The sequence below is a fragment of the Parasteatoda tepidariorum genome, chromosome 3 (assembly GCF_982258835.1).
Source record: "Parasteatoda tepidariorum strain Cologne lab strain chromosome 3, Ptep-v5.0, whole genome shotgun sequence".
NCBI lineage: Eukaryota > Metazoa > Arthropoda > Arachnida > Araneae > Theridiidae > Parasteatoda > Parasteatoda tepidariorum.
This window is the reverse complement of record NC_141757.1, coordinates 104,365,076-104,488,403: the sequence shown is the minus strand read 5'-3', so window position 1 is coordinate 104,488,403 and position 123,328 is coordinate 104,365,076. Positions and strand designations below refer to the sequence as shown.

Sequence of the window (123,328 nt, the reverse complement as noted above, 5' to 3'; positions counted from 1 at the left end):
TTTTTAAGTCTGAAAATGATTATTGTTCGAAAAAGCTGCCAAAATGTTTGGAGATAAAACTAATGCTAAAAGGATTTGAACATGCTTTACTGTACACTTTTACAGGCAAAAAAGCCTTGTGACTATTTTATAGCTTATTGTCAAGTAAATATCAAAAGAAAAAGGTATGGCAAAAAATGATCCTGAAGGAAAAAGTTAAATGAGTAAAAATTTTCCTTGTTTAATTTAAGCATGTTAAGTATAAAAACAACTCGCTTATATTTACAATATACTCATACAGTTAAATATTTTAGTGAATGAGTTTTGGCATACACAACTTAAAAACTATTTCTCTGATGTGTGGGATTATCGATATTGGGTATTTGATTTTTCAAGTGTTTTGACTATATCCTTATTTTAAGGATTTTCAAGAGGTAATGTTTCGTGCAAATATTTTTTACCTTGATCACAATACTGTTTGCTAAAACATCGATGTGTTACTTTGGTTTTTCGAAAACTTCTGAACTAAAATTCATTAAATATCTTTTACTAAAAAAAAATTGTGTCTTTTCTGTAGATTATTTTGTGATTATCTTTCTTTTTTTTTTGTGTGTGTGTCTATAAGCTACAGCTTTAATGTTTTATGTTTTTACTGTTGGAGCCTGTGATACTGACATAACATGCAGAAATGTTCTAGTAAAGGATATAGTTATGGAATATCATTCATAAATTTTAAAATAATAACAAATTGAGGCTATTATATTCATCCAGTATACAGTTAGCAGATTGTAAGTATGTTCATCTTGTATATTAAAAATAAAAAATCCAGCTCTTAGCAACTATTACTATAACTTAGCATTTTACTAAGTTCCGAATATAGCTAATTGCATAAGGCTCAAGTATTTTCTGCCTGATATTTTGACTTTTTACAATTGGCCTGTACCGTTTTAGGTTAATTAAGAATTGTGTCACGAATTACCTGTACTGAATTTGCTAGCCTTACTGCAATGAATATTATATTTCCTAATGAGGGGTAGGATGTGCGGGCTTTTTACAATCTATTTGAAAAGTTTTATGTTAATAATTATGTTATTTAAAGACAAGAAATTAGCCTAAAGCATATACCTATTTTTTTTTTTTAAAGAAGGAATAAAATTGTAAAGATTAAACTTATTGATAGAACTAATTTTTTAATCAAATAGAAACTGACAGTTCAACTGATTGAACCTAATTTTTAAAGTTAGTAACACAGTACACAAAAATACTGTTGGATAAAATAACACATTTTAAAGCCGAATCTTGCATCTCACTAGAGATTCTCTTCATGACATATTAATCCGTTATAATTAAACGAATGATATTTTGAGATTCAACGTTGAAAAGTCATCTTGCATTATTCATTATAGTACATAACGGCTGTAATTTATGGTCTAGAATGCGATTACGAGATTTTGACTTTATATTTTACTTGCATTTTAGCCACAATTTGTCAAATCAAATGAAATTTGAAACATTTTTAACAACAGATAAAGCACTGTTAATTTTACTGTTCACTGATTTCAATTAATTTCTTCTCTGGAAAAGTTTTGATTCAACTTTGAAGAATTTCTTAAAAATTACATTAAGCTGAAAAGATTTATAATCTCTTAATATTCGGTAAAGACACTACATATCAGATTATTTGAGCAAGAATTCCCTTCGAAAGTTTTTCCAATTTAAGAAGAAAAAAAAAGTAGAAGTCTGCCAGATAACATTGAATAGTCCAACTCCGTTGACTATTCAATGACTATTTTCGTTGACTATTCTAAGAATAAGGTGAAAAAAATCGTATTATAACTTGAAAAGATCGAGTACAAATACATTTTCCAGTTTACTCAGAATATATATTTTTAAAAAATGGTGATATAATCGTCGATTCCTTACATCTTGACTGTTTTGGACTGAATTTTCTTTAGAAATCTATACAACTGGATGTTGCTAGACATCTTCGAAAATTTTAGAAAAATATAAAATATTGTTTCACATATATGTTCCGTACTGTTCAATTATGAATGCGGTGAAATTGTCCTAAAAGGGACTGCCATTGTACTTACTAAAAACATATTTTATAAACTTTGAATGCTACCTAATATATCTTCGATTCTTTATATTTTAGACTAAATCGTTGAGATATGATAAAAAGATCTATGAACTGAGTTGAGCAAACGTTGTGAGAATATGTGAAAAACTATAGTATAGGAGGGATATGACATCTTGTATTGTTTCTAAAAAAATTACTGCATTATAACCTTTTTCACAACGCTCAAAATATAATTTTCAAGTTTCGTGTATCTTAATCTTGCGTGTTTTGGATAACAAAAAATTATTTATATTTAAGTGTTTCTAGATATACAGGGTGTCCCAAAAGATCGTTTACAAACTTAACATGCTGGTCTGTCATGTCATGATGAACAAAATTTACATAGGAACTTGTGTCCAAAAATTAAAACTGCGACCGCTAGAGGGCGATAATTGCAGGAAAACGGGAGAGTGGGAAAAACAATCATTTCAGGCGTGGACGTTGAAGGAGAAGGATGAATGAGTTTAGTAACGCAGAAATGGCCGACATGCATTACGTATACGGCGCCGCTGATGGAAATTGACGAGCCGCGGCACGGACGTACCTTGATCACTTCCCAAACAGACGTCAGCCAAGTCATGTTTTGTTTGGACGATTGTACCGCAGATTATGTGAATCAGGTGCTTTCGTAGCACGTAGCCACCTCGGCGGAGAACGTGCTACACGCACACCTGTCGTAGAGGAAACCGTGCTACAGGAGTATGCCATCAACCCGCAAAGAAGTCTCAGAGAAGGCGAACGTGTCTTGGGTGTAGCTCGTTCCACCATAATGCGCATACTGCACGATGACATGCAACACCCTTACCACTTCCAAAAAGTACAGGCATTGTGCGCTGACGATTATCCCAAACGCATTGCATTCTCACGCTGGAATTTGCAACAGCGGGTCGCACAGCCAGATTTTCCATCATGGGTTTTGTTTTCTGGAGAATCCTGCTTTACACGGGATGGTGTCGTGAACCTGCACAACATGCACGTATGGGCGCATGAAAACCAAAGATGTATGCCCATGCACATCAACAACATTTCAGCGTAAACGTTTGGGCTGGTATTATCGGTGACATGTTGATTGGCCCTTACCTGAACGCCTCGACGGAAATACCTATCGCATTTTTTTAGAAAGAGTTTTGCCGAATCTGATGGGTGACGTTCCAGCCGCTACACGCCGAAACATCTGGCTTCAGCATGATGGATTGCCTGCCCACTTTAGCTACGCTGTTCGAGAATACCTCAATAGGATTTATCCTAATCGCTGGATCGGTAGAGGTGGACCAGTCCCATGGCCACCGCGATCCCCCGACCTGACTCCCCTGGATTTCTACCTGTGGGAACACATGAAGTCCATAGTGTACGAGGCACCTGTAACATTGGACATGGATCTTATCGCCAGGATCGCGGAAGCGGCAGCACGTGTCCGTGACACTCCTGGCCAATTTGAATGGGTTCGTGAATCCATGCGCCGACGATGTGAAACGTGCATTGTGGCGAATGGAAGGAATTTTGAGCATTTGCTGTGATGTAATGGTGTTTTATAATAAAAATCATATTAACACCGCTATCGATATCATTTTTTTTTCTCCTCATCCAAGCCTGCACTTATCGCCCTCTAGCGGTCTCAGTTTTAATTTTCGGACACAAGTTCCTATGTAAATCTTGTTCATCATGATATGACAGACCAGCATGTTAAGTTTGTAAACGACCTTTTGGGACACCCTGTATAGGTATTTTTGGGAAATATGCTAGTATGTAACAGATTTCTTATGAATACTGTGATGCAAAGAAGTCTTAAAATTTCCTCTTTTTCAAAGTTACCATTTTTTAGCTTGGCACGCCAGATTACTAGACTTCTATTAAACCTATTGAGTTATATAACTTGGTAATTGATTAGAGTATTATATGTAGCTGAAATTCTTTTTTTTCTTTGAGATAATATGGTTTTAAAAACTTTTTTGACTGAAGTCTCTTATAAACTATTAGTGTCAACAAGAACTAGAAGCTTAACAAATATGTAAAGCTGTAGATGGAGGGCTACAATCTAAAATAATTCAGCTAATCAGTAACTTTTAGCAAAAATCACCGATTTCACTTGATTAAGGTCACCAAACTATTTTTATTTTCACACAACATTTTATATTTTGCTTTAATATTTAGATTCGTAAACGTTATCTTAGAAGAAAAAAATCTTCAATTGTCTGCTTTCAAAATTTTTTAGAATGTTTCTCTTGAATCATGCAGTTTTATAGATTCTTTTTATTGTTAGGACTACTCTACAGAAATTTAGTTTCAAAATATTTTGTTAGGGGCCCGGAAAATTTTGTGGGCCTTGAGACTGAATTTGTCTTGATTGGTCCTTGTGCATAGATGCTTTCTTGATGAAATCAAAACCACTTTTAGGACACTTAATTTAGAAATCAAAATAATTTAATATGGAAAAAAAATGCTCATTTCATATTTTGCGTAAATAGTAACGTGAATACCATCGCCATTTACCTTTGTTTTAAGCGTTTTAGACAGATTTTCTTTTTTTTTTTTTAAATGCTCTATTAATATTTCGAGGTCTAAGTAGTATTTTTGGGAAATATACACTGAATTAGACTTGTGAAACCTGTTCCAAATTAATTCAGCTGTTCAAAAATTTCGCAAATATTCTACCACATTACCATATTCATTTGGCAGTTACTTAGCATAATCATAAACAACCAAAGTCATTTTATAAATAGTGTTCCGAAGTTTAAATACAGCTAATTACAGTATTTAGACAATCGGTTAAACTTGAATGTATAAAAACACAGAAAAAAAATTAATGGTTGGCAGAATGTAAATAATAACCAGCTTTCTAAAACCGGAAGAATTATACTACAACATCCACCGCGTACCTTAATCACATATCTACCACGATCGTCTATAAGACATCTGTACCTCAACCATGATGGATGATTCATGAATGAGCTATAAAGACAGTTTAAAATTCATCCAGTGGAGTCTGGTGTAGAAATCTAGACCTCTAGTAGACAAATTGTGCTGCATGGGCAATATGAGAAGCTATATTTTGTAAACAGGGGAGATTTCTATATTAGTGCCTGTTTGTGCCAGCTATAATACATAAATAGAATATATACTAACAAAACTTTCTTAAAAGTATGTAGTTGATTGCCTGGGAGTGTTATCCTTTAGAGATGTTTGTTTTCCTTGCTTACCACGGCCGGATAGTCATTACAATTTGGCGATCATTTTGTAGTAGGTACCAATGTGGAAATCTACCCAGTAAACGAACGAGCATATCCTTTTTTAAATGTTGAGAAATTTCAAGTTCTTAAGCAAAGAGTAATGGTCGTGTGAGTGAATTACAAATAGTCATAGTGAAATAATTTATTTACTTAAATTTAGGTCTCAAAATCCAGCGCTAGAGTTGTGGTTACATAAATAGTAATTTTTAAATAAACATTAATCACTTTAATACAAACTACGTAGAAATTTTTTTCATGCATTTGTTTAGTTTTTTTTTAAACCTTCTGAATTGTTTTTTTTTTTTCAGAGTTCAAAACATTATTATTTTTAAAATGATTACTTAGTTCAGATCCCTGCTCTACTTAAATTGGGTATAATATGAAAAAAACACAACTACTTCCACTTACTAGGAATAACATTTACCTTTTAGTTTAATTAATAAACTGAGTTTTAAATATGTTTACTAAATTCATAAACTTCGGTAAATCAACAATATAAATTATTTCCAAAGGAACTAGACTAATACAATTCCAACCTGGCGAGTAGCGACTTATAAACAAGACGCTTCGTTTGATGCTTTTACTTGTTGCTAGAAATCAGGTTCGCAGAAAATGCTGTTTGCTAGTTAAATTTAGTAGGAATAACACGATCTGTGAAGTAGGCTATAGTATACCCAATTGAGAAAAATAATGAAAACTAGTGGGCTGCTCGCTGACGCTCGCCAACCCCCGAAAATTGCTACGTAATCTTATATGGTATGCTTCGCAAACGAAGCTCGCTTCGCTCGCTACTAACTTAGGTACATTGCAAATGCACAAAATTCTAAGAATTCAAATCCATATAACAACTATTTTTTTTTTAAAAAAATTTACATCTTTTTAGTAAATACATTAAATAAATTTGAATTCAAATAAAGACTCATTGACTGAAACTTATTTTTCAATGAATAACTAATAACAACAATAAAACAAATAAATTCGTGATATAAATCAAAAATCGTCAAATAAATTCGTGAAAAAAAGCGCTTTCGACAAAAAACTAAAATAGAGATCTATCGACAAAGACTACTCACTTCTGCCTAGCTTAATAGTATGAGATTGCCGCAGCTGAATTGTTATTTCAGCATCCGTTTTTAAAAGCGCTATATGTTGAGCCACATCACCTAGATTTGGCATGTGACATTTTTAGCGGCAATCATTGGTCAATTTTCTAGCGTTGCCATTCGGGGAGTTGTAATGAGGCTTTTTTTTGTCGCCATGTAAGAGAAATATACTCGTATATGCAGGGTTATTCTAGAAAGATGGGCAAAATTTTAGGAAGTGATAGTACACACCCAAGCAAACAATTTTTATCAAAGAATGCATGGTCGAAAGCAAAACCGCTAGAGGGCGCCAAAGTGCATGCTCTTATATGAGGCAAAAACACACAAAAAACGATGAAGTTAAGTTATAAAAGCAAATTTAATGGCATGTGATTACAATAAGTGTTCAAAACAGTGGCCGGCAGCAGCTATACACGCAGTACAACGGCGAAGAAAAGATAGGCGAACATTCTGAAACACACCAGGTATATCACGAACTTTCCCTGCAACTGCCGAAAGCTTGGCGACAAGTAACGTAGAGCAGTAACTCGCAACAGGAAGGGAGCTTTCACGTTTGCATCAAACCACTTTCCAAATGCGCCAGCACCTTTGCGTTTTGTTTTTGACCATGCATTCTTTGATAAAAATTGTTTGCTTGGATGTGTACTATCACTTCCTAAAATTTTGCCCATCTTTTTAGATTCACCCTGTTTAGATATTTTGCAATAACCCGGAAATTCTTATTGTTGTTGTAGTTCATTTACGTCGCACTAGAGCTGCACAATGGGCTATTGGCGACGTTCAGGGAAACATCTCTGAGGATGGCATGCCATCGCAATTTTGATCCTCTGCAAGAGGGGGTGGCACCCCCGCTTCGGTAGCCTGACGACCTGCATGCGAAGTCGAGCACTTTATGGTAGAACAGTTTAACGAGGACCAATGCCGCACACCCTCGGTCTTTACGCAGACTAATCCAAGTGGTCACCCACCCGCACACTGACCGCAGCCATTGGTGCTTGACTTCGGTGATCTGCTGGGAACCACGTCTTAACGATCAGTCCAAACAAATTTCATTTTCTCCTTTTTTGCATTAATAACTGATTTGTTATGCTTGAAAAAATGTAGTAAAAATTAAACAATCCTAAATTAAACAACGGAGTTTAGTGAGAGTAGAGGGCTTAGGAAAATTAGTTACGCATTTAACTTTATCAGGGAGGGGTTCAATTCCTTCCTCAGAAAGGTTAAGACCTAAAAAATCAATTGATGATAGGCCAAAAATACATTTAGAAACGTTTATGCAAAGACCATATTCCTCCAGTCTAGAGAATAAAGCTTTTAAGTGTTTGTAGTGCTCATCTAGATCTTTTGATGCTATAAGAATATCGTCCTCAAAAGCATAAACGCCGCCACGAGTGACTTCATCGATAAACCTTTGAAAAGTAGCACTAGCATTACATAGCCCAAAATTGCATCCTCATACTCTCATACAAGCCGAATGGGGTGCATATTGCAGTCTTGTGAACGTCTCCACGATTTATCGGAATCTGATGATTGTCTTTGACAAGGTTGATTCGACTATCTTAGTGCCATGTAAATTTGCAATCAAATCAGCGATGCGAGGAATTGTATATTTGTCTTTAACTGCTTGTGCATTAAAAACACGGTAATCACCAACTGGTCTCCATTCTAACGATCCTTTTTTAGGCATCATTTGAAGAGGTGAAGCATAGTTGTTACTGGATGGTCTTATGTGCCCTAACTGCATCATGTTTTCAAATTCTGATTTGGCGATTTTTAGCCTAACAGGGGCTAACCTACGTGGCTTTGTCACTACCGGAGGTCCTTTAGTTATTATATAATGTACAGTGTTATGTTTGACAGGTTTATTGGGATCGGATAATTTTGTAATAGATGGGTATTCCTTTAGGAGATCAAAATATTGATTATCTTTAGAAATTGTTTTAATTGTGTGCAGTTACGTTTGCTTTAAATGACCAGGAGTTTTTAACTTAGTTTTTAAGTCGAATACATTTATTTCTAAGGTCAGGCATCAATTCAAAATTATGAAGAAAATCTCCAAGAATTGGTGTATTTACATTGGCAACTAAAAATGTCCAATTAAACTGCCTTCTTTATCTCCGAAATCTAAAGTTAAAGTCTGTTGAGCATAAACATTAATGGTTGAGGATTTCGCTGACATAAGTCACTGTTGGGTGGGTTACGTCATTGAAAATTATTTGCGCATAAAATAGAAACGTCACTGTCTGTGTCTACCAAAAAGGAAACGTTTGTTTTTTGGTGTCTATGAACAGGCGACGTGAAATTTGCGGCAAAGAATAAGTCGCTTCTACTCTTTGCTGGTTTCGTTTCAGTGCCAAGCACAAGATTGAATACATTTCTTGGGCTTACATTTTTTTCCGAAACGTTGATGGTACCAGCAATGTTTTGAATTTCGATACCGAGAATTGGATGGAGATCTATTATGAGGATCATTGCCGTTTCTTTGAAACTGTGATCTACCTCGAAATGTAATGCGATCGATCCTTCATTTATTTTCTCGATTTCGCGAAATGTTCTATCTTCACTTGACTGTCCATTAGAACCAGAAATAGCAAAAGTTTCGACTGGGGATGGGGTAACTTCTAAAATTCGATCCAAAATTTCAGCAGTTTTGTCGGGAGTTATATCAGAAACTGCTGCTAATATTGTTTGAACAGATGACGGCATTCGCTGTAAAAATATTTTATTTAAACATTTATTAAACAGCCATAATTAAAAAAAGAAAAACTTAATTTTTTATTGATATTAGACACATAACATAAAATCCTATAACAACCATGTTTTTGACCTAATGATATTAACTTAACATTCAATTTCTGTAAATAACTGGAAATTGCAAAAAATCAGTAATAGAAAAACAATTTTTTTGTTCAGCCTATTGATGTACTGCTTGTCTAAGATAAGTACTCCTCCAGACATTCATCTGGAGCTGTGGCGGTGACTATGGTAACTAGGTATGATTATTTCAAGTAGAGGTGCGGGGTCCCAGTTTAGGAGTGGTTTCGGTTCGGATCGGCGAGAGAAAAGGAGATCTCTTTCTTTGGTCTATTGTGTTAGCCGTAGAGTGAAGAGAAACAAGCATTTGCGCCTGAAACATCGTTTAGAGAGTTCGATTCCTTTTCATTTTTAATCTTTTCTCTTTTTCAAAAGCTTCCGATTTAGAAAAAATTTTCAAAAAATTTAATTTTTATCTTTTAACTTTTTTGAATTTTGAGAAATGCCTTTTGAATTTAAAAAAGGTGAAGCTTTAAAATCAGAAGCACGTAAAATTATGCGCGATGTATTTGAGTTATTTGCTGATGAAGCTAAGGAAAAAGCCCTTAAATTAATTAAATTAATCAATTAATTTAAAGTTATTTATTAAAAAAAACTCTTACGCTATTTTTATAAAATAAAAAGTTTCGATAAATGATGCAAGAACTATAAAATTTGACAAAATATTTTTTTAAAGAATAAAGCGCTTGTAAAATTTATAATGGCAAACATGGCTTTGACTGCTCTTATCCAAAACTAAGGAAAGATTATACAAACTTGCATAAGAAAAAAAAAACGGTTAATTTAAGATCAGCAGATATATATTTTCAATGAACATGGACAATAATTAAAAAAAAAATTATGTTTCCAATAATGTTAAAAATCTATACGCAAATTCTCATTAAAAAGTAAATTTTTATGGATGCTTTATCACAGTCGTCGATTGAATCTTCGCTTAGCTATTATACGAGGCGCATCCAGAAAGTAAGTTTCCCGATTTAAAAAAAAAAAAAAAGAAAAGAACTCACACTTTCAGGATCATATTTATTGGCAACAGGTACAGCACTGTTTAAGCTATTTTTCAACATAGCCACCACCAGAATTGAGAAACTTGTCGTATCGTGGGATCAACTTTTGAATCCCTCTGTCTCAGAACTCTGCCACCTGTGAATGGAACCAGCGTGTGATAGACGTCTACTGTTACTGTGACCGTAACTGTGAAACACTGCGGAAATTGTGACGTGCCTTTCAAAACAAGAGTCGTGGAATGTTTACTGCAGGTGTTGGGCTCCTCCATGACAATACTTGTCCACATACGGCATGATACGCACAGCAGCTGTTTTGACGGAATTTGGTTGGGAGTTGTTTGATCAACCACCCTACAGCCCTGATATTGCTCCCAATGATTTTCACGTTTTCTTGCGCCTTTAGAAATTCCGGTCCTCCGGTGAGCGTTTTGGCAACGACGAAGAGCTGAAGACGTCTGTCACACGTTGGTTCCATTCACAGGCGGCAGAGTTCTACGACAGAGGGATACAAAAGTTGATTCCGCGATACGACAAGTATCTCAATTCTGGTGGTGGCTATGTTGAAAAATAGCTGAAACATTGCTATACTTGTTGCCAATAAATATGTTCCTGAACGTGTGAGTTCTTTTTTTTTTATAAATTAGGGAAACTTACTTTCTGGATGCGCCTCATATATATATATTTATAAAAACCTGAAATGACATTTTTTTGAAGAAAAAAAAAAGAGAAAGAAATTAAAATCTCTTTTTTAATAAAGTAACTTTTAAAAACAGTGTTAAATGATATTTTGTGTAATATTCTTACTGTGAAGATAAAATATAAATTTAATAAACTAGTTTATCATAATTAATTTAGAATAAAAAATGCTCATTACATTTCCTAAAATTTTCAGAATTTTTTTAAGGTCATGTTTTAAAAAAAATTCCTAAGTTATTTTTATAAAATGAATAGTTTCGACAAATGGTTGCTCTAAGCGCGGCAATCGTATTAATATTTACGTGCGAAACCTAAATTTTATATAGTTAATCAACATCCTAACAAACAAAAACGGACACAAAAATATCATAAATTATTAGTCATAATTAAAAAACTCCTATACTAATTTGGTCAAAACAATGCTATACTTTAATAAGAAACAGAAAACAGAGCAAAACAGCGATTGTTTAAAAAAAAATTATAATTTTAAACTATTGAACCAAAAATTTAATTCTTTTTCTCTCTCTGAATATGAAAGTATTAGTTCCAAATTCCTTTATTTCTAATAAACAAAATTTGCTAGTGTTTTATTTTATGTATTGAAATAAAAGAGAAATTTGAAAGATTTTTTAAATTCAAATTAGTAAATAGAGAAAATCAAAATAAGTTAGCGAGCTTTGGTGGATAATATTATATTAACTATCCAATGACAGATAATAAATTTAAAATTTTCTGAATAACTTGGAAGTCGCTGATTTGCGATATTTTTTTCTCGGAAAAGTAAGAATGTGAGAACTTTTCTTTCACATTCATCAAAGCTTTTCTTGACTCCCCCAAACCCCTTCCCAACAAATGAAAGAGCTGTTGCAACAAGATGTTTAAGCAATCCATTTTTTTGTTGTTGTCCCCGCTTATTCCTGTCATTAATGTTAGTGTAAAAGCCGGCGAAAAGAATGGGTAAAAAGGGGCATAGGAATATAATAGGAATATAAATAAATATCCTTGCGAATCTTAAAAAAGTTCTTGAATCAGATTAAATAAGTTTCCTATTGGTGGCTGAGTCAGCTAATCTGGTATACTTCCCATACAAGCTATCATCGAAGCTATCCTCCCTAAAATGACCCATTCTTGTTTCCGTAGACGGCCGCAGACTTTGTGGCGGGAGGAGTACCTATTTTAGACAAACAGTAGATTGCATGGCGAACACAACTTCACAGTACTGTACAGGTAATTTTAATGCAGTTTTGAGTTCCATACAGTTTTCTAACTTAAATATTTTCATCTGCTTGAAAATAAGACAAAAACTTACTTCCTCCCTCTATGAATATCCACATGCTAATGGTGAAAGTATGCGAAGTATTGCCATTGATAGAGAGTTCTAGTCAAGTTTCTTACCACTAAACCATGGTTTCCAAGGGCGGCGCCAGTAGGAGGTCAGAGGGGGCAATTCCCCCCCCGTTTACCCCCCTATCGGGATGAACATAAATGCCGTCAGGAAAACGCTACCATTTTGAATAGAAATATAATTACATTCTTAAAAAATCCAGCTTTTTATTTATTTATTTGTAAATAAGAATAAATTAAACACTTAAAGACGAAAATGTGTTCTTTTTACTTGCATTTTACCACTTCCTGCTCACTTTTCCTCAGAAAATTCTGAGGGACAAGTCTTTTGTTTGTGTCCATATGCAAAGTGATTCAACACCCCTTAGTGATAGCGGAAGACATGAAGACTGTCCTATCTCCTACTCCATCGTACTCACGTTACCACACTTTTTAAGACTGACTATAATGCATGTATACTTTCTCCGCATTCAATAAAGAAAAGTATTTTGTTAAACATCACCCCGTTTAATGTAAAGAATTCGATTTTTAAATTATTTGGAAGTAGTGAAGAACTAAGTTTGTTCTGTCAATCTTTTTTTTTTTTAAATTTGCTCTGAAATAGTGTATATATTTATATATGCTAATAAATTCAATTACAATTGGTCATGTAAGAGTTAAAGTATTAAAATAGACTTGTTGTAGATTAATAACTACCAAGTTGTCTTATGAACTTCAATAAAGACTAAAGAAGGCCCTCAATCATTCTGTAGTTAAAATGCGCGTGCTATTCCATCAGAAATAGTTTTTCCAATCATGAAAAGACATAATTTTTTTTAATTATAATTAAAAAATTAGGATTAACAAAATGGACATACAAATCAGCTGTCAATACAGTCAGCAATACAAATCAGCTCTTGTCGGAAAAGTTCATCTTCCTGTCGAGAAATTAAAAAAAGAAAGAAAAAAAAACGACAAAAATGAGAATTTATTCTATTACGCCTCATTTTATTTTTGTATTTGTTTGTTTTTTGTATTAATATAGACAACGCTTTCTCCAAAATTGTGAGACGGAGGAATGGCAAAACTGCAAACTCCTTTAATCGCAAATAGTACGTTCACATTAGGGGCCGTTCAAAAAGTACGTACATCCCGAAGGGGGGGGAGGGGATTTGCTATTATGTACGGTTTTGTACGATGGGGAGGGGGGGAGGTATTATACAAAGTACGTACTTTATAAACATACACCAAATTTAAATTTGACTTTATCCTACACCCTCCTTAAGTAAATATTTAATTTTATTTAAAACATAATTATTTTAATTTTTATGAAAAAGGAGGGTAGACTAATAAAATGTACGTACTCTAAGGGGGGGGGGAGTAAGACCTTATGTACGGTAATGTACGAAGGGGGGGAGGGGTTTAAAATTTCTCCATTTTTGTGTACGTACTTTTTGAACGGCCCCTTATAACGAAATTTATAATACTGCACATTAAATTTTCCATTGTTTTTTACAACTTAAATAATAAATATTCTAGAGCCGATATGAATTATGTGAAAAGTGATTTCACTTCCTATTGGTGAGACTTAGGTTCGAATTCCCATGTTAATTCGTATACTGCTCTCGGTTTGCACGGACAACAGTTCCGACATACAATACCTCAATTGGTAGAGGGATCATGTGTGAAATAATCTTGCATTCGAGCTAACCACAGAGTATTTTCACACTTTTTCTTTTTACAAATGTAAACCAAATGTGAGCTTGTTTCAATTCTGATGTCCTCCATGAAAGTGAATTTGTCGTAAAAATTTACCAAGTAGTTCCCTTGCACTCTAAGTTCAGTTCAAAATAGCAAAACTACGGGTATTACTGTTAAAAGCAAAAATCATCTGCATGAATTAATACCAGTTCTAAAATAAAGTAAATACCTTAAGACTTGCAATAAATTAATGTTAATAAATTTTTTTTTGTTATTATTTATTTACTTATTTTTGGTAAAATGTAAATTCTATTTATTTATTTAGCAAGAATTTTGTATGAAATGAAGAAGAAAAATATTCTCATTTAATCATTTAGAATTAACTTATTTTGTTTTGTAAATGTACATACATTGCAAGATTAATTCCCCTTCCCTTTCTATTTCATTATCAGAATTACGATTAATACGGATTAAATTTAATATCTTTTAAAACTTTAATATCTTTTTCTTTTTTTCCTTGGAAATTTTTTGCAAAACTAGTTTAGTATAATTTTAGTACACTTTCCACAGGGGCAAATATTTATTCTTTAAACAAAAATTTCCTTTCGTATTTTTGCAAATTAAAGTACATTGAAAGCTTGATACATCGATATTCATATTGCGAGATATCCGATGTTACGATACCTTCAAAACATTAATATTTAAGATACAAAAATTCTTTGTTTATAATGAGTTTTAAAAAAATTAGCTTTCCGCAACAGCGGCAACAATTCATTTGAGGAAAATGCATTTTTCTGTAATTGAAATTAACGAAAGAAGAAAAAATGGAAGACGTTTTTATTTATTTATATCTGATATTAATATTAAAAGTGAATATCATTTCACTTTATTTTCCTCTTCCAATCATAATCCTTAAAGTTATCAAAGCATACATATGTTGATAACTATATTAGCTAAATTACCTTTCTAAATAAAAATGAAAAAACATTTTGCTATTATCAGCAATATTGACATATACTTCAAATGAATGTCCAGTGCGCATAAAAATAAATGTACCCACTGGAATAACTTTTGCTCTAAAGTTCGGATATTCATGCTCTAAGACTCATTCTTAATGGTTCGCGAGGGTGACGTCAAATATACTAATTAATTAGTGCAAACGATATTTTAATTCAGGAAATTGGACATAAAAACTTACTTTCTCTCATTAAACACACCATTTTTCGACGGATTCGGATTTCTGACCCCCAAAATATAGTAGCTTCAATTTGAAAATATTGCTTTAATAGTTTTTTCAGGAGAGCGTTTGAAAGTTTGGATCCTTTAGTGTTAACTTTAGTTTTTGCGTATTTCACTATATCGCAATTTTTTTTTAAGCGTATTGAAAAAGTTTTGCAAACAATTCCAATTCATTTTTCTGAAGATAATATCATGCAAAATATAACTTTTAGATTACAATTTTAGATGTTAAAATACAAAATTTAAGTAAAATTGGTCAAATAAATCCTGAGAAGTAAACAAAAATCGTATTTTTCGAAATTTGGTCTCCTAACTCCTAAATTTTTTGTGACTTAAAACTCGTAACTGTAAAAGCAAATTTAAATCGTAGAGGAAAGAATGTTTCACGTTGATATGTGGTAGACGTTGATATGTGGTTAATTAACTGTTTGAAAGATTATTCGCTGCAGGCGTAGGCCAATATGTAAAAAGCTTCTGAAGGGCGAAACGGAAATTTTGGTGGAAAGTCTGCTTTCAGCTCTGCAGAGGAACGAAAAACAGGCAGACAAACAGCAGCCATAAGTGGCATATTTTTTCAAAATGTAAGTAAGTTAATATTCGTTTCTCGGACGCAAATTTAAAATTTGTAAATTGAAAAATCAAGACAAATTTTAGCTTTATTGTTTGAATTTTATATCTTAAACCGATGGACTGTTTTTCTCAAAAGGAGAAATTAGCATTTTGCCGAACATAGATGTTCACTTTTAAAACATCTTCGGAAAGAAAAATGAATCAGAAGGAGAAATTCTAAAAGTCTCTTTGTAAACTGCTGTTTGTAGAAAATGCAACACCATGAAGGAATCATCAGAATCAAATGAAATTCGCAGCAAATGTCAATTATAGGATATTATGCAAATTAATAAAGTTTCAGAGCCATCGCGCGTGCGTGGCGCGCGCAGCGCCCTCTGAATTGATGCTGAAAGCGTATAAATAAAGTGCTGTAGCGGGACGTTGAAAATAGTCTATGATTATTTGTTAGTGGCAAACGTTTAGTGAGACCTGAGTATGCCTCCACGACGGAAGAATAAGAAATTCAAGCAACTTACGGAGTTTGAACGAGGGAGGATAATCGGCCTTCGAGAAGGAGGATTTTCCTATCGCGCAATAGCAGCTCGTATGCAGCGGAACAGTTCCACAGTGATGCGAGTTTGGAAGCAGTGGACCGACGAGCACCGAACAACTCGAAAAACAGGCACTGGACGACAGAAGGTGACGTCAGAGCACGATGATCGACACCTGCTCCGCATGGCGGTGAATGATCGCACAGCTTCCTCCAGGCAGCTGGCAGCACATTGGTCTACTGCTACAGGTGTACAATTGTCGGCTTCGTCAATTCGTCGTCGTCTGCTGCGCCGTGGATTGCGTGCAAGGGTGCCATTATACAGGATTCCCCTCACGGCGGATCATCGACGGCTGCGTCGGCAGTGGGCTCTTGAGCACAGAGACTGGCGAGCTGATTGGCACCAAGTTGTCTTTTCAGATGAATCACGCTTCAATTTGTGGACCCATGATGGCCGTGTTCGTGTTAGACGTTATGCCGGTCAACGCTGCCTTCCTGAGTGTATTATTGAACGACATAGTGGTCGAACACCCGGAGTTATGGTCTGGGGTGCGATTTCGTATCATGGACGATCCAATTTGATACGAATTGAGGGTAATCTCAATAGCAACAGATACGTCCGTGAAGTGCTACAGCCCGAAGTCGTTCTTTTCCTTCAAGGCATCCCTGGAGCTATCTTTCAGCAGGATAATGCACGCCCACATGTTGCGCGGACTGTTAGAGACTTCTGTTCAGCACAACGCATGCAACTTCTTCCTTGGCCTGCTTATTCGCCGGATATGTCGCCTATTGAGCACGTGTGGGATATGGTTGGTCGGCGTCTCACTCGTGATCCGCGTCCTGCAGTTTCCAAAGACGAACTTTGGTTGCGCATACAAGCGATATGGAATTCTCTTCCTCAAGCAGATATTCAACATCTGTTTGACTCCATGCCACGTCGTATAGCAGCACTTATTGCAGCGCGTGGTGGCTGCACCAAATACTGATTTCGGACGCTTAATTTGTTTCTTTTGTTTTGAAAATTTCATCATTTATTTGTATCAGTACAAGTCGTTTCTGCATTAAATTTCATTTGATTCTGATGATTCTTTCATGGTGTTGCATTTTCTACAAACAGCAGTTTATTTATTTACAATATTTATTAGCATCAAGTCCCCTGATTAAAATAGCCCTTTTTTGTCCGTAAAATTATACGTTGTAACAATTAAAAAAAAAATTCACATTTTACAATTTAATGGGCATAACCATTTCGAAGTTCGTTCAAACGGAGCATAATATCTTTAGATAGACGTGAATGCAAAACATTTAAATGATTCAAAAGCCAATCGATGCATATAAAAATAACATTTTCAATTCAAAATGTTTTGTTAAATGTGCATGAAATTTCAAATTTTTATTATCGAATAATTTTTGCGCTATGAGAGTAAGAAGCGTAGAAATTTTTTGACATAGTGACTGCTACAACTATTTTTCTTAATTAAAAGGGGCCTCCCTGGCCAAGCGGTATCGCCGGTCCAAACGCTCTGTTAAGCGTGGAGGTAGCGGGTTCGAATCGCGCCGTAACCCTGGATGTATTCTTTGTGATGTCTTTCTCTGAATTGTTCTATCTGTATTTTCTATTTGACAATGACTTATAAGCCTATATATTGAGCACACAAGTCAGCAAATGTATGTAATTTCAATAAATCAATTTCAATAAATCAAATCTTAATTAAAGAAGTAATTTTTAAGCTCATAATGTGTGGTAAATTGCACCATACAGTACAAAATGGATTGATAACAGAAAAAAATGTGATAATTTTACATTAAAATGAATCTGCATATTTTTTTTAAAAAAAATTTCCAATAGCAGAGATTTTCAAACTCTTAACAAGAGGAATGAACATAGATATAAGAGAAAAAAGTCAATGACACATTAGCAGATGCCTAGCACTCCAATATCTGTTCACTTCGGAGTCTCCGTGTACAGCCGAACATTCCATCAAGTACTTTCTACCCATTACTTCGAATTTCCTAGAGAGTGGGCCATTCGGGCTCGTTAAAATGCCAATGCGGTGGAGGTGGTGCGCAAGACAGTCATGACCCACCGCAAATCTAAATTCTGTCACAGCCTTTTCACGGGGTCTGTCTGAAATGCCCCGGTTTGAAATGTTCCCCCAACTTTTTACATCAATATTAGTGATTTTAGATTCTCAGAAACACACTTGAAAAATATGATGTGAAAAAAAGTGCAAAGTATAAAATTCGTTTTAATTTAAATATTTTGAATTAATTTGTTTGAGCTCGCCTGTCGTGGGAGAATTGACCCCTTGTCGGGCAAAGTCTAGCTCTGGTTTCGTTATTGAAGCGAAGATTTAACTAGTTTATGAAGTATTTTTAAATTTTCAAATGTGTTTTTCTCGAAATTGGCTGCTTAGCTCGCATTATTATTTTTAAGGTCAAACACCTAGTTGTAGCAAATTTTATCCCAAAGTAAATTCCCCAAGTCGTGCTACTTAGATGAAGAACGCATTCTGAATTTTTTACGCTAGTACTGCCATCTTTGTTAATTTTTATATGGTTATAATCGTATCGTTTTATCTGACATCGAGATTTGCGCCATCTATCTAAGCATGAATTTAACCTAGTGTTATTTGATGAAACTTGTGGCAACGTTTAATGGCTGCTGAAAGTTACTGAAATTTCCATTGCGTTCAATGATAGTCAATATGAGATTGCTATTAAAATTTTAAAATTTCTTCAGGATATTTGTTTATTTTTTGCTTTAATCAATTCATTTAACGTTAATGATCTTCTATTTGTTTTGAGTTCTAGGTTTGTAGCTATTTACTATGTGTAAATCGTACTTTCTCTGTGTCACTTCAAGCTGTCTTGTTTAACTATCGCCTAACGATTAGTAGTATAATGTTTTTTCATATTTATGTATCTAAAGATCAGAATTTGATTTTTATTAGCTTCAGTTGATATGCCCTATCAAATATGACTATCTTAATACTATTATGCCTGTGTTTATAGAATATTTCACTCGACGGGTGTAGGTACGCAAACCTAAATCCGTAGTCACAAATGATTTGTTTATCCTTTGGATAACTTGTCATTCATTTGTGTTATTTGATTAAAATATTTTTTTAAATTTTTAAAAATAATAGAAATGGGTTATTAAGCATTTCATTTACTAGAAATTTCAGATTTTGATTTCAATTTAGATTAGATTTAAATCTGTTATTTTAGTGTTATATCATATATATGTGGGATGCATTTTTAAATGTGTTGGCTTTTTTAGGTACTTGTATATTTTAAAATTAATAATCATTGATGTTTTATCGCATATATATGTTATAGATATCTGGTAATTACCAAGTTTTTTTATTTTCTTGTTGCATATAATATTAAAGTGGCACATATATTAGGATTATAGTGCTAATTCCAGATTAGTAACTTGTAAGATAATTTTAAAATTTATTGTACATTTTGTGATAAAATGATGCTTTTTAATAAATTGTTTTTGTAAATGTGTAGATTTAGCTACATATTTCTGTTGTTTATTAAATAATAAGAGTAGATTAATTTTTTAATGCAATTGAAGAATTAAGTAAAATTTATTTTGTAAATTTATTTAAATTTTGATAAAAATGTGGAAAGTTGTAATCATTGTGTATTGTAAATTTTGCATATATTTTCTTTTATTTTTATAATGTTTTTTATTTTTTTTATATTGTTATAGGCAAAACGCAGAAGAATATTATAATGTAGTTGATACATTTCATTTCAAGACTAAAATGTAATTTAAAGCTGCAATTCATCTTTGATTAACTCTTGGGCGTGAAGTCTAAGCAGTTCCTCTGCCATCTGGCATAGAGAAAACAACTGGTCAGATACCAATTGTGGTACATTATTGGTAAATGAATTTTTATTAATTTGAAGTAATTTATGTTGTAATAGATATTTTGAGTCAAGGATGTTCAATCAAACTTCACTTTAACTATTGGTTTTTTCCTTCCTAAATTATTTAATTATTAATTTTAAACTTTGTTAACATTTGTCATTTTTGACTTTTAGAAATAACAGATACTTCAGTTTAAATGAGATTTATGCTTTTAAGAACTTCTATGTTGTTGTAATGTAAAGATTTTCGACCGTTTGCAATCTATTGTACATTAATAAAGTTCATAAAATATTAAGGTTATATATTTCATTATAAATGTGAATATTATATTATAAAAATAAAATGTGTTGTAAATATTAATTCACTAGTTGTTAGATTAGATGGGAATAATAGTTAATTGTATTTTAGATTATTAAGTCTTGTGATTTCTAACATTTTGGTAATTTTTTAAAAACGAAAAAAAAAAGTTGGAATTGAATAAAATCATTTTTTAGATTTTTGTTGCTGCTTGAAATATTATTAAATAATGATTACTGGAATGCTACCATGTAAACTTATGATATTTAATATGTGAGAAATAAATATATAAAAAAAATTAATACAATTTTAGTTTAAATGCAAAGTTTGATTTTATTCTTTGTAACTGGAGCATCAATAACAAAAAAAAAAAAATATTTATATTAGCAATGCTTAAAGTTTTCTCAATGCTGATATGTCAATTGTGTGTTTTTTATTTTTGTGTTTATTGATAAATTAGTTTGATTAATGTTTTAATAATCTTATTGTAACACTAAACAGGCTAATTTGTCTAGCATATATCTAAAATTTTCTTTTAAAAATTTTGTTCTACTAATAGACATGTGAAGTTATTGTATTCTACAGTGTTTTCATTCCCTTATCCAATTAATATTTTAAACTAAATGGTTTTAACAGTCTTACACTAAATTATCAACAGTAGGACATGTGTTAATGACTTTTATTGTAGTGGATCAATTGGTGGTATTGTTATAAACACTCTTAAAATTTTTAACTGCGCAGCCTGTGCTGCGTAGAAAATAAAAAATTAAAGTAAGTATGAGGCTAGTTTTAAGGGATAAATAATATTGAGTGTATTTTACCACTGTTTGTTCCATAGCATAAAACTTATGTTTTGGGGGCTGTATTTACCCAAGCCTACATTGGGAAAAAGTAGCTCCTTAGATAGTTGCAAACTTTTTTCTTGACCTGAAAATAAATTACAATATTAAAAACCACTTTATATGCAATTTTATGGTAGAATTACGATATTTAATTCTGGGCATGTTAAATTATTTTTCTTAAATCAAATGTAAAATTAAATTTTTTGAAATACATTCATTTATTACTAATTATATCTAGTTTTTCAAAGGATTCAGTTTTAATTCATTTGAGGAAATACATTGGCTCAAATAGTAAAGCACTACATAATTTTATTGAAATTAAATGACTTGGCCATAGTAATATCAGGCAGGGTTGACCAAATATTAAAATTTTTTTTAATGGTCATTAAAATTTTAAATAACTTATTTATTAAAAACACATTTGTGTGAATAATTATCTGAAAATCCTATCATTTTTAATTTCTTACTGGCAAAAGTGTGGGCTTCTTTCAGTTTTGATTTTAAGGCTCGTACTTTAAGTACGAGCCTTAAAATATTATTTTTTTTGTTGCTGAATAATTACATAAGTCATTTTGAAAAGAGAAAAACAAAATCACATTTTATTATATGATTTTAATGAGCAATGCTTAATAATAACGAGTCACAATAAAAGTCAGCTCTCAGTTTTCTCAGTATTTTTTTTTATCAAGTTAGCAAAAAACAAGATGGACAAATAAAAAAAAAATGATATAGCTAAACATAATTACATAATTTGGCAAAATGGTCATGCTAGATCTTTTTCTTAATAAGGATTTTTCACTTTGTAATAAAGATTTTGGTAAGCGGACCATGTATATGTTAAAAAAATTATTACACTAGCACTTATTAGTTATGTTGGTAAAAATTTTAGATTTATAATCCAATTTATAATAAATCAATAAAATTACTGGATTATAAATGCAACTATTGTTTAAAATCAAATTTGTAAGAACAGCAGGGTTGCCACTCCACAGGGAGAATTGTGATAACCTGGGAAATACAGATAATTTGAAAATCACCTATAATAACAGGGATAATGTAGGGAATTTTGAGTTTTTCCTTACAAACTGGGAAAATACAGGGAATTTTATTTCTTATTTCTGTCTTAAAAGTGGTGACCACTGAAAATGCAGTCTATACTGTATTTAAGGATGATATTTCAGCTAACCTATTTCATTTACTATAGCATTATTTATTTTAGGTATGTTAAGCTGTTCCTTATTTTTTTAAGTTTTTCCAGCAATTAAAAATAGTATAGCTAGACTAATATAGGTTACACAAGAGCACAGTAATTGTGTGTTTCCTCTTAATATATTGTGTATAATAATATGTACAGGGAAAACACAGGGATTTTTTTTCCTCCAGATTTGAGTGGCAACCCTGAACAGAATCATTATACTATTAAAGCAAGGTAAAATTATTATTTTTTTTATATATAAATCATTATTACTGTTTCATAAAATCGAGCTTTGAAGAGCATTTGTTTAAAAAAATAAAGAAGTCATGCTTTTTTTTGCTGAATATTTTAAAATTTCTTTCTTCCTAACTTTTGACTGATGTGTATTATCTGGCTATCACAAAATGAACTTTTTGTGAGATTGTCTGGAGTGCTCATTTTATAGAGCAGTTGGGAGAGGAGTATAAGCACCAAACAGGGCTGATTGTGCTCCGGAAAAAATCTGGATTTCCGGAATTTTTGCTAACAGTGATCCAGAAGTTTCCGAAGATTGAAGGTCCAGACGTTTAAAAAAATCATTGATCACAGAAGTTTTCGGAAATCAAATTTTCAAAGGTGGAACTTAAAAACACAGTTTATTTTATTTGTTTGTAAGGGAGAGCCAGTGAGATACTTTATAAGCTTATATTCATGATTAATATTCAATTTTTATCAGTAAATAGTTGTTAAAATCATAAACTCAAAAAAGAAAGACATATTTGTAAATTTTAATTACTTCTCCAGGTCATTATAGGTATGTGTAAATGGTATTGGTATGTGTAAAATTTTAAATTTATTTTAAGTAAGCTAAGAAATGTGGAGAAAAAGGAAAAAAACGTTGTTTAAATTTTTTTCAATTTAAACTTTTTTTTTTCTTTCTTTTTTTAACTCAAGAAATTTTGCGGAATTTTGACTTGGACTCACAATCACCCCTGACCAAGATTAAACTACTAGTTTTTACTTCAACTCACGAGCCAAATCAGAGCACTATTTTAACCTAAAGATAGACCGATCTGTTACTATGTTAACCACCAACTTAAAATCTAATGTCGAGGCCAGGTAGAATTTGTGGATAACAAATACCATTATGCCGCTCACTAAAATAAGGAACAGAGCTACATGTGTGAATTAATTTTTCAGAGAAATTAAAATGTCAAGAGTTAAATGAATGAAAAAGAGAAGGGTGTATAAAAGAGTCCAAACAGAGTTATTAAGTGCTCAAGATTCAATGTCCAGGCTAATTCTCGCTAAATATTTGTTTATATAACTTGGAAATTTCTGGTATAGATGTTGAATTAATATTTTTTAAATTTATTGTTTGTTAAAAAGCAACTTATTTTATGTGATAAAAAGTGAGTAAAGAGCATTTATAGATAATTTTATGACACATTATTATTGCCACAAGCAATTATAACAATACAATTTTGCATTTGTTAATGTATTTTTTATTTTTTTAATAGTTGTTAAATGAATTGTCTAAATATCATTATTAAAAAAATTTGTGTTTTATACAAACTAAGTTTTAATATAAGAATACTTTGACTTAAGAGTGAAATCTAACACATTTTAATCTTTAGATTGCCATCTTTTTATGTTCAAATATATTTCTTGTATTTTATTGCATGTTTTTTTTAAGATAAATAGAGTAAAATAATTAATTGAAAATGTATTTTTTTATTTTCTTTACCTTTTTTTAAAATAAAAGGCATATAAGTTATTAATGTACATTTTATGAATTTGAGGTTAAAACATATATTTTTTAAATAAGTTTTGCAATAGTTAAAATCTATTTTTAAATATTGTCAAAATGTGCATTTCAAGTTTATGTTGTACATATGATTATCGTTTTTGAGCTTATAGTATAGTAATAATCTGTAAAAAAATATTTCTTTCTTCTTACCACTTAGTCCTAAAAAATTTGCTTCAAAAGAATTTGCTATTTTTTTAAAGTTTTAACTTGCTTTTATTTTTTGATGTGAAGGACTTCTTAAGATGCAAAGACTATAATCATTGAATCAAATTTTTAAAGATCTCCGTAGTAATAATTAAGGACAGGCTGTTTGTATAAAAAAAAAGCTTTGCTTCAGCTTTGAAACTTAGCTTTCTGAATTAAAGATTGTTTATTTAAAAAATACTTGAATTGGAATAAAAATAAATGCCTAGATTCAACGGCTTAAAAATTAAACGAATCGTTAGTCTTATAAAAATTGAAACAAATAGCAATATGTTATAATATGAAATATGTAGCTATATATTGCAATTATTATAATTGCAATATAGTAAATATATTACATTTAAAGATGCAATATTTTGTGTAACTGTAAATGTATTTTTGACTGCTATTTTACTGGTAAAGGATAATGCTAAAATATAGTTATTTGCACCTTTTCCTGTTAATTCTTGGAACATTAGTGTTTTGAACATGCTCACTGCTGGTCTTGAGCTAACCCAAAATGCTATTCTTATAACTATTTATTACGCACTGATGCAAGTGCAGCAGCATATATATTATAGTTTTATTTTATTTCTTTTTGAAAAAACTGTTTTATAGAGTTTAAATACTTCCTTTAAATTAAAATCATCATCCCTTAAATTGGTTTCTGAATTTAAAAATTGGTTTAAATTAGGGGTGCACAACCTGTGGCCCGCTACCGCAATCTGAACAAAATGAAAAAAAAGAATAAAATTTTTTTTTAAATAAAAAAAATTCGGAAATTTGAAATTTACGCATTTAAGTTTTTGACGCACCCAATTTCACTCAATGTAGTTTTCGATCGCTTTTTTTCGATGGTTACCTCTACAGATTTAGGCATAGTTTTGAAAATACCATTATTTTGAACACATCATTATTACGATATACGAATTTCTAATTTTAGTTATTACTTTTGACTCATACCTGCCAAGTTTCCTGTTTTTTAATGAAGACTCCTGTATTCTACGACTATCTCCTGTTTACCTGTATATTCTCATATTTCTCCGTATTTGTTGAAGAAATTAAAAAATAAAAGTAAAAATGGTGATAAAATATCTACTGATGGCAAAAATACTTCTCTTATTTCTTAATTGATGGTGCTACTGCAGTATGTTGAGTCTTAATAGTTTAAGTCGAGTCGTGATGAACTCAGGGGATAGAGCGTTCGCCTTCCAATGAGATGACCCCAGGTTCGAATCCCAGCAATGACTGGTCGATACGAATACCGAATCCAGCTTGTACCGACCACAGTGCTGACGTGAAATATCTTTAGTGGTAGACGGATCTTGAGTTAGAGTCCCTTTGCCGCCAGGCTTACCATGAAAGGTTATCGTCATTTTCTTCTCCATGTAACGCAGATGCTGATTAGTTCTATCAAATAAAGTCCTCCACGAAGGCAATCTCTCCCAATACTTGATCCAAGAGTACCCTAGTCTTCCGGATTGGGTTCAAAATGACAAGGCTTTGGAGTTGAACATCAGTAGTCGTAAACCCAAAGTTGGGTCGTTCAGTAAAATCTCCGTTGTTTTATTTCTCCAATGTTAGCAGGTATGCTCTCTTCGAGTGCTCCGATTTTATCATAAATTCAATGACTTTCCGGTAGTTATTGCTGCCCATTTTCACGTATTTTCTGAAATCGCGATTTTTAAAAAGTTATGAAACGCTTTATTTGTGCAAACTTCATGAAAAATCTAATCTTTTTCGGCAGCAGTTGCTACGCTTTTCCGCATGGTTTTTAAAATTTTGATATTTTGGCACGATATTGTTACGAATCGAGATTAAATAATTGCTCATTTAGATAACCATTTTTTGACGTGGTTTATTTGTGCCAATTTTATTGCAAATCAAATTATTTTTTTTAATCGTTATTTTGGCAATTTGTCGTTTGGTTACACATCTCTACAAGGTTTTGAAAGTCCAATATTTTTTATACGCTATTTTGATACTTTAATTTCGCATTTAAATACATAAAATTTTTACGCGTTTTATTTACACCAATTTCACCGCAAATATAAAGGTATTTTGATAATTTCCTTTGTAGTTACTACTACGCTTTTTACTCGTGATTTAAAAAAAAATTGATATTTTCATATAATTTGACAGCACGTGAGTTTTGAATCGCGCATTAAAATAATTACTTTTTATGTGCTGTATTTGTGTCGATTTTTACATAAATATAAGAGGTTTTTCGAACGTCTTTTTACTTGTAATTTAGAATATCCTGATATTTTAGCACAATATGACAACCCTTAAAATTCGATACTGTTTTAATTTTTTTTTTGGAACTTAAAAAGTAATTACGTATTTTAGCAAAATCGATACCTTCCTAAAAAGAATAAAAATGAAAAATAAAAACAAGTTGTGTACATTTATATTAAACGCGTTCCCCTTTGCTAAACAATAATTCAAAACACGTGTATATTTCTTAGTCCCATGAACAAGTGCAAGTTAACATCACACACTCAACCTATTCTTTTTGTTGTTACATGATTTAAAAATCACATGTCGAGATACGTACTTATACGTTTTAATTCTTCGTGTAATTTAAAATTCACACATCGTAATTCGTATTTACGCGATCTTAAAATTCCGCATCGCATTTCGGATTAGAAATAACGAGATTTAAAAATCATCCATCCCGATTCATATTCACGCGATTTAAAAACCATATATCGCGATTCATATTCACACATTTTAAAAGTCATGCGCTGTGAGTAGTCTTTTCGCAATTTAAAATTGTACATCTCAATTCGTATTCACGCAATTTGAAAATCACGCATTGCGTTTTATATTTGCGCAATTTAAAAAGCACACATAACAATTAGTATTTAGGCAATTATAAAATAACACATCACTATTTGTATTCACATGATTTAAAATATGGAGATGAAGAACACCATCTAGGACAAATTCCAAAAGTGATTAAGTTTTTTGCCCTAATTTAATACTACCCACAACAACAGCTTCTGTCATAAGACTGTTTTCCAGAATAAATTTGGCCTTTTCAAAATTACAGACCAGTCTTTTAACAAATTCATTTAATGGCTCGAAAAAGCATGATCAAGTGAATAAAATTATCCCAATATTTAAAAATTTTGCAAATTACAGGATAACCATTAAGAAAATTTTTTAACCATTTTCTTATGCTATACTTCCACCATTTCATATCATTCATGATTGTACGCTGGGAAATGATTTGTATATCATTAAATTTTAACAGTAAAAAATATGATCAAAATAAGTTTCGTTAAGTAATGTAAATGTTACTAATTGTTTATGCATATGTGTATTAATTGTAAATAGAAAGTGTCATGTTAAAAAATATTCGCCATAAAAAATTTTAAACAAGTATCTTAATAGTTTTTTATTATTAAGGAAAATAGTTTATTCAAGATTAATGCTTTCTTTCTTTCTTCCCTCTCTCTGCCCCTGCTTCCTATCATTAATTTAAAATAAATCTTTTAAAGTTTAAGTATATTCCCCTTCTAAATGCTAAATCTTATTTTCTGCAGATGGGGTTTTGTTTCAATTTTTATCATTTTTAACCCTATAAACTTTCTTTAAATCAAAGTATTTAACTTGTATTTATTTTAATAACTAGAACATTTTTTTTAAATTTATTTCTATGAACAAATTTTTTAAAGTTAAAATTTATGTTAAAATGGACTTATGTACTATGTAATATGACTTTTAAAAAACATGTATTTTCCCATAGTTTTTTAATTATTTCAATTTATCTAAATTTTCTTCTGATTAACTGATTCTGTTTTTTCTTAGAAGGCTCAGTTTTTTCTTAGTTTAGAAGTTTTTAACTTTAAACATTTAAAAGTATTTAATTTTATGCTAAGATATTACAAGGTTAACTTAGAAAAAGAATTTAGTGGTTAGAACAATGTTTTTATAACAATTACTACCTAAACTTACTATGAATATGTTTGTCTAAATACTTTGGGTGTTCCCTTTGGCATGCGGCCCTTCATTAGTCAATCTGCTGCGCATGTGGCCCTTCACTCAAAAAGGTTGTGCACCCCTAGTTTAAATCAATTGGTTTTTAAATCATCCCTTAAATTGGCTTCTGAAAATCTGATCATTAGGTCAAAAATTATTCAGGGTGTTCACTTTCCTCAATAACTTTTTAAATTTTCTTTAGCTATATCTTCTAGAAAAAAATAAGTTATTTATAGTATTGCATTTCAAAATGTAACTTTGGCAGTCAATTCTTTAAGCAAAGTAGATTTTTGTTTAATATACTCATTAAGATAATTTGTAATTATTTAAGATTTGTAAGAGGCTATTTACTTTGCTCACCAATCCCCATGGTCCCTTCTCATTCATCAAGGGAAAAGAATAGTTCATGCCCATTTTTTTGCAAAAATTATGATTGGATTGCCATTTGTTGCATTTTAAGGCTAACTAATTTTGCTAACCATGCTGTGGAAAAACAGTTCCTGTCAGTGAACGAATTCGCTTTTTTATTGGAATCAGCTTTAATAGACAAAACTGTTTTTCCGCTTTGAACTTCTTAAAAGTCGATAAAATAGGATAATTTTGGTTAGAAAATACATAAGTAATTTTAATTTTATGTGAGCACATTTTATTAATATGTTAATAATAATGCCATGGGTGATAGTTGGTTTTGAAAAATATTCAAATGTACTTGAAAAAAATTAAACTTAGGAGAGCAGAATGCAGTAATAAATAAGTAGTAGTTTTATCCGTAATAAATAATTTTTTAACTGATGACTGCTATGAAATGCAAATTACTTCACTTATAGTAGATGCAAAACAAATATGTATTAAAAATAAAATTTTTTAATAAAATGTACAATACGAATGCCGGTTTAAAAAGAAATCAAAATTTTAAATTTTTATATTAAATTTAAATTTATTTTTCTTACTTTTTTTACTACACATTTTCTTTTTTTATTGCATTTCATGTTGGCCGCTCTTCAACAATCTGGGGAATAGTCCTAGCTATAGAGAACACTGAGTTAGCTAATAAATTTTTAAAATATAATTTAGTGATTTGCCAACCTTTTTAGTTTACAGTTTAACTTGAAATGTATGTTTATATGGTGCATAGTGTTTTTAAAAAGTGCTTACTTTTGTTTTTTAAAAGCCCTTAAAATTGCTTTTTTTGTTAGTGGGTTTTTAAAAAGTGCTTAATTTTCCCTTTTAGGAAATGAGATTTTCCTAAATGTTTTATTCAAAAGCGTGGTTTTCACATTGTTCTATTCAACATTTTCACAATTCATTCAACAGCAATCTATTTTGGCGTACCTTCAGTCCGTAACGTATGATAGCGCCAATTATTTTACATGTTTGATGAAATACTTGGGAGTCTGCATGTGCGTCTAATGTGCTGCATTCGGTGAGATTTTTGCACTCTCATGTGCAACTCTGCTGCATTTTGCAAGATATTCTCAATTTCAGGCTTCATTTTCCACTCTCTGAAATTGAACCGAAAAATCTCTCAATCTTTTTATGGTGGCTAATATAATCAAGAAGAGCATTCTTTGTCAGAAACTAGTCATTTTTTCATGATATGTGAAGTCTTTGAAAATTATTTAGCATTTTGTTAATGTATATAGTGCTTAAAAATATTTTTTGAGTGCTTAAAAAGTACTTTAAAGGTGCTTATTTTTTGTTCACTGATTAGGCTGTGCATCCTATGTTTAGACTCTGATTTAAAATTCTTTAATTTATAGAAAGTATCTGACAGTTTTTAAAGCACAGTTCAGTTCTTTTTAAAAAATACTCAGCAATCCTGTAAGTATTGATTTGACCTGTATTGTATTTTCTTTTTTTTGCTGTCAAAAGTAAATTCATTACGTTATTTACAATAGTTCTTAGTTGGCTATTAGAAATATAAAAGAAACGTAGCACGCAAGGCTACAATTAAGTAAATTTTTTTTCTTCTTCGAGGAAGTTAAAAGTAGAATGCTGTCACACATAATTTTGATATCTTTTTAAAAACTAACTTTTGATTAATTTAACTGATTAACCAACTTTTGTTGAATTTAAATAATGTCTCAATGATGTGTCAGTTGTCATGAAAAATGTTAAGAAACAACTGTTAAATTTAACTGAAACTACCTAAGTCGTTGCTTATGAGCTTATCATTAGATTAAAAAAAATTACTAGGTAAATTTTTTTTATAATCAAGGGATGTTTAAGTTTGTATTATAAGTTAAAGCAAGAGAAGAAATTGTGAGACAATGAATTTCAATGTTTTATTTTATTATGTAAACACTTGAAATTCGTAGAATATTCTCTCATTTTATAAGAATAAAATTTTCTTTATTTATAAAATTTTCTTTATTTATGTCAAAGTTATTTAGGATTAAAAATATAAATTTGAAGGGTTATGACTCTATTTGTCATTGAAAGTATCAGTTTTTTGGAGAATATCTGTTTTAAAAATTAATCTTTCTTAAATTTCAATTTTTGAGCGTAACTGCTGATAAATTTTTATTTAATGTGCCTAAAAGTGAAAAATATTTTTCAATTTGTATGTTATAAAAATAAGGCGCTTCATTTTAATAAATGAAATTTTTTTTTTGTTGAATAAATGAGACTATCATAACTGGTAATGCTTCTTTATTTTTCAAGTAATCATATTTATTAAAAACAATTGCTTCTTCTTATTAATAGTGTAATACAAATTCATTTTACCCACATAATTGCATGTCATAAATTACTTTTTTTTAATACTCTAGTGCTTAAATTTTTCAAATTATTTGAGCAAAATTATTTGAGCAAGTTCAACTAGTTTCAACAGGTTTTTGAAACATTGATTTTTTTCTGTTGGTCTTCTTGGTTTTTGCTAAATGCTAGTAAATTTTGTAGAAACTGGCTATATTGTATCAGCATCATAGTTTTATATTTGTTAAAGGAATATAATACAATGGGTAAAAGAGGTTTCAATTGCCCAAAAGTGGTCTTAATTTTTTAAGTTTATTATATTTTTATTGTAATTAAAAGTGACTTAATAAGTAATGAGTCAGTTAAAATATATTATATTAATAAGTTTTTGAGGCTAATTTATAAAATGTGCTTATACCAAAAAAAAAAAAAAAAAAAATAAATGTTTCCAGGTATAGAATAACTGTGTATACAAAAGAAATTTGTCAGAACCCTAGCAGCAAAATAACTTGGGGGCCCTCATTGAATCAATATTCACAAATCTTGGCTCAATGATTCACAGAGCCGTTATTTTTCTGATATTGGTCCTATATCTAATTTTACGATTCACCTAATATTTTATAGCCATTTTACAACCAATATCAGGCCTATATAGAATTGTCATTCACCTGATATTTTATATTCATTATTCAGCCACTATAGGCCTTATATGGGCCATTCTAAGACCAATATTAAAAAATCTAGACATCCCAATATTGTTCCCTAGATGCATGTTCTTATAGGACTCATATTGAGCCCAACTAGGAGCAAGGTAATGTAAATAATCCATAATGTAAATAATTTTTATCCATAAAGTAACTAATACTCCATAATGTAAAAAAATTTTTTTTCTTCATAATTGACAAGATTTATTTTATTAAGTCAAAAACAAACATTTAAAAATAATAATTTAATGCTACTGGTTCCAATCAAGCTGAAAATATTTTCAATGTTTATAAGAATATAAATTTGGAAAAGACAATGAAGTGCACACTTTTCACTTCTCAATGAAGTTTGTGTGTAGTAGAATTTGCTAATATTACAGTTAATTATGGATTTGGAAATTTTTTAAAAAACATCTTTTTTAGTAATCTGTTTATACTTCATTTCAACTCAAGTTGACACCAGAGAAAAAGGCAGGTAGACCGGATTGCAGGTGTTGTCATGGAAACTGGGTTGCCCAAAGATAGTTGGGGCATGAGGTAGCAAAAAAAGAAAAAAAAGAGTGAAAAGGGCTGATATCAGCATTTTTTTTTTTTTAACTAAAATTTTGAGCAAAATACAGGAAAGAACAAGATTTTTTAGAGCATTTCTAATAATTGATTTGATACTGATTGTAAGCTGATTTCTTATTTTAATTTTTAAAAAAGATTTTTTCATGAATATTTTTTGACTAAACGGAACTAATTTTAAACGAAACAAAATTATATTTAAAATGATAATTTTTTTAAAATTAAATCTAAGTTAAAAAAAAATACACAGATGCTCATAAATGCTTTACTTCCAATACTTATTTTTGTGTGCAACCTTTTTTTTTTTAATAGATATATGTTTTTTAATTTATCCCACATTGGTGTTTTGTGGGGGAAAGAAAAGTCAATATAGGCATGAAATCATTGATCATGAAAAAGATCATATGTATGTTTTATATTATTTACTGTTCTTTTTTAATACAAAGAAATAAAATTTTTTTCTGTAAAGTTTATTATTATAAAAGTAGCTTGTTCTTTTTTTAAAAAATATATTTGCTTCTATGAAACAAACGAACTTACCTTAAAAACCTCTCTAAAAGAAACTTCTTTATAATATCCTCTCTATAAGAGGAGATTACCTTTCTTCTACTTCTTCTTTTCTCGAAAGAAAATCCCCTGTCTTTAAAAATCTGATATAAAGCTTCATTAATAGCTACAAAAAGAAACGAAACTAACATTTAGTAATTAGCAAAAAAAAAAAAAAAAAAACTAACTAGGAATTACAAAAAAAATAACAAAATTAACACTTAATGCAAAAATTAATAACTATAAAAAAACAAGCTAACAATAAAGAAATAGCAAAAAAAATTAACAGTTAATAACTAATAAAAACAAAAGAACAATTAAGCGACGAGAGTGAAAGAAATCGAAATAAAGTTCTAAGGCAAGGATACTTGAAAGTGCTGGCTGACCAGTAGTAGCTCGGAAACTAATTCATCGTCAAACTAAATCAACTCCTTCTCTGTACATTCGCTTTCCTGAAGAGGTATATATAAGTTAAATACATTTAAACATGATAAAACGTTTAAAAATGTTTCAAGTTACACATTTCTTATTATACAACATTTATTTATATTTGTATACACATTTGAACTGTAATTAATCAAAAATAGCAAAGATTGGTACTTAAGGTTCTTATTTATTTGTTCATTACACATGCTTGAAACTTTTGATTTTGTCTTATTATTGTCCATTTTTTAAACTCATTATTTAATTAATTAAAAAATGTAAGTTATTTCAATAAATATTTTTTTTACAGGCCCTTGTTCAAGTGACCTTGTTCTACTGCTATGAAGTTCTGTAAAAAGAAGGCTATTTGCTTGAATTAGGAACATTTTGCATGATGAATATCTTTTGTCTTCATAGTCCTTTGTCATACATATGATATCATCATGTAGTTATAGTGTGCTATAGCTGCATAAAAAACCTTCATGTCGCAAATGGCAGTTTCAAATATTCCTGGACAAAATCCTGGGCAACAAAGTTTGTTAGGCACAGTTAATATTATTTCTTCTAGCCAAAGTAACGGACAGCAAGGACTGCTTAGCACAGTCAATGTTATGTCTTCTGATCAAAATACTGTTCCACAAAATCAACTTGGCAATGTTGGTAATGTTCTTCCTGGACAAAATGTTGGGCAACAAAGTTTGCTTACAACTGCAAATCAAGCAACATCAACTTTTGGTCCATTTTCTCACGTCTCAGATATTGAAAAACGTAGATATCATCAGCAGTTAGTACTGCTATTACATGCTTATAAATGTCAAAAGCGTGATTCTACAAATGGTGAAGTGAGAGGAGAGTGCAATTTGGCACAGTGCCAAGGAATGCGACATGTCCTAAGTCACATTCAAGTGTGTCAAGCTGGCAATGCTTGTACAATTCCTAATTGTGCTTCATCAAAGGCCCTCATATTACACTGGAAAAATTGCACTCAAAGAGAATGTGCATTATGTTTGCCACTCAAACAAGCTCATGGAAGACGACAACAGCAACCTCCTGTTGTCCAAACAAGTCAAGCAAATCAAGTCCCAAATCAAGCTGTTGTTCAAAGAGCCTATTCTTCTTTAGGACTTCCATTTCCTAGTAATAATAGCAATGTTATGGATTCAGGTTTACAGAATCAAGGTCAAACACTTGAAAGTGAGCGTGCTTCTCAAAGTCCTTCCCAGTTAGTAAATCATATTCAACTGCCACAGACAGCTCAACAGCAGTCAAATGTTCAGCTACGAACGATGCTTCAGAATAATGCATCAGGGGCTAATACAAACCCTGCAACACAATTGGTCTTTATGGGAGAACCTTCTGTTAAAACAACTAGTGCATCTCTTATGAATTCAGTTCCAAATCAAATGTCTCCCCTCGTTTCAAACATCACTAGTTGTGCTCCTACTAATGTTAAAGATTGGCACCAAGCTGTCACTTCTGATTTGCGGCATCATTTAATTCAAAGGATTATTCAAGAAATCCTAATTGTACTTAACAAAAAAGATTTAAATGACCCAACTGATCCTGCTTTTATGAATGTCATCAACTATGCTCGTAGAAATGAAGCAGTTATGTATGATTCAGCTAATACTAGAGAAGAATATTACCATTTGCTAGCAGAAAAAATTTATAAAATACAGAGAAGAGAACTGTCAGATGGGAGACAGCGTCGACCAGAACTTCGTAGACCTCAAGTTGGCACTGGATTGGAAACTACTGCCCCTGTGAATCAAGCTCCTAGAATTCAAGGAGCAAATCAGATTCAACAGTTAAATTTACCAAATGCTGGTGTGTCGGCGACAAGGCAAAGAATGCCACCACCTAATGTTACTGTTCTCCCTAATGCTACTCCTCGTGGATCAGAGTTATTTTCTTCTGGATCTCAGTTGCCTGCTTCTTTAAATAACACTATTAATATGAATCAGGCTCAAGTTAGACAAAACAATTTATCCTTAAGTAGTTTGCAACAGCACCAGTTTCAACAACAGCACTTAAATCATTTAAATTCTTCTAACTCTACAATTGGATCATCTAATGTTGATTTGTCTACCATTTCTTCCACAACAATATCAGCATCACAGTTTACTTCTACTCAGCAAAACAATTCTCAAGCAGCAAATGCTTTTAAAGCTAGACAAAATTTGCTTCAATATCAACAACAAGCGTCAATTTTAAGGCAGGTAGAACAAGAACAGTCTGTAACACCTAGCATAAATTCTCAATCTCTCATGATGAATCAACAGTTTCAGCAAAATCAGATGCTAAATGACCAGCAGCAGCAAAATCAAATGATAAATCAGCATCAAAATACTGTTTTGAACCAGCAACAACAAAACCAATTATTGAATCATTCTCAGCAACAAAATCAACTTTTGAACCAGCAACAGCTTCAACAGAATCAGCTGTTAAACCAACAACAGCAGCAAAACCAAATTTTAACTCAGCAGCAACATAACCAGATGCTTAGCCAGCAACAGAATCAACTTTTAAACCAACAACAGCAAAATCAGATTTTAAATCAGCAACAACAAAACCAAATTTTAAATCAGCAACAACAGAATCAGATCTTAGGTCAACAGCAAAATCAGCTTCTAAATCAGCAGCAGCAAAATCAGTTATTAAGTCAGCAACAACAAAATCAAATGTTAGGACAGCAGCAAAATCATATTATAAACCAGCAGCTGCAGCAGAATCAGCTATTGAGCCAACAGCAAAACCAGCTGCAACAGGTTCAGTCTCAGCAGCAAAATCAGGCTATCCTGAATAGAGTTGAAATTAAGTCACAGCCAAGTCTCCCACCACAATTGTCCTCTCAGTCTAGTGGAAATCAATTAGTTCACTCATCTACACCTCAACCACAATCACAGCAATCACCAATTCAACAGCCACCTAGAGCTGCATCTGTACCAGTAACACATCCTGCAACTCCATCTACTCCTCAACAAACTAGTACTAATATACCTCAGGAAGAAGCTCCCATGGAAAATAATAATGAAGTTCAGTTATTGCAACAGCCCGAAAGTCATACCTTACAACGACCACCAGCACAATCTTATTCTGAAATTCATCTTCAATCATTTCAGCAAAATAATATTCAGTCTTTGCCTCAAATAGGCGATCAGTCTCTAAACCAAGATGATCAATTCTTACAACACACTGTTGGCCAGTCTCCACAGTTAACAATGACTCAATCAACACAACAGAACGCTCAAACTTTGCAACAGAATGCTAACCAGCCAATGTCTAAAGAAATGATCAAAGTAGAAGATTGTAGTGATGAAAAACCCGTCTCATCATTTTCAGAAACAGAATATTTATCTAATCAAGCCAGCGGTGAAGAATCACGTAACTCTCTTGCAGGACAGTCTGAATCTGAATCAAATCAATCAGGTGGAAAGGTATTTGCTTTTTCTTTACAAAAAATATCTGGGAAAGACAATTATCCAGAAAAAGTCGAAGAGGTTAAGATTAAAACTGAAAATTTGGATGATCAAGAATTGCCTTCAAAGCAAAGTCCTAAGGTCGAAGTAAAAATGGAAACTGATGCTGATAGCCAGAAGCGTGCTCTTGAAGATACTAAAGATTCTGTTTCTGCTGCACCAGATGCATCTCTTCAAGCAAAAGTGAAGGTTGAAGTTAAAACAGAAACTGCTGTAGTTAAGACAGAAATTAAAAAAGAGGCTTCAGAGCCTCCTATGAAAAAGTTCAAAGCCAATCAAAAGATATTCAAGCCAGATGAATTGCGTCAAGCATTGATGCCAACTTTAGAAAAGTTATATAAACAGGATCCCGAATCACTGGCCTTTCGACAACCTGTTGATCCTGAAGAATTGCATATTCCTGATTACTTTGATATCATAAAGACACCTATGGATCTATCAACAATTAAGGAAAAACTTGATACAGGCCAATATCAAGATCCTTGGCAATATGTCGATGATGTATGGTTAATGTTCAGTAATGCCTGGCTGTATAACAAAAAATCCTCAAAAGTTTATAAACATTGTTCGAAGCTTGCTGAAGTTTTTGAGCAAGATATTGATCCAGTCATGCGATCATTAGGATATTGTTGTGGAAGAAAATATGCTTTTCAGCCTCAGATTTTATGTTGCTTTGGGAAAGAATTATGTACAGTACCTCGTGACACAAAGTACTGGAGTTACCAGAATCGTTATATTTACTGTCAGAAATGTTTTACTGATATTGCTGGAGATACTATTTCCATCGTGGAAGATCCTACTCAGCCAGCTGTAACTGTGAAAAAGTCAGATTTTATCGAACTGAAAAATGATCATTTAGATCAAGAACCATTTATAGAATGTACTGATTGCTGCAGGAAATTGCATAAAATATGTGTTCTCCATTTTGAACAAATTTGGCGAGAAGGATTTTTGTGTGATGACTGCTATCAGAGAAAAGCTAAAAAGAAAAAAGAAAACAAATTCACTGCCAAGAGATTGCCACAAACAAAACTTGGATTGTTTCTTGAGAATCGGGTTAATACTTTCTTAAAGGACAGAGAATGTGGTGCTGGGGAAGTTACAATTAGAGTCGTAGCTAGTTCAGAAAAGTTTGTAGAGGTTAAACCTGGCATGAAGGCAAGATATGTTGATACTGGGGAAATGTCTGAGAAATTTCCTTATTTGGCAAAAGCTTTATTTGCTTTTCAAGAAATTGATGGTGTAGACACATGTTTCTTCGGAATGCATGTTCAAGAATATGGATCAGAATGTCCACCACCAAATACTAGGCGTGTTTATATTGCATATTTAGATAGTGTTCACTTTTTCCAACCTAGAAAACTCAGAACATCAGTTTATCATGAGATTTTGTTGGGTTACTTGGATTATGTGAAGCGTCTAGGTTATGCAATGGCTCATATTTGGGCATGTCCTCCGAGTGAGGGTGATGATTATATATTTCACTGCCATCCAGTAGATCAGAAAGTTCCTAAACCAAAAAGACTACAAGAGTGGTACAAAAAAATGTTAGAGAAAGGTGTTAACTGCAGAGTTGTTGTAGATTTCAAAGATATTCTTAAGCAGGCCACTGAAGATAACTTAAAAAGTGCTGCTGAGTTACCATATTTTGATGATGATTTTTGGCCAAATGTTCTAGAAGAAAATATTAAGGAACTGGAACAGGAAGAAGAAGAAAAAAGAAAAGCTGAGGCAAATGTTGTTACAACAGCTACTGCAACAGCTTCTGAAGCTGATGTTGATGAAGAAGATAGTGTTGATGGTAAAAAGAAAGGTCAGAAAAATGGACGTAATAAAAAGTCGAATAAAAGTAAAAACCAAAGAAAAAACACTAAAAAGTCAAATTTACCTTATACTGGGAATGACTTAACTGCAAAAATTTATTCCACAATGGAGAAGCACAAAGAAGTGTTTTTTGTGATTCGCTTACATTCATTGCAAGTTGCAGCCGGTTTGTCATCTATCATTGATCCAGATCCTTTTATAAGCTGTGAATTGATGGATGGTAGAGATCAATTCCTAACTTTTGCTAGAGATAATCACTATGAATTTTCCTCCCTTAGAAGGGCAAAGTTTTCTAGCATGGCTATGTTGTATGCTTTACATAATCAAAACCATGACCAATTTGTGTATACATGTAATTCATGTAAATCTAATGTTGAGACAAGATATCACTGTAGCCAATGTGAAGATTTTGATTTATGTGTCGCTTGCTATAACAAAGAAGGTCATAAACACCGCATGGATAAATTAGGTTTTGGTTTAGATGAAGATTCATCCAATTCTGATGCAAAATCCGCAATCAATCCACAAGATTCCAGAAAACTATCTATTCAAAGATGTGTACAGTCTCTTGTACATTCGTCTCACTGTAGAGATGCAAATTGCCGTATGCCTAGCTGTTTAAATATGAAAAAGATTGTTGCTCACGCCAAACAATGTGAAAGGAAAACCAACCGAGGCTGTGCAGTTTGTAAGCAATTTATTGCTTTGTGTTATCATCATGCAAAAGCTTGTCAAGAGACAAAGTGTCCTGTGCTGTTTTGTTTGAATATTAGACATAAGTTGCGACAACAGCAATTGCAACATAGGAAACAACAAGCACAAATTCTTAAGAGACGAATTGCAACTATGCAAAATCGTGGAATGCCATCAGCTGTTACACAGAATACTCCAGAGACGTCGTATGCCGCTAGCCAGCCACCACCGGTAGTACAGGCGCCGGCACCTCCTTATCCTACGCAACCTGGAATGGATATGAAGCAGCTCCAAGTTGCTCCTGGCATGAATCCTATGCAAGCAGTTCAACAAGGGCAAACTATACGGCTTGCAATGCCTCAACATGTAGCTGCTGGGAATGTAAGCTATGGAAAAGGCAATCCAATGGCTCGACCTCCAGTACCTAATGCCACCTTAATGTCACAACAACAGATGCAGGCTCAGATGCAACAGAAACCGTTACCTCAAGTACTTGGCGTACCAAATCGGGTGATGGGAATGGGTGGCGTTAATCGATGGGAAAATACCAATTACATGCAGAATTCTCAACCTCATCCAAACCTGCAACCACAGCCTTCTCAACAAATGGGATTACGGCAGCAATCGCAACTCATTGGACCAGGTGGTATGGCTAGTTCACTTGGGAACCCTGCTGTTAAAGGTCCATCTCAACTTGTGCCTAAGCAAGGACCTTCCTTGCCAAACCAGCAAAATTCACTTCAAACTCTAATTCAAACTCTAAAATATCAACAGTCTCCTCAACAACAGCAACAAGTGCTTTCAATATTAAAATCTAATCCACAGTTAATGGCTGCTTTCATTAAACAGAGGACTGCTCAGAAAATGCAACAACAACAACAACAACAACAGCAGCAACAACAACAACAGCATCAGCAACAACAACAACAGCAGCAGCAACAACAGCAGCAACAGCAACAACAGTTATTAAATGGTGGAAATGTTATTCTGCATCCTTCTCAGTCTAATATTCGATATAGACAACAACATTTGTTAGCTTTTAGGCAACAACTTCAACAACAACAGCAGCAACAACAACAACAGCAGCAACAAGCAAATCAATTTTCTCATCCACAACCACCAATGTATGCCCAACGTCCAAGAATGCCTATAGCTTCCAGTTTTGGCCACCAGCAGCGATTTCAGACAGACAATTCTCAATTTCAGTTTCAGCAACAAAATTCACAAACTATTTTACAATCCCAAATAAAGCAGATGGCTTCTCCTACTCATCCTCCCGTAAGCCCTCAGCAAGTGATCCTTGATAATAATCAAGGTTCAATACCTTCACCTTCACAGCAACAAATTTTGCAACATTTAAGATCCCCTCCTCCAAATGCTCCTCATCTTGCACAAGCAATCGGTTCCCCTCAACCTATTGCTTCTCCTAGGACTTGGGTTAATGTTCCTCAAGGTCAACCCATACCATCACCAAGACAACAAATGTCATCACCGCACTACCCTACCCAAAGTCAATCACCTCATTCGAGTCTTAGTTTTGGAACTGGTGGACTTGCTGGTTCAGATCAAATGACTGCTAATAATGATCTATATTCTCATTTATCAAACTCAGTGTCATTTCATCCTAGCATGTCCAACCAGTTACAGGGCACAGTTAATCAAGATTTAAATCTGTCATCAGCTGACAATGTGGACATGAGTCATCAAACTAGAAATGAGCAACTTGATAAGTATGATAGCTTTTAACATCATAGTATATAAAATTTTTTTCTTTGTTCATTTTCTAAAAAGAAGTGGGCTTGAGTTCTTTTTTATACCAGTATTTTTGTACAAAACTGTTACGGTTATTAGTTGAGAAACTCGTATCCTAATGACCGTTCATGAAGATAATATATAGTTTTTTGGAACAACGAACATTGTATGACTCATATCAAGTTAAATTTTGTACATTACAAGTGCATTAGCTGTGCATAAAAAAAAAAAAAAAAATTAGACCATAACTGTTACAATATTGAATGAGGCGCTACTTCATTCTTCGTAGAAAGACTAACAATGAAGTGATTTAGATTTTTATAATGTCACTTGTTTATCATGATCTCACAAGAGTTTTGATATGAGACGTTGGTTGGACTTTTTTTTTCGTTTGCTTTGTATAGACATCAAGAGTGTGCAAAACAAATGCACAAACATAAGCAGCCATAATCTATTTTATTCAGTTGTAGATAAATCCTGCATTTATGAAATACTCAACATATTTCAGGACTAAAAGGAGTTTTACTTTACTCTCTCTCTTTCTCTCTGAAAAAACAAGAGATAGAACTTCAACTTTGTTCACGATGTAATATCTTTATAAATATGTCAGACATCAATTTATTTCCCCCTTATTCTAAGACATTCCAAAAAATATCCCTTTACATTTTTTGGAACAATTATGAACTTTGAGTAAATTTTATGTACTTGTTAGTGTTACAAATTTTTAAATTATTATATTATGTTTATTATATAGCACACTTACTGCTCAAAACTTATGTTACTTGTGTATTCAGAGGGCTCTTACTTTTAATACTGATTCTCCCCCCCCCCTTTCCTGAAGTTATTTTAATTCATTTTACTTATAGTACTTTCTAGGTTATACAAAATCTTAAATTTAGAGAAGATTTATATGTGGCCTTATGTAAATATTTTTCTGAAATTAAATGTACTTAAATTATAAATTTTTTTATATAAAGATAAATATGCTGAGTAAGTATTTAATCAATCCCCTTCCTTCTTAAGTAAATATTCATGAATTTATTGAAAAAGTATTCTTGAACTTGACTTGTAGAATGTTTAAAATTCTAACATTTGTAGTATTATATGAATATTGCTTTTTGTGACATTGCAACTGCATAGATGGTAAAAAATAAAATTATTTCCCTGAAAGTAATTGCTTGGATGTTTTAAAAGTAATGGACTTTGTTCTATAATGTTTTATTTTTGAACTTGCGCAAAATTTTTTTTTGTGTGCAATTCTAAATACACATTTAATAATTGTAATTTGTGGATAAGTGTGAATAATTCTTTTTAGATAGTGAGTTTTTTACTTTATTTTTTAGGCTGCCATTTTTAAATATTACAAATCTGAATTTATTTTTTGCTTCTAACTGAAGTATGCAAACCTCCAAAAGTTTAAAAAGCTTCTCTTTGTTAATTCTATACGAATAGCATTTGAATTTGATGTAAAAGCTATGGTAAATTGTATGTTATAGAATTGTTAGCTTATTTTAGGAGATTATGATCGAAACCTTCTAAAATATTGGCATCTGTTTGTACTTCTCTGACAACCAGCTTGAACAACTAACATCTTTGCAAAAATACTTTTATTCTTCAACAACAAAAATGAATACATTAAAATTGTCATCTAAGGAGAAACCTATCTTCCTTCCTAAACATGCAAATTTCATATTGGTATTGATAAATAGTATGTACAAATTTTGTACATGCTATAATTTGTGTAAGAAGGAAGATAAACTTTTGCTTGGATAACAATTTTAAATGTATTAAGTTTTTCTTCTACAAGAATTAAAAGATATTTGCCGAAATGTGACTTATTCAAGTTTGTTTGTTGAAAAGGCTAACTTCTTTTAACGTGTTTGTACAACAGTACAGATTGCATGATTTTTCAAATTTAAGATCAACTGCATGATCTTTAAAATCTGTTAATATTTATGAAATTTTCAAGAGCTTCAACTGGGATGCGTGCTTATTCTATAGTATTAACATTGTGAACACCATTAACTTTATGAAATCTTTGTATTTCATTATTTTCCGATTGTTACACATTTAATATAATGTAAACATCAAATATTTAATTTTAAAATTGAAAGCTCGGTGTTATGAAATATTATTGGTTGAAAAGAAGTTAATGCAATATGAATGCTTCTAAGAAATTTGAAACTAAAAAAAAAGAAAAGATTATTTTGTTGTTTGCAGAAAGGTTCAACTGTTTTTATTTTTAAATTTCTTTTTTCAATTTCGACAGTAGCAGAAACTTATATTGTATCATTTGTGAATTTTTCACTGTACGAAACTAAATGAGATGTTAGTTTTCGTCATAAAATTCAATTGACAATTCAAATATTATCAGTTTAACACACATATAACAAACAAAATTAACATATATAAATTAATAAATAAAATAGTTTTTCACACTTTCATATTAAACTCCTCTTTTTATTTAAAAAATTTTGTGATTTTTTTCTAATGTAATCTGCTGGCAATTTATATATTTAATTTATGAATCCACAATTTTTATTTAATAATGCAGTTTTGTCTACCACATTATTTTATTATCACCAATTTATTTAAATAGAGTTTATGGATTTTTTGAGTTTATAAATTTAAAAATTTTATTAAATAAAGTCGTGTTTCACTACTTTTTATTTTATTCATAATATTGCTTTATGTAATAAAATTTTTAAATTTGTGTATGTTTATTAGTGAATTTATATTATATTTAATGAAATTTGTAAATCACTAACACCTTTTATTAAATAAAGCTAGCTTATTACCATTAGATTAAAATTGCTGCTTTATTTAAATAAAATTTTGAATTCATCTGTATTTTTGCTTGTTATTTCTAAAATATATCTCCCAAAAAGTTAATTTTCTAGACTTAATTAAATTAGTTATTTGTGAAGTTTTAAAATCAATATCTTATGTTGACTTATAAGTTAATCAAATCTAATGGAAGTGGAAAAAGCTTTAAAAGGGTATTTTATTTTGGTAGTTTTTAAAAGAGTAATTAAATCATAATTTTAACCCTAAAAAATAAAAATTACAATATACTAGTTTAAATAAAAAAGCATTTTGTAGATCAATAAAATACATTATTTATAGTTATTCCCATAAAATAAACAAATTATAAATACAGTTTAATATATTTTTTAATAAATTTTCCTCAGTTATAATGTATCAATCTATGAGAAGATTTGTCAAATATTTCAGTTTGATATAAATAGATAATGACTCTAAAACCCTAAATCTCTTAATGGCAAACCAGGCTGTTTCTTTGTCACATACTTTTTTTAAGCATGTAAAATTGTTGATGCTACTAATTAGCTTGTAAATATTTCTTTCATTGTAATTGTGTGCACAAAAAAAGAATCACAATCAAAGAATGTTTTGATATTTTAGAAACCGCTAACTAAAATTTTTAAGAATCATTTTATAATTTGATAAGAAATAAAATGATGCAATAATTTTATTGTAGGAGTAAAAATGCTTTTGTTATGTAATGTGTGTATATTTAATAATGATAATAAGGAGTGGTTAAAAAAAAACAGCAACTAAATATAGTGTTAAATGGTAAAAGAATAGTAAAAAGATAGATAATAATGTATATAATTCAGTCATGAATTATAAAATTTGACATTTTTATGTAATGCAAAATGAATGAATTTTAAAAATTAATGCAAGTTTTTATATTTTACAGATTTTTAATAGTGATATAACTACTCTCGAGTTGAACAATGTTTCTACACTGTTAATACATTAAGAAAAATTCCTAGATGATATAATAATTATTTCTGTTGCTTTCTCCCAAAGTAATTTTGTGATGTGCACATATTGTAATACAAATTGTATTTCGTAATATGTTTTGATTCCAAATGGAGTTTTCCCCTTTAATACACAAGTATCGAAGTATATATTTATTTTTGAATCTATAAAGTGATTTTAGTTTGCATAAATAAAAAAATTTCCAATATGAAATGATTCAGACAACACATTAAAGCAATAAAACATTGATATTTCTGTGTATAATCATAGAAAGCCAGTTGGCGTTTTCTTGAAGTGTTGTTTGTATTTATATTCTTTGTTTTATTGTATTCTGTAATCATGAAAACAGCTATAAAATGAATATTTTCTTTTGAATTTTGTTTTTGTTTTAAATTTTGGATGTATTTCAAATTTATGCCTGAAAGACTAGTGATAAATGTCTGGCAAATTAAACTGAAACAATTTTATTTCATTTATCATTTAACTGAGAGATCTATTATAAGATGTATTTAGAAATAGTAAAAGGTTTAAGCACCATGTGCTTTTAGCTCGTTGTTTTTTCTCATCATTTTTTTTTAAGGTTACACAATATAGGGATTTTAAAATGGAGGCATACATAAAGAAGATGGTTATTTTAAGTCAAGTGACCTTTGGTGCGTAATACAAAACTTAAACCTGAATAACTTATGATTTGATGATAAGCTTTTTGCTTGCTAAGATGCAATTTTAGAATTAAGTCTCAGAAGGTTAAGTCACATTTTTGAAAAAAATATGGTTTGTTGGGGGAAATATCTTGTTTTCATCTTATTTGATTACATATTCTGTAGTTGATTTATTTTGCTAAGTGAACCCAACCAATAAAGGCTCTAAGGGATAGCCTGTGAGTTTTTGGAGTAGAAGATTCAAAGTGCATTTTGTAATAAACATGCTACAAGTAACCTTAGAATATCTGTTTTTGGCAGTAAATTAAAACGCTCAGAGTGAGATGATGAGAGCTGACTAAATGAGTACTTGGGATTAAGGCTGAGGACAAGCTTGGAAAAAGCAGCTTTTTCATCCCTTAGTGAAATAGATATACCACAAAAACAAATTGAAAGAAATGTTATATTCCACAAGAACAAATTGTTAAGATAGGGCATTCTACATTCTAATTCCTCATAAATCTATCACTCCTTATCTCCCCTTCTGCTGACCGCCGTTCAAACCCCCTACGTTTAGCGTCTACCATGTAAAAGGGGGCGACCACAAACCATTTGTAGCTTAAAATTATCAATGTGTAATTTTGGGATATCTATTTCACTGAGGAAAGCAAAAGCAGCTTGTCCTCAGCATTCAGTTTTTACCTATTGACTTGTAAATAAGATATGAAGGTATGGGATAAGAGTATCCCTGTTGTCAAGATCCAATATTTTAATTCGCTCAATTATTTCTAGGCAAATAGTGAAATTCTGTTAAACTTAAACACTGATTTAATCAAATTCACTAAAAATTTGCTCCGGAAAATCTTCCACTTGGAAAGACCCACATGCTCATTATATAGCAGGGTGGTGGCATTTTTAAAAAGTGCTTATTTTCGATTTTGGTTTTTTAAAAGCCCTTAAAGGTACTTTTTTCATTGGGTGTTTTTAAAAAGTACTTAATTTTCCCTTTTCGAAAATATTTTTTTCTTTAACATTTCGATTTTCGCCACATGAAAAAGCGTACTTACACATTGTTCTATTCAACGTTTTCACAATTCCTTCAACCACAATCTATTTCGGCGTGCCGTAGCGTATTAAAGCGTCAATCATTTTACATGTTTTATGAAATACTAGCAAGTCTGCATGTGAGCCTACTAAGCTGGGTTCGGTGAGATTATTGCACTCTCGTGTGCAACTGCTGCACTTAGCAAGATATTCTCAATTTCAGACTTCATTTTCCAGCTTCTGAAATCGAACCGAAAAATCTCTCTATTTTTTTTTTATGGTGACTGATATAATCAAGAAAAGAGTTCTTTGTCAGAAACTAGTTATTTTATCATGATCATGTAGTCTTTGAAAATTAATTTGCATTTTGTTAATGTATATAGTACTCATTTTTTGTTGAAAGATTTGGCTATGTACCCTGTCACTCCTTAAGTTATCCTGGGAGTTTTTTTAAAAGTAGAGTAGTATAGTTTGTCTACGTTAAGAACTCCCTTTGCCACAAAGTCTGAGGCCGTTTGCTGCTATGGAAACAAGAGTAGCGCATTTCAGGGAGGTTCGTATCTGTCCACTGTTAGGAAGTTATAAAATTAGACACAAAAACGTATTCTCTCTGATTAGAATTTTTTTTAAACCCATATTTACATTGAATAGTTCCAATCAGTAGGTATGATTCTAATTGTTTAATCAAGAGGGTGATCTAAGGTTTAGTTTCTCAGGGGTGATTGCGAGCCCAAGTCAAAATTCTGGAAAATTTCTTGAGTTAAAAAAAAAAAAAATATTTAATTAAAAAATTTAAACAAGGTTTCTTTCCTTTTTCTCAATATTTCTTAGTTTACTTAAAATATATTTAAAATTCTACACAATTACCATTTACACATACCTAAGATGACCTGAAGAAGTAATTAAAATGAACAAATATGTCTTTCTTTCTTGAGTTTATGATTATAACAACTATTTACTGATAAAAAATGAATATTAATCATGAATATAAGCTTATAAAGCATCTCTCTGGCTCTCCCTTACAAACGAATAAAATAAACTGTTTTTTAAGTTCCACCTTTGAAAATTTGATTTTCGGAAACTTCTGTGATCAATGATTTTTTGAAACGTCTGGACCTTCTATCTCCGGATCACTGTTAGCGAAAATTCCGGAAATCCGGAGCACCATCAGCCCTGGTTTCTAGAATGTTACTATGCACTTTCACTCTATTTAGGTAATTCTCTAGAGTTAATTGATAGAATCAAAGAATTTTTGGTCCTATTTCCCCACACATAACTTCTTTCGAAAACTACTTTAAAGAGGATCAATAGCATTTAGAATTATGAATTTTGCGAATTTTATAATTTTTAAAACTATGTAATTTTAAATTTAAAAATAGAAGATATTTCATAATAATTTTTGATTGACTTACAATTGAAAGTTTTTTATTATCAGAATCAATTATAAAATAATTAAAAAAAATTTTTTGGGGGTTTTAACTAATCTAGTTTTAAATAAGTTAAAATAATGTTTCAGTTTGCTAAATTACTTCTCGAGAGATGGTGAAATTAACATTGAGTGACTTTGGAACTTTCGGTGGGTCATCTGACTAAACCATATCCAGGATATCCCCATATCTTAGGTGTTCATTCCATTGTCTTTTGCAATAATTAGTACACTCAGAAAATGGCACAAAAACATTCTCCAGATTATAATGCTCCCTCCACCAGCAAATGTTGCAGGTTATTAGTTTTCAGATGTTTCACACTATGTCCAATGGAGCATAAATCTTGATTAACCGGAAAAAGCCACCTGTCTATACTCAGTGGGTGTCCAGTTGCAGTACTTGCGTTCAAATAACAGCCTCCATTGCAGAACAGCATTAACCAAGTACCTGTTGAATCTAGTCCAGATGCAGCCAATCGTTCACCTCTGGTTCGTGGTGCAAATCACAACGTTTTTAGATTCCCTTGGACACCATTTACAGGGTTTCAACTCAATTTCAGAAAAAAAATTCCCTGACTTCTCCAGGTATATTTCAATGAAAATCCAGAGCATATTTTATTTATTCCATGCAATTTTTCATCAGATTTTCGTGGTTTCCCTCTCCATGTAACGCAAATGCGGGTTAGTTCCATCAAGAAGTCCTCCACGAAGGCAAAATTTCTCCCAATACTTGATCCAGGAGTTCCCTTGTCTTCTGGTTTGGGTTCAAAATTACAAGGTTACGTAGTTGAACATTAGTAGTCGTAAACTCAAAAATTGGGTCCGCTCTGCTCTTCAACGACGATTATAAAATATAAGACCCTCTGGATGCCGTGTGAGGGAATTTTGTGCAAAGATTACATTTCGATAAAAACGTGGGTTTTGCCTTCTGAGTGTGAGAACTACACAATCGTTTTTAATATCATTCTTGAGCAGAAGGTAATATGTCGGCAAAGTTATTTTACAATCATAGTGCATTTTTTCTTCTGTTAATTTTATTTTAAAAAATCTGACAGAAAAATTTACTATATTAATAAATTACAGACAAACAGCAACAGCTCATGAACTCAAAGGAAAGCTCTTCCTGATAACCTTTATATGGAATTCTTTAAAAATATGTTCTGAAAACAAAAGTTTTAAAAATTTGATGTGAATAAAATTTTGCTGATATAAAAATAATAATTATATCTAGTATGTTCTGCATTTATATTTGCTGAAACCCTACCTAAAATAAGCAAATTAATATTTAAGGGACAAGAAATAAAAACATTGTCAAATCACTAGAGAGAAAGACAGATTGAAAATATCAATGACAATTTGGTTTTCCAATAAAACTAAAAGGTGTTGAAAAATAAGTAACGGTTCTAATTTCCTGTTTCTTTCAGCATTGAAACAGGCCTTAATCATTTTAGCCCTGCTTTTTTGTGAAGTGAAGTGCTAGATTTTCACAAATATTAATATAATACCTCAAAGTGCATACTTTTTTGACAAGGATTTCAAAAACATATGTTACACAAAAGTGTGTGATTATGAACATACTTAGGCTGATGATAAAAAAATTTAAATAACTAAAGCAGGGTGCCTAGCCAGAATTTTCAACAAAAAATAAGTACCTTTTAAGCACTCAAAAATATTTTTAATCACTTTAAAAAAAAATCACAATTAGGATCTGTGCAGTAATAATTTTTTTCTCTCTAGTGTTTAAAATTCTTAATTTATAAACATAAAATCAATAAAGTTAAGCACTTTTTGCAAGCCCCATATAAAAAAAAAGCACCTTTGAAAAAGGTAAATCAAAAATAAGCACTTTTTAAAAATGCTACACAACATGTTAAGAGTAAGTTCAAATAGTTTGTTGAGAGAGTATGAATGAGACTAAAATATGAGATTATTTTTAAACTTTTTAATAACACTCACAGAAGAACATACACAAAATATTTTTAATTTTTTTTTTGTTTTGTTTGAACAATAAAGAAGTAAATTACAAGGTATCAAAATACAGTACAAAACATTTATAAGAGTTTTGCAATATATAAAATACCATAACTCAGTTTCCACAAAATGGACATGATTTTAGTAAATGAATATTTAAAACTTTCAACATAAAATGCTTTTCTGACAGTCTTAGGAATTAGTGAAGAAAATTATGAACATAATCGAATTGTGGTCCTGCCAGTCACCACAACAAATTCATCATCTTGAAGATCTTTCAAGACTTCTTCAAACATATCTCGGGTGATCATCTGCAAAAAAATTTATTTAAGAATAAACAGTTATTCCCATTAATAAAACAATATGAATACAAGTTTTATTATGTACTATTGAGTCTTATCTTGTACACTTTTATTAATGTAATTAATAGCACTTTTTAACTTAAAAGAAAGTTTTAAATCATTTTTTTTATACTAAAAACTAAAACTATGAACTATTTATTGAAGCTATAGAAAAAGACAGATAAAACATTTAATATGTTAAGTGCTTCATGAAAAAAAAGAAGAGAAAACAAAATTATTTTTAAAGCTAAACAATCAGCATTATACAGTCAATTCGCTATAACTCGAAGTACGATAACTCGAATATTACTATAACTCGAATTTTTTATGAGGTCCTGACCCTTTTATCTTCAATTTCATGTTAATTATTCTTGATTACTCGAATTTTACTCCCTTTAACTCGATTTTTTTTGGATCTTTTAAAGCAAGAAAAAAAACCTAGGAGCTGATATCTTGCCCCTTCCTTTGCAACACACACAATGTCTTTCGCACTCTTCATGGAGAAGCTAAAGCTGTCCCTCTTGAAGTATGTGAACAGTGGTTCAATGAAACGTTACCAATTTACTTCAAGGATACAGTTAAAATGATGTTTTCAACATTGATGAAATGGGTTTACTTTTTAAATGTCTTCCAAATAAGACTATGATGTTTAAGGATGAAAACTGCTCAGAGGGTAAAATGAGCAAGGAGCGTTTGACTGTCCTAGTTGGAGGAAATGCATCTGGGACAGAGAAATTGCCCTTACTTGTTATCGGAAAATACCGAAATCCCCGATGTTTCAAAAATGTAAAAACGTATCCTTTGGATTACAAGTCTAACAAAAAGTTTTGGATGACATCAGTTTTATTTGAAGACTATGTAAGAAAATTGGATCGGAAATTCTTCGCTAAAAAAAAGTGATACTCTTTATGGATAAATGCACAGCGCATAGTGATCTACCCAATTTGAAAGCAGTAAACTTGCAGTTTCTCCCGAAAAACACAACAGCAAAGTTGCAGCCAATGGACCAGGGTATCATAAAGTGCTTCAAACAGTCTTATCGTAAATGGCTTGTCTGAAAAATGCTCTTAAATATTGTAAGCATTTAGAAGATTTGTAATTAATAAGCATTAATTAAATAATCGGACAATATTTTGAAAGTCCAAAACCGAAACTAACGGTAAGTCGAACTTCCGATATGTCGAAGTTTTTCGTCAGTCCAATCAGATTAGAGTTATCGCGAATTCACTCTATATATATTCACATATCAGTAAAATAAATACACGGAAGCAATTTCGGTAAATTTTATTTTTAAACTTTTTGCACTAACTTTGAATTTTAGGAGTGATCAGATTTAATAGAAGGATGACCACAGAACAGAGAAAAGTCAAGGAATTCCACCAAAATACCCAAGAAGTCAAGGACCTACGAGTCTAAAATTTTTTCTAAGACTGGTCTTGAAATATTTTAAAATCAAGATTTTAGAATATTAGTGTTTTGTAATATATTTTATGTAATCTGCATTCTCCATTTCTTGAGCTTCTCAATTACCAGTCACGATCTAAAGACATGCTAAACAACTAAAGATGCTGTACTTACAAAATTGTAAATGACATGATGTACAGCATGCGAAATAAAAACGGATCTCCAAGTTCTGGGACTCAAACTTGAAGGTTTGAGGGAGTGAACTTAAATATGCTAATTAATTAATGCAGACAATATTTTAAGTTACGAAATAAGACACAAAAGCATTGTTCTCTGAATAAACATACCTTTTTTTAAGAGTGCCACCACGCTATTAATAATTAAGTAGGAAATTTGAAACAATACAGTTACATTTTTTCTGCATTAGCTCAATTATATGCAAGTTAAGATAGATAAGAGCTTCTTAACAGACAAACTGATACAAATGAAAGTTAAAATGTTTAAAAGAAAATATTACAGAAGACTATAACAGATTATAAATCAATAATATTAAAATATTAAGAGTGCCAGACATGTTATTAAAAATTAAGCTCTTCAAAAATAGATAACTTAAAAAGTTTCACTCAATTATGGGTAGATGTCAAAACTAACGAAATAAAGAATTTAGGATATTATATAGACAAAGAAAAATCAATGCATCGAGCATATGGGTGTACAATCTCTTTTGGAAGAAGGCCACAAAAATAAAAAGTTTAGCTCTTGAAGACAACAATAAATTTAATTTTTATATTAATTGATAATAGTTTTAAATATTTTTTGAGTTATAAAAACAATTTGTCTTAAAAAACAAACTATGTCAAGTAGAAGTTACGTATAAAATTTCCATACAGATGTCCAATATTTTACTTATTTAAAATAATTTGATGCTTTGCCTACACAAAAATGAAACTGAAAACAATTAATGTTATGCTTCTTTTACTATAAATAAATTATTGAAAATTTTAATAAATCTTTACTACATTTGTTTAGAAAATTATTTTGAGGTAAGAAATTTTTTTAAATATTTTTTTTTACATACTTTATTTTGAAATGTAGATGTTATAATTTTAGTGTTTTTTCAATGTTTATTAAAACTAGTTTCTAAAACAGTCAATTAATGCAATTGTGCTGTCCTAACCAAAAATATGAACTTAACAAATCAAAATATTAATTTATAATTATAATATATACAGCCGGACATCGATTTAACGAACTTCCATTTCGTGAATTTCTTCGAGGAACCAAGAACATTTTGAAAATTTCTTCGTAAAATAACTTCCAAATAGCGAAGTGAATTTTCTATTTAACGAACTTTTCATTGAGATCCTCTCCCTATTTTCCTATATTTCAGAACATTTCAAACCTGTTAACACACTTTATGGGGGAAATGACCTTGAATTAATTTTTGAAGCCACTGTTTTAAGTAATGTTTTACTGCTTTCTCTAAAAGTTAAGCAGTAAAATCCATTTCCCTTTTTGTTTGGAATTTCAAACGAAAAACTCAGTACAAATTAAGATTTTATCAGTGGCAATAAAACTTAAGAACGCATTTGGTAATGTATGTTTAAAATTACTTTTATAATAAATGCAGCTATAATTTTATACATAAATTCAGCATTTTTTTAAAGTTGAAAGATAGTGTAACACTGAATAATGTTTTGCTCTCTACTTGCCTTCATGCAAATTTCTTTTATGGTTAAGATTTATTAAATAAATAGTAGATACTAGTTTACAAGATAAAGGTGCATCAATTAATATTTTAATTATGACTAGACTTTAGGAATTTAAAATCTGTTTTGTGTTGTTTAAGTGTTTTAAACGGTGATTTTCTATTTAACGAATTTTCCATATAACGAACTTATTATAGGGATTTAGCGACTTCGTTAAATAGAGGTTCAACTGTATATATAAAAAAAATTAGTTTATCAAAACATATATAAACTACATTGCCTTCTTAAAATAATTTACTGTTTACTTAAATAATTTTTATCAAAGAAAATGAGCACTGCTCAAAGTTTCAGTTGATGTTCTTAAATGACTTTGTCCTTTAAGAATCTATAAACACATGTAATTTAATGAGACTTACCAGATCAGATTGGCCTTTTAACTCATCAAACACTTTAGCATAGTTGAAAGATTTAGTAGTTTTTCCTTTAGCAGTCAACATTTTTCTCAATATCTGTCCAATTTCAATACGACGTCTACGTGCAGTATTGCTCATTCCAGTAGTGAGAATAGATATGTCGATTTTACCGGAGGAGGGATCAGTAGCAGACTGTTTCAATGCTTCACGGTGCAACCTGATAAGAAATGTAAGAATAAGTAAGTTCAAAGGAAAATACATCTAACTACTGGGTTTACAGGGAATTTTATGAATAATTTCAGGGTATCTATAATTAAATATTTAGAAATTCTTTATTTTAATTGGAGAAGTTGAAAAATCAGTAAGATTTTAAATGCGAAGAATCCGTAAGTGCTAAGATAAGAATATTATCTGTTTTCTGGATACACCCAGGGCTAAAGAAGGGCTGGTTCATTCCATACTCTAACCTGAAACTACGATTTCCCACCTCATGACGTCACACCTCAGACAGATCTCAAAAATCAGAACTAGAGGAAATGAAAACATAGCAGCTTATACCGTCAGTAAGAAAAGAGTCGCACTTTTCTGATAATAGCTGTCAAATTATACACTGCTAACAAATTTTTCTGTTCAAAAATACAGTAGTCATACATTTTCTTGGTATTCATTATAGTAAATTTTATAGTATTTAATAAAAATCATAGTATTTAAAAAAAAAAAAAAACACTTTAAAGTTAGAAAAATATCCCAATATATTTCCTTATCATTTTCTAATTTTAGTTTTTAACTTTTACTGTTAAATAAATGAAAGCATATTAGAACACTTTTATAGTAACATTTTGCCCTATAATAATATGTAACTATAAAAGTGTCCACATATATTTTATTAATTGGTATGCCTAATTTTAATATATTTTCTTATTTATAATTGTAATAGCAATAATTTTGTATTTATCATCACTAGGACACAAAAATCTTAAATGCTAATTACTAAAAAAAATAATCCTTGAGCATATAATAACAGAAATATTACACTTGCTCATACATATTTAAAACTAAGGCGTTATAATTAAAACACACAAATATTTTAAATAATGGCATTAAAAAATATCTTATTAAATTGGAAGAATTTTTAAGCATTAATAACTTTTATTTTTGAAGTTCAGAATTTTCTTTTCTTTGACCCTGTAAATTTTTTTCTTCTTTTTTGTTTAAAGTTACGATACATTATCGATTTCAATGGCAAAATTAAAAGTTCTTAAATGTCTAAAAAAACAAAAACACGAAGCATAATGTTTTCATTCACAGCAGGATAAATTCGTCCAGTACATTTTATAATTCATTTGATGTCACTTTTATATTTTCTGAGATAAAAGATCGAAAATTGCATTTTCTTATTTTGTGTTTTATAACAGTTTTTGACAGTCGCTATCGCACAAGCTCATATTTGACCATGACCATTAAATTTTGGCAATCAGATGAGAAGAAAATCCCCTAAAATCAACAATAAAAAAAATGGGAAACAATGAATGAATTGAAATAAGCTAAAAAAAGATGCTAGTTACATGCAAAACTATTTATTTTTTAAGCGAGAAGTTGATGCTGTGTGTCACCGCGACGTCACCGACTGAAATCAGAGCTCTGAGTGGCACGAGTCTCTTCACAGGAGTGACCTAGTCCTTCCATTCTCTCTTTAGCCCTGGGTTTAAAGTTAATGTTGGTCCATTTATCTGGGACCACTTAAATTTGACTTGGACCAATATTAAATAGTTCTTCAATGTTATATAGTTCTAGTGACTAAATTTACTTAACATCTATTTCTGAATATAATAAGTATTTCAGAGAGTTGGATATTTGTGCTAATTTTGAATTCGGATTTATTAAGTTTCCTTTTTTATTTGGTCATCGCAAAATACTACACAATCTGCACTAATGTCATTTAATAAAACTAAATATTAAAAACAGAGCACATAATTTTTATAAAAATAAGCATAAGGGATAATTTTGACACAAAGAGTGAAACCCTGAAAATTTTATATACAAAAAATAGATATCAAGATAACAATTTATGTATCATATATGTTTTATATTTACATAACTAACATTTATAATTAAATTATCTACTAAGGAAGAATAACACACTTTCATAAACTAATTTGTGAAAAAACTTGCTTCTTACAAGAATCCCGATATCGAATTTTAAAATTGTGAAAAATATGAATGGAAATAATGGACTTCAAAAATAGCAAAAACAAAAACTGTATTAAAAATTTTCAAATCCTGTTGATAAAAATTATGCTGCATAATTTTCAGATTGCATGAATATGAATCAAAATGAGTAGTTTTGAAATCACGTACAAATACAAAAATCGATGTTTGATATTACAATTGCACAAATATAAAGCGCAATATTGGATTTTAAAAGCGAGTGAATACAAATCGCAACTTTAGGTTTTATAAATGAGTAAGTAGGAATCGTGATGTAAGATTTTTAAATTGAGTGAATATGAATCGCAACGGTTAACTGTTCAATCAGGTAAATAAAATCGTGTGAGTATGTATCAGGATATTAGCAGATTCCGGAGCAGCTATAAATATTCAAAATGACGAAAATCGGTCAAACCAAAAGAATCAAATTGGTTGAAGAATAACATGCACGGAAAAGTCTCGTTAACAGGACTTTGGGCAAAAATTTCAAAATTGTAAGTTTATAGTTTTATAAGCCTTATTATAAGGTTTGCTCCGCGGAATTCCGCAAACCTATGGTCTTGAGTTATGACCCTCAATTATGAATCACATGCCCTGCTTCTAGCTTTTAGACCCGGAAGAATGATATGAAAAACCCGGAATATAATCACCACTGAAACCTACCGTTTAGCTTCTTCAACATCCATTAAATCAACAACATTTGAGAAACGGACTTTGGCATGGGCTTCTGAAAGTCTGATCAAGGATTCTAGTTGTCTTGGATAAGCCGAGACTTGGCCACGACCAGCTCCAATTTTGCGCATTTCTACATAAGCTTGGATCAAAGCTTGAGATGCTTCTTCACTTAGCTTTGGATGAATGTTGGTACGAGCATAGGCTATGTAATCTTTCAGGAGACTAAGATCCTATAAAAATTAACCATGAATACATCATTAATTTTTAAATGCAACTACTAAGCAACAATTCCATGGAAACTTGGTAATTTTTTTTAATTTTCAATAAGATATACAATAAAACAACAACTCTTTTTACTTTAACCAAGGGGTATTTGCATAATAAAACAGGCTACATTCCAAAAAATAAAGAAATGTAAACATGGAGCAAACTGAATGAAATAACATTGTTTTTAATTTTATTAAAACTAATATATATATATACCAAATAAAACAATTGTAATAAAAAAATCATAATGTAGGAACACTAAGCTATATTTCTTAGCAAACAAATTTCATAGTTTTATTGTAATCTACTTTGGACACTTTTTCTTTTTCTGACTTTTTATATCAAATGTTTTTATACAATTCAAAATTATGAGCCCCGAAAATAAGAAACTTCTTTGCTTAACTAATTGAAACAAAAGACAGCAATGCCAAACTTTATTTTTCAATGTAGCTATCGTAACTTTTATTGTAATATAAAACCAATTTTTAAATTCTAGTACCTTGGTTTTGCCAGTTTTTTGATTTGACAATGATGTCAATTTTTGCAAAAAGGTTTTATTTTGTGAATATTTTTCCCATTTAAAAACATCTTCAGTTTTAAGAATAAATAAAAAACACTTGAACCAAAGTCAAAGTTCTTTAATTTTGCCTTTATCTGACTTAACGAACAAGGGGTCATCATTTCTTACAGATGAGTTTATACAGTGAAGTCGCGATAACTCGAATCTGATGGGACTGACGAAAAACTTCGACATATCGGAAGTTCGACTTACCGTTAGTTTCGGTTTGGACTTCCAAAATATTATCGGATTATTTAATTAATGCTTATCAATTACAAATCTTCCAAATGCTTACAATATTTAAGATCATTTTTCTGACAGGACATTTACGATAAGACTGTTTAAGCACTTTATGATACCCTGGTCTATCGGCTGCAACTTTGCTGTTGTGTTTGACGGGAGAAACTGCAAGTTTACTGCTTTCAAATTAGGTAGATAACTATGCGCTGTGCATTTATACATAAAGAGTATCACTTTTCTCTTTTTAGCGAAGAATTTCTGATCCAATTTTCTTACAAAGTCTTCAAATAAAACTGATGTCATCCAAAACTTTTTGTTAGACTTGTAATCCAAAGGACTGTTTTTGTTAGACTTGTAATTTACATTCTTGAAACATCGGGGATTTCGGTATTTTCCGATAACAAGTAAGGGCAATTTCTTTGTCCGAGACGCATTTCCTTCAACTAGGACAGTCAAATGTTTCTTGCTCATTTTACCCCCTGAGTAGTTTTTATCCTTAAACATCATAGTCTTATTTGAAAGACATTCAAAAAATAAACCCATTTCATCAATATTGAAAGCATCGTTTTAACTGTATCCTTGAAGTAAATTTGGTAACGTTTCATTTAACCACTGTTCACATACTTCAAGAGGGACAGCTTTAGCTTCTCCATGAAGAGTGCGAAAGACATTTTGTGTGTTTGTTGCAAAGGAAGGGGCAAGATATCAGCTCCTAGGTTTTTTTTTCTTGCTTCAAAAGATCCAAAAAAATCGAGTTAAAGGGAGTAAAATTCGAGTAATCGAGAATAATTAACATGAAATTGAAGATAAAAGGGTCGGGCCCTCATAAAAAAATCGAGTTATAGTAATATTCGAGTTATCGTACTTCGAGTTATAGCGAATTGACTGTACTATGAAAAATTTAGTACATCCATATAGAAAGAAACTTTCTTCAGTAATTTTACCATTGAGCAACAGAGGCAGCCACATACAAAATTTTCTTTGAAAGATTTTTCTGTCAGTAACTAATATTTTGTAAGGACAAAATAGATTTTTCGTTTTCGAAAAGCTTCACCAATTTTTTAAAAATGTTTTTGTACCAATATCTAAATTAAAATTCATTAATAAAAGCCCTTCATTATAAAAAATTTTATGCTTTTAAACCTAAAACCACTAAGTATGACAACTACCAAGTTTTTAAAATAAGGGCCTAATGGTATGATGAAGGGGGGGGGGGGGAAATCAAGCAATTTTTTAGTACTGTATACACACAACGAATTATTTTTAAAAACAGCAAATGGCAAAATAATAAAATACACCATTTATTCCAGTAGAGTACAGAAAGTTCAGTTTTAACAGTTTCAGTATAATTCTATTACTGGAGTACTGAAAAATTGATATCAGTTTGAGATGGATATGGATACAAAGATAATTTTTATAGCAAAGTTACATCAAAAATAAATACATAACGAATACAATTAGTTAATATTCCTTCGTGCTAGCATTTGATTAAAATTTGTAATCAACTTTAAGACTTTATAAATCAAATAATTTTAAAGTTGAGCAGTAGGTAATACTGACATTAAAATAAAACTCAAAATTTTTGTACAAAAGCAATTTGGTTCCTTAATTTATCATAAAAAGATTCTATGATTATAGTTGATTGGGAACAATCATTTGTTAAGTTAGATGAAAGAGACAAATTATTGTGAATCTGCAAAACTCCACACCATAGGATTTGTTAAAAAATTGTCAATGATTTTTTTTTTTTTTTTTTACAAAATGTCTGGAAAATTAAAAAAAATTGAACAATGTATAAGGCAGGTAAGGTTAGTGAACAGTCCCTAACACCTAACTCTGTAAATTTAATCAGTTCTAGCATTGTTAATTGTTGAAATAAAATGATGTATCAAAAATCCAAAGCTTATGATTCTTCAAGAAAATTATTTTAAAATCTGCATTTGTTTAGGTAGTGAACAGGGTAATTTAGACACACAAAAATCAAGAATAATCAGGACAAAAAGGAGTATTAGGACAACTAAGACCCCTGATGGCTTAAAAATTAAAAGTTTGGGGATTTTTAATAATTTTGTAGGAACTAGCAAAAATGAACAAGCTTTTCATGACTTAAACTTAGCAAAGTTAAGTTTATTCTTGAAGTCATTTAGTTTTATTGTTCAAATGGCACCTGAAATATATTTTAAGGAATATACTAAACTTAGCAATGTTATTGTTTATTCTTGAAGTCAGTTAGTTTTATTGTTAAAAAGGCACCTGAAACATATTTTAAGGAATATACTAATATATATATTTTGCTTCAACCATATTATATTGAGTACTTTTAAAGAATATAACACTCAGTTTTGTGAAACATTAATACTAATTGATTATGCAATTTTTTTTATTTAAGCAAGGATAAAGTTTTTTAATAAGATTTCAGTAAAAATCTATGTTTTGGAACACTGTTTTATAATCCACTCATTGATCAATGAAATCCCAGAAACAAAAATTTGGTTTTATATATATATATATATATATATATATATATATATATATATATATATATATATGCATACCAGAAATTCTTCTTGATCTTCAAGAGGGCTTTTATAGTAAAGAGATACTAAATGGCGGGCAAGTCTTCTGTCATATACTTCATCTTGTGGGTCCAAAATCAAGAAGATTAAATCAAATCTAAACAAATAAAATTTCATAGTTTAATATTTGATTATTCTATAATTAATTATTTAAAAAAAAAAAAAAAACAAGATAAAAATACTATGAAAGTTAATGTGTTTTTAACTGACCACATCTTTTGTGTAAATTGCCTAACATTTCACTTGCAATTCTTACATTTGTTCTAGTCTTACACTATCAACATACCAAAATACAATGCATTGATCTATATTAACAGCCTATCTATTGATAATTAGTAATAAATACGAGTATTATAGACAAATTGTCATGTATGCGATGATTATCTGCAAACCATATCTTATTCTTTTTGCATTCATTCAACAAGCTGTGAATTTAGCTGAAGAAAAAAAAAAACAATTTTATTTTCAAAATAACTCACATAAATGTAAGGGGTTTCTAATCAAATAACTAAATTTTCAATTCTTATCTTCATAAATCGAGAACAGAAATTCTATTCTGATAATGATAAAACTACAGTGAAACTTCTCAGGAGCGACCACTCTCTGTTCCCCAGTAAAATGGTCGTTCTTAGCGGTTACCTCCATTGATTTCAAAATGTTATCGAGAGTACATGATTATTCGCAAAATATTTTAATTTTAGTAAGCGTCATTTCCATAGAATGGAAATGCCACTTGTGTTGGCGTCATAAAAATCGGATCAATCAATAAACTTTAGCGCCAAGTGAAAAAATGATTCCTACTGATATAATTGAGTAAAAACAAAAAAATAATTATGATTTTTGTTTAAGTGTGCATTTAATTTTATATCATAAAAATCAGCTTGCTCTAAAAAAATGAGAAGAGGTTTGTTTGAGATGCTCAGTTTTTTCTTTGAAAAAAAAAAAGTTTTTTTCTTCTAATTTAACTTTCAATTCTAAATATAAATCCCTGATAACATTGTCTTTAGTGCACCCTGACTGCAACATGAGGTTTTAGAACTCTTTCAGAGATCAATAAAAAAAAAAAAACAAAAACAAAAACAATCTAAATAAGAACATCACACAAATATTTTGAATACATTTTAATCTACTTATTTGCTTTGATATTTCTTCGTGTTTCCTTATTTGACCTTTTCAGACAGAGGTTTTGATGGTCTCCTCTAAAGGTTTTCTTCAACATAAAGGAAAAAATTCTGTGCCTTCCAAAAGTGGTCGTAAATAGAAGTCGCTACATAGAGGTGGACTTTCATGGAGGTTTCATTGCATTTTCATAGAAAAAAATCTTTTCTTATTTCCATGATATTAAGCAGTGAAGGACAATAAAAATGTTTAGATAGGGAACCTATTATTGAATTATTATAAAATAATTTGGTTCCACAAAATTTTATTCCCATCTCTACAATATTATGAGCTAGAAGAGGATTTTTACAAATTTTATTATAATGGTATAGTGTGTATTCACAAGATTTGTGCAAATTGTAACTCACTTTACAATAATTTTATTGGATATACCAAAATTTAAGCACATTTTTATTTTGCGCAACAACACACATTTGGATCTCTAGGTTTATGTCAGTGATTGTAGAATAAGAGTTGATATACATAGCTGCCAACCTTAGGAATAAAAAATTAGGAACACTACATGCGACAAAATTATGCGCACCAATCACGAGAGCAAGACAAAAATTTAACTATTAAATAATAACATTAATAGAAATGATTAAATTAGTAAAACTTATGTAAATTAGTAAAACAAAACTATAAACTCCATCTTTTGTGGGAAATTTATAATATTATTTAATAATAAGAAATACCGGTATAATAGTTTAAAAACAACCATTACCTATTAATATATAATTATTCTTCTCCAAATTATAAAACACAGGTAAATAATAATCTACATCATAAGCAAATATTTCTGATGCAAGTGTTGACTACAATACATTTTTCACTACAATACATACACTACACTACAATACATTTTTCAAAATGTAATAATAGTTGTTTAAGATTCAATTTAGTGAAATGATCAGCAACAGCTATTGGAATAGTATTTTCCAATAAAAAGTTACTAAAAATTACTTCTGCGAAATAATCACAGGAAGCGCGCTTGAGGCGATCAGAATAAGGGATTGGTTTAAAAGCAAAAATACTGCAATTTCACGAAAATTCAGATTTTTTTTAAATAAAAATATCAAATTTGATTTAAAAATTAGGAACAAATCCAAATAATTCTGAACAGTTGGCAGCTATGGATATATTGTGATTAAAAAAAAAATGGAGGGTTTCACAACAAAGTTAACAAAATAGAAAAAAAAATTAAAACTTTGAAAAGTGCAAGCAGGAGAAGGTTAAAGCGAGTTAAAATTTTCAGTCATAAAATCTCAAAAATTATAACTACGAAAAAACATATGCAGAAAAAAATACAGATTATGAGAGAATATCTCCACCAAAGAAAAAAAAAAGCATTTTGGTGATAAATACTGAAAAATGTAATGAAAAATATTGTTGTTAGGCTGGGAATGAAATAAAGTTGGTTAGGTTTTCTTATACTAGTCGTGCCTTGTTTGGCACAAGTTTTGTTTAACCTTTCCACGATGAGAATTGCAAAGGTGCGCTTATAGCTGAGGACAGGAGTCTTTTTTGCAAGGTCTTGTCCAGATTTTTTTTTTGCCGTTAAGCCTAAATCCATGAAATTACTGAAATAAGGACACATTCCTTAATAATGAAGTAAACAACATACACTGTATACATCTTTTATTTACAATTTATTTTATTTTGTATACAAGTTTTTTCTTGTCTAAATACATTTTTACTTCAATTTTTTCAGTATTTATTAATTATTTAATGACTTTAACATTATACAGAAAACTAAATAAGTTTTTGACACCTAAGTATATCACATAAAATTTTATTTTATTATGAAATATATTGAATTATCCTACTAAATTAAGAGTATTTAGCCCAGGCACTACTTTAAGAAAAAAAGAAAATAAAGAAGTGGTTCCATTATGCTAACTCTTTTTCCCCTAAAAAGTATTTTGGATTTCACTTTTTGAATTACTAGTTTTCACTTGCTTTGACATCGAGAAGTTTATTTTTTTAAAACATTTATTTCTAGTTAAAGTAACTAGACGATTCAACTAGACAAAGTCAGACGATTATTTTAAAACTGCATGTTCATCAAAATTAAGAAAAAAAGAAAACAGGAATATTAGGACAAACATGGACATATATTTTATCATGACATTTATTTTTTAAGTGGAAAACCAAGGATATTAGGACAACTAATAACTCTGGTAGCATCTTCGTAACATTATTTGAATATTTATAAAAAAATATATTCACATGAAAAAAAAGAGGAGCGAATGGAATATTTTGAGTACAATAGAGCCCCCGATTATCCATGTCCTTCTCAGAGTGATTAAAAAGAATATTCTACATGATGATCACTGATTTTTTTACAAAGTGTAACTGAACACTTTCATGTTAGCACACTTTCACGAAGTATGTAGGTGCTAATATTTTCCTTACCATTCCTCATTTCAGGGTTTTAGATGTACAGGGGTGATTGTGAGCCCAAGTTAAAATTGCGGAAAATTTCTTGAGTTAAAAAAAAAAAGTTTAAATTGAAAAAAATTTAAACAAGGTTTTTTTCCTTTTTCTCAATATTTCTTAGTTTACTTAAACTATATTTAAAGTTTTACACATACCTATACCATTTTAACATACCTAGGATGACCTGGAGAAATAATTAAAATTTACAAATATTTCTTTTTCTTCAGTTTATGATTATAACAACTATTTACTGATAAAAAATTAATATTAATCATGAATATAAGTTTTAAAGTATCTCTCTGGCTCTCCCTTACAAACAAATAAAATTTGTTTCCAAGTTCCACCTTTGAAAATTTGATTTCCGGAAACTTCTGTGATAAATGATTTTTTGAAACGTCAGGGCCTTCGATTTCCGGAAACTTCCGGATCACTGTTAGCGAAAATTCCGGAAATCCAGATTTTTCCGGAGCACTATCAGCCCTGGATGTAGAGCAAAGCTTTCTATTGTATATTACATTTAAGATTCTTTTTTTGTTGCCACAAGACAAAATGAACAAATTAGTTGCTTTTACTAGCCTAAAGCATGAGAATAGTTGCCAAAAACTATGAAAATAGTTGCCTAAATAAGAACAAAAATTCATTAAAAATATAACTAAAATTTTATTAAATGACTATCAATTTGGTGGCAAATATGATAATTTTAATATAAACATTAGTGTTCTTGCCCTAAATTTTTATATCAAAAAAATTAGTATATTTGCAGAAAATTAAATACTTTTAATTACTAGAACTCATTCATTCATTCAAAAAAAAAAAAAAAAAAAAAAAAAAAAAAAAAACTTTTTCCCTTTATCAATAACTGATTTAAGAAATTATATATATATATATATTACACTCACATACATATTGTGAAAAGTGATTACTCAAATTCAAAATTCAAGCATCGTAATATTGCATTAAAAATCGTTTTTTTTAAAAAAAAAAAAATCATTCGGAAATTCACAGCAATAACCATTGAAAAGGCAATCGAGAAACGAAATAGACTTACTTACAATGGAATCTGTGCAAATTGAATGAATTATAAAGTGGTGACTTAAATTTGCAATTCAAAATTTATTTTTTAAGAAAAAAAAGTTCAGTGTGTTCAGAAGCTCCCACAGATTTTCAAACCAATTTATGCGAAAAAAACATTGCTAGGAGTACAGAAAAGTTTCAAAATAGTCTCCTTTATAAGAAAATAGTTGCTTTTTTTTTTTTTAGCTGTTCCAGGCACAATAAGTTGCCATAGTCGCCTCATGCTGAAAATAGTTGCATTTTAGTCGCCTGTGGCAACTGTTATTACTTTTTGAGTAATCTGCAACTTTTGCTATCCACGGTATCGGTGCAAACTGCTTTCTGGGATAATCGGGATTGTACTACATTAGTATTATAATTTGAGGAAAAAAGAAGGTACCAAACCTTGAAAGTAAAGTATGAGGTAACTGAATGTTTTCAATGATTGTTTTGTTTTTATTCCATTGAGACTCAACAGGATTGGCTGCAGCTAAAATTGAAGTTCTTGCATTTAACTGACAGATAATACCAGCTTTGGCAATAGACAAAGTTTGTTGTTCCTAGAAAACAAAAAGAAAATTACATAATATCTACAAATGTTACACTAAATAAACTATTATTTCTAAATTCAAATTAAATGTAGACACCAACTAGAATTTTCAATAATAACCAGAAAAACTTTAATCGATTTTGCAGTAATAAGTATTTTGGATAACATAAGACATTCTTACAAAATACTGTATATTTATTGACATGATTAAAGAACAAAATAATCTCAAAATTTCATTACTCTTTTAATTAATAAAATAAACTAATTAAAAAAAAACATTAATTTAATTGTATTTATATTATTTAATCTCGATAATGGCAAAGAGTTTAGAGTATATAATAAAAATGACACTTCTTACTAATTAATGGATTGGAAAAAAAAATAATATTGTCATAATTCTGATTACAATCATCACATTATTCTGATATTGTCTTAATAATCCTAAATAAAAACTTTTGTATTCAGAAAAATAGAATAATTTTCAGATAAATGAAATTACTTTCTAGTTACCATTTTTCAAATTGGGTGAGTACATGTACTACAGAAATAGTTCAATTTTGGAACTTTTGAAAACATATAAGAAAACAAGAAATATCACCTTAAAAAGATTTCTTTTGTTGCTTTTTACAGGATTAGTCATGCATAAAAAATTTATTCTATTTTCATGATTTTATTTTATGGCAAGAAAAACTGGAATTACACCATACTATAACATCACGTAAAATAGATCGAGTACTGCCACTCATCTTATCGAATTCATCAATACAGAAATATAATACATCAAAACAATAAATAATCATGGAACATACGCTCTTTGTACATGAATAAAGGACTACAAATGCTGATTGATCAAGTTGAAAACTATCAAATCGATATAATGGCCATCCAAGAAGTCAGATGGACTGGAGATGGAATAATTGAAAAGAAAAATCACACATTTATCTATAGTTGTGATAAGAAGAAACACATATTTGGAACAGGCTTTATCCTGAGTAAAAGGATAAGGCCATTATTAATAGATTATGTCACCAAATCATCCAGACTATGTAAAATTAGGATTAAGGGAACTTTTTTCAACTACAGTTTCATTACCTTTCATGCTCCAACTGAAGACAAGGACAGTGTGGAAAAGGAGCTCTTTTATGAAGAACTGCATGCTTTATATGCATCCTGCCCAAAAAATGATGTCAAAGTGTTACTAGGGGATGCAAATGCAAAAATTGGCAAGGAAAAAGAATTTAGATCAATAATTGGCAAATTTAGTCTCCATGACATTTCAAGCGACAATGGAAAGCGACTTATTGACTTCGCTGCAGATCATAATATGATCATACCAAGCACAATGTTCCAGCATAAGAGGATACATAAAATGACCTGGCGATCTCCTGATGGGATCACATATAATCAAATCGATCATTTTTTGATAGATTCCAGGCATAAATCGGATATTGAAGACGTAAGAACCTACCGAGGTGCCAACTTAGATTCAGACCACTTCTTAATAATAGCAAAACTACGAGCTAGAATCTCCAACATTCGAAAGATTCGAGGAAAATGTTTGGAAAAGTTTGACTGTAAACAACTAAAAGATGAGGCAATTAAGCTCAAATTCCGGAATCAAATTGACAGTAATCTTGAAGAATCTAAGGATAACCATGGGGAGGAAGATAGCATAAACGATAAATGGAACTCTTTGAAGGAAACAATCGTTAAGACTGGTAACGAGGTTGTTGGAAAAGCTAAGAAAACTAAAAGGAAAGATTGGTTTGATTGTGAATGCTACATGATAACAGAAAAAAAGAATGAAGCATATAAAAAGATGCTGAATAAGAGAAATTCTAGAAATGCTGAGATCAAATACAAAGAGGCAAGAAGGGAGGAGAAGAAAATTCATAAAACAAAGAAGAAGGCATTTCTCGAGGATCTTTTAAAAAATGTTGAACATTTAAGGGGATCTAATGAAAGCAGAGCTTTCTTTCGGGAAATAAACCTAGGACGAAAGGAATTTAAACCCAGAACTACCTCATGTCGTGACAAGAATGGAGCAATCTTGACTAGCAAAATGCAAGTATTGGAGAGATGGAATGAGCATTTTTATGAACTACTGAATGGCGTTAGTGATGAACATGAACCACCTACAGAAGACATTGAAATTTATAACCAACATATTGTGGAACCGCCAACATTAGAAGAAGTCGATGACGGAATAAAAAAGCTAAAGGACAATAAAGCACCAGGCCCCGACGAAATCCCATCAGAATTTCTAAAAAATGGGGGAACAAGTGTCACGAAGAAAATATATGATCTGGTACGAGCTATATGGGAGCAAGAATTAATCCCTGAAGAGTGGAAAACCAGCATGACCTGTGTGATACATAAGAAAGGAGATATACTGGATTGCTCAAACTACAGAGGAATCAGCTTGCTCTGTACAAGTTATAAAATATTTTCTAACATCCTTTTCAAAAGACTCTCCCCACTTGTCGACAATATAATTGGAGATTATCAGTCCGGATTCAGGAAGGGGCGATCCACCTCAGAGCAAAATTTCAACATCCGGCAAATTTTGGAGAAGACAATAGAATTTGGTATTGACACGCACCATCTATTTATTGATTTTAAAACAGCTTACGATAGTGTTAGCCGAAAAACTCTAATATCAGCCCTAAGAGAATTTAATATACCGGAGAAACTAGTGAAGTTGATTAGCTTGACACTAAGTGAAACCAAAATCATGGTCAAGATACAGAATAGTCTTTCCCATCCAATAGAAATTAGAAATGGTGTACGACAGGGAGATGCCTTGGCATGTCTTCTCCTTAATCTAGCATTAGAAAAAATAGTAAGGGACTCAAACATCAACACCCGAGGAAATATCTTCAACAAATCGGTTCAAATATTGGCTTTTGCTGATGATTTAGATATTATCGCTAGAACGAAGACAGCACTAACACAATCCTTTTTATGTCTGGAGAAGGAAGCCATTAAGATGGGATTAAGAATCAATGAAAATAAAACTAAATATATGCCCTGCACAAAGGCTGGCTATAAAGAAACACAGCTTGAAATTGGAGCATACAAATTCGAAGCCGTTGATAGCTTCACCTATTTGGGGTCTAAGATTAACAACAAAAATGACACTACACAAGAAATACACACGAGAATCACGATGGCCAATAAGTATTTTTATGGCCTAAGAAAATATCTTAAGTCAAGCCTAATAAAAAGAAAAACAAAAGTGTTACTCTATAAATGTCTTATACGATCAGTGCTTACATACGCATGTGAGACCTGGACAATGACCCGTGGAGAAGAAAATATGATAGCTAGTTTTGAGAGAAAAATACTGCGAAGCATTTTTGGTGGAATAAGTAAAAACGGTACCTGGTTTAGAAGATCAAATACGGAACTCTACAAAGCATATAAAGAACCTGATGTCATTAAATTTATCAAAATTCAAAGGATTAAATGGGCAGGCCACATTATAAGAATGGAGGATAGCAGGACAACCAAAAAAGTTTTCTGTGCCAGGCCAACAGGTACAAGAAAAAGAGGACGACCAAACCTAAGATTTTTAGACTGCCTTGAAAAGGACCTACAAGTTTTAAAGATAATAAACTGGAGAACCTTGGCTAAGGGAAGAATGTCTTGGCATAGGCTTGTTGAGAAGGCCAAGGCCCATCCTGGGCTGTCGTGCCAATGAGAAGAAGAAAACAATAAATATCTTAAAAAGGTTTTTTTGTTGTTGCTTTTTTCAGTGTTAGTCATGCATCCAAAATTTATTCTATTTTTATGAATTTACTCTATGGCAAGAAAAACTGGAATTACACCTTACTATAACATCATGTAAAATAGATCGAGTATTGTCACTCATCTTATTGAATTCATCAATACAGAAATATCATACAGAAATATAATACATCAAAAGAAAAAATATAATCTTAAAAAGTTTTTTTTGTTGCTTTTTTCAGAGTTAGTCATGCATAAAAAATTTATTCTATTTTTATGAATTTTCTTTATGGCAAGAAAAACTGGAATTACATCATACCATAACTTCATGTAAAATAGATCGCGTACTGTCACTCATCTTATCGAATTCATCAATACAGCATATTCCATTATCACTCAAGACTAAAGCACCACTATAAGAAAAGATTGAAAAAAATTATGCATCTCCCTAAATATGTAATATTCTAATAAAATTTCATTCATCATGTACGAAGTTTTTGTTCTTACGTTTGCAGAACAAGTTGCCTTGTTTCTGGATCACGCGTGACATAAGCAGTAAGACCAACAGCACTGGATCCTTTACCGGAAGTGTACTGTCCTCTAGGTACAAGGTTGTAAACATATTGCAATAATTGTGATTTGCTGGTACCAGGATCTCCACAGAGTAGTATATTTATTTCAGACCTAAACAGCACCATATCATAAGAAACAAGACAAGATGAAGCTAACATGAATTAATATATCTAGTATACATTAATTTATCTATATTAATATATATATTAATTATTATAACTAATTTATCTAGTATACATTTAGAGTAAGTTACCTGAATTTGCCCTTATCCTTGTTAGTGTAATCTTTCTTGGTTCCACCAAACAATTGCAACAAAATTCCTTTTTTAATATCTTCATTCTCATAAATGCTTGGAGCTGTAAATATATATATATATATAAACTTAGAGCCAACATTTCAGGAAAAAATAAGCCTAGAAACAGTAGTATTACCAATGTATTATTTATAGTTAAGATGCAGAGGATATTTTGTAACTGAAAAGCAAGTTATGTAGACTATTGCATATTTTACTAGCATAAAATTTTCCATTTGCAACAGTATAATATATAATATTTTTTCTTAAACTCAATGTAGTATAAGTTTGAAAACAGGAGTGCACAGTAGCAGGGAGATTGTGACAACTCAAAAATCCTGAAAATTTCTACAATAAAATCATTAATTACGTATTTCAAAAAATTAAATTATATGCAGCATAATTTAAATGATAATTATGCATAAATTTACTTTTTATCTCGAATCACATTTATTATTCTACCAGAAAAAATATTTACAAATGAAAGAGATGCCAAGCATAAATTCTAGTTCTAATATTTCTAAATAAAACGTAATTTTTTTTTAAATACATAAATGTGATGAATAATTTCTTGAAACTTCTGGATCTTGGATTTCCGGAAACTTCCGGATCGCATTTACCGAAAAATCCGTGTTTTTTCCGGAGGACAATCATCTCTGCAGTAGTGATACCAATGTACGGTTAGTAGTAAAGGTGCACAGAGTATGTTACTTGCTTTCAAGAAAGGGGTTACTCTTAAAAGAATTATTTTTAGTATATCAAATATTTGATAGCAATATTAACACACATAATGCTTTGTCTGTCACAAATATATATGTATTTTGTAAAATATATCGCATTTTAAAATGTGTTATCAGTTTCTAAATTCTGGAAAATCCTCTTAAGGGAAGGAATGTAGAACTATAAATATTTTGAATAACAGATGCAACAAAAATAATAAATAAATAAAATAATATTTCCATAACAGGATTTTCATTCTCTTTTAACTAAGTATGTAGCATTAAGTGCATGATTCTTATAATACTGAGCTGGAAAAAAAAGTGGTAACTTTTAATTGATTTATAAAACAGAAAAAGAAACAAACAAACAAAAAAAAAACACAAACCTAGAGCTCTTGCAAGACGCTCGTAAATGTCGGGTAATCTAGATAATTCCTTGAGCTTTTCAATTCTTTCCGGAGAGAAACGAATATCAACTCTGAAAATAAAGAGTAAATTTAGATTTCTTTCCAAAAACAAAATATTAATTTAAGATAAAACATTTACCTTCGATTTAGTATAGTGTGATAATATTTCAAATTGTGGAAAAAAGTTTAGTTTCTTCAATAATTACACTAAAATGTAGATGATGCTTAGCAAAGTGAATCAAGGAGAAAAAATGAACTACTCTTCTTGACAAGTTTAACACAAATAAAAGTGTTAAGATTTTTTGTTTGCTAGAACTGAAGAATATCGTCAATAATGACAATTTCTATATACAGTAGAGAACCGATTATCTGGAACGATCGGGACTATCGGTATTCCGGATAACTGATTTTTCCAGTTTTCTGAATCGCTACAAAAAGCCGTTTTTTCAGTGTTAAACCCAACTAAAAAAAAAAAAAAAATTTGGAAATAATCTTAAAAATAAGAAAAAACTATGAGGTAATACACTAATGATTATTTCTGAAATGATGGTAAGGTAAACATCTTTCAAAAAAGAAAGAAAAATCTTATGAGGAAAAAATTAAAAAAAAAAAGATTGCAGGAAAATTTATCGAATTTCGTTCCGGTTTTCTGATTTCCAGATAACGGGTTCTGTACTGTATATTTCTCTTACACAGCACAGGGGAGATTGTGAGCCCAACTCAAAAATCCCGAAAATTTCTTGAGTAAAATAATTAATGACGCATTTCAAGAAATTAATGTCTTCATAAATTTAAATCATTGGTATTCTCAAAATATGAAATTCTAAAAAAATTATATGCAGCATAATTTAAATGAATAATTATGTATAAGTTTACTTTTATCTCTAATCACATTTATTATTCTACCAGAAAAAATATTTACAAATGAAAGAGATGCAAAGTATAAATTCCAGTTCTAATATTTTTAAATAAAATATACAAGAATTTTTATACATAAATGTGATGGATGATTTCTTGAAACTTCTGGATCGTGGGTAGCAAAAAATCCGGATTTTTTCCGAAGCACAATCATCTCTGACAGCAACAGAGACCTCATTTCTAAGCTTACCCACAGCTTATGATATACAAATAAAACTTATAAATCTTCTTCGTTTTTCTCTTTTTTATCCTTTTTGTCTCTATTGACTATGTATATATGAACAAAAAAATTTGCGCACCAAGAAGGAGTCGTCAAAAGGAAACGAAATTTTACATACGTAATGACTACTTTGATATAAGTAAATTATTAAAAAATCTAAGATTATCGTTTTTCTTTGATTTTCTAATCATTTACTTATATCAAAGTAGTCACTACGTATGTAAAATTTTGTTTCATTTTGATGACTCCTTCTAGGTGAGCTAATTTTTTTGTCCATGAGTGTATATAAACTGAGCTATAAGTTGGGAAGAACTAAAATGTCTAAAGTTAATAGTTCATATTTGTTCAAGTATATAGTTCATATATCTATAAAATGGGTTATATTATGTGTTAATTACACTTATGCAGATTCAATAATTATAATTATACTCATTGAAAAATGAGTATTAGACATGCTATTACGCTTTTAAAGTACAGTAAAAAAAAAGCACACTCGGAGAACAGAGGGAAGCATTGCTGACGGTTATGAAAGATTTAACATTGAAAGAATGTGCAGGAGACGTGCCCGCCATATATATATTTCTTAAATTAAAAACATAATTATTGATTTGTTTCAGCAAGTTTTTTATTGCATGCAATTTTCTTCGATTTAAAATTTTTAATTTTAAGTACTGATTAATTAAAAATTTCAATAATTGATTTAAATTCTTAAAATTTTGAACTAGAACACAAATGAAATGTGTTTGGCCTAGTAGCGAGCGAAACGGCCATGGTTTGGAAAGCAAATCGAATAAGACTGCACAGTAATATTTGGGGGATGGTAAGAGTCAACGAAAAAGGGACTAGCTTTTTTAAAATTCATCTAAATGTTTAAAATAATCAGAGTAAAACACATACTGTAATATAATGTAACACATACATAATGCTAGAAATATTTACACTTAACAGAAAGCTCATCCTCCCAAAACTCATCAAACTTTCTGGTTACAGTTTTTGAAAGAATATTGAAATTAATACAATTTGAATAAGAAAAAGCTTTTTTGTTAGAGAATGAGGGATGGAAATACAAAATAAAGATATTACACTCTTCCACCTTTAATAATATTTAGGAGAAACTTCAAATTATATCAGGAACATTTTTAATTTTGTACATATGCATTTATTTTAGGCAAAACATTTAAATGATCACTAATATTTATGTTCTTTAGAACATGTAAATATCAGTTGTTTCCCTCCTCTCTGATGTGATACAAATCTCAGATAATTACAGAAGCATTATGAATCTTACAAGTATCATACAAATTTAAAATGAATAAGTATCTTATATTTGATATCATTACAAATGTGCTACTTGTAATACAAATTTTAAATATGAACATAAGTAATACAACTATTAATTATGATGCACCTTCTTTAGGGGATTTATTGGCTCGCTACAAGTTTTAGTAAAAAAGTGTGAAAATAAAATATTATGAGGACAATGCACTGACTACGAGGAGAATGCCAAGTTCCATATGCTGGAGGCCAATCTTAACTTTGTGTTAATTACTACTTCAGACACTTATGGCGACGTTAACATTAATTTAATGATGAATATGATACAGTGCATAATTAGACAACAAAAGCAGCATGAACACAAGTTAGCAGAAAAGCAATTAGCAATAAGTAAGGGCGCCACTCTAAAATATTTCAAGAACGAACTTTTTTTTTTTTTTGACCAATTAACACAGCCTAGCGCTATTTAACAGAAATTTTCAGAAAATTAATGCTCACTTTCTATGAGAATGGTTCATATATTACATCAATAACTTGATCATTGATATAATATATGAATCATTCATGTTTCTTGTTATTTTATGCAGGAATGAGATTAGCCAAAAGGCAAAAAAGCTGAATTTCTACACTAGTAAATTTTACGCAAGCGCAACCCTTTAATAATAAATTCCAGACAGTTTAAGATAATAAATAATGTGTTGACATACAATTGTGTACTAATCTATTATTATATAAATGATTACATTGATACTTAACATTTAGTGAAAATAAAAATTACCAATTGAAAAAATAAAGCTGGAAATTATATTTTTCCTCAGTTCACATAAGAGACTTATTACTTGAAAAACTACCTGGTTTAGCAAATTAAAACTGCTGAGTATATACATAAATATTTCATTTCTTTTAATAAATACTGTTATGTGATTTATAGCAAATGTATCAGTAATATTACTTTTTAAATTATTTTGGGGGAAAAAAACTACAATGGGCAGAATCATTATGTTCATATTATAGTCTAATCTAACTAGAGCCCCGTGAAACATATCAGTAACAGTGAAGTAGAAATATATAATAACTCCTTAACATACAAAATTGCTATTTGAGTTTGAAAAATTAAATGACAATCAGCAACTGTTTAGATAATTATTTTTCATTTGATAAGAATTTTTCATTTTATAGCATAAATAACAGCAATTATAATTTAAAATTTTGATGATGAGTTAATTAACTCCTTTTCCAAAAAAAAAAAAAAAATAAAAAAATTAATCACTTTTTAAGAGATTGCTTTTGTTTGCTATATCTTTTATGTTTGCTACATTTTGTCGTTAGTCCATCTTCAAACATTTTGTGACAAATCTTACTTTTTCTTCCTTGAAAGCACAGAATGTTAGTTTTGAATACATTCCCTTCCAGTTTCTCAGATGTTGATACTAATAATCGTCGTTAGAAAAACAGTCACCTTTATAGTAACTAATTTCAAAATTTTTTTTTACTTCTTACAAGAATCGCGATAGTTTATCTTAAAATTGCGTGAAGATGAATAACAATTATGGATTTTGAAATCACATGAATATGAAACTAGATATACGATTTTGAAAATGAGAAAATACAAACTGGGATATAGAATTTTATAAACGTGTAAATACAAATCACGATTCATAATTTTTAGATCGCGTAAATACGAATCATAATGCGTAATTTTTATATTGCATAAACAAGAATTATGATGCATAATTTTTAGAATGCGAATTTTAAATCACAGATAAATATGAAAATTAATGTTTGATATTATAACCGCATGAGCAAATCAAGACATAGAATGTTAAACTCGCGTGAATACGAATCGCTACGTTGGTCTTAGAAAGGCGTAAATACAAATCACAATATCGGATTTTTAAACCTCGTATATAAGAATCGCAACGTACAATATTCAAATCGAGTGAATAAGAATCGCAACATGCAACTTTTATATCACGCAAATCTGAAAAGCTATGTTTGATATTAAAATCGTGCCGGGCGATGGTCGAGTAATTAGCGTGCCTGACTGCAAGCCATTGGCTGCTGGTTCGAATCCGCCGCATTGCATGGATGTTTCACTCTGTGTTTTGTTCTCTATTGTGTGAATGTGGCCCGCCCTGTAAAACAGGTATGTGGCAGTGTGGCGTGGGTAATGTCGCTCGCCTCCGTGACTTAGGTTCACAGGTGCCCACTGGATAACGTTAAATGAGTAACATTTCTGGCATCTTCCTCGGTGAAAAAACGTTAAAGTTCAGTGCCTGCCGTTAGGAAAATAATAAATAAATATTAAAATCGTGTGAATAAGAATCAGGATATTAGCAGATTCCAGGCTTGGGACATCTAAAAGGCTTGTCAGAAGCAGATTCGTTTGAACTACGAAAATAGGAGCTATCTGGCGGGCGGGTAAAAATGCGGAAAATCTCATTTGCTGCATGTAAAAGGGGAGAAAATAGCTAAAATAAGTCAAAATGAGGAAGGATTGGTAACTATGTAGTTTGAATTTTCTGTTTCTCTTTGAAAATTGGTGAATTTTTTGAAAAAGCGGAATATTTATTAAAAAATGTGAAATTTTTAGAAAATCTGAATTTTTGATAAAAAGCTGAAATTCAAGAGATAAAAGTGAAAAAGGCGGAAATCCGCTAAAAAGCGGAAAAATCTCACCCTTGTTTATGAGAGTTTTCATTTCTCATGTCAGTCGAAATAATAATAAAAACAATAGCTTTAGTAGTGTTTTAGCTTATCATGCGGTATAAGTAAAAAAACTTTTATTTTTAATATTCCTTGGCTTCAACACAAATCAAAAATCTATGAGCAAAATTTTTCGCAGAATTTACTGAAAAGCAATTCAGTTCTTATAAGTAGCAAGTGATCTTCCTTTTGCTTTGTAAAGTTTGTCAAGATCTCTGTTAATATTTTTCTTTTGTTTCAAAGATAATTTTTTTCCATTTTAATGAACTCAACCAAAACTTTTTTACTCCAATGTAATATACAAAACCAAGAACATGCATGGTTAGGAACTAAAAGCTTCAAAAGAACCTTACTCACCCATCTTCAATATCTTCATGCAAACGTTTGGTGTCCACTTTGCGAAAATGAATAACATCAACATGCGTCCTGTAAACAGCTTTTATATTCCTTTGTTTAGGATTTACTCTGGTTGACATAGCACGGTATATACCAGTTACTGTTATTCTGTAGACAAATTGTGCAAATAGAATTAACATGAAATTAAGTAAACTCAATAACTTTAAAATAAAATTTCAAATGTAAAAAAACAAAAAAAGTAATGGCCAAAGCAAATCGATTTTCAAGTTTATTTCTTGTTTTATTTAAGTCAAATTTGGAGAAAAAAAATTCCCTGTACGTATTATACACAATGTATTAAGAGGAAAGAATTACTCTGCGCTTGTATGAGCTATATTGGGCTAACTATACTAGTTTTAATTGCTGGAAAAACTTAAGATTAAAAAAGGAACAGCTGTGTTACATGTTATACAAATATTAAATGATACAATACAATAATACAATAAATAATACAGTAATACCATAAATAATACAATAATTATACTGAACATACTTAAATAATGCTAATAGCAGTAAATGAAATAATTTAGTAAAGCTGAAATATTTTCCTTAAATACGAAATTCCCTGTATTTTCCCAGTTCTTAAAGAAAAAATCAAAACAGTTCGTAAAGAAAAAATCAACTGCATTTTACATGTTAATTCCGCAATTTTAAAATTCCTTGTGTTATCCAGGCTTTCCCGGTGGAGTGGCAACCCTGTTCATTTAAAACCTTTCACAACAAATATACAACAACGTTCGCTTTCAGTTTCAAGAATTGTCACTTTCACTATATAATAAATATTCAATTAATATTTATTATATAGTGAAAGTGACAATTCTTGACTTATCTAAACTTTTATATTGGATTTAAGGGATATTTATTAGTGTTTTAAACTTAATAGATCTATAATCATATCATATCAGTCGCAATGTGATACATGTAATCATAGTCTTTTCCTTCATCATATTGGCAATCCATATGTTTTTGGAATAAAATCTGAAAAGTTATAACAGTATTAACATGAAAATAAACTAGTTATGCATACTATAATTTATATTTATTACTTTAGTATTATCCTATGCAAGCATTAAATTTTTGGTTTTTATTCAAACATTCATTGCTAGTAAACATGTAACATACGACGAGTAAACATGTGATATTAACGAGTAAACATGTGATATTAACACGTAAATGCTAGACATTTAAGATAAATATTTTATGACAATTTTACAATTCACATTAATTGTCAAAAAACTGGTTTAGAAATTAGTTATATTTACATTAAATAAATTATGCAATAACTATTTGATACTGCATGGGGACCACTTTTTGCCGATGAATAAAACCATTGACCAAAATATATTACATTTCTTTTTATAGTAATCAAACATAAAATTAAATAGATAGCTTTGTGCTCAGTATAATTATTAGGGTAAATTTATCTGGTAAATGAAATTATTAAACCCTAAATAAATTAACAACACTGAATCGGTTTTAAATCTTACTTTTAAAAAAGGGTGGTAAGCAAAGTAGTTTAGGTTAACACATTATTCTAATAAAATAAAATAATAACTTCACATACAGGAGAAAATAAGTGAAAAGAGTCGGTGATCAATGTTTACAGGTCTGTTTTTTTTTTTTTTTTTAAAATAGGTAACATTATTTTTCAATTTATGCAAGCTATTTCTACCTAGAATTTGAACACTCCCAGCTTACTTTTGCTTCCAACAAAGGGCAGCGAAAATTAGACAAAATAGAAAAACAAAACACACATTAGACTTCAAAGGCTTAACCCTAAAGCAGTCAGCACTCAAAACCGAGGTATATGTTACAGTACAATTTATATTCAGGTCACAGTGAAAATTCTATATGCTGTTAATAATTTTTGTTTCACTATATAGGTATAATTTGATTTTTAACTGATAAGGGTTAGATTTTATTTTTCACAAATTCAGTTAGCTTAAACAAAATTATTCCACATTAAAAAAAAGGCAATAATTTAACCATTATTTTTGACGATATTTCTAGCACATTTGTAATCATCAAAAGTCTTGTTGCAAAACATTAAATACCAATCTGCCCCTAAGAAGTTAATTGAAAAAGTGAATCTGTGTTCTATTCAAACAAGAACTTCAAATTCTAAAGATAATTCAATAAAGTTTAGAAATGATTTTCTGATAAATACTAATAAATTACCTGTCCCCAGGTTGAACAGAGTCTACAAGATCGTTGTGGGCATATAAAATTACAGTGTGAGGAGTCTGACCAGGAGGCATATCATCTAAAAAAAAAGTTACAATAATTAATTAAAAAAAAAAATCACACTTATTTTATGATAATTGTTTGAAGTACGGAAAATACTATCTCCTAAATTAAACAAATTGACTTTTATTAATTTTGTATACATTATTTAAAAGTGAATATTGAATCTAAAACATATATTATTACTAAATATATTGAAAAATAATAAAACAATGAAGCTATTATAATTAAAAACACATGAATATACTCATAAAATTTATAATTGTAAAAGTTGTTACAACTGCAGAAAGTGACAAAACAGTATATCTAAGATAACAAAAAGTCTTTAAATGGAATCAAGAAAAACTGAAAATGATACAATTAATGTTGATGGTTGAGCGTTTCTCTTTCTAAACATCACTGATTTAAGTCAATTTCATTCAGTACTAAATACATACATATATATATATATATATATATATATATATATATATATCCTTAAGAGTGCAATATTTTTTAAAGTAAATCCTTTTTCCAAAAATGAGAGAAATACAATCCCAGCTTCATTTACACTAAAAAGCTATCTGCACATTAAAAAATTGAGATTGTAAAAAGATTGAAGATATGCGAAAATGAAAACATAGCACTTGAATATGGCATTGCTACATTAACTGAAGTGATTTGATATTTAAACTTTGTATAAATTTTGGAATAAGTGTAACAAAGAAGAAGGCAGTTTTAAATGTGTGAAAAAGAATTTTGAAAATTTAAATAAAGCATGTAATTTTGTTCTGTTCTCACATAAATGTTAACAGACATTTCTTAAAGTTGCTCAAAAAATCAGCACTCTTAAATAAATAACAAACTAACACTTTTTTTTAAAGAGTTCTTTAGAATATCTACTGTTTTCATTGGATATCTTATTGACTGTTTTCTTAGATATAGGTAAATAAAAGAATTATTTACCTATTAGAAGTTAATGCTCTCTGTTGCATGGTCTAACAAGAAATATTTAACACAATTGCAATTTTAATTAAAGTGTTTCAATAAATTTAATGCAGCCAAACATTACAATAAATAAAATATGTTCTCTCAGTTTATGATTTTAAAATTCAGAGATTATTGCATTGACAATTGTATAAAAACCATTTGAAATTAACTCTTCAAAAAAATTATTCAAAAAGAAAACCTAAATGAAACATAAATAAAAGTACGTAAATGACCCTTCTGCCAATTGTTTAAAAATTTTATTATTTATTGAATTGTTAAATTGATTAGATTTTATGTTTTGTTAACAGTTAGCATAGATTTTAATTAAAAAAAAAATAATTCAAGAGTTCTGAAAGCAGTCAAATGTCATTTTTAAAAAAATAATTAGTAATCAATATGATAGTTTATCAGTTTGAAATTCGTTTATTGTTGAATCAAAACTCTTTAAGTAAATGACAAAAGAGATCAATTGAATATTTTTTAAGAACAAATTTTCATGATACAAGATTTTATTTTTAACAGCATCTTCTAAAAATAATAAATAACCAAATGGTTCATTAATTCACCATCATAAAATATTATAATTGGGAAGCTTTTCCAAGTTTTTCCCCCCCTTAGAATAAGAAGATATCTAAACCAATTTTCTACAATTTGCAGACGATCTGCAAACTCAACATATCAAAATTTTTGCAACTTTAGAATTGTTATTGAAGTCCTATCTTTAAATCTAACTAAGGGCTGGTGATCAAATGTGATATAAAAAGATCGCTTTAAGATTCTTTAAATGAAAACTTGAAGTTTTAGTTTAAGTATCTCAGTTGTCAAAAACTCAAACTAAAGAACTAAATTTTTATCCGCAAATGGAACAGTGGTAAACATACTTATTTTAATAATCATTATTTATAGTACAGCAGGGAACCGATTATCCGGAACGATCGGGACCATCTCTATTCCGGATAACTGATTTTTCCGGTTTTCTGAATCGCTACAAAAAGCCGTTTTTTTAATTGTTAAATCCAACTAAAAAAATATATATATTTGGAAATAATCTTAAAAAGAAGAAAAAACGATGAAGTAATACACTAATGATTATTTCCAAACTGATGGTAAGGTAAACATCTTTCAAAAAAGAAAGAAAAATCCTAAAATCTTCTGAGGGAAAAAACATTTTTTTTTTTTTAAAAAAAAGGCGGAAAAATTTATAGAATTTTGTTCCGGCTTTTTGGTTTTCCGATCTCCGGATAACGGGTTCTGTACTGTATAATAAAAAAATGTCAACCAAGAAATGCAATTTAATTATTATTATCAATAATCAAAAATTATAATTAAACTTTACCTGGTGCTTCTTGCAGTTTAATCATTTGTTTATCAGTAAACTCAGAACGGTTATGACTCAGACTAAAAGAATAATTTGTGTTGCAGAAAGTACAAACTGTTGGTTCAGCAATACGTCCCCGATCAAGCTCAACATCTGATGTTTCTGAACATATACTGCAAGTGAAGAATGCTTTGCGCATTTCAGGAATGAGATTTGATGATCTAATGACCATTCCACAGATTGTAATCAGTTGATCAATATCTGAAAAAATTATATAGAGACAATTCAAAATAACATTTGAAGTATAATAAACATAATAACAGCTGCAGTGATGTGAGTGGTGTGTTATAGAGAAATATAGAGTAGGAATGAAACAAATATTTGGCCTCTTTGTCCTAAATATTTAGTTAGCATTAGTTGGAGTACTAAAGTACTAAGTTTCTTTTTATCTACCAAATAGTTGGGTACAGACTCATAATTTAATTGGTGCAAAAATGAGAGTTAACAATGACATATTATGGATAAAAGTATCATGCAATAATTATTTAATATTTTTATAAAACCAACAGATCAAGCAAAAAGTAATGTCGTTATAACCGACATATATTTTCAAATTAAATTTTTTAACTGCATGGAAATAGGTGTTAATGTAAAATAATGAATTAATAAAGAGAGAAACGCTTAAAATAGACAAACTTGCTTTAAAATTACAAAACAATTCCATATTTGCTATATTCAAATTTTAAAATAAAACTTACCTATTTTACAACACACAATATAATAACAATAACAAAAAATACATAATAATGTGCAATTATTTAAAAATATTTGACAAATTGCCAATTTTGTAATTTTTATAAATATAAATTTGAAACTTATTCATCCAAATTTTTTTTTATTTTCATTGCACATAAAAATTTGGGCAAATGCTCTATTCTTTATAATAATTTGGAAACAATTAGTCTTAAGCCTCTATTTAGGAAACTACAGACTTCTAAAATTTAAAGTAAAAAGAATAAGACAAAATATTATAATTATTTTTAATTCAAATATATCAGTATGTATTGAATAACAAAAATATTAACACATTCACCTTTTTTTTGTGGAATGACTAAAGATACATATATATGAATACACACAATTGAAGTATGCCATAAAAAATTTTAAAACAAATTGCCATATTTTTTTTTCTTAAAATTCATAATTTATCCTATTATTAAGCTATTCTAAATGTTTTAGCATAATTTATAAAATAAATATAAAAACATTTATTTTTGTGTTTACTGACATCACGATTGTAGGCACCAACTTTACTGTTTTACTAAGCACATTTAAATCATTTCACCCATTCATTCATTCAATCAGCAAATCCCAGCAATTTTAAAAATGATGAATTTATTTGCCCCTTCATTAGTCTAATTTCAAATTGAACACCAAAATACAGGTATACAATAACTTCTTTTTAGTGAAATACCCTGCAGTGAAGTGATAATAATAATAAAAAAAAAAACACATTAATTTTAGATTGAACACCAAAATAACAGGTATACAAAATTTTTTTATTTTTTTTTTAGTGAAATGTCCTGCAGTGAAGTGATAATACATATAAAAAAAATATTTTAATTCTCCAGCTAATTTTAAATAAAACAGGATTATTTTTTGATGAAATTTAACACAGCAAGGTAGTAATCTATTTGATAACTGATTTGAACCTAAACTAATCAAATCTTAAATTCTGTATATACAGAACAGTCACAAGGATGGAGCATGCATATGCAAGCAAGCAGGGCATATGCCCAAGGCTAGTGAAATTTGAAAACTTTGTTTCCTATTTTATCGCATAGATGAAATAGAAAAGGAAGTAGTCTCCACATTCCTCACATAAAAAACAGACATGAAAGTGGACAAAAATAAAAAAAGGTGAACACAGTCACTGGGAGTTTTTTTAAGTTGTTAATTTTTAAGGAATGAAATTCTGAAACGGGAAACTAAATCTATCAAATGAATTAATTTCAATATTTGGATGTTTTGGATCGGGTCTCAGGAAAAAAAATATCATGACTGTTAAAAAACTTTTTATGACCATCTATAGGCATTTAACTGGTGTAAAGGTTATTGAAGGCATTTCACATTCTTGTGATTGGTCTAAATATAAAAAAAGATTAAATTGCTTGAAGGACTATCAACGAGATAACTGCTGTTTTACTGAGTAATATGTTGACAACACACTTTTTTGAAGCATTATATATGATTCAATTAGATACAAGAATACTGAGCCAAAAAAATTTTCAAGTTTGATGTTATTTTTATATGCACTGCTATTTCACGCAGAGGTTAATTTAAGTAAAGTTCAACAGTAAATTCAAGTACAAAAACATATTTAAAATATTATTAACAATCGTAAATTATCATATCTTTTCTTATAATAAAAAGTTGTCATTGGAAGACAATTAAAAATAGCTCAGACTATAATAAATTTTTCCTTTCTACCTGAAAAAAATCTTTATTATTATTTACTTAAAAATATGTTGTATTCCTCATTATTGCAAATTTAAGCTTTTACAATTTGTTTGACTGTCAGGGAAAAAAAAAGTTAATAAAAATATACATATATAAAAAAAAAAGTTTTTTTTTTTTTTTTTTTTTTTTTTGTTTTTTAGCTACACTTTGTTACTTCTAATATAATTTAAGGTACTATTTTTATTCTTATTGCTTTCCAAATTAGTCTGGACATCAATTATTTTCTGCTACTTCAAAAAATTTGAAAAATTTCAAATTTTCCTTCTCTGCTACTTTCATGTAAGACATTATCTACTTGCAGGTTTAAATGTCTTATAATAGAATATTCAACTTCATTAAGTTTACAATCTTTCTGCCTTTCAAAGCAGTCTGAAAATTCTGAAGTTTACAGTCTTTCTGCTTTCAAATCAGTCTGAAAATTCCAATTTCTTCCACTTATACATTTTTATATAAAAGATCCGATTTCTCAGCAATCACATATTTTTTAAGAACTAACCAATTGCATAAAAAATTTATGCTCCATACACTAAGTTAAAAGGTATATTACAGGAAAATTTTCTCAAAAACCTTGTATTTTTTAAAATTTTTGTCTGGACATTTTGACTTTTTTTTTCCGAATTCTGACGCTTTTATGACACAAAATTCTTGAAGTGGATCACTTCTTGAAGCTGGCGGGAAAAAAAGCGACTTTCTTGACCCTTTTACAAATTAGAGACCAAATTGAGCAATTTTCGAAAAAAAAAAAAAAAAAAGACGTGCATACATTGCATGAAACAGTTTCAAATGGGAGACGTGATAAATACTGACTGAAATAATTTATGTATTATTAATAAGTTATTAACGAATAATAATTAATAAATTACGAAAAAAAATGAAAGATTCGTGACAAGTAGACACACAGGATATATATGCAAAAATTTCAGAAAGGAAAACACAGAGAGATAACATTTAGAGGATCTAGCAAACTGTAAAAACAGTTCTGTGAATCTAATATGTTTACAGTTAGTATAAAATTACAAAGTAAAAATTGGTAGAGCTCAGTTAACTTTAAATTGAAGAAAACAAATAACTAACACGGCACACCCCTTAGATGAAATTTGATAAAGGATAGTAATACATTCAATAACCGATTTGAGCTTTAGATTATCAAATTATAATCTCTTCAAACATTTTCACATTTAAGTATTAAAATAATCGAATAATAAGTTTTGAGACATCTTTTTATAATAAATTAAGATGTAGTAAGGTAAATAAATATAAAACTCATTTTCATATGTTATTAAATAATGCTATTTTGACTGAGTTAGAAAATATGAGCAAGTAATATACCTTCAGGACTTAAAAGTCTTAAATTCTTTGTTTTTTCTGCATTGAAGGGACGAGTTTGTATTTGATGAGGCAGTTTACTATTTGGGTAACGCTCAAAGTACAACTCATTTACAGCCATATCAAAGGTTGGTATGACTTCTTGAGGATAAGCAACCAACTGACGATACAGTTCTTGATCAAAATTTATAAGATGGGCACAATTAACATTTAGGAAAGGTTCTTCAAGTGTGAAAATCTGAAATACATAAATTTTAAATTAACATATTTCCGATAAAGTGCCACTATTAAGATAGAAATGTTGATCGACAATAACAATATACCTCTTCCAGTTTCTGGAGATAATACGGACGTGCAAAGTCGACATCGTCCATCAATTCATCCATTTCCAAGGTTACGTCAGTATACTCTTCTATAAATTGCCTGAACTTGGCTTTACACTGATCTACAACTACGTCTGTACCCCAAATGACCAGTTGAGGACCTCCTTGGTGATCACTAGTGACAGCAGTTGGTTCAGATGCAATTCCAGGTTCACTCTGAAAATAGGTAGGTAGGTGCTTTATTTATGTTGCACTAGAGCTGCACAACAGGCAATTGGTGACGGTCTGGGAAACATCCCCAAAGATGATCCGAAGACATGCCATCGCAATTTTGATCCTCTGCAGGGGGGATGGCTCGGTACCCTTGCTTTGTTAGCCTGACAAAATGCAAGCGAAGTCGAGCACTTTACCGTAGAATGGTTTAACTAGGACCGATACTGTGCACCCTCTGTCCCTACGCAGGCTGATCAAAGTGGTCACCAACCCGTTTACTGATAGCAGCCAGTGATGCCCGACTTTGATGTTTTACTGGGAAGCGTGTTTTTACGATCAGTCTACCGCAGGACTTTTGAAAATAAGACAATTGATTATGCAAAGTAGTGCCATGCTCAGTAGCAGTGACGGCAGCAGATTTATTTTATTAACCAAACATTAAAAAAACTTTTTTTTTCATTCACGGACAAAATTAAGTTATACTAAAAAGAATGATCTGTTATTTATTATTTTTATTTCCCCATCACATATTGCATGATGTCATATTTAATGAGAATTAGTAACAGTTTGGGACACTACTCTGGCAAAACTTTATGTTCACAGTATTCTAAAAATTTTGTAATATTTTAATATTTAAAACATTATTTGAAATGCAAAACTATTCTATTTCAGGACAAACTTTAAATTTCCCATGTTTAAACTTTGCAATGTTTATCCAGTATTTAGTTCATTTTTTTAAAAAAAATGTTCGTTATGTTGCTTTATTTTAATAAAATAAAAAATACTATATTTCACGATATTTTATTGATACAGAATTATTTTTAAAATTATTTAAAACTATTAACAGTTCAATTAGTTAATTTTAAGTACTTTCTTTGAGCACTGCAGATGTTTCCTCATCCATTGAAATATTAAGATATTCTCGCCTTTTCAAACTTAATTACCTGTAAAGTGTTATATTTGACTTTCTCTTATAATGTTGCAGATGAATAGAGGTTACTGCTACTGGGATGTTATGTATAGTGGATTACATTGAAGTAGCATAACTTTCAGATATTTGTTATTTCTAATACTAAAGATAAGTATAATTCAAAGAAAAGCTTTTCCTTTTATATAATTTGCTTCAACTTAACTGATAGGTGTTGTAAAGACTTAAGTATCTAATCAAACACCAATTCAGGATTTCCAACTTGATGTCTATTTTAAATGTAAATAAATTTTTGTGAATAAACTTAGCACCATCTAAATTTTGAAAAGCATTATTTCATTTTAGTTTAAAAATGACAAAAAGGGAGAGTGTATTGCAGATATTTTCTAGTTCTGTAAAATATTATAATAAAATAGAACACATTTCACATTGAAACTATGAAATATTGATTTTAGAAAAATTCATTACTAATATAAATTTTCCTTATTATATGCATACATCTGTTTTATTATAAGGCATGATTTCAATTACATATAATCAACACTATCAGCTTTGAATAGCAGTATACAAACATACGAGGGTTGTAAATTAAATAGTGGCAACTTAACCTTTAAACTCACAGAAGGACGGGCATGCACAAATTAGATATGGGAGCTGTGAGGTGGGGCTGTTGTCGATGTGTAGAGTGCAAAAAAAAAGTCGATTAGCTTAGAAGGGTAGTTGTTGTGTGGCGTTAAAGTGAGGAGTTTCGTTTCCATCGCTCTAAAGCATGTTTTCAAAAGGTGATCAGCGGTCGTTGCTTACAATCGAGGTTGCCCGTGTCAAAAATGCAACAGAATGCTATCGAGGATTAGTGGAAGCCTTTGGAGCAAATGCTTTACCATATAGGACAGTAGCACGATGGATTCAAGCATCTCGTCTTTTTCGTCATTAAGCCTTTTCACAACATGCTTTAGAGCGATGGAAACGAAACTCCTCACTTTAACGCCACGCAACAACTACCCTTCTAAGCAAATCGACTGTTTTTTGCACTCTACACATCGACAACAGCGCCACCTCACCGCACCCATACCCTATTTGCGCATGCGCGCCCTTTTGTGAGTTTCAAGGCTAAGTTGCCACTATTTAATTTACAACTTTCGTATTAAAAAAGTATGTATAATGAAAAAAATCCTCATAATTTTTTTATTTTTGTTGAATAAAATTGGGATGCACAAAATATTTTAATACAGTATTAATAATTTTTAAAATATTTTCAGAAATTAGGAAAAATTTTCCATATAACAAAGTTCTTAACAAAAACAGCTTTATAGAGAGTGTTTAGATACACAGAAATAATATAAGCTTTAACAGAAACTTACAAGTTACATTAAAATATATTTAAAAAAAATCTAAATAATACATACGTTTTCATCCCCAACATTAACTTGTCTCATTAATCTTTCACTTCGAATGTCATGGCGCTGTCTGATTGGTGTGTTTCTCCTGTGAATATAAGGAAGCAGGTTTGAATTACAGTAGAAATTAACAAATGTATGAAAATGGTTAAAACCAATACCAGAAATTTAAGAAAAGACACACAAAATAAAAAAGATTGATAAAAACAAATAAATTATTTACTATTATAATACAGTGTCTATCATGCAAAACAAGTTTAATTTTGTAAACATGTATCCTATTCCAATGTTGTCGTTTTTGTCGACCATTAAGGAAGAGTGGGTGCGATTGTTCTTGTTTTCCAGTGGCGCCATCTATGGCTACTTCTGCCAAACCTATACGTCACACCCGTTTTATAGGGTGGACCCAATCACACATCTATTCATTCACCCACAGATCATAATTTCAAACTGAACTAGAGAACAATCAATCTCCAATTCAGTACCTCCAAGGGTATAATTTGTTATATTTGGAACATACAGAACTTTGTGACCTGACAAATTTAACATGCACCAGCCACCATTTACTACACGGGGAGTCTTCGGCTCCTGGATTCCAACGAATGTGAGTTCAGCGATCTGTCTCATCCTATTTCAATTAGGAACATATATAATCCAACTCTCCTCTGCAGCCGAGAGGCATAACTGCCAATGTGTATTATGTTTGCATGCTTTATGTTTAATGAAATTAAAGTGGTGGGTAGTAAAAAAAAGAATCCCCACCAGCTAAATCTGCTATTAAAAGATGAAAAATAAAATTATTTATTCACAAAATATTAAAATAAAAAAAAAATTAAAATGCTAAATTTGTAGAATAAAACTGGAGGAAATTCGCCAAAACAAATCGGAGGAATTTTGCCCTCTGGCGGAAAAATTATATTACATAACAAACACAAAAACTATTTTTACAATATGAATTATGACTGCAGTTAACATTCTAATTTATAAAGACTAGTTTCTTATATTTTATAATAACTTTATTCCAATACTGTTATTGCTTAAAGTTACAATAGTACTAATGAATGAATCCCCCCCCCCCCCGCCTAGTATGGACATCATTCTCGATAAAATAATAAATATATTTACTATTAATATTTTAGACTCCTTTGTAACATTTAGCTTGGGAACATATTGAATGCGCAATTAAGCTATTATTTAAATTTTTTTTGTCTCTTTTTACAATCAACGAATGTTTGTTTAACGAGTAAGAACTATCAGAGGTAAAATGATGTTAAAGGACTGTGTTAGTAATACATAAATGAGTTAGGGGCAATGGGGTAGTTATACATAAAAACAAACCTGACAAGTTTAATTACTCTGGATGATTAAGTATAGTTTGTAAATACTTAAAAAAAAAAAAAAACTCTTTGAAATGCCGTGCTATCGAAAAATGTCCATAAACAAAAAAATCAAAACAGAAAAAATAAAAATAGATCTTAATTTTTGAAAGAAAATTTTAGAGCTAAACATCTGTATTTTCCAAGAAAAAGAATAATAAAGTCAAATAGAAACTCTTTTAATTGCCGCGTCATAATAAAAACATCTAAGAAAATAAAAAAATTTAAAAAAAGGGAAAGTTAGATAAAAAGCGAAACAAAAATAGCTTTTAATTTTTAAAAGAAAAATTTAATGCTAAAAACCACAATGTAACTTTTTTACATTGCCATATTTTTGAAAAAAAAAAAAAAAGGATTATAAAATAATAATGTTCATTAGAAGTGCTTATAAGAAGTTAATATAAAGAAGTAAAGGAGAAACAGATCTCAGTTACGCATTATCTGTCTTACCGTACAGGAAAAAAGTGACAATAAAAATAAGAAACGCTTTGTAATTCTTAAAATTTCGCTTTTTCATTTGTCTTTCAGAACATAAATTAACAAATTTTAGAACTTAACAAATATGTGTGAAAACTTCACTATCCTACAATAATCGAAGACCTTGAGTTCTTGACATTTTTTTCTAAATTTTTCAAGAAATACTTAAAGTATTATTTTGTAACTTTAGAGGTATTTAGTTCCTGCAATTTTTTACACTTAGCAATGAAGTTCAAAGGTTTGGGGTAACAACAATAAGTATTTCTGAACACCCTATGCCAGAAAATTAAGCAATAAGTTCGTAACTTCTATCAATTACTTTTGTTGTCATTTGCAATAACTGCATAAAATTTCGTAAACCTAGCTTAAATATCTATGGAAATTAGTTTAATTACTATCAAATTTTTTTGTCTTCCTTTTTTTTTTCTCTTTTTGCTCTAACTTTAAAAATATTCCATAAAATTAAACGAAATTTTGCAACAATTTAAAATTTATTAAAAACTGTGCGAGATATAAGTATTTAAAGTAGTTCTTTTTTCAAAAGCATGCACAGAAAATATTATACATTGCCCCCCCTTGTAGTGAATTGTAATCGGTAACTAATGGAAAAAGTCTGATTTGAATATCTTAAATATTTTAAAGTTTTCAGCAACTTTCGAAGTAGTCTTTGTACTTTTAAAAAAAGGACCTCAAAATGATCAGGAGTTTTTCCCTAATTTAATTTTGTAGTATGGAAAATTACACATCTAATAACCTATAATGAAATTTGTAAAAAATCCCAAATCGTTTTAAGCTTTTTAAAAATAAAAACACTACTTCGAAAATTGCTTGAAACATTTAAAATTTTTAAGATATTCAAATCAGATTTTTTTTTTAATTAGTTGCTATAGATAATTCACAACAAAATTAAGACAATTTTTTTTTTCCTGCTCATGCTCTTTACGAATGAACTACCTAAAATACTCATACCTTGCACGGTTTTCAACCATTTTTCTTCAAATTTTAAAAGAATAATTTTGTAATAAATTTAAAATTACCCTGAAAATTTTTTTCTCCATATTTCCATAAATATTTAAGCTAGGTTTACGAAATTTTATGCAGTAATTGCAATTAACTACAAATAAAAATACTTTTTTTTTCTTCGTAATTTATTCTGAGTCCCCCAAACCTTTGAAAGCCTTAAACTTTACTGCTAGTTACAAAAAGTAGCATGAACACTTCTAAAGTTGCAAAATAGTCTTCTAAGTATTTCTTGAGAAATTTGAAAAAATAATATAAAATAAGACATGAATTGATTGCAAAGTTGCCACTCATTTCTGGAAGAAAAAATTCCTGCGTTTTCACTGGGCATATTATACATAATATATTAAAAGGAAACACAGATTTACTGCGCTCGTGTGAGCTATATTAGGATAAGAATGCTAGTTTTAGCTGCTGGGAAAACGTAAAGAAATTAGGAATAGCTAAACATAAAACAAATAATACTCGTGATGGTGTAGTGCATAGGGGGGAATAAAAGGCAATGGCTAGCTCACTTTTTATTTTATTTTAACCTACATGATTATATTTAAGCACACAGCACATTCACAAACATAACATATAAAACAAAGATGAAGAAGAAAAAAAAAATTAAGGAGCTCTGTATGGCAGGCTTTCTACCGTTCGTTCACTAGCACTCATTGTCTCTGAGTTTTTTTTCTTCTAGTTTCTCGCAAGGTGGCGTTGCTAATTCTATTTTCTCCACATACTAAAATAAATGAAAAATTTAATATAGGTCACTATCATCTTTACATATCAAATAGATTGTGCTTTCAGAGGTCTGTATTTTTCAAAAGACAAAAATAAGAAATAAATTTCCCTGCTTTTTTCAAAGTTCATAAAAAAAGAATAAAAATTCACTGTTATTTTAGATGATTTTTAAATTCTCTGTGGAGTGGCAACCCTGTGATAGTACAAAAGCATTTACATACCCAACAGATGGTCCAGCAGTACCATGAGAGCTAGGCGTACCATAGTTTAATGGTGAACTTAAATCCAGTTCACTAAATGCTGAAACAAAAAGAAACATTCCATGAAGATACATATAAACCATAATAAAAATCTTAAAAAAAGTATGGGGCTATGAGAATTCAAGGTCATGGTTTTATTAAAATAAAACAGAAGTATAAGAGGGGGGAAAAAATCCTGTCCTCGGACATCTTTAATGAATAAAACAACAAACACAATTAATCTAATTTTTTTTTTGAAAAATAAAATTGGATAATGTGTAAATTTTTGAATAAATATTTTAGAAGATAACCCTAAATTTGTACGAATGACAAACATATATTTCATTGTTATGTATCCTTTTAGACTTTACAAAGGAATTTTTCAAATGATGTTAAGTTGGTGTTTTCTACAGCAATTAAAATTTTTCTCAAAATTGGTTCAGAAAGCATTCTTTCTATTTAGTATTTGAAATTTTTTTAAATCTAAATTTTACTTCAAATCTGATATAAGATATTAATTGATGAAAATAATTGAAATTGTTTGTGAATTATACTTGAAACAATATTGAAGTTTAGATCATTAAAATTCTCTTGCAATATTCAGCTGCAAGCTTTCGTGCGTGGAAAAAAAAAATTATAAATGAAGCTTCTCTCTTGTTGACTACTTTTACAAAATTGTAGTTTTTTCCACTGATGAAGAAACTTGTGTCATCTCTAGTGACATCCTTTGGCTACTAACTATTAATTTAATTAATTAATTTCTATCCCTAAGTCAATTGCATTTGCAAAATAGAGAACAACTGCAAAACTATAGGTTAAACTTGAAAATAAACAATTCATACCAGCTCTGCCTGTCGGATCTGGAGGAGATGAAGCTATTGCTTGCATATTTTCTGGAGGTGAGGACGGTGGTAAGGGCATCAATTCTGATGACCTATCACCTGAGCCAGCTGCATTTCTACTAGAACGACGAGTTGACCGAGCTACAACAATATAATTATTGTAAGAAATTAAATAAAAGTTTCAGTGAAGCATACATAAAATTGCCTAATTACTTTTAGGCAGTATAGGATGAGCAACAACATTATTAAGGTAATAAGAAAATAAATCATTCCATATTTAAGCAGCCTCTTTTACTTCAGGCTGTTTGAAATTATTCTGAATATTTTTAGGCTAGAGTTTTCCAACAAGTATAGTACGGCTTTCAGGAGAACAGCTCCTAACACCTGTCTTGCGTCGTGGCGAGAACTATGGTTACGAGGGTAAGTCACTTCTAATAGGGGTGTGGAGTGAAAGTGACTAGTTATGTAATGATCTTAGCTTCGCACAAATCGGCGAATCTTTGCTCCCCATCCCTAGTATTAGTGGCAGCCCTAGAGCCAAGTGATAGGAACTCGTCTTTCTTTTATTCTCTCGTTTTCTGACAGAGCAGCTTAGTTTTTAAATCGTTTAATTTATCAGTAATAATCATTTAAATTATTTTAATCATGAATTATTTAATTGTTGTTAGCTTTACGTTTTTTTCTTCTTTTAATCGTTGTTAATTTTATCTTGTTTGTTTTAATTAATTTTTTTAAAATTTTTTTGTTTGTTGTTTTTGTTAGTTATGCCTATCATTTTTAAAAAAGCAATTGCTCAGCAATTTGAATGAAGTTTCTTAACATTGGTAAACCTATTTTGAGCTGCATGAATACAAAACCTGATATTTTAAATATGTTCATATCTTCAGCAGTAATGTTACTATCTTTTCATTAAATTTATGATCAGAAATAATTCTTAGTTTCCTAACAAAATTAAATATTTTTAAAAACACCAAAACATAACTAAGAAGTTTATTTATTATTTTTTTAAATTAATTTTCTTAAATGTACGATATTAGAAAAGTTAAAGTAAGAACCACTAAGTATTATAAAATTTAAAATAAGAACAAAATTTTTGAAGCAAAAAGTTGCTTTTCAAATTGCATAATACATTATTCTTGTAGATATGTTTTGAGTTTTTAACTTTCATTTCTTATATTTAGTTAAATATTTGTTAAAGCCTTATAGTCCTTAAAATTTCATAGATAAAAAAAATATAAGGAAAAATGTTAATGAACTTTCTATATGAAGAGTAAATGCTTTATCCAATCATTTAATAAACGGTATTAAAAAGCTGCATGAAAATAAGATTATTTTTTATACAAAAAAAAATTATAATGAAAAAATTTAAGTACAATTTTGAAATTGAAAATTGCTTTTTGTTAAAACAAACAGCAAACTAATAATTATATAATAATGATAATCAAATTCAGTTTTATGCATGTAACAACAATTAATAAATTAATCACATGAAAAAAGAAAAACTATGTATAAGAAACCTAAATCAAATGCCTCTTGAATATAGTGATTATAGAAAGATATTTTTCTTTTTCAGAAAAAAAAAAAAAATTCATCGAAACAGAGAAATAATCTCAAAAGATATTTCATAAGACAAATGAAGTTGACTAAAAAAAGGTTTTTAACCACCATTAAAAAAAAAAAAAAAAAATTATTTCCAATAAATAAATAGCAGCTGAATTCTAAATAAATTAATACATATCGAAAAAAAGTATAAATGAAAATACGGTTTCGATTAGGCCTATATTATTTTTTCTCCATAAGAAAAAGCAAAAGATTTTCTAAACCTTAATTCAAAAATTTGAACAGGTCTCTTGAAAGCGGATAAACCAGCCAATCTGGTAGACCAATCGACTCCTTCATTGCTCTATTACACCCCCATTAGAAATGTTATCTCACTCATTACCATAGCAGTAGACTCTTTGTCTGGAGCAGTTATACTCAAAGTAGCACTATACGACTCATTACAAAATGAAGGCAACATTTGTAAAAAAGCCAGATTTTCTGAATAGGCTGATAATTTCACTTCTAATCCGATATAAGATATTATTTAATGAAAATAATTGAAATTGTTTGTGAATTATAGTTGAAACAATATTGAACTTTTGATCATTAAAATAAAAATTCTCTTGCAATATTCAGTTGCAAGCCTTCGTGCATGGAAAAAAAATTAATAAATAAAAAGTTTTTCTCACTGTAATCAATCTTTCTCTCTTGTTGACTAATTTTACAAAATTGCACAGTTTATTCCACTGTGGAAGAAACTTGTGTCATCTCTAGTGACATCTTTTGGTTACTAACTATTAATTTATCTCCAACTATTAATTTAAATTCCAACACATTTGAAATTACATTTTTAAAAATCTTTTGATTCTTGAGATTGAAAGTACAGATTAAAGTAAACATTTAATGCTGTCTTAATATAGACGTGCATAGCTGCAAAAAGTAATTAATAAAAAATATTTTTTTTCAACAAATAATGCAAATAATGTTAATTAAAATTCAACCTTTTGAATGAAAAAGCATAGAATTAAAATCTACATTATATTTTATTGGTGGAAAATGTATATTTCTGAAGCTTGAGGTTATATTAAATATAGAATTTAAAATAAATATTTTAATATAAAAATATAGATTAAATATTTACTTATTATTTGATGAATGACTACATTCATAAACACAATCTGTTACATTTATTTTGTCATTTTAAAAATCAAGAGAAAAAAAAAAGAAATCACAATTTTAAATTAAAATTATGGTTTGCTTATTGAAACTTTGTTTTATTAGTTGAAGTACAGGGGTCTGTCCAAGTCAAATTTATTTAAGTTTAGCGGTACTTTCACAAATTCAACTTTAGGAAAAACAGTAGAATAATTTCACAAAATACTTTTTCTTAAAATTTTACTTTTGTGTCTCATAAGAAACGATAAATCCATATTTTTTTTCCATATTTGTGTTGATTTTTTAACATATTATGCCTAAATTTTCACAAAATAGGTACCTCTCACAAAAACCTAGACAGACCCCTGAAGTATTCTTTAAATTCTCTACTTCAACTAGTCTTTAAATTTCAATCATGCATTTGTTTCAAAATGGTTGCTATGCATTCAAAGCTATGTATTATAATGAAAAATTATTTTAGTAAGTTAAGAGCTTCTAAAATATTGTTATAGTACAGTTTTAATATTAATTTAATTTTGATTAAAAATTTATAAAGTTTATTTAATCATAAATTAAAGTTCTTACAATGAAATTTAAAATCAAAATTGAATAAAAATCAAAAAAATCTGATTTAAATCAAATAAATCTGATTTTTTAAAAAAAATCACGAACTCTGTCCCTAAGTCATTTGCAAAATAGAGAACAACTTCAAAACTATAGGTCAGGAATGGCAAACCAATGGCATGCGTGCCATTTATGGCAAGCGACACAATATTTTGGGCACTCCACCGATCACTTGTTTCATTTTGAAGCATATGTAACAATTAAATTAAAATTCACAAAAAATAAACAAAATATTAAACAATACTAATAAAAAAATTAATGCTAAAAAAACAATTAATAACCATAAAAACAAGCAAAAAAAATTTCAACAGTCCTGCTTGAACTAACATCCTACAACCTAATACAAGTTATTTGTTATCTAATCTGCAACAACAGAAGTCACACTGATGTTACTTGAAAGTTGAATTATGCGTATAACTAAGATATTGCAAAATGTATTTTTTTTCAATGTAAATAAAGAGTTTTGAGTTGATAGTATTTAATATTATTATTTTCCCAATAATCATGAAGTCAAAATTATTTGACGGCACGTCTATGACCTCATTACGAGATTTTTTTTAGAGAAAATGGAACGATGGTGTATAAAGGTTCGCCACCCCTGCTATAGGTTAAACTTGAAAATAAGCAATTCATACCAGCCCTGCTTGTCGGATCTGGAGGAGATGAAGCTATTGCTTGCATATTTTCTGGAGGTGAGGACGGTGGTAAGGGCATCAATTCTGATGACCTATCATCTGAGCCAGCTGCATTTCTACCAGAACGACGAGTTGACCGAGCTACAATAATATAATTATTGCAAGAAATTAAATAAAAGTTTCAGTGAAGAATATTTAAAATTGCCTAATTACTTTTAGGCAGTATAAGATGAGCAACAACATTTTTAAGGTAATAAGAAAATAAATCATTCCATATTCAATCAGCCTCTTTTACTTCAGGCTGTTTGAAATTATCTGAATATTTTTAGGCTAGAGTTTTCCAACAAGTACGACCCATTACAAAATGATGGCAACATTTGAAAAAACACCAGATTTTCTTAATAAGCTTATACCATGAATGAAACTTACCAGGCGAACTCGTTGTCGAAGAATTTGAATTTCTTGATCTTGGTCCCCTAACCATGTTTCTTAGTCTAAAATAACACAATGAAGGTGTTTTAGAACATGAATTTCTTAACTTAATTACGGTAAAGTAGTTAGATTGATACAGAAGAAAAATAGTGCAAAATATAATATAAAATAACATCATAAACAAAATATTACAGTTGCATAAGACAGTATTCAGCTAAGAAATGTACAAAATAATTTTAAGTCTACTGATTCTTGGAAAGTCTTGGATCAAATCATTGGAGATATATACCTATATAATGAACATTCCTGATAAATTTCATATAACTATATGATGATCTAATTAAATTAATAGATATCTAGTTACCTTTCCACATCTGGGATATATCTATTAAAATAAAATTTGCTCCTTGAAATATAAGAGTAAGAGTTTATTTAGAGTAATTTAAGATTTTTTATAGGAGGTTACAATAAAGCTAGATTGAAAATGCAAAATATGAATTTTATCCAAATAGTGAAGGGATATTTCCGTATCGTGAACTGTCAAGACGTTAAATTATTTTTAAACTGGGAAATTTAAAAAAGAAACAACAACAAACAAACATGGAGAGGTTTGGGGGTAAAAACGAGTTATACCTTTTGAGTAGGCCCCATTCTGTTAAATTTTTCTTGCGGGCCGTTACCAAGATTTGAGGATTATTCTGCTTCGATCACAATAAAGAAATCTTTTTAAAAGATGAAACATAAATTATTTAAAGGAATGTGAATTTTATTTATGGGGAGAATTCCATAATGTGATCTGTGGCAGAATAATAGGCAAGTCTTGGCAACTTCCACGCAGCCACCCACAAGAAACTGAATAAAAAAAAAAAAAAAAGGGGACAAATATAGCAATAAAAAGAGAACAAGTAGTAAACATCTACACTGTTCTTTTTAAAAGATTTACAAGTTTAAAATCTAGTTGGTGATCGTAGTTGGCGTGACAGATCACGATATGGAAACATACTTTTAATTGTGATCTACAGCACATATTGATAATAGTTTCAGATTCATTGAAAATATTATATTTTCTTTTAAAAAGACAACATTTCTGTTGTTATATTATTTTTTTTTTTGCAGAAATGTACAGATTTCATTTTAACACATTTAATTTTACAAATATTGTGCCAACAGCCCCCTCTCTATCCTATAATCAATTTTAATTGAATCTATAAAATAACAGGGTCCTAAAAACTATTTCTCAAAAGGAACAATTAGTTCTTAAAAATTCAAATTTCATTCATCTAGATTCAAAATACATTGCACATAAGAGTATTTTCAGAAAGAAACAATGAATTATAGCAAAACATTTTTCAAAACAGACCTCGATAAAAAAATAAGTAAATGAATCACTGGGAAAATAATTAAAAATATTAATAATGTAGGTACACAAAGTTTACATGCATATTTGCCGTAGTTTATACATAATGAAATATTTCTAGAAAATATAATAAAGTACCTAAAATAATGCTAAATTTCAAACGTGTATAGGAATGAAATTGGAAAGCACACTAAAATCTTTAAAAAAGAAAAATTTCTAAAAAATTCTATAACAAAAGAAAAAGTCAACTACATCCAGGCAAAACTTGCGCGCGTAAACTTCAATGTTTTGTTGCCAGTTGAAATAAGAATAATTCAGTTGAAAAATTAATACAGAGTTGCTTTGTTGTTCAGAAGCCACCACTCATAATAAAATTTCATTGGCGTAACTTATCATCGTTAGTATTGTCATCGCTTAATTATTGTTTAGGGTTAACTTAACTTGGCTGCTTGAGCTTTATCAGCATTTTTTAAAAATTATTTCTGGAAACCAGTAACTTTTGTTGAATTTCAATTCAAAATTTTTAAAAGTCAATTTAATATTTTTTTAAAATCAGCAGAACTTTGATAAATAATCATTTTCATTTTGTGGAAATTTTCAGGATGTGTTTGAGCTATGAAAGTGTTGATGACAAACCTTTCAACAAAAACGCTCAAAATTCCAATTTTTCTTTTCTTTTTTTTTTTTTTAATAATTTGAAGAGTTTTAAGGGAATTTTCGTTTCTAACTGGATTTGCTTTAACCATATTAAATGAAAGTAATTTAAAACAACAAGTTTAGCTCTTAAAAACATTACATTTATTTTTCTCTGTTATGAATCTTCATATACATTTTTTTAATTTATCCGTTATTTGAGACGGAAGAGGGAGGGTGAGGATGGGTGGACTAATGCAAACAATAACAAGTGTCCTTAAACCGGAAAAAATTTAGAAAATTTCCGGTGTATCCCTCCGCATATGTTATGACTACGAGGCGATGTGTGAACAAGCCAAATATTCTATGCAGTTTTGTTATTGTAATTTGGTCTCAAATCTAAACATAATTGTACCATTCATAAGAGCTTTCAGAAATGTATTGATTCTCAGAAGTCGTAAGGCCAAAAAAAATTTTGGAAAGTTAATATCTCATTGTGAATAATTCTTAAGGTTTGCCATGTTTTGTATTTTATCCCTTATTTGGCTACATTTGAATAAAATGTCCCCAAAAATATCTTCTTAAGTTAGACTAATTAGAAAATATTCTAATGATTATAATATTAATATGATAATGCTGAAGTTTAAAGGCTGAAAGAAAGAACTCGGTATATGTGAAATACTGTAAAAGATGTGATGCAATAATATGATGGCGCGTTTTCTCAATCTGCGGCGTAAAAATATATCGGAAGCAGTAACCCGGAAGTCTGGAAAGAGCAATTTTACTACTAGCGCCGCCACCCTTAGCTTTACACGATCACCCATCCATGCCCGAAGCAAGAAGAAGAAAAAATTTACTTCTTAACAAACTTTTAAAGAATAAAAAAGTTTTACACATCATAAAAAATTTCAAAATTAAACATCTTTGACAAAAATAAAGTTTTTATAATTTAAAAAAAAAACTGCAAAATTGTCCAAAAAATTGTTTTATACAACCAGAGTAGGTGCAGCGGTTCCCTGCACATTAGCTCCACAACACCCTTTGTAGGCTTGGTGAACAGCATCGATAGACACAAACGCACGGTTCAATGGATGGTGTTTTCTACACTAGAGTGAACTGCAAGCTTTTTATCGTCTATACTTCCAGGTTATCGTTTCTTATGTGTTTTAAACCATTTGGCTCACAATGCGATCATTGTGTTTTGAGACTCTCTTGAGTAGTATTTCTTGTATACGTGAATTTATAATCTGATTTATTATTTGTGTTTACAAAAATAATCGTTATAAGAATAGTCTTTTGAAGATCTGATATTGTTGCATGACGTAAGAATCGTCATTTGCAAAAAAGAATAGCTATAAAACACTTTTTACCTTGTCAACAATAAACCAACTTCGAAATATAAACCTGCCTGGGTCTTTCCAGGGAAGACTTATACTCTTCTCTTCTTCTGGTCCTTGATTTTCTGAGGGTAAACAGTCAAATGGATCTCGTCTGACTTTGTCAGACAACAACAATAAAAATTTTACGAAGCAGAGCTTTTTACTGTACTATGAAACAAGTAATATATATACTATAGAAAATCTAATTTCGTTTTAAAATACTTTTAAGTTTTTCTTATTTTTAAATTTTTTTTCTTTTCACATCCGTTGGCATATTTCCATAACTTTAAATTACCCGGATCCAAACAAAAAAGTTTAGTGTTGCTCAATCAACTGACGAAGTTAATTTATGGGTAAACGGTTGCTGGCACTGGGATATGTTGCCTTATTAAGGTTTATTTCCTTAAAAAGACAAAACAAAACAATGATTAGATGATGCTGCAATGACGCGAAAATATAAAATTTATTATATATATGTATATATATATGTATATATATATGTATATATATATATATATATATGTATATATATATGTATATATATATATATATATATATATATATATATATATATATATATATATATATATATATATATATATATATATATATATATATATATATATATATATATATATATATATATATATATTGGCGCAGAAATATCCGCTATCTCCGCTATTACGATCTCAAAGTTTCGAGCTGGAATGAATAATTTCAACGAGCACAGTATCACCAATGGTATTATTACTGATTTCTTCACTAGTCGAAATGGTGGCGACGACGGGTTCGGCGATTGAATGAACTTTTTGTTAAGACAAAACAGATTTAGCGACAAGCTCCGCAAGACAAGCGGCAGAGATAACTCTTAGTCCGACTAACTAACTCCACTAACTAACTATTCAAGTTTTATCAGAGTACCTATCCAGTGTTGGATATCTGCTCTTTCATCGCAATAGAAAAATCAATTGGAGGATTGGAAGGGGGTTGCTGCGTTAACAGTAAGTTAAATCTCAGAATGTACAATAGTTGAAAATCATAATTCTAGTCTGGGCTATACATAACAATAAAATCGCAATTTGATGCATAATAATAGAAACAATTGAAAATAAAAGAAACATAAATTATCTATATATATATTTCTCTTACACGGCACCAAAAAAAAGCCTCATTACAACTCCCCGAATGGCAACGTTAGAAAATCGACCAATAATTGCTGCTAAAAATGTCACATGGCAAATGTCACAAGAGGTGGCTCAACATATAGCGCTTTCAAAAACGGAAACAATAACCAGAGTGAGCATTATCAGGTTGTTCAATTCAGATTCATGCCCTAAAAACATGATAATATTTAATTTAAACTGGCTCAACATATAGCGCTTTTAAAAACGGAAGCAATAACCAGAGTGAGCATTATCAGGTTGTTCAATTCAGATTCATGCCCTAAAAACATGATAATATTAAATTTAAACTGAATTAGGAATTAATTAGGCTGGCCTTCTCCATGACTATAAATAAGTCACAAGGTCAGACTTTTGAGAAAATCAGTTTAGTATTGACTAAACAAGTTTTTAGTCATGGGCAACTTTATGTTGGCCTGTCGAGAGTTAAGTCATTTGACAGCCTTTCAGTAATTGCTCCAAGATGCCCAATCTATAATTGTGTTTTCAAAGAAATTCTAAATGCTTAGTGCTAATTTCTTAGAGCTTTGCAGAAGAAAATGTTTTTTGGAAAAAATTTAATTGAAACTTCTATTGGCAGTAGGCAAGGGGAAGTGCCAAAATCAAAACTCCCCGATTAGAAATGCAACATGGCGACCTCAACATGGTATTTCTCGGGTAATGCTAACAGCCATGAATTTTAATTTATTGTATGTAAAACATCCTTATTTTGTTCTAAAATGTTATGTACTTTATCACAAATGTTAATTAATATAGAAATTGATTTCAATAATGCTGATCACCAAAAAATATTTCATTTGGCGATAAAACAAATTTTTGTGTTCTTGAAAATGCAAGACTTTTTGAGGGTTATTATCTCACAAGGAAAAGCTAGGGTTTTAAGTTTATATTTTTAAATAATAAAATTTTTTTCTAAAACTTTCAGAATTTCTAGCATTAACTAATTTATTATATACATTTAGTTGAATTTAGGTGAGTAACTGCAATATTTGATAATTTATTTTGCTAATATGTTTCTCATTTAGCTAATGTTTTGATTTTTTCACCATGTACAATTTAAATAGCTAATATACTTTTTTAAAAAGCCAATAAGAACATTGATAGAATTCTTCTACATAAGTACAATACTATGTCTTTGCTGATAAAATACTATGTCTTTGATGATAATATACAGAGTCTTTGTGCTGGAACATTGTGTTCATTGGCGAGCGAGCGCAGCGAGCCATGGTTCACGGCGTGAACCACATAGGATTGTGTAGCAATTCTCGGGGGTTGGAGAGCGTTAGCGAGCAGGGGGCGGAGCCTCCTAGTTTACACTATTTTAGGATTCCAGAATCATCGCGTAAAGACCTCGCGAATGCCAGCCAGTCTCGAAAACTATCGCGACTGGCAGGACAGAAAGGAACCAGTCCGTATTATTATCACGTGAATTTGGTTTCAAAAGTACAACCCTATTATAGTAAATGTTTTTTCAGTATTCTGAGAAATACCATGAGAAAAAAAAGTAGGCATAAGGCAAATAAAAATATATAGTCCTAAAAAATAATAGCCCGCATAATTTCTACTAAAATTTTCATTTTTGCCATTTTGTCTGAGCTCAATGGGGGTGTTTAAACCCCTAAACCCCTCCCTTGCGTACGCCACTGATCAGGTCAGTGTTACCGTATGTTTATTGGTCTAAATCGGGTGCCATCGGGTAGACATTGGTGTCAAAGAATATATAAGTAAAATAATATCTTATATATTCTTCGTTGGTGTCATGGGGTTTGGTAAACCAAAATATTTAGACTTAATACTGGTTGAAAAAAAAATGAAGTTTGTAAATTTGAGGCAAATTCGATGAAAAAGAAATAATAATCCTTAATTTTTTGGAATTATTTAATTCGGAAAAAATCTTTGTTAATTTTTTTTCAGTGTCTAATTTAAAAATAAATAAATAAAGAAATTCATTTTGTGGAAATGTGCACCAAATAATTGTTGAATGCGATATAGTAATTTCCATACATTTAAAGAGAACCATTATTTATTGTATTTTTTAACCGTTTTTGAACAGCCAAACCATTTTTGGGTTTGCTAGTATCAATGCTCAATTTTGCAGCTTTGCAATTTTGAACCCAACCTAGAAGGCAAGAGAGCTCCTGTATGAATCATTGGGACAAACTAACCTTCGTGGCGGAATTTTTCATGAAACTAATCCTCATTTGCTTTACATGGAAAGGAAAACCACTGAAAACCTACCTCAGCTAACTCGTAGGCAAGGGAGTTCGCCCCTACGATGAGTCTACCAGTGGAGATATTTAGCTTCCGCACTGTTGTCGGTGCGAGCCGGGTGCAGAATTCGAATTGATCAGCCATTGGTGGGATGCGAACTTGGTTCTAGGAGACGAGCACTCTATCCCTTGAGCCACTGCGTCTCATATAATGAAGAATTTATTTCTTATTTTATGATCCAATTTTGAGTTCACGGCTACCAATGTTCAACAACGAAGCCTTGTAATTTTGAACCTAATCCAGAAGACAAGGGAACTCCTCCTGGGTCAAGTATTGAGAGAAATTTTTCTGAGTAGCAAACTTTTTGATTAAACTGACCCATATTTGCGTATAGTAAAGATTGTGCATGCGTTGGTTTTAATAAGATTGTTTTTAAGTATTTAGTAGATGTTTATAGAGCCGTGGTGGCTCAGGGAATAGAGCGCTCGCCTGCCAATGAGGTGTCCCGGGTTCGAATCCCTGTGATGGCTGGTCAATACTAATTTCACATTGCTGACGCAAAATATCCTCAGTGGTAATTAGTGGAGGACTCAGTGGAGGACCAACCCATGATCAGTCGATCATGGGTTGGAGTTCCCTTGCTGTCAGGCTAACTATAGAAGGTTTTCGTGTATTTTTTAAATGGAACCAGTTTCCAGCGAATTACGCAGTGTAAAAGAATAATAATAAATTTAAAAAAAAAATCGCAATTTGTCTATTTTTTATCAGTTCCTTATAAGCTAAGGATTATGTGTCTGTGGGACTAAAAAAATTTTTTTTTACCTATCTAATAGATGTTATTCCAGGTATATATTGTTATATTTTTCATGAACACGAGGCTCAACGTTTATAATGAAATGAGTTTCAACTGAATTACGCAGTTCAAAAAATTTAAAAAAAAAATCGCAAATTGTCCTCCTTTTCATTAGTTTTTTATTATGCTAAGGATTGAGAGCGCGTACAATTAAATAAGATTTTTTTTTATATATTTAGTTGATATTTCTAGGTAAGTATGGGCGTTTTCTATTAACATGACGTCCACGTTTTGTAATTAAATCAGTTTCAAATGAAAACACATAACAAAAAAGGATAATAACTTCTCAATTTGAGCACCTTTTTATAATTTTTTTTTATATGATAGTATTCGTGCATGTATTGGATTAAATAAGATATTTTTCGCATGTTTAATTGATATTTCCTGATATATATGGGTATTTTCTATAAACATGACGCCCATGTTTTAGAATGAAAGAAATTTCGGTACAAAATAATTATTGGAAAAGTTCGCGAAATCTCTATTTTTTGATAAAATTATTCAATGCTAGGAATTGCGCGCATGTTGAAGTAAATAAGATTTCCCCCCACATATTTAGTTGATATTTCCTGGTATATATGAGTATTTTCCTTAAAAATGACGCCTATGTTTGACAAGGTAACCGATTTCAAATGAATTACGCAGTGCAGAAAGTTATAAAAAAATCGCAAATGCTTAATCTTTCTATCTGTTCTTTATATGTAAAGGATTGTGCACAAGTCAGACTAAGTAAATTTTATTTATTTATTTAAATTTCAATTTATATTTACAGATACGGATAGTTATTTTTCCTAAACATTGTGTTCGTGTTTTACAGTGAAATCTGTGAGAAATAAATTACGTTTCAAATAAATTATGAAAATTTGTGAATTGTCCATATATACGGTAACCTTTTATATGATGAAGAATATGCGTCTTTGGGTAAAACAAAACTTTCTTTTCAAGTATTCCGTTCATATTTTTCGATATAACCGAATGAGCAACAATTTCTCCATTTTAACTTTATTTTTCTCACATAGAAAAAGGAAAGATAATCATTAAAAAAAAGGAATATTTAATTAACGTTACAAAATTATTAAATATAATTTTCAAATATTGTCCATGACCGTGATTCGAGCCCCGAATTCTCTAGACTAGGAATTGCTTGCTTCCTGCCACTTAGCCCTAACAATCACACTTCACCTCGCTGCCCGCCTTAAAACAAACTTTAAAAGTAATTTCCTGCGCTTTTTTTTTTTATTTAGCCATATTGTGCCACATTGTAAGCCCCCTGATTTGTATATAATTTTCTTTTCTTTTGGTACGGTAGTATATAATAATATAATATCTGGTCGGGTTGAAAATTATAGGTTTATATTAAGATGAGATATGGGGCCATTTTTATCTACAGTGTATGAGCGACAATTTCTTCATTTCAACGCTATTACTCGCACTTAGAAAAGGAAAAATAATAAATTTCAGAACAGGAATATTTTATTAACGTTACACCGTTGTAAAATAAATAAGAAATTTTTTTAACAATAATAAAAAAACATTTATTTAAAATAATAATAATAATTTTTTTTTGTAACATAAATAAAAAAGAAATTATTTTGTCGCTTCCTATCACTTAATGTCGCTTCCTATCACTTCCTATCACTATCTTCCAATTTGTTGCATGCTATCAATTAACGCTAACAGCCACACCACACCTGGCTGTCCGAATTATAAGAAGCTTTAATTACTTTTTCGCTCTTTTCAACGGAACCATATTGTGCAACATTGTGGACCCCCTAATTGTATATTTACTTTCGTTGGCACGGTAGTATAGAATACTATAATATAATATCTGGTAGAGTTTGAAAATTATAGATTAATATTAAGAGGAGATACGGGACTATTTATATGTACAGCATATGAGCAACAGTTTCTCCATTTTAAGGCTATTATACGCGCTTAAAAAAGGAAAAGAAAATAATTTAAGATAAGGAATATTTTATTAACGTTACAATATCGTAAAACAAATAAAAGACGCATTTATTTTAATTAAATATACTTTGTAATTATTGACCATAACCAGGGCTCGAAGCCCGAATCACCCGGACCACCAATTTGCAGTTTGCTATCAATTAACCCTAACAGTCAAACCGCACCTGACTGACCGACTTATGAAGCTTTATGTACGTGCTTACTCACGCTTTTTCATTGGAACCATTTTCTGCCTTATTGTGGGATCACTAAATTGTCTATAATTATTTCCTTTAGTACGGTAGTATAGTATACTGTAATATAATATCAGGTTATGTTTAAAAATTATAGATTAATATTAAGAGGAGATACGGGACTATTTATATGTACAGCATATGAGCAACAGTTTCTCCATTTTAACGCTATTATACGCGCTTAAAAAAGGAAAAGAAAATAATTTAAGATAAGGAATATTTTATTAACGTTACAATATCGTAAAACAAATAAAAGACGCATTTATTTTAATTAAATATACTTTGTAATTATTGACCATAACCAGGGCTCGAAGCCCGAATCACCCGGACCACCAATTTGCAGTTTGCTATCAATTAACCCTAACAGTCAAACCGCACCTGACTGACCGACTTATGAAGCTTTATGTACGTGCTTACTCACGCTTTTTCATTGGAACCATTTTCTGCCTTATTGTGGGATCACTAAATTGTCTATAATTATTTCCTTTAGTACGGTAGTATAGTATACTGTAATATAATATCAGGTTATGTTTAAAAATTATAGATTAATATTAAGAGGAGATACGGGACTATTTATATGTACAGCATATGAGCAACAGTTTCTCCATTTTAACGCTATTATACGCGCTTAAAAATGGAAAATATAATAATTTTACGAAAAGGAATATTTTATTAACGTTACAATATTGTAGAATAAATAAGAAACACATTTATTTTTATTAAATATTGACCATGATCGAGGTTTGAAAACTGAACCCTTGGGACTAGCAATTCGTTGCTTGCTGTTATTTAAACCTAACGGCCCCACCACACTTGGTTGCCCGACTTATAAGAAGATTTAAGTACTTTCCTGCTCTTTTTCAATGGAACCATTTTGTTCTACATTGTGGTCCCCTTAAATTTGTCTATAATTATTTCCTTTGGTACGGTAGTATAGTCCATGTTTTTTTGTGAAACTAGGTTTGAATGAAATATGCAGAGCAAAAAAATCAGGAAAAGCTTGTTAATTGTCCACCTTTTTATCAGCTCTTTTCATGCTAGGGATTGTGGGTTGGACTACATAAGATTTTTTTTTAATATTCAATATTTCCAAATATATATGGTTAGTTTCAGTTAATCTGACATTCTTGCTTTTTATTGAAATCAGTTTCAACTCAATTACGCTGTGCAAAAAATTATTAAAAAAATTGCAAAATCTTCGACCTGTCATCAGCTTTTTTATGACTAGACTTTGCGTGGAATAAATGAACGGCAATGCTTAATTTGAATTCTAATAACAAATATTATATTGCTGTCGAAACAGGTGAAATTTTTTTTACCTCTGTATTGTTTTACTCTTAATCAAATTCGTATGAATTTGTATTTAATGTTTTGAAGAAATTGCATTTTTTCGAAATTTATTAATACAGAAATATTCTTTCATTCATTTGTTTTGAAATATATCTCATTTCATTCATTTGTTTGAATATTGTCAGAATAAAAAGTAGACGGTAATGCCGAAAGCAGATCAAAACTCAATATTAAAAATTGCAGTTTTCTAAGCAAAAAAAAAAAAAAAAAAAAGAATAAAAAAAAAAAAAAAAAGAGAATTTTTTCTGAATTTTTTTCATACAGAAATACTCTTTCAGTCATTTGTTTTTAAATAAATATATCTCTTGGTGTAAGAATAAAAAGTAGACGCTAGTGCCGGACGCAGATCAAAACTCAATATTATTTAATTCAATATATAAAATGTCGGTAGCAAATTTTGTTCCTGAGAGTTTGGTAAACGCATAAAAATGAATCGAATCATTGAATGCTTAAAAATATGTTCTTTAAAGAACATATTTTTAAGCATTCGATTATGTTTTCTCGTATGAAGAATTTTGCAGGAAAAACATCATTCGTATCATCGATGTTGTAGTCTAAATGTCTGAATGAGTCGCTATAGCCCATTGGTTAGAGCAGGGATGGGGAAACTACGGCCCGCCGGAAGGTTTTATCCGGCCCGCGGACAGAATTTTAACTTGCCGATCCGTGGTAAATATAAACAATATACATTATACGTCCATTTTCTTGTCTACTTTGTTTAAAGCTATTTTTGTTCTTTCTTTTTTAACAAAGTACTGATGACCTTTTTACTTTCTCTATTTTTGTTCGACAAGACATAAATTGATGGAAATAGTTAGCACAGACAGCTTCAATTGGTAAAATGTTGAAAGCAGAAGTTCCTTATAGAATAGCCGTATATTAGCTCCAAGTAGTGTTTGCCTTTCTCGAGGAGCTGACATATGGAATCTAATATATGTGAATTGTACTTCACATGAGGCAGACTACACATTTTTAAGTTCCAACGAGCGGATTTTTCTGCCGGGGCGAGTTCTAACATTATTTACTGCGTATGGAAAGATTGCACACATGCAACGTCATTGCAAATAATGGTGAAATTATTAAATGTATAAAATGACTACTGCTTTTTTGAGTTATTTGTAAAATTTTTTAATCCCAAAATGGCAATTAAAAAACGCAAAGTTGATGCAGAGGGCCATGCGTTCAGTGATGAATTGACTTTATTTTATTTCGGAAGTTAGAATTTTTATTTTAAAAATTTTTACTAGGCCCACCAAACTTTCTTTTCTAGAGTTTTGGCCCACGACCAAAAAAGTTTGCCCATCCCTGGGTTAGAGCATCAGACTTCTGACAGAAGGGGCCGCTGTTCGATCTTTAAAATGCAGCAGAGGCCTACCGAGTACATGCTATATACGTATTAGTAAAATCTGTGGAATCGAATGTCGAGTGGTCAGTCGCTGAGCAGCACGATGGATACAGGGATCCTATCCTTTCAAATCTATGCTTAAACTGTGGAAGTGACATCACGAATGGGTTATGCTCTCATCTCTCCGGGGGTTCTAAGCTAAGTTGTACTTTCACCTTTGCGGTGGCCTTTTGTCAAACGAAAATATCTCCTTCCTGACTTAATTCGCAAGGAATCTGGCTAACGAGCTTGGCTCGTCCAAGTATCATTAGAAACAACAACAATAACAGCTATCTGTATTGTAGATTTGGTTACTGTATTGTACTGTATTAAATCATCAACTTGAAACTGCTTTAAGTTAGCGATCCGAATGACTGATTCGAATCACCTAAGTGAACTGATTCTAACGAATCATTTCACATCGGTTTATCAAGGCGATTTTATCGAATCTCTTTGATGATTCGTCAGAATCACCAGCCCAACAATTGAAATAGATATACGAAATTATAGTTGAACTCCAGTGATTTAATGCTTTAAGCCCGTCTTGGTGGAATAGGATGTTATCAAAAAGCGTAAGCTATTCATATTTGTAACACTACTGCGTTTCAGAATAGCTGTTCACAGCGGCATTCTCGTCGGTAACGATAAAAAAAGTAGTCAAATTTTATTTTTGATTTTAAACAAAATTGGACTTTAATTTCGCGTACATATTTTGTATAAATACTTAAGAACCTGATGAAAAAAGATACCGAAAAGTCATTTTGTTTCAAAATTAGAACGATTTGGCAGTTTTTAAGGTAACTTTTTAAGAGTGTAACTACGTTTTTAGATATTAATGCTAATAGTAATAACTAAGCCTAATTGAGAGATGAGGACTGGCGGGCATTATTTAAGCGGTCCAAATGCTTCCTTATCAGAAATCCAGTAACCTAATAAAGCTATCTGTATAAAGCTATCTAATTCTCGTGCAAAGATCAACAGTAAATCCTCAACCCTGCGAGATTTCATTGAGCGATGATCAATGATCAATTTATTTATGCAGAGCATGACAAATTAATTTTCAATGTTACAAGAAATATATATATATATATTAAAAAACTAACAATGTGATAAGATTAAGAAATCGATTTTTTATTATTATTTTCAAGCTGCATCAGCCATAAAGATTGATAAAATGGCTTTTAAGCTTCTCTTTTCTGTTGAGATTTTATATCAATCAAGTACCCCATACCCATGCTGTCATTAATACAAAACAATTCCTCTTTGCGCCATTTTTCATCAGTCTTAAAGAAATTGAAGTTTTAATAAATTATTTCTTCGAAGTTAGTGAATTAATAACCGTACCTAAGAAAAGCAAAAGAAGTTTTAGATTCTTTAGAAACTTTGATTCATGGAGGGACTTTAATAGACTCTGACAAGAACAAAAAAAGGGAGTCTAAAACTTTTCAACAAATTTTACTCGACTTGTTGTTTGGGTATTGCTTCCAAATTAATATACTTCCTTTCTCTGAAATATTTCATTTACTTCATAAAAGATTAAAATAAAATATGTTTTTTTTCTCATTTGCTTTTAAATTGTGCTTGTTGTGAGTTTGTAAAGAAAGGTTTGAAAAGGAAAACGCAGTTCGAAATTTTAAGTTTTGTTGAATGCCAATAAATAGATTTATCTTTTTATGCATTAGCGTTTTGTGACAAGTTTTATATATATATATATATATATATATATATATATATATATATATATATATATATATATATATATATATATATATATATATATATATATATATATATATATATATATATATATATATATATATATATATATATATATATATATATATATATATATATATATATATAGATTCTAAGTTGTGCTATTTTACGATACTGCGCACGTTTCAAAAATTGTTTTATAATTTTTTTGCTACAAAAGAAACAATCTCAATTTTTCTTTCGTATTCAAGAGAGGGCATCAAAATTTTGAAAAATACCAATAAGTACCTAGAAACATTTACGAAACATTTTTCTAAAATTCAAAACTTGTCCAAAACATTTAATAATTGCAGTAAATGTTGTATGAGGAAAATTTAAAATTTAAAAAAAAAATGTTTAGAATCTTTCGAATTATCTGGAACGTTTTTCATAAAAGGGGAGTCAAACACCTAGAAACAACAAGGAACATTTAAGGAACATTTTTTAAAATTCAAATTTTGTCCGAAGCATCTAATATCTGCAGTAAATGTTATATGTACGCAATAAAATTTCCTTTAATAATATTTTGAACTTCAAAAATCAACCTAAACATTTTCCATATTAAAGAAGAACCGTCAAAGGTTTTAAAAATGCCAAGCAACTAAAAACATTTATGGAAAATTTAAAAAAAAACTTTGTCCGATACACTTAATATTTGCTGTAAATGTCATATGAGAACTAACTTTGATTTTATTGCACTAAACTTTGTCCAAAACACCTAATATCCGCAGTAAATTTCATATAAAGACAGATGACAAGAAAAATTATATTATATTTAGCACCTCAAGAATCATCCGAAACATTTTTCGAGTGAAAGAAAGATGTCAAAGTTTTTAAAAATACCAAAAAGTACCTAGAAACAATTATGGAGCATATTTAAAAAAATTACACTTTGTCCAAAGCATTATCTACAGCTATTATCCAAAGCTATTATCTGCGGTAAATATCACATGAGGACGCTTAAGAATTATTTTGTAGTTATAGCACTTCAAGAATCATCGGAAATATTTTTCTTATAAAAGAGGGGGTGGAAAAGTTTTTAAAAATACTAGCAAGCTCCTAGAAACATTTATGGAACATTTAAAAAAAATACAAACTCTGTCTGAAACACCAAATATTTGCAGAAAATGTTATGTGAAGACAATATTTATAAACTGTTTTATAATATTTTGCACTTTAGAATCATCCGAAACATTTTTCAAATGAAAGAGATGTCAAAGTGTTTAATAATACCAACAAGTACCTATAAATATTTTTGTCCGACATACTTAAAATCCGCAGTAAATGCCATGAGCAGACTATTGAAAGATTTTTTTTAAATTTGCGCCTCAAGACTCATTCGAAAATTTTTTTATCTGAAAAATGAAAAATATTTAACAACTTGTTCCTTCCCAAATATTAAATTTTAATTTTGATATTTGGTATATTTCTGTGCTATAATTAAATAGCTATAGCTTTACAGTTAATGACCCCTCCCCTTTCCTATGAAATCTGAATTGACCTACCACATCTTATGCAATTATATTATTTTCCCCAAATAATCACTTAGAGCTTCAAAATTTAGTCACACATTTTAGCTATTTTTATGTATACTTTACTATGCTTGAAAATAACAAGTCAAATAAGAGTCCGTCAAGGGATTAAAATTTTTCCTTAAATATTTCTTTCGAAGTTCGCAAACCATTTCTAGCTTCGCTGCCTTGTATCAAAATTCGTCAAAGAATCTTGTCAATGTTTTTATTTGGACGCAATGTCTGTTTTTGGATGTGTTCGAGACATTTATTGATTTTACCAGTTTTGTATGTACTGCAGAGTTTTTTGCACAAAGACAGAAATTTTAAAAAAACTTTCCGTAAAAATTTCTATCTACTTGTTGGTAGTATTTTGAAAAATACCAACCCCGCTCTTCACAAGGAAAAAGTTTCAAACGATTCTTGTTGTACAAAAAATTTTTCTAAATTGTTCACGTAGATGCTGATTTTAGGTATTTTTGCCAAAGTATGAATTTTTTAAAAAATGTTTGTAGGTAATCGTTGTTATTTTTATAAAAGTATTATGCCTCCTCCTTACATTGTAAGTACTTTGAACGATTCTTGCGGTGCAATATTCATCTTATGATCGTCGTTGAACAGCCGACTCAATTTTTGGGTTTACGATAACTTTGTAATTTTGAACCCAATCCAGAAGACAATGAAACTCCTGGATCAAGTATTGGGAGAAATTTGCTTTCGTGGAAGACCTTTTGATGGAACTAACCCCTATTTTCGTTACATTGTGAGGAAAACCATGAGAACCTCCCACGGTTAGCCTGACGACAAGGGGACTCGCCGGAGTCTGGATATGAGGATTCCGAGTTCTGTCTTGAGCACTAACACAGCATATGCTTGATCTCTAGTTTTAAATTTCCTTTTTTTTTGAATAACTAAAAATCAGTTGTGTTGTTTATGCGAAGGTAGACACTATTAAATAAATAAATGGTTATAGAAATAATTTTAATAAAATATTTAAATAAGTTTCTTTTCTTTCCTTCTAATATAATTCACAGTATAATATAAAATTATTAATCAATTTATGAAAATGTGAGATATTTTCTAAATTTCAAATATATTAAATATGCTAAGTTTGCCAGTAACAATATTCCCCCCCCCCCATTGAAATGTGAATTGACCTACCTCATATTAACGTGCAATTTGGAAGTTTGGCCACACAAGTTGTAACAACGACTGTGATATTTTCATCAAATCATCAAATTTGAATTTGTTTTAACTTGATTTTTAAAAAAATCAAATTTAATAAAATTTTTTGTTTTTCATTGCTTTAAAACAAAGAAAATGTTTTTCTTCTAATTATTTAAAGATCAATAAAAATTATTTCTCCAATTTATTTGGAACTCAGCAAAGTTTTCGCTGCTAAATATTGCAAAATCAATAAAATGTTTCGCAATACGTAGTTCCAAAATGCCTTATCGACAAATACTGAATGTTTTCAAATAATTGCGAGTTTCAATTTACATGGAAATATATTTCATATGCTGCGAAGCAAATAACATTAAAGTATCTAACATTTATTAGAAAGCAAACAAACAAGCAATATTAAAATATCAGATATAAGACATCAGATAGGAAAAATGTCGGACAAGCTTTTGAGGAAACTTATCACACTCTTTTTGAAGTATTATTTTTGAAAAAGTAGTAATGTTTTCGAAGGACTTTTGCAGTATTAAAAAGAACTTAAATTTGAAAAACATGGATGTAAATGTAAAAAAAAAAGAAAGAAAAAAAATCTATCGCTCATTTCATACTTGGAATCGGAGCTGAAGTTTTCTGGCTCAATATTTATATCTATATTGAATCGTCAGTCATGTATAAGGGCCGCCATTTTTTTATTTTCTTTTGCAGAAGAGTGAATCTGCAAAGTTTTAGTTGGTGGATATTTTTGAAACTAGATTTATAACTTTTTTTTTATTAGAATCTAAAAAATTCTCTTTTTGAAAGTTGATGTTTTCTTACTTTTTATTTTATTTTTCTTTACTTTTGTATGATTTTTAAAGTGGCAAAAATGCAGAAGGGGAAGAGATTCTTTGAATAGAATAGTACAGTTTGGAAAATAAATTTATATTTTTTTGTTCCTTTTATTGCAGACTGAAAATAAAGAATCTTTTTTTGGATCTAAGAAACTCAACTAGATTTATACATTTTATCACCATGTGTTTGAAAGTGTATTATCAGAACATGATAAGTCTTCTGATGTTTCAGTTTTTACTTTTTTTTCTCTTAGTACACTGGGTGCTCCTTAAATACCAGCCTTTTAACGTATTTTTAGAATTCTCATCAAAAATAAAAACAAAGATGTCGACATATTTTGTTCACAAATTAATATTTAATTGAGGAAAAACATAAAACGCTATAGAAATCTGACAAATCATGAGATATGTAGCCTGGAGTAATAAACAACAAGACAGGTTTGATTAAGGGCGGACGCATACGATTGTCGAAGGGAAGTTCTTTGAAACCCCCAGAAGTGTCGATTGGCATTATACCTGTTTTATTACATCTGCTTTTATCTATTGTTATTGGTCAGATCAAAAATTAGTTCTGTTATCTAGCGGACAAACTCAGAATTACACTTTACTAGTCAAGATGTTGGCGTGCTGTTATTGATTGATTCACGGCATCTGAGTAGATATGTTTGCTTTACAATCAACTCTCTAATGCTCTCTTTTTTTAAAGCTGTCCTTGGTTATTACAGTTATAGAAATAATTTTTAGTCCAGATTGTTATGCGTTTACTAAAGATTCATACCATGATAATCAATAAGGATTGTGCCCGATAAGTAGCACTACACAGTTAAAAGTTCCGAGCCACTTAGCACCAAAAATTGGTATTCATTTGCAAGCTACATAAAATGGAGCTCGTTTTTGCCATATTTTGGTATTTCCACTAGCTCGAAAAGTATGTGTTTTGAAGAAACAAAATACTTATTTTCATTCTATCCTTTTTTCTTCTTTTATAAATGCAAAGGAAGCTTGAACCCTCATTAGGTATTTTTAAAGTGCGTAAATGTAGACCAATGTTGCTATTTACTGTAACAAAACTATTTACAGTAAGTAGGTTATTTAATGGTGGGTTATTTTATGGTAGGTATTTAATGGTTACACACGTCTAACCATTTTAAACGGTCAATAAATTTAAAAAGACAACAGAAAAGAACTGAACTTTAATTAATGAAAATAAAACATTTACCTACCGAAGTTAATACTTGAAACAACATGCATTAGTCGCGCCGATACACCGAGACCGAGTTGTAAAGAAAACATGGCGTTGTAAACAAATATTGTTCAGTTTACCGTCACCGTCAAAGTTTTGCGTCTTTCACCAAATTTTTGTACAGTCAGTTTCACCACGAAGGCATTTGTCCATCACAATTTATGGTGTAACTAAAATAAAGTAATCTTTCATAAAACCAAACTTGATGATGAGAAACTTTACACAATTACGGGTTAGAGATTTATTGACTTTTTTTTACAGTGTACTCTATCTTGTTTCGATAACCTCTGTTCTCGGGATAAAACCCGTGAACTACCCGGTCCGACACCCCTTTTCCTTGATGTCAGTCTATGCTGGACCCACGAAAGCTACAGAACAGGGGAGGAAGAAGATAACCACATATGAGGCAGAACAAAGGTTTTAGGGGTCTCAGGACAAAATTTATTGCGGGTTCCATGTTCAATGCACAAAAAGCCCTATTTTCACATTTTATAGTATTTTTGAAAAGCTCTTTTAAAAAATTGTAGTTTTCATATAAGGAAATTCTCTGCTATTCTCTTTTGAAAAAACATTAATAAACAATTAATTTCCTGTAAAACATTTTGGTCTGGCTCTTAGCCGTTCCGAACCTTGGGACAACTGTTTCCCTCTTTCACCTTCCCCCATGAGTACGGTCTGAGCGACATCACAAACAAATTACGTGCATAATTTTCTTAAATTGTCCTACAGAATATAAATTTATGCGTCTTCACTAAATTTTAGTAATCGCGATCGCAACGAACTATAGGGGGCGTCGTTGTATGAGAGGAATTCCTGTGATTTCTATCTGAACAGTCATTCAGTTGCTCGGAGACGTATTTAATGTTGTTGTTGTAATTAATTTACGTCGCACTAGAGCTGCACAATGGGCTATTGGTGACGGTCTGGGAAACATCCCTGAGGATGATCCGAAGACAAGCCATCACAATTTTGATCCTCTGCAGAGGGGATGGCACCCCTGCTCCGGTAGCCCAACGACCTGCATGCGAAGTCGAGCACTTTACGGTAGAACAGTTTAACGAGGACCAATACCGCACACCCTCAGTCCCTACGCAGACTGGTCCAATGGTCACCCACCCGCACACTGACCGCAGCCAGTGATGCTTGACTTCGGTGATCTGCTGGGAACCGTGTCTTAACGATCTCTGCGGGACACGTATTTAATGTAGCGCGTAGCATTGTAACGTTCCCTCCTTATTGTGACTTATTAAATTTAAAAAAGAAAATTGTTTGATATTCTTTCTGATGCAAGCGAAAACAAAATGGTATCTTTTTTTTAGGGAAGAAACATCCAAAACACATCAGAAAAATATTAGCAAATAAACGGAAAAAAAATATGTATCTTCTTAATAGAGTTAAAAGCTAATGCCTGCGAAATCGTTTTGCTAAATTTAATTATAAAACATGTATGACGGAAGTTTGTTTCTCCGTCAGTAGCCGCCAATAGTCGTATAGTGTAAATCGTGATTGTTCATTTAGGCCATTAATTAATGAATTAAATAATTAAGTTTCCAGGAAATAATGTACAAACCGTTGAATGTAAATTTAGATTTTAATAAGCATAATTTGTGATTTAGACAATGGCCATTTCTTCATCAAAAAATAAGAAATCCCTTAAAGGGATGAAATCAGAATACTCTCTATTGAGAGATCATACAGCCAGAATATCATTTCTGACGGTTAGAAAATTGAGACCCCAAAGGGCTCCCAGCCTCCACAAATTTGAAATTGAATTTAATTATTCTCAACGGACAGAGAAAGTATGGGTAGGAGATCCAAAATTGGCGATTTATCCTAATATACCATAGCCAAAACAAAGCCAACTAGCATATCAACATGGGTTTAAAAGAACACCTTGGCGATCACGAGTCGCCAACAAATTTATGAGAATTATTACAACCATGCAACCGAAACATTTAGCCGTTGGAAATTTAGAATAAAAAGTTATAAGTAGATTTTTGTTTTCGATTAGAGGCGACAGTGAATTAATATGTCTGCATTAGTAATGAAATAAAAAAAAGTATCCGTTACATTGATCTAGAAGAGAAGAAATAAATATTTTATGTTCGTTTGAAAATACTAAGTTTTTGATTTATTTTAAATATAATTCTTCTATTAATAAAAAATAAGCTGAAGTAATGAAAGATATTTTTAAAAGATAGGAAATAAATGTGTAATGCCAATTGTGGCATCACAACATGAAAGGCCTATTTAAACTTTACATTTCATAGTTTTATGTATCCATATTATTTCAAACATTAAAATATGCAAAAAGTATACATAAGCTCATAATTTTATATCATTTAATTTTGCAAAATATTTTTTTTGTCAACAATTTTCATCAAAAAGTTTTAAGTTTCAATAAAAATCATTATTTATAAACTAAAAAACATAAAATAAAGAATGTTTACGAAAGAAAAAGCGATTCTAAAAATTCCTCACATTAAAATAAAAAACTTCCTTGTTTTTTTTTAAATTCTTAATTGGACGTAGAAAACCATTCTACAGAAAATTACATCAAATAACAAAAAAAAAAAAAAATATTTACAAGTAATATTTTTTATTATAAAAATCATAACATTTACCTGCTTTATAAATCCGGAGAATTCCAAAATGATATGTTCTTCATTTGAAAACTATATTCTCAAATAATATATACATAGATTATCCTTTCATTACTTTAAAACACACAATAAAATACACACAATAAAATTTTTTAATTGCAAGATCTCGATATGAATTTCAAAATGTAACTTAAAAACAGAATAGCTGAATTCTAGTTGAAATTTATTATTCAAAATTAAAAAATACTTACCAAGAAAATGATAAAAATTTATTAACAATGAACACAAATGATATTATTTCAAGTAATTCGGATGATTCTTTATTAATGTTTTCGGAATTATATAGATTCGGAAATATATACTATTCTATAAAGAAGAAGAATATTCTATAACTACAGTTCCGGATGTATACAGTTCTGGACATTCTGAAATCATATTAATAAACTAAGCAATGTTGATTTCACTTTAATTTGTAATGAATTGAAGACAAAATAAATTTATTTTACCGTAATACACACATCTGTAACAGCATGCGATCACGAAATCGGAAGTTATGTTGTTGATAATAGAAAGGTAAAAACTATTGAGAAATTGTTCTTCAAATGTTGGGAGCGTTCTGTTTTAGAAAGATTTATCAATGTTCTGGGTCGTTTTTCCAAGTTCTTTTGCCTTTTCCTTGGGGAAATTTTGCTTCTTATTTGCTGATAAAAAATGGCGCCTTACTCTGCCAATGATTCTGATAGAACTAACTGAAAACTTAATAAATAAAAGCCTGAAAATAACCTATCCGCTAGACTGCGTACTCGGGAGTTGCGATTGCGAATTTCTAAATTTCACATTGAGTTAATATGTGTACCGGGTTTCATAGTGGGGTAAATGTATATATATATATATATATATATATATATATATATATATATATATATATATATATATATATATATATATATATATATATATATATATATATATATATATATATATATATATATATATATATATATATATATATATATTCGAAACATAAATCTATTTACAAGAAGTTCATTTTTGTCTTTTATCAGCTAAAAGATGCGTATATCTGTGTGTGGAATTGCGTACTTTTCTTGTACGGCATAAGCTTGACCTCCAGCAAAGATAACAGGGGGATTTGGACTGTAATGCATTGTCGCTTTTTTTTGGAGGGGACTGAAATAATGGATATTTTATTAAAAATTCATATTAAATCAGATATTGCATTGATAACACAATCTGGTATCAATTTTTTTTTAATTACAATGCAAAAAACTCCCGATCAAATTATGGTAAAAATTACCGTCACTCTGGGTGCCAATATTTTTTTTATCATAAAATCCATTTTTACCGTAACATTTTATAGAACAAAAAATCTGATGTACCGTAATTCTTTCAGTGATATTTACTGTTAAATCACTGAATCCCTGTAATGAAATAAATATTACTTCAAAACGTACGAAATAAAATTCTGTTTTAAACATGGATTCTACATAAAAATGGATGTTGCATACAAGATGTCAGTACTTTTTACCGTAATTTGATTCAGATTTTTTTTACAGCCTAATTTCTAAAGGTAATGGTGTTGTTTTCAAATGCAAAAAGAGAAAAAAATTCTATTAGCTTTATTTTCAGATACTTCTTAAACATCTGGTTGCTACAACTCCGCAAAAATGTAACAATGCGAAATTTAAAGTGGCATCGCAATGGCTTAAAATTGAGCAAGTCAATGAAGTTTATTTAATAATCAAGTACACATCGAAGGCAAACAAATATTTTAAATCAAATACAAATAAACCAATTATTTAGTTTTATTTTCATTAAATCTTTAAAGAGGTTTTCTTGATTTTCCTTTCTTTAATTCTGATTTGCCAAACCTAATGTATAAAGTTTTTGTTAAATTTCATAGTTGACAAAAATATATTTTATTTTTAATATGTTAGGTCATTTCATGGTGGTCATTTCGGAATATCTTAAAAAAAATATTGAAAATGTGACTTTGGTACCGATAGATTGATAAATTATACTCTAAGAAATAAATTATTTTGCAAATCAAAACCAGAGTTTAAAAATATATTTCTGAGAACTTTTTTTAAGTAAACTAAGCATAACGTGGATTTTAAACATGTAAAAAATTGATAGAAAAAAAATTGAAATGAAAAGAATTAGAACATAAGAGATTCAGAGAGATCTTTCGAGTTTTTCCAAAGAACTTATCAAACTTATTTTTAAGTTCTAGTCCCGAGTGAAGTTGAAGATATTGAAATGTTCGCAAAAGATTCTAAAGTATTAAGAAGTCAGAACTATATAAGAAAAAAAAAAGAAAAAAAAAGAAGGAAAAATGCATTTCTCGTTTCTACTTTTGGATTTAAGGGTGGTGCAAAGGCTATAATTCTCTGATAGTACCTCTTCATGTCAGAAGATAATATCTCCATGCTTTTACCTATACTTATATGGTTTATAATATTTTTTTTTAAAAATTCCTATGGGAATACAGTATTTCAAAAAATAAGCTATACTATAAATTGAAGCGTGGTACTTTTCATATTTCTAGAGAGATTTGAAAAAGTTTTGAAAATTTTGGAATTGATGAGTTTTATATAGCCCATAACGGTTGAAGGAAATTCCAATTTAATACAATCTATCTTCGTCGGCGATACTTTCAGCTAGAAGCGTGATTTTTTTTATCAAACCTCATACTATGATATACTCTTATTTTTGAATAATAATAATTCCGTTTCAATTTTATCATTTTTGTTAATATATTTTATTATGAGCTGCTGTAATTCAGGGGATAGAGCGTTCACCTTTCAATCGAGGTGAATCACCAGGCTCGAACCCCAGCTGTCGCTAGTTACTACGAATTCTGCTCCCGACTCGCACCGACCACAATGCTGTCGTAAAACATCGTCAGTAGTTGACGGATCATGAGTTTGAATTCCCTTGCATCGGGCTAACCTTGGGAGGTTTCCGTGGTTTTCCTGCCCCTGCAACGCAAATGCGAATTCGTTCCATCACAAAGTTGACCCCGAAGGCTACATTGATAGTCCTAAACTTAGAATTGTGTCGATTTTTTTTACATCGGTTATAAAATAAAATAAAATGTATATATTTATTATTTTGATGAATTGCATAATTGCATGATGTCAAAAAGTAACTTGGTCAAAGTTCAAAATCCCAATTTTTTTTTTTCAAAACAAATCTGATATTCATTTTTGAAGATATAATTTTTTTTTGGTCGCAAAAGGTTTTTTAAACCATAATTAGATTTTTTTGGCAGAATTCTGCTTGTGGATTTTGTTTTACAACCAAAAATATATATTCTATAACCAAATATGAAACCTTATAAAAATATCCTGCAATATAAAAAAGTTCTGAAATGAAAATGCGTCATTTTTTTTGTAATAAATAAAATTAGTTAATTTTTTTTTATTTAAATAAGTTTTTAAATTTTTTTTTGTATCGCATTTCTGAGATTAATTTTTTTCATCTATATATTTCGAATTAAAAATAACATTTAATGCCATTATTTAAATCTTCGGTCTCAGATCTTTAAAGTATTGCCGAAACCACAAAAAAGATCACATTTTTGTACGTATATTTATTATTCCTGTACGTATCTTCCTACATGTATATTCTTATATATGTTTACTTATTATTCCTATTTTTTCCTTTTTTTTTTAAGAATTGGTTCAGCTCTACCTCCGATTATATCAAGCCTCTAATAATAAAGAGATTAAAAAAAGTTAATCCGTTTGTCAATTATTGTAGCAAATTAGAATAGCTTGCTTTGAAGCGAAAACGAATTAAATAATATAAAACTGTAACTTAACGATTGTAGCCTGCATGAAAATTGTTCTTTCACGTTTTTAAATTTGCTTAAATGAAAAGCATTTTTTTTAAAAACTCATGGAAATACAGTATTTTATAAATGAATTATTATATAAATCTGATTTTGCTTAAATGAATAAAAAAAAAACAACAGCAACAACCTGGAAATGTTTGTAATGTAATCGAGTTTTTTCCTTTTCTTTTTATTTTATTGCTAACTCTATTGTAAAATGTAAATATTTCAGTAAGTAATTAACAGATTTTTTTAAAAATATGATATTACTCATTTTTAACTAATTGCGAGGCTTAATTATTTAGATTTTAAGATTTATATTCTTCTTATGAAACTTTAAAAATGTTTTGAGCTTTAAAATGATTAAAAGAGTCTGCTAGAAAATTGTATTTTACCTAAAGTTACCATTAATAGAAAAAAACAACAACAAAATATTTGATCATTTTTTTCACATTTTTCCTCTAATAATAATAATAATAATAATAATAATTTGATAAAAGTTAATGAGCAAGATTTTTTTTAATTATGAGAAAGAAGCTTTTCAATTCTTATAATAGATGGCGCTATGTAACCAGTTAACTTTGTTCCCTATCTCTTACACCTGCATTTATTCGGGAGTGCTTC

At 30.1% G+C, this 123,328-nt stretch overlaps 2 protein-coding genes across 4 annotated transcripts; one reads left to right on the top strand and one right to left on the bottom strand.

Moving 5' to 3' along the window:
* Positions 1 to 18,927: 18,927 nt before the first annotated feature.
* LOC107441636 (histone acetyltransferase p300) lies at positions 18,928 to 42,341 on the top strand. Of its 3 annotated transcripts, XM_043051151.3 has the most exons (4): positions 18,953 to 19,121; positions 20,032 to 20,205; positions 30,247 to 30,307; positions 33,734 to 42,341. In XM_043051151.3, exon 4 carries the CDS (start codon positions 33,906 to 33,908, stop codon positions 41,163 to 41,165), a length of 7,260 nt encoding a protein of 2,419 aa, XP_042907085.1. In that variant the 5' UTR covers positions 18,953 to 19,121; positions 20,032 to 20,205; positions 30,247 to 30,307; positions 33,734 to 33,905; the 3' UTR covers positions 41,166 to 42,341. The 3 variants fall into 3 exon arrangements, with proteins under 3 accessions (XP_015910461.1, XP_042907085.1, XP_071040051.1); XM_016054975.5 differs by lacking the exon at positions 30,247 to 30,307 and having other exon boundaries at positions 18,928 to 19,121; XM_071183950.2 differs by lacking the exons at positions 18,953 to 19,121; positions 30,247 to 30,307 and adding an exon at positions 19,203 to 19,345.
* A 7,649-nt stretch (positions 42,342 to 49,990) lies between these two features.
* Positions 49,991 to 98,916, bottom strand: dpa (disc proliferation abnormal). Its single transcript, XM_016054977.3, has 20 exons — positions 98,671 to 98,916; positions 97,173 to 97,237; positions 96,744 to 96,884; positions 92,788 to 92,928; positions 91,928 to 92,006; positions 88,114 to 88,192; positions 85,567 to 85,782; positions 85,247 to 85,481; positions 81,416 to 81,658; positions 79,045 to 79,129; positions 76,828 to 76,974; positions 71,331 to 71,422; positions 70,187 to 70,289; positions 69,868 to 70,044; positions 69,680 to 69,773; positions 65,487 to 65,641; positions 60,411 to 60,528; positions 56,778 to 57,019; positions 53,910 to 54,123; positions 49,991 to 50,350 (listed from the first exon to the last, which is right to left on the bottom strand). Exons 2-20 carry the CDS (start codon positions 97,225 to 97,227, stop codon positions 50,252 to 50,254), a joined length of 2,715 nt encoding a protein of 904 aa, XP_015910463.1. The 5' UTR covers positions 97,228 to 97,237; positions 98,671 to 98,916; the 3' UTR covers positions 49,991 to 50,251.
* Between the last annotated feature and the right edge of the window lie 24,412 nt (positions 98,917 to 123,328).

What these genes read in the sequence shown, in the direction of transcription:
- LOC107441636 (XM_016054975.5), top strand. Translation starts at nt 33,906, where the DNA reads ATGTCGCAAATGGCAGTTTCAAATATTCCTGGACAAAATCCTGGGCAA.
- dpa (XM_016054977.3), bottom strand. Translation starts at nt 97,227, where the DNA reads ATGGTTAGGGGACCAAGATCAAGAAATTCAAATTCTTCGACAACGAGT. An exon ending in AAGGATAAGGGCAAATTCAG is followed by an intron (nt 70,045 to 70,186) that starts GTAACTTACTCT and finishes GGTGCTGTTTAG; the next exon opens with GTCTGAAATAAATATACTAC. An exon ending in CCTCATACTTTACTTTCAAG is followed by an intron (nt 60,529 to 65,486) that starts GTTTGGTACCTT and finishes TTATTTGTTTAG; the next exon opens with ATTTGATTTAATCTTCTTGA.